Source organism: Cryptomeria japonica, chromosome 3, assembly GCF_030272615.1.
Source record: "Cryptomeria japonica chromosome 3, Sugi_1.0, whole genome shotgun sequence".
In the NCBI taxonomy this organism is placed as follows: Eukaryota; Viridiplantae; Streptophyta; class Pinopsida; order Cupressales; family Cupressaceae; genus Cryptomeria; species Cryptomeria japonica.
In genome coordinates, this window is record NC_081407.1 from 435,875,159 (window position 1) to 436,019,337 (window position 144,179).

Below are 144,179 nucleotides of genomic sequence, written 5' to 3' on the forward strand. Positions count from 1 at the left end.
AGGGTTCTAAAGCATGTTTTAGCAAATGCAATTGGCATAGAAGCCAATCTTCCCTGCAGCGTGAAGTTTGGAGGAGTAAAAAAAATGCTCTGGCAAATGCATTACCAGGTTCAACGCCAAATTAAAGAAATTCTGAACAATGTCATTGGCCATGTTGTATCGTTTAAATTCCACAATCTTTTGGTAATGTCCTCCTGCACAGTGGAAAATGTAACAAGGCATATAAGAACCTTCAAGCCAAATGCTGCTAACAAAGGCGCCATTAAAAGCCCTTCAGAAAATGCATTCCTGGGAAAGACTATTTGTCCCACATTCACTGGGCAAAGGGATATTATGATATTTATATTAAACACTCCACTCATCTAATATGTCAAAGCCATCAAGGCTTTTGACGGACGGTGCCTGTTGAGCGCCCATGCGTGTGGGTGTGGATCCCAATGTGACCAAGGTGGTGATAGACGGCGACAGGTGGACCCCACTCAGGCACACTTCCTGAGGTAAATAGGCAAAATTTTGCAGAGAAGGGTCGGCTTAACCAGTGAGCAAGTGCGGGTTGATCCGACAGTCCGCGTGGCTTCACGAAGGCAAGATGGTCACCCATTAGAGGCCGTGAAATGGCGAAAGGCAAAATGCAAAATGGTGAAAGCCAAAGTGCGATGATGTGGCAGGTATAGTCAGATGTCCAATAGGTAGGTCCCGTCCCAGTGGCGATGATGTGGTGCAGAGGTGGCACCTAGGTGGATGACAAGCAAGCGGACACGTGGCGGAGTGATGAGGTGTCATATGAGGTGGCACCCAATGGACCCCATCGACCAATCAGGTCCCGACATGTGGCAAGGCGTTAGGGCACAATCAGAGCAAAAAAAATCAAAGTTAAATTCAGTTTATTATATAGTTGAGACTATGTAAAGAAAATGAAAAATTTAAATGATGTGCACACATAAATGATTAATTTGTCCAGGGCTGTATTTTTGGCCAAAATATGAAGTATTATATTTTTCCGAAAAGCTCTCGGAGTGAGGAATCCGATTAGTTAGTTAATTTTAACAAATCTGAGATATTTCGAGAGTAGTTTCCATGGGAAAGAAGGTAAAGAATTTTAGTTAGAGAAAATAGACACTTGGCTTACTTTGCTAAGATCTGATCTTTCCCTCCTCTTCTTATTCTCAATTCTTCTCATTTGTAAGGGTTCCAAAAATTTGGAGAAATGCTCCAGATTTTATGGCTTCCATTTTTTGAATATCTTGATCCAAGTTTGTAAATGATTTTGTTTGGTTTTCAGGGTACAGAGGATTTGAGTGCAGCATTCAAGATGTGTTTTCTAGTTGCATGCTTTACTTGTGTCAGGCATGAGTAATTTCCCACCATATTGTCTCTGTGTATGCATTTCAGTATTATGAATTCAATCCTTAAGGAGGATGAAATTTATCAATTTCAAGGAAGTTGTGTGATTTTTTGTGGGTATCCTTCAATGAAGGTTTTAAATTTTGTAATCAATCACGAATAATGGAATGTGTCCTAGATTTGATAATGTTGTGAATGGATCTGAGTAATGCATTAATGTAAGGTGTTAATGCAGGGATATTCTATAAGGAAAATAAATTTGCAGCTATGATTGACATATTTGCAATTCTGTGTTAGACTCTGTTGCCCAATGAACAAGGCACTGGTCTTGCAAGTTTGGGGATGTTTTCAGATACACATTTTAAAAGAAAATCTAATTTCCCTTCATGTTTAGGGTGTGTGTTCCATTCTTTCCAAGCTCTATTCCATCTTATTGTTTGTACAGATCTAGCCAATTTGTAGTGTTTCCTAACCTGTTGAGCTTGTGAAATGATCTATCTACCTAGTGTTGATGCAGTTATGTGTTTGTAATCATTGTATTCAAAGAATCAAAGGGTGTCCCCCCCTAGGTCTAGCAGAACCTAAAGTGCGGGAGGATCAATTAGGGTCCTATGTTATGTTGTCCAAGCCCTAATGTGTTTTGTACACTGAAATTGGCCATTTCATAGAAGGATTGCAGGTGTTCTTGGGTTATCACTTTTGGTGAACAACAAAAATGGCTACTCTGCTAGGAAACAAATGAACTATCAAGAGCCTCTGGATAATAAAGATTTAATTCGTATAAGGTTGAGATTATCCCATCTGAGTCACCACAACAAAAATGGCGACTCTACTGGGGAATTAAATGGATTCAAATGCTTGATTGATATGGTTAGAAGTGGAATGTATTCTTCATCCTGTCAATTTCATATCTAGTTAGTCAGTCCATTGCATATGCATAGAGTTGAAAGTGGTTTTATGGTGAAGAGAATGCTCCTTGTTCTGGATCTACAGAATGATATGTGTTTCATGTCATATTTTATGAAGGAGTAATAGTGAATTTATATTGTTTAGAGTTGTAAGAAGTTCTTGCAGTTGTGTGTGAATTTTTCCCCAATTCCTTATTGGGTGGCGACTCTATGGTTCATACCAGTGTTAAATAGCCTAGAAGAGTGTTTATTGTAGTGAGATTGAAGGAGGAAATAGAGATTTAAACTTGTGTTGAATGGCATTCTACTGTTCAAAATATCCTCTATGCAAGAGGTGGCGACTCTGATGTAAAAGACCGTGCTAAAAGGGAAGTTAATCTTCAGATCTACAAGTTTTGTACAGCTGCAAATCTCCAAGTATTTTCAGAGGTTTTAAATGCAAGACATCTCTTCTAAAAATTTGAATGTGTAATGTTGTTTTCCCATTTAGTGAACAACACTAGTCTAGAGGGAAAGAGGAAGCACAAAATTAATTTGCATATCTATGATGCTAAAGTATCCAGTGTATATGATCTTCCGTAGTATGTAAATTTGGAAAACCTTATGTCAAGCAATGTTAATGAATAGATTTGAATAAGGGTATGTGCTTGAAGTTTTTTATCCAAGATTGTATAATCATTTGTGGGAGTAGGAAAAAATGAGCAGTGAAGTTTTTCAGCCTTGTGTATTTCCACATATGACCATGCCTAGTAAACCAGAACAACCATGTAATAGGAAGAGTTTCAGTATGAAGTATTATGCTACTCTAAACTTTGAAGGTATTTCGGGTTACCCATAGAAATTAGAAAGTATTTGCCCATATTTAGTGGGAAGAAATCAGAATTAGCATGTCAACACGTGAAAAGAGTTTCATATTTGATAGGAGAATTTGAAATTTGTCAGGAAGATATATGCATGAAATTGTTTGTTCATTCATTGAAAGAGGATGCAAGGGATTGGTTTTCCTTTTTGCCAGTAGATTGTATTTCCTCATGGGAAGAATTAGTTTCAGATTTCATTGACCAATTTGATGAAAAAATGAGTGATTATGATATGATGAAAGAGTTCACTTATATACAAATCAAGGAAGATGAATTGGTACCAACATTTAATATCAGATTTTCACAAGCTTTGTCTAAAATTTCCAGAAAGTATAAGTTTGATGATGCAGTATGTCTGGATATTTACATGAGTGCTTTTGGTAAGAAGATGGGTTTCCTATTGAGAAACAAAGAACCTAAGACTTTGTATGAAGCTTTTAACACAACTAGGGACATCGAAAATAATTTGAAATTTGGGATAGCCAAGAGATTTGTGTCTATTGTGGTTTCTTGTCAAAGCACCTTCAATGGTGAAAAACCATGTGAAGTTGAGCAAATCATTCCGTGTCTAGGTGCATCAAGCTCTGCAGTTCCGAATGGTTTTGTTGATGCATGTGCTTCAAATTTGAATGAGAGTCAAGATCCTCTGCTGTTAATGTCGGTTGCCTCTCACAATAATGATGGAATGATTAGTGTGTAATGTTGTGATAATGGTGATACGAAGATTGATATATACAAGGGATATGTAACATTTGATTTGTATGCCGGTTATGTTGATTATGTGGCTGCCAATTATCAAGTTAATCATGCATCTCCTAAGGTTAAAAATAATGAAAATTATGGTAATGATGACCATCGATCTTTAAATGTTGCTGATGTATTTGATGTTCAAATACCAAGTACTGAAGGATCACCAAATGTGGCTGATTATGCAAGTGAAAATGTGCAATACAATATAAATCAGATTTTGTTTAAGTTTGATAAATCTGAAAATGAAATTATGAATGATGTTGATGATGTGTTCAGTGCAAGTATACCCAGTGATGAATGTGTTTCAGAATGGAGTGGTGTTGCTGATTATGAGGACATTGAGTTCTATTCCCAGCACCTTGAAGGTATGCAAATGAACAATGAAGATCAATTTCAGAATGAGAACGATCTTGGCACAAGTGTTTTACTTTCTTATGATCAGCAAATGAATACCAGTCATGCAGCTGAAAGTGGTTATGAGAATTCTTATTATTCATCTTGTGAAGATGATATGGGAGGAAACCAAGTTATGTACCTCAGCTATGAATCTGAAAATGAAGGCATTTGTGAAGATAAAAACATGTGTGAAAGTGCTGATAATGTTTTATTTTCATATTTAAGTAAACCCGTGTTTGAATGCTTTCAAAATTTGAGGTACCATGAAGAGAATGAAAATGATGATAGTAAGCTTGAACCAGATATGGAGTTTTTTGTTTTTGGTATAAATGTCCATCATGTTGATTTCATCGATGAAAATGTTGAGATTTCCCCTTGTGATGAACAAGTTTGTAATGTTGATGTAATTCCGAACGGCAGTAGCATGGGTTGTAAAAATTGACTTCATGATGAAGACAAGAGGCATGGGTTATGTGATGATTATTTCAGACCACAAATGGAAGTGTTTCAGGTAGATGTAAGCTTGAAAGAGGAAGACTTAGCTGAGGATTTGCTTCAACCAAAGTTATGCATTCTTTTCCATGAATGGGATCTTGAGAATGTGGAAGTTTTGAGTTTGATAAACAAGGAGAGTATAGAGTGTGATCAGCATAGTGAAGTATCACATCTGGGTTGTAACATTTATGTTCCTTGTTTGCATCAGTTGGTTAGTAGTGTCCTTCATTCTATTGATTTAAATGATAATAAGGTATGTGCTAATGAGAATTGAAATGTTGAGAATGAATGTTTTATTTTTGATATTCAGCATGATGATGCCTTTGCAAATGGTAGAATTGATTGGGATAGTGAAATGTATGGTATCTTGTGGGAAGGCCTCAATGGTGAATTGTCTCATGTTTTTACTTGTGCTGAAGTAGTGTGTGATTACAAAGTTCAAAATTAGACCAAAGGTAAGCACACCAGCTGTTACAGTGATGAGACAAAAGAGGTGGATTATAAAAGTTATGCTTAGTTGTTATTGGAAGGTGCCTTTGTTTGGATCATGATATCAAGAGATGAAAATCAGATTTTTGACAGAGGTAAATGTTAAGATTGTTTGAGCAGCTTATATTCAGTTTTAAGCATGTTTGTATCTATTGTATAGTTGCTTTGCTTCAGTTGTGTGGTTTTCAATAAAGTGCCCTGTTGTTTGGGTAGAATAAGGAAGCCCTGTTTTTGAGAAGAGGTGAGAAGAAATGAGAAATGATCCATTTTTGGGTGGTCTGCTTAACCATAGATATCTAGATTCTTTGTTGATCTTGCAATCAACCATCCCTAGTCAGAGCCACTATTGGGAATAATTAAATTTGAGTCAAGTTTAGAGGCCCAATTCAAATTTTTGCTCTGCATGTCAGAAAAGTATCTAAATAAATCAGTTTGAATGGCCTAGTTAGAGAGAGGGAAAGTGGAGCCAGTTGATTTTCAGAGGGTAAGGCTCGAGATTCATGTCCCACACCTTTCATTTGGCCTATGAAATGATGTGAAACTTTCAAAATTCAATTTGGATAAGTTTATGAGGTACCCATTTTGAGGGGTGAGCTGAAAGTGCATTTTAGGCACAAATAAAGATTTTATTGAGTAGCCTACTTCGAGCAATTATATCTTTTTCCCTGTTGATTGTCATGAAGAAATTCAAAGTGGATTGGATTCTATGCATAAATGTGAGTCACCCTGCAAAATTCCAAGTCTTCATGAATCCATTTGCTCAGTTTTCAAAGCCAAATCTGTTTGCAGTTTGTGTGGTTTGACTAGTCCCTGTTTCGACAGCTAGTCGGAGACCTATTTCACATAAGTGTAAAAGTTGCCTCAGTAAGCATCATGTTAGAATGTTTGTTCCAGGTTAATGCTAGTATAAATGAAGAGCTATGTTTCTAGTTTAAGGCTCCTACCAATCCGTTTAGTCAATTTGCAAAAGGGTTCATTGAACTATCATTTTCAATCTTCTGCACTTTCAATGTTATATCAGTTAATGTAGCCATTTTCATGAACACACCATTTGCATCCAGTTAGGCTTTTGGTTGAACTGATAATTCAAAGATTTAATATGTAATTCAAGGTACCTATGTTTCAAATTTGAGGGCTTACGAAGGTCATTTGATATTTTTGAGAAAGGCATCATGTGTTGCCAAAACATTGACTTCATCAGGTCCGCAGTGTCGACAAAGCCAGTTGGCCATTTTCATCGATTAATATCTCTTCACTTGCGACTTGTCTTGAGAAACCATTTCATATATTTCATGCTTGCATATCAGAGTACACACGTGTCAGATGGCGAGTTCCAAAAAGGTGTTTTGACCACTTTGAAAATTACGTCTTCACGATTAAATGCGAAAATGCGGTGCAAGTGCTTGAAAGTTGCAAAACTTAGTCTGATGATCCGCAAATGATGCCAATCATTTCTAGAGGTATGGGTAGGTTTCTTGAATCATTTCAAAGGTCATTTGTATGAAAACAAAAAAAAAATTTAGTCAGACCCACTTTGGGGGCCGACCTGGCCTATGCCCTTGCATTGTTTTTATTAGCGATTTGTGTTTACTGGGGAAATTTTAGAATATTCAGATAATGATGCAATCCACAAGTCACGGTCAGGTAAAGTTAATATCAGTAGCAGACTTTGGGGATTCAAGGTTAAAGACACTGTGAATGTCAAGGGTGTCTCCTATGATTTGTCAGCTTGGTTTGTCAGCATTCTTCCAGATTGCAAGAATTTCGTTTTTAAAACAACAAAGGATAAATATTGTGTTTGAGAAGTATCACATGACATGTTTCAATGTTCTCTTTTTATGAGAATGGAGGAATCTATATCAAGCTTGGTCAACACATTGGACAATTGGAATGCCCGATTCCTCGAGAGTATGTAGAAGTGATGAGGACTTCAATGTTGAATAAGCGTCCCACATCTTCATATTCACAAATTTGTGATGTGTTCACAAAATAACTTGGAAAGCTTCCCCATGAAGTGTTTTTTGGAGTTCAATACCATCCCATTGGCAAGTGCTTCGCTTGTTGAAGTACATGTTGCTCGCACCTTTGATGGCAAGAAAGTTGTTGTCAAGGTTCAACGCACACATTTGACCAACACAACAACTATTGATACTGCAACTGTGGAGCTGGTTACCAATGTTTTGCACTGGTTTTTTCCTACATTTGATTATAGATGGTTGATTGATGAATTGCGTGGGAGTCTTCCAAAGGAGCTTGATTTCACATATGAGGTGGATTCCCTTTGTGTGGTTATTGAAATGGCCAAAATCCAACATTGAAAATAACAGTCAAATGCAAATTGCCAGGCACGTGGTGTTTGAAGGAGCCTACAGAAGCCAAAGTGTCACGTGGTTGAAGTTAGGGGCAGCACCAAAAACCATCAAGCAAATACATTAACTCCATAGCCAAGGCAAAATAGAGAGCAACATTTAAAGCTTTCAAGCTAATGCCAATAGCCTCCTCCCTTACGTGCCCCCCCCATCTCCTCCAGGCTTCACGTGGTGTTGGAGAAGATTGCAGGAGACTTCAGCAGTTCTCACATGGAAGGCATTTATTTCTAAATGGGGTCTCTTGAGGTAGCAAATGACAAATTCCTCCCTGTCTATGGCATGATTCGGCTGGAGAGGGTTCTAAAGCATGTTTTAGCAAATGCAATTGGCATAGAAGCCAATCTTCCCTGCAGCGTGAAGTTTGGAGGAGTAAAAAAAATGCTCTGGCAAATGCATTACCAGGTTCAATGCCAAATTAAAGAAATTCTCAACAATGCCATTGGCCATGTTGTATCGTTTAAATTCCATAGTCTTTTGGTAATGTCCTCCTATGCAGTGGAAAATGTAACAAGGCATATAAGAACCTTCGAGCCAAATGCTGCTAACAAAGGCGCCATTAAAAACCCTTTAGAAAATGCATTTCTGGGAAAGACTATTTGTTCCACATTCACTGGGCAAAGGGATATTATGATATTTATATTAAACACTCCACTCATCTAATATGTCAAAGCCATCAAGGCTTTTGACGGACGGTGCTCGTTGAGCGCCCAAGGCAGACCCCATGCGTGTGGGTGTGGATCCCAATGCAACCAAGGTGGTGATAGACGATGACAGGTGGACCCCACATAGGCACACTTCCTAAGGTAAATAGGCAAAATTTTGCAGAGAAGGGTCGGCTTGACCAGTGAGCAAGTCCAGGTTGATCCGACAGTCCGCGTGGCTTCGCGAAGGCAAGATGGTCACCCATTAAAGGCCATGAAATGGCAAAAGGCGAAATGCAAAATGGTGAAAGCCAAGTGGCGATGATGTGGCAGGTATAGTCAGATGTCCAGTAGGTAGGTCCCATCCCAATGGCAATGATGTGGTGCAAAGGTGGCGCCTAGGTGGATGACAAGCAAGCGAACACGTGGCAGAGTGACGAGGTGTCATATGAGGTGGCACCCAATGGACCCCATCGACCAATCAGGTCCCGATACATGGCAAGGCGTCAGGGCACAATCAGAGCAAAAAAAATCAAAGTTAAATTCAGTTTATTATATAGTTGAGACTATGTAAAGAAAATGAAAAATTTAAATGATGTGCACACATAAATGATTAATTCACCTAGGGCTATATTTTTGGCCAAAATATGAAGTATTATATGTTTCTGGAAAGCTCTCGAAGTTAGAAATCTGATCAGGTAGTTAATTTTAACAAATATGGGATATTTAGAGAGAAATTTTCATGGGAAAGAAGAAGGTAAAGAATTTCAGTTAGAGAAAATAGACACTTGGCTTATTTTGCTGAGATCTGATCTTTCCCTCCTCTTATTATTCTCAATTCTTCTCATTTGTAAGGGTTCCAGAAATTTGGAGAAATGCTCCAAATTTGATGGCTTCCATTTTCTAAATATCTTGACCCAAGTTTGTAAATGCTTTTGTTTGGTTTTCAGGGTACAAAGGATTTGAGTGCAGCATTCAAGATGTGTTTTCTAGTTGCATGCTTTACTTGTGTCAGGCATGAGTAATTTCCCACCATATTGTCTCTATGTATGCATTTTAGTATTATGAATTCAATCCTCAAGGAGGATGAAATTTGTCAATTTCAAGGAAGTTGTGTGATTGTTTGTGGGTATCCTTCAATGAAGGTTTTAAATTCTGTAATCAATCATGAATAATGAAATGTGTCCCAAATTTGATAATGTCGTGAATGCATCAGAGTAATGCATTAATATAAGGTGTTAATGCAGGGATATTCTATAAGGAAAATAAATTTGCAGCTGTGATTGACATATTTGCAATTCTATGTGAGACTTTGTTGCTCAATGAACAAGGCACTAGTCTTGCAAGTTTGGGGATGTTTTCAAATACACATTTTAAAAGAAAATCTAATTTCCCTTCATGTTTAGGGGTGTGTGTTCCATTCTTTCCAAGCTCTATTCCATCTTATTATTTGTACAGATCTAGCCAATCTGTAGTGTTTCCTAACCTATTGAGCTTGTGAAATGATCTATCTGCTTAGTGTTGATGCAGTTATGTGTCTGTAATCATTGTATTCAAAGAATCAAAGGGTGTCCCCCCCTAGGTCTAGCAGAACCTGAAGTGCAGGAGGATCAATTAGGGTCCTATGTTATGTTATCCAAGCCCTGATGTGTTTTGTAGACTGAAATTGGCCATTTTATAGAAGGATTGCAGGTGTTCTTGGGTTATCACTTTTGGTGAACAACACTTTCTTATTATAGCCTTTAGAAATTTTCTTCTGGTAAGATCTTAGATGATTGAATGCCACCTGCCGACATTCATCCAGAAATTCAAGTTCTTGCAATCTAAATATTCTGTGATCTTTACTAATGATAAGACCTTGCAAAGAAACTCTCAAATAAGAAATTTCAACCTCAATAGGCAAGACTTCTTTGGCCCCATACACCAAAGAAAAAGTTGTAGCCCCAGTAGGTGTTCTGATGCTTGTTCTATAAGCTCATACCACCGAATTGAGCTACAAATGTGAATCCTTTCCAGATTTGTTGATCATTCTATGCAAGATGGTCAATAGAGTTTTGTTAGACGCTTCAGTCTGTCCATTACCTTGAGGGTAGTATATACAAGACCAATGTTGTTTTATTTTGAACTTGTCACATAGCTCATCTATATCCTTGTTCTTGAACTTCCACCATTGTCAATTACAATTAAGGAGGGGATTCCATACCTGTAGATGATGTAGTTAAGAATGAAAATAGCCACTTGTTTGTCGATTTCTTTAATTAGCGAAACTGCTTCAACCCACTTAGTGAAGTATTCGGTGGCAGTTATGATGAACTTATGTCCATTGGATGATGAAGATTGATTTGGCCAATGAGGTCAAACACCCATTGTTGAAAAGGCCAACGTGTGATAAAAGGTATGAGCTCCCTTGCTGGAGCATGTATGAGATTTCTGTGCAGCTAACATTATTGACAAGTTTTAACAAATTTTACAACATTTTTTTCATATCTGGCCAATAGTAGCCAACCCTTAGCAGTTTTTGAGCTAGAGTTCCATTTGAGTGAGATCAACAAATACCTTCATGGACTTCAGATAATGCATGTTGAGACTCTTCAAGTTCTTGACACCTAAGCAAAGTACCATCTAAACCTTGCCTATATAGATCATTAGCGATGATAACATATTGTGAAGCATTACAGATCAGGTTTCTTTTATTATTGTGAGTAAGGTTATTAGGGATGATTTAGTTACATAAGTAGGAGTAGATATGGTTATAGTGAGATGAGTCATACCCAATGATAGAATAGATCATCTGGGTATCAGGGGAATCATAAGTAGGATAGCGAAGCTCTTCCACCAGGAACTCATAGCGAAACAGTGTTTCTTATAGTTGTGGTATAGATGCCAATGGAGCCATAGCATCTATTGTTTTGTTTGTTGATCTAGGAATCTACTGAAATGAAACAAAGACAAAGTATTTCTTAAAGTCATGAACCATTATTTTATAGGGCATAAGTTTTAAATCCTGATTTTGATACATATCGTTGATCTGGTTGATTATCAGCTGAGAGTCACCATAGATGTATAGCTCAACAACTTTCCATTCAATAGCTAGTTTGATTCCATTCACCAAGGCTTCATATTCTACAATATTGTTGGTACAAGGAAAAAGGATCTTGTATGCCTTTGGAATTTAGTATCTCTGAGGAGTGATAAAAAGAATCCTAGCACCAGAACCTTGTTGAGTAAAAGATCTGTCAAAGAACATTTTCCAAGATCGCTGAGTAAGATGCATTATGGATTTATCTGGAAATTCTATGTTCAGAGGTTGATTATCTTCAAGCGAAGCACCAACAAGTTGATCCGTAATGACTTGTCCTTTTATAGATTTTTGTTCTACATACTCAATGTCAAATTCTATGAGTATCATAACCCATTTAGCCAATCTCCCCATGAGTGTTGCTTTACTTGGAAGATATTTCAAAGGATCAATCTTAGCAACAAGTTTGATAGAATGTGCCATCATTTAATGTCTCAATTAATGTGAAGTGAAGACCACTGCCAAACAAGCTTTCTCAATGATTGTTTAATTCATCTCATAGGACACCAACATCCTGCTTATATAGTATATAGCTCGTTTCTTGTTGTTCTCATCTTGTTGGGCCAAAAGTACCCCTAGTGATGTGTCAATAGCTGATATATAGAGAATCAAAGGTTTTCCTTGAATCGATGGCATCAAAATGGGTGGATTGGAAATATATTCCTTGATCTGTTTTAGGTGTTGTTCACATTCGTCATCCCAGTTTATGTAACTCCTTTCCATAATGCTTTTGTGAACAGTTGAGACTTATCTTCTAGCTAAGAAATGAAGCGCCTTATTGATTGGAGCCTCCCTTGTAGAGTTATCATTTGACTTACATTCTTTGGAGGTGGCATTTCCATTATAGCTTTAACTTTTTCTGGATCAACTTCAATCCCTTTTTCTGAAACAATGTATCCTAGCAGTAAGCCAGATGTAACTTCGAATGCACATTTCTTAGGATTTAGTCTGAGTTTAAACTTTTCCATTATGTCTAAGATTAGACCCAATTCTGAGAGATGTGTCGATCTTTTCATATATTTGACCAGGGTATCATCGACATACTCTTCCATTTTTTTGTGCATCATGTCATAAAAGATTGTAGTAACAGCTCTTTAATAGGTAGCACTTGCATTCTTTAAGCCAAAGGGCATGACATTTCAGCAGAAAGTTCCCCAGGCACATGTGAACACTATTTTCTCTTGATCCTCAGGTGTGATTTTGATTTGGTTGTAGCCAGGAAAATCCATCCATTAGAGAGTACATTTCATAACCAACACTCATGTCTACTATCATGTCAATGTTAGGCTGTGGAAAATCATCTTTTGGACATGCCTTGTTTAACTCTCTGAAGTCTGTGCTGACACGGATTGATTTATCAGGTTTTGAAATAGGCACAATGTTCGATATCCACTCAACATAATCAATTGCTCAGATGAATCCCACTTTGAGTAATTTCTCTACCTCAACTTTAACAAGCAATGCAACACGAGGATGCATTTTTTTAGAGTTTTTGTTTGACAGGTTTGACTGCAGGAGCAATAGAAAGATGATGAATTATAAGGTCAGGATCCAGACCCGACATATCAGGATATGTCCATGCAAAGTTGATCTTTTTCTCAATGAAGAAATCAATAAACTCTTTCAATTATTCTACTGATAGGAATTGAGCCACATGTATTATATGTTGAATTTCCTTTGTTCCAATGTTCACTGGTTGTGTAGGTTCAATTAAAATTGATGATCTCTCTTGAAAGTGATTAGAAAAAATATCAATCATCTCACCTTAAGGTGCCTCAGGGAGGTTTTCACCATCATATACATCTTTTATTTTTACTTTTTTCAGTTTTGATATCGCCACAATGTGGTTTTTGCCATCAGAACACTTATTTTTCTTCTTTTGATAATTAAGACTAACATACTTGACATCTACTTCTATCATGTTCATACTCTATTCATTGATGGAAGAGATAATGGGTTCAACTACATTAAGGTAACATGCTAAGGCATAGTCATTGGAAAAAGTAGGAATATCCATGGGTTGGTATTTTAGAGTACGGTCAATAAGCTTAGGGTATACCACGGATAAAGATTCGACAGGTTCAAGGGAATTCACATTATTGTCATCAAAACCATGGACCATCAAGTTGAGTTATAGAAGACTACCTAACATTAGCGTCTTGAGATCGAGAAGAGTCATAACATGATTATCGAAGCCTACGTTAGCATTTAGAGAATCTAACCCAGCATACCTACCACTAGACCCTTTTCCTACTTCAGACTAGATTACGTATTGTGTTTCAACAACAATAGCTTCTTCAAACAAAGTTTCAACATTAATGACAAAGTAGTCATAGTTTGGTTTTGAATAGGTAATATCATAGATGGAGCTCATTTTAGGTTGATCAAAGTTAAAAGATGAAGCATCTGACTCCTCATCAAGCAACTCAGTAAAAGCATGTATGGTATCAATATGAACATCTTTTATGTTGCAAGTTCCTTCTTCTTTTGGTTCAGTGATAACCTGTAGTTGGCATACCTGTTCGCATAGCCTTGATGACTCTATGAGTTTTTATCTTCTTTCCCATTTAACTTCTTTTGGACTTATGATTGACCCTTCTTGACTAGCCTCCAATTCTTTAGTTGTGTTCCCATACCTGATTTGTTTTGTCTCATCACATGAAGATACAGTAAGTGAGTGATTTTTCTGCGCTTTCTCTTTTCTTAGCTATTTCTCATAAGCTTCTTGTATTTTTATTCTAACTTCCTCTAGTTCTCATTGTAGCTTCATGTGTGCTATTTCTTGTGCTTCATCTATAGTATCATTGGATTCTTTAATAGATGTATCTGATAGAGGTTCTGGACCCTATTCATACTCATTTGAGTCTGTTTCTGAATCTTCTTCTGGTATTATTACCATATATGTGACAAGAATGTTTAATGGTGGAAACATTTCTTTGATTATTTCCACACGTTCTCTCATTTCTTTTGGAATTTCCACTTCTGGTCTTTTTCCTACTGGTACCTTTGGAACTTGGTTATAAGCTTCTTCTTCTCTTTTTATTTCCAGCTCCTCTTATTCTTTCTCATATGCTTTCTGAGTTTGATGTTTGTTTACTTCCTTTGGTGTTTGATGTGGTTGATAAGATTGTTTCTTTTGACATGGTGGTTTATCTAGATGGTACCCAAGTCTGGTTTTATCCTTTGCATACTTGGTTTGGATCTTGATGGGTTCGGTAATTCCTTCTTGACATTTTCCCAGAGAACCTGTGTTGGCATTATTGGCATTAAGTTGTCATTGATGTCAACCGGTTTGGCCAAGTCACCAGTAAGTAAGAAATGGTGATCGGTATAAGAAGAGCAAGACAAAAGGAAGGCTACCGGTATAGAAGGCTTACCGATAATGTTAGGACCCAGAGGCAACTAAGAGGAGGGGGTGAATTAGTTGTCTATTAATTTCAACCCAAATATAACCTAATCAAACTTGATACTTAATACCGACAAGCAGATTAATAGTTAATATCAATACCGGTGAAACTTAATGCATGAAATAGAAAGAGAAACAACATCCACAACACATAAAACAAATATTTGTATGTGGAAACCCTGTAAGGGGAAAAACCATGGTGGGAAACCTTACCCACAATCAGATGATACAACTGCAGATAGTATGTGTGTACAAATGGGGTTTGCACATGCAGAAAGGCTAGCTACCTAGAGCTCACCGCTCAATCACAAAAATGGGAGTCTCACTAACTACAATTGGATGATTAAATCCAATGATAATGTACTGCTCAAAGTAGCATATCCAATGCTGGATTTAGTACCAATTAAGCTCTGATTATCTCTTTCAAACCTTCCTTGAATCTTTAAATGATTTCTATGTGAGTAGCTCTTCTTATATTTGCATATATCAAATATCACAACCTTACCATACCATATTACATACATACATTAATCTCACAAATGAGATCTTACATATATACCAAAACCTAAGACCAAATGTGTAGGTTGGCTCACTAAGAATATTACAATAAAATCAATTACAACAAGTCAAGATGTGATGCATCATGTCAGCTCAACAATAATAGTAATTGATTAAATCATCTCCATAACATGTTGTGCTAATCTGGAATAGATAACGCATGTCGGTCCATAACTTAGACCAATTTGCTAGTAACAACAAATATGTCAAACTGGTTAGACCAATAACCAAATCATAAAAACCAAATGTCCAAACCATGTCTTCGACATAACCAAGTGATCTCCAGATGATAACAAGTCATCCTCAGTGTCGGTGAATGATATAACCTACCAGTGAACTAAATACCAATGACTGTGCACAAGTCACTGAACTTGCCGGTGAACATAACCAAAGATCTCCAGAAGGATAAGTGTTGATAAGTGTTGACATCAATGACAAAACCAATGCAACATATCCATAATACCAACAATCTCCCCCTTTGGCATTGATGGCAACACAAGATGGAAAAACCATCTAAGTGCCAAAACAAAAATGCCAATAAACCAAAAACCAACAATCTCCAGAATAGATCAATACCAAGAATCAAAAATACAAATGCAAAGAGTAACAATCTCTCCCCTTTGAATAATCTCTCTCCAAAGAATAATGTTTTAATGTTTTTCCATATATATCTCTCCCCCTTTGACATCAAATGCCAAAGAAATACAAATACCAGATAAAACGAGTTCATAGAACCAATTACAAATACCAAATACTCCCCCTGAGAAGTAGCTCTCTTCCATCAAAGCCAAAAAAGGGTTTCTCCATAAATTCTGTCGGTTTGATGCCAAGCATCAACTGTCTAAGTCTCTACTGGTGAGGGTATGACCCCAAGCTGCTCTCTAAGATATTTAAAAGTTTCCTTAGGCAAAGGCTTAGTAAAGATGTATGCAATCTGCCCTTAGTATTCACATAAACCAATCTCACTTCTTTTGCTTCAACATTCTCTTTTAGAAAATTGTATTTGATAGAAACATGTTTAGTTTTAGAGTGAAATACCGGATTCTTAGATATATCAATTGTTGCTAAATTGTCACAATAGATTATTATAGGTTCTTTGCATTTTACCTTTATTTCCTTCAACATTTGCTTAATCCATAATACATTAGTACAATTAGTTGTTGCTTCAACATATTTTGATTTTGTTGTTGATAATGATGTACAACTTTGTTTCTTGCTCAACCATGAAATCAATCTACCACCAAGAAAGAATGCCCCACCGGTGGTGCTCTTTCTTTCATCTACATCTCCTGCCCAATTAGCATCGGTGTATGCACATAAATCAAAATTTTCATCTTTAGGATACCATAAACCAAGATTTGTTGTGTCTTGTAAATACTGGAAAATCCTTTTCACTGCTGATTCATGATTTTCTCTAGGATTACTTTGAAACCTTGAAACAATACATACTGCATTCATTATATCAAGTCTTGTTTGTGTCAAATACAACAAACCTCCAATCATAGACTTGTATATTGTCAGATTAACAGGAGCTGAATCATCCTTCAATGATAGTTTATCAGTTGTAGTCATAGGAGTACTTACCGGTTTAGAGTTTTCCATACCAAATTTCTTTAGTAATTCCTTCAAGTACTTTGATTGACATAAGAATATACCTTTATCAGTTTGCGAAATCTGTAATCCTAAAAAGAATTTTATCTCCCCAATCATAGACATTTCAAATTCTTCTTGCATCTTGTTAGAAAAGTCTTTACACAATCCATCTTCTCCTCCAAAAATGATGTCACCAACAAAAACTTCAATAACCAAAATGTCTTCATTATTCACTTTGAAATATAAGTTGCTAGTAGCATTACCTTTAGTGTAACCAAGCTTCAAAAGATATTTGTCCAATCTAGCATACCAAGCTCTAGGAGCTTGCTTCAATCCATATAAAGCTTTCCTTAGTTTGCAAGCTATATCTTTATCATTTGCCAATGAAAATCCATCAGGTTGTTCAATGTAAACTTCCTCTTCAAGATCACCATTCAAAAATGCACATTTAACATCCATTTGATATACTTTATAGTTCTTGTGTGCTGCAAATGCAAGAAATGATTTGACTGCCTCAATTCTAGCTACCAGTGCAAAGGTTTCATTGTAATCAATTCCTTCTTTCTATGAATATCCTTTACACACTAATCTTGCTTTGTTTCTGATTACCTTACCATCTTCATTAAGTTTATTTTTCAATACCCATTTAGTTCCAATTACATTTTAATTTTTAAGTCGGGGAACCAATGTCCATGTATTGTTCTTTTCAGTTTGTTCCAATTCATCTTCCATAGCTTTAATCCAATGTTTATCTTCACATGCCTCAATGATAGATGTTGGTTCAATTTGAGAAATTAGACATAACTCTTCATTTTCTAGTCTCCCTCTTGTCATAACTCCTTGATACTTATTCCTAATTATCTGACTTTTAGAGTGATTCAATCTTACATACCTACGTGTACTCACATGTTGTTGTTCTTCAGTCACTATAGAATTCTTTGATGATGCCGGTGTGATTGGATCAACATTATGTACTGACGCACTCTGTATAGGTTCACTTGTGATTATTTCTACTATCGGTTCAAAATCCATAGACCTTGAATTTCTTCTAAAGTGTTCATCTATCTTCACATTTGTACTCTCAATGATTTTCTGCAATCTTTTATTAAAACATCTATACGCTTTGCTCTTAGATGAATAACCAATAAATATTCCTTCATCACTTCTAGGATCAAATTTACCAATATACTCATCTCTCCTAATGTAACATTTGCTTCCAAATTTTCCTGAAGTACTTAAGAGTAGGAATATTACCAAACCACAATTCATAGGGTGTCTTACTGATTCACCTTTGATGTGAACTCTGTTGAAAGTGTAAACCATTGTATTCAATGCTTCTCTCCAATACACATGAGGTAGATTTGCTTCTGATATCTTGCTTCTAGCTACATCCAGAATAGTTATATTCTTCCTTACCACAACTCCATTTTGCTAAGGTGTCCAAGGTGCTGATAGTTGTCTTCTAATTCCATTCACTTCACAAAATGTATTGAACTCCTTGGATGTAAATTCATCTCCTTGATCTGATCTTAAACATTTGATTTTCTTGCCAATTTCATTCTCTACAAGTGCCTTGAATAGTTTGAATTTCCCAAAAGCTTTTGATTTCTCCCTAAGAAAAGTAACCCAACACATTCTAGAATAATCATCAATGATTAGCATAAAGTATCTATCTCCCTGTAGACTTCTTGTTCTTTTCAGACCACATAAGTCAGTATGAATTAAATCAAGAACATCATTAGTTTTCTTAGAAATACTCTTGAAATTTGTTCTAACTTTCTTTCCCATTTGACATTCCTTACATACCAGATTATCAGGTTTTACAATCTTAGGTAAATCCCTTACTGCACTAGATGAACTAATCTTTACAATGCAATCAAAATTCACATGACAGAGTCTTTTATGCCATAACCAACTTTCATCAATATGTGCAATCAAACATGTCTTTTCATTGTTATTCAAATGAAAGTAATTACCTCTTGTTTGATTACCGGTTGCAATTTCCAAACCAGTTCTATTCATGATTTTGCATTTACCATTCTTTAATTGTAACTGAAATCCTTTTTCAACTAATTGACCAACACTCAAAAGATTATGCTCCAAACCTTCAACATAATAAATATTGTTAGTATTGTGCTTACCATCAAAAGATATAATATCTTTTCCTCTGATCAAACAAGCTTTGTCATCTCCAAATCTCACTAGACCTCCATTATATTCCTGAAAAGATAAGAATTTACTTTTATCACCAGTCATATGATGTGAGCATCTGGAATCTATAATCCATTCATGTTTTTCTTTAATTTTAGCTGTCAGGGCCTGCTCTACCAATGGAACAGTAGGTGCTGGTTGATCTTCTATTATTGCAACAAAAGCCCATCCATTGTCTCTTGGTTCTTCATCAGAATCATCAGTAACTCCTTCATCAACATAGTAACATGATTTGTCTCTATTCTTCTTAAATTTGTATCTCTGATATTCAAGGTTAGGCTTATATGTTCTTTTAGCTTCTTCTCTCAATTTTGCATGTCTGTCAGGACATCTAGATGCCATATGACCAATTTTATTGCAGTTAAAACATTTAAAGGTTTCTTTACCTTCATACTTACTTCCAATAGGACCTTTAGGCATTTTCCTTGCAAATAGTGCTTCAAGTTCTTCCAGTTCTTCATTTTCCCTCCTGATGTCTTCAAGTTCTCTTGGATAGAGTTCTTTCCAATCAGATTTATCAGCTGAGGATGAAGATTTTGCAGATGATGATGCTTTGAAAGCTAAATCTGTCTTAATTGTAGCAACAGGACCAAATTCCTCAAGCTCAAATGTTGAAAGTTTTCCAACCAAGGTATATCTAGATACTGATGTATTAGGCATAGTTCTTAGCTCATTAATAGTAGTTACTTTCATTTTGTATGCCGGTGGCAATGCTCTTAAAACTTTAGAAACAATTTCATCTTCACTTAAGGAACCTCCACAACATTGTATTCCCAAAACAATTTCATTAACCCTTTTCATAAAAGCAAAAAATCTTTCATCTTCTTCCATTTTCAAATTTTCATAATTGACCCAGAAGCATTCCAGTTTTACAATTTTGATAGTGGAATCACCTTCATTCAATGTCTCTAATTTATCCCAAATATCTTTAGCAATAGATCGGTCTGATAATCCCATGATTTGCTGATCTGACAAGGCGCTCAAAAGTGCTTCTCTTCCTTTGCAATCATTCTCTTGATCCTTACTCAATGTAGGTAGATTAGGTTGACCTGGTGTAGGACCAACATAGCCATTCTATGTAACATCCCATATGTCTTTTCCAATGCAAGTCAAATGTGTCTCCATTCTGATCTTCCATATACCATAGTTATTTCCATCAATTTTTGGACTGTCCTTCCTAAAATAGTTAGTTGCCATAGAATCTCCTCAAGTTGTTAAACTTCTGCAAAAAGAGGACTTTGCTTTGATACCAATTGTTAGGACCTGGAGGCAACTGAGAGGGGGGGGGTGAATCAGTTGTCTATTAATTTCAACCTAAATATAACTTAATCAAACTTTATACTTAATACCAGTAAACCAAACTTAATGTCGGTAAGCAGATTAACAGTTAATATCAATATCGGTGAAACTTAATGCATGAAATAGAAAGAGAAACAACATCCACAACACATAACATAGATATTTGTACATGGAAACCTTGTAAGGGGAAAAACCACAGTGGGAAACCTTACCCACAATCAGATGATACTACTTCAGATAGTATGTGTGTACAAATGGGGTCTGCACATGCAGAAAGGCCAGCTGCCTAGAGCTCACTGCTCAATCACAAAAATGGGAGTCTCACTAACTATAATTGGATGATTAAATCCAATGATAATGTACTCCTCAAATTAGCATCTCCAATGCTGGATTCAGTATCGGTTAAGCTATGATTGTCTCCTTCAAACCTTCCTTGAATCTTTAAATGATGTCTGTGTGAGTAGCTCTACTTCTATTTTCATATACCAAATATCACAACCTTAACATACCATATTACATACATACATTAATCTCACAAATGAGATCTTACATATATACCAAAACCTAAAACCAAATATGTAGGTCGGTTCACTAAGAATATTACAATAAAATCAATTACAACAAGTCAAGATGCGATGCATCATGTTGGCTCAACAATAATACTAATTGATTAAATCATCTCCATAATGTGTCATGCTGATCTAGAATAGATAACGCATGTCGGTCCATAACCTAGGCCAATTTGTCGATAACAACAAATATGTCAACCCGGTTAGACCAATAACCAAATCATCAAAACCAAGTGTCCAAACCATGTCTTCGACATAACCAAGTGATCTCCAGATGATAACAAGTCATCCTCAGTGCCGGTGAATGATATAACCCACCAGTGAAATAAATACTGGTGATGGTGCATAAGTCACTGAACTTGTCAGTGAACATAACCAAAGATCTCCAAAATGATAAGTGTTGATAAGTGTTGACATCAATGATAAAACCAATGCAACATATCTATAATACCAACAAGTAAGGCATAAATCGAGATGAAAGTTGTTTGTGTGTTATGGAGGCACAACAACCGGTGAACAAAAAAGAGATGATGTTTGATGGTCATGTTAGGATTCCCAAAGATACTGAGAGTGGGGGGGGAATCACTATCTAACCGGTTAATGGATTTTCTAAACTTATTAAATGAATTGCATGCCAAAATAATGTACTGGTGAACCAGAAATAATGCAGTAAATAAGATCAGTAAACACAACATAGAAAGCGCACCATAACACAATATTTTTAACGAGGAAACCCAGTGTGGGAAAAACCTCGGTGGGATTTGTGACCCATAATATTCGCTCACTGGCCAATAAGTGAATATTACTTACAAATGTGGTGCCTGCACATGCAGGAAGGCTCACTGCTCAAATACAAAAAGGGAAGTCTCACTGACTTACAAAAATGGATTATGTAAATCCAATATCATGTACTACTTTGGTTCAGCATCTGCTATGCCAGGTTCAGTACCGGTTTAAGCTCAGACAACTTCCATAAACCTTATTCCAAAATCTGCCTTAATATTTGCATCTGCCTATTACATTTCATCTATGCTTATACAAATGATTTACAAGATCTCATACTTATATGAGTCCTATTACAATTCGCCTTGTCGGCTTTACAAAAAGATTTTATAATTAAATACAAAATATAGTAAACAAAATCTTGTCGGCTGGGGTGTCGGTAAACATCTTTGTCGATGCCAGTGTCGGTGCTTGTGCCTGTGTCAGTGTCCGTTCTTGTGCCGGTGCCATAGGATTGTAAGGTTTCCATCAATGACAATACCTTCAATCACCTACAATATCTCATTGGAGTGTGCATTTGCCAACAATCTCCCCCTTTGGCATTGATGGCAACACTCATGAGAAAAAGCTAAAATTGTATCCAAAAAGTGTTGTCCAAAAGTCTTACCAAAACTGTGTGCTCCCCCTGAGCAGATGATCTCTTCTATCATATCCTTACTCCTTTTTCTCATCCTCTACTACTCCCCCTTTGGCATCAATGACAAAGGCTATCATTCAATGTCAATTGAGTGTAGTTATGGTCTAGATCCCTATAACCGGTTGGTTACAATCTGATACAGATATGCTAATGCAAAATTTAGGTTGTTATAGAACCTCTCACTATCCTTTAGTGTTGCTTCTATTCTTTGGATTGTACCGGTGAGTATGTGCATTTTCTCTTCTGGTGTCTTAAGTCCTGGAACAAGAGCCTCAAAAATCTCTTTTCTCAAAGAGATGAGGATATCTAGTTTAGGACCTAGTCTGCATTTCAGTTCCTTTGCTTTAAACTTTAATCTCTCCTTATCTTTTTCAAGTTTTTCAATTTTCTCTTCATAGTTGGTAATTTCATGTTCTACTATCGATATGGTGTCTAATGAACCTATTAAATTATCAGCAATATTATTGATTTCCTTCTATTCTTTGCTGATCTTTGTATCTATATCCTCTGTCAAAATGTTCATCTTACATGTAACTCTGTAAAATTTCTTGAAGTCCAAAATTGTCTTTCCTAGTGCCGGTAATAATGTATCAATATGTTCCTTACTCTTCTTTACTGTCTCCTCAAAGAATTTTTCCTTCTCTTTATTTATTTTCTCTCTGAAAGTCTCCTCATTGATGTGATCAATTGTTAGTAGATTGCATGTTATATACTTAGACAATGTGTCTAATTGACTTAAAGAATCTTTGTTTTCTATGTTACACTTGGGTGCAATCATCTTTAAAATTGGTATGGTGTCATCAATTGCCTTATATGCAAGTGCATTGCAATCAGTTATTTTCTTAATTGAATCAAGCAATACCTCTGTTATATTGGTTGGCCAAAATTCTGTTAGTGAAGAAGCAGATGATTGACCAGCTATCTTAACAATCTATAATCCACCGATGTGAGGAACCTCTTTGCTTATGGTGACCTCTGGTAGGTTAGTTTTAGTCTGCATTTCTACTAGCAAGGGTTTAGGTTTCTCAGCTGATGTCGGTGGCACAGTCTCTGTCTGGACCTTTAGCTCATCCTTCTTCTTTTTTGATTTCTCAGTATGTACCTCAGTATGTTTCTCAGAGCTTTCTACTGCTGGTTTTTCTGATTGTGACTCTATGTTTTCTACCGGTTTCTCTGTGTTTACCTTTGAAATGTCTACAACTGGTAACTCAACAGATTGTTCATTGCTATCAATTGTCGGTTGCTAAGTAGATACATTAGTATGTACACTAGTGGTATCTACCTTTCCTATGTCCAGGGGGTTAGTTGACTGTTTAGTTTGTTGCTCAGCCCCAATTTCGATATTGCCAACTGTGTCCTCAACATTTGTCTCAACTGTAATGTCTTCTATCGGTGGCTTAGTTGCCACATCTCTCTTCTCACTTGTATCCTTATCAACCATAATGTTGACTTCTTGTGTGTCAATTTTCATTGTATACAACACCTCAGAATCAAGATTTGTGTCCTCATGTGCTGCCTCCATACTCTCAACATTATCTGTTGTCGGTGGTGTATCAACAGTTTGTGTCTGTGGAGTATCAAAAGAAGGTGGGGGCAAGTTATCTATTATCTTTATGCTCGGAGGTCCACCTACCTTGCCTTTACCTTTATCCTTTTCTTTTTGATAGACTTTAAAAGTCTTTGGTCATTTAAGCTCTTCTTGTTTTTCCTTTTCTACAAATAATATATCCCACTTATCCGTTGTCTCTTATGTGATCTCATTTACTCTAGCAGCCATTAATGCTACATGTCGGTGACCGGTTTAAAATACTGTCTGGTTTGCCTCACTTATTAGTTCATCAATCTCTTCTGTTGAATTTACTGGGTGAACTTCAAGTAATTTTTCTATCTTAATCTTCTTGTCTAGTTCCACAATTGCTAACCTTTTATCATCTAACCTTCTATACAAGTCATTGGGTAAATCATCTACAACCTCAATCAAAAATTTCTTGTAGATATCCAAGTGTAGGATAACATTGTTTTCTATGCTTTCTTTTTCTTCATTTAAAAATGTGTTATACAACTTGCTAATGTTTGATAAGTTACCATCTTCAGTTATTTCATGTAGAAGATTGTCAAGTGGAGGTATAAATTGTTTTACTTTCTTCTTTCTTGGGGTTATTTTCTTTGCCGGAGGCCTAACTGCCTGTTGTTTCTGTCTTGTTCTCTTGGGTGTAGGAGAGGTTACCAATGAGGGTTTTCTTTTTCTTTCTACCCTTTTAAACTTTGTCATTATTTCACTATTAGAGGAGGTAGCAACTGATGAAAGATGTGTTTCCGATTGTAATCCTTCCAAGTCGCTATCCTTAATACCACTTTTATTCAATATGTCTTCCTTGATTGCTTTTGTCTGCCTTGTTCCTTTTCTAACTATTTGTTCAGTTTTCTTTATTCTTTTCTATGACTAAATGTTGCTTTCAATTGTTTCCACATTTCCAAATACTTTCTCTGTTGGTTCTTTAGGGGCTTCTAGAAGGGCTTTTGCATAAGTTTCTATTATGTTCTCATCAGCCTCATATCCCATCTCTATAACCCAAACTGTCCTTGGGACCATTGCTTCCATCTAGATTTCATCTTTCTTTATCACAAAGTATATCTCCTTTTGATATTTGTCAACTATAGATTGAGATAGCCTTATCCTGGTTTTCATCCTAGCCTTCAGTGCCTGAAAATGTTCATTTATGTTCTTTTCCCTATCATCTCCAATGTTGTTGAGAATATCCAGAAGTTGTTTTCCTACTGGTATGTCAAATCCAAAATCCTTTTTACCAATACCGGGAACTTCCTTGGTGATATATAGCAATAAGCATACAAGTAAGTTTCCAAATCTGAATGTCCCTTTCATGTCCCCTTTGATTTTCTTCAGATTGTCTATTAGCTCATCTTTTAACCATTCGCATATGTCAATCTTTGCATTGTTGTTTACCATGTCATAAGCACTTTTGATACATAAGCTAGAGACAGAATTTAATATTTTGGCATGTGTAACTTTGTATCCAAGAATCATGCTAATGAATCTTACATTGATATCCTTTACATAATTTACTCTTAGGGATCTCTTGTCAAAGGTTGCGCCGGTTAGGGTCATTACAATGTCATTTGGAACCTTTTTAGTTTTGTTGGGCCTGCTACCGGTGGAAGGTAAGCCTGTCACTGCCCTAACTACCTCTTTTGTTATCTTGTGAATGAAATCCAACCAAAAGAACTCCCGATGAACTCTTCTTAACACAATTCTTATAACATCCTTTGGAAAATTAGGGATACTAAGAATCTCCACAAAACTTAGGGTTTCAACTATCTTATGTTCCGATTTCACATTTCCATTAACATCACAAATTACTGTTCTATACATGTTCATAATCTCTTCAGCTCCTAGTTCTTTAATATGACAATGTATGTAAATTCTAGGATCCTCAACATAAGTAACTCCTTTGGGTATTTTTGAAAAAGCTCCTAGGGTATCATCTTTCTTCGCAATTTCGGGAATGATTTTAAATACGGGTCTAGGGCACTTAACAACTTCAATTACAGTAGGGTTTGCAATGAATTCAGCTATAGAGGAGGAAGACATTGTATAAATACCTTAATCTTCCTTTAGGTTTGAATGCTTGAATGATTTGCTTCACTTCTCGCTATGGATGCCTTCGCTCAGGATTTTCGTGCTCTAAGGAAATTTGATTGCTCAGTGAATGAAAAAGAGCTAAAACACTTGCTTTATAATGTCATTTCCTTCAACTACCACATTAAATGCTTGCCGATTAAGTGAAACTTAACACATATGTCAATAAAGAAGTATTTCAACTTCTCACCATCAACTGAGGGTAAATTAGCATGTTTTTCAATTTGTTGCCATACCCTCAAAAGGTTTCTTTTCAGTTAGATGAAAAATCTCTTGCCGGTGGAGTGATACTCTGCTCTACCAGTGAAGGAATAGCTTCATTAACATTCATATCTGACTTTCTAATCCATTGTTTTGAAAATTCTTGTTTTACCTCTTCAATTTTCTCTTTACCTTTCAAACTAGGTCCTTTGTTATTTGTCGATGATGCCTTACTTCTATAAAATTTTGCAATATGTCCAATCTTGTTACAAGTATAACAAGTCACATTGTTTTTTCTGAGTAGCTTTTCCATATCCTATGCTGGTATGTGTTCTGCATTGATTAGATAAGTGTCCAAATCTTCCACAAACATAACATCTTACATTCATTCTAAAATATTCTGAATTATGACCAACTTTGTTGCATTTAGAACATTGACCGGTGGGTGCATTCATGTTCTGATAGTTTCTAGATCTACATAATTTTATCTATGACCATACTTGTTATAGTTAAAGCTTTTTCTATTGAATTTGTAGGCATTAGGTTTTCTTACCGGTTTACTATGATCATGATTGTTTGCAGTTTCAGAGCTTTCACCAATTTCAAAGCCAAGGCTATTTGTATCTCCATTAGGTTTCTGATTTTTCAACATGTCATCAAGTTCCTCTGAACTTTTCTTGAATTTTTCTTTGTGTTTATTTGCAGTAGCCAACTCATTTTCTAAGAAATCTTTCTTTCTCATGAGTTCAGCCTTATCATGCTCCAAGTGAATTATATCTGTCTTCAACATATCATTTTCATGACTGAGTCTTAGATTTTCATTTCCAGCATCATTGATTCTCCTAGCCAAGTCATCTTCATTCTTCTTTCGGTCTTCAATGTCTTTACAAAACCTCATAGTCATATCTTGCATCTCATTCCTCAAGGCCGTGTTTTCCTGCTTCATCTTGCTTACAAGATCATTAAGAGTTTCTTTTTCATCATCATCACTTTGTATCCTCTCATGAAGTTCTCTCCTTTTTTTCCTAGCAATAGTGAGATTTTCCTGAAGTCCTTGAATGATTTCCTGTGCAACCTTCAGATCATCTTCAAGTTTCATATTTTTCAACTTTTCTACATCATAATCTGTAAGAGTTGTTTCCAATTGCTTTCTCAAAGTCTCCATCTATACCAATGTCAGAATCTTCCTCAATCTGTCAGGCTTTTGAAAATAGAGGACTAGGCTCTGATACCAATTGTTAGGATTCCCAAAGATACTGAGAGGGGGGGTGAATCAATATCTAACCGGTTAATGGATTTTCTAAACTTATGAAATGAATTGCATGCCAAAACAGTGTACCGGTAAACCAGAAATAATGCAGTAAATAAGATCAGTAAACACAACATAGAAAGCACACCATAACACAATATTTTTAATGAGGAAACCCGGTGTGAGAAAAACCTCGGTGGGATTTGTGACCCACAATATTCACTCACTGGCCAATAATTGAATATTACTTACAAATGTGGTGCCTGCAAATGCAGGAAGGTTCACTGCCTAGAGCTCATTGCTCAAATACAAAAAGGGAAGTCTCACTGACTTACAAAAATGGATTATGTAAATCCAATATCATGTACTGCTTTGGTTTAGCATCTGCTATGCCAGGTTCAGTACCGGTTTAAGCTCATACAACTTCCATAAACCTTATTCCAAAATCTACCTTAATATTTGCATCTACCTATTACATTTCATCTATGATTATACAAATGATTTACAAGATCTCATAATTATATGAGTCCTATTACAATTCACATTGTCGGCTTTACAAAAATATTTTACAATTAAATACAAAATATACTAAACAAAATCTTGTCGGCTGGGGTGCTGATAAACATCTTTGTCGGTGTCGGTGCTTGTGCCTGTGCCAGTGTCTATGCTTGTGCCAATGCCATAGGATTGTAAGGTTGCCATCAATGACAATACCTTCAATCACCTACAATTTCTCATTGGAGTGTGCATTTGCCAATAGGTCATACTAGTAAGATAAACTAAACTGATAGTCAACCTTGGTTGACAAAGTATGTCAAACTGACATAGGAATCCAAGCAAAGGTGGGTGTCGACAAGCATGATAGCTGGATGTCAAGTGGAGGTATTGCACAGGTCGGTGGAGTGTGCATCTATGTAACAAATCTGCAAGCAAGTTGGCTTTTATGAGGAACTCGCAAGTCATGAAGGATGCCAGAGGATTGTGGCTCAAGGAAGGTAATCTGGCAAAGCAACTGAATTGATCCTGCAAGAAGATTTGAACTTCGTACCTATTTGGTGATGGAAACAACAAAGCCATTAATGGCAAATGATAGAGGAAATCAGAAAAGCATGGTGCAAACCTCTAGATTTAGAAAATGCACATTGGAATGAGAATCTTTGCTAGTGATTGATCGATGTCATGAAGATCTTATCTCTGGAAAAATAGATCAAATCAAATCAGATTCGGATCGAGTTGGAGAAGGAAAACCTAACATGACAGTGTTTGAATGCGTTCTTGGTAGGAATCCACGAATATAAATACATGATCTCAAAACAAAAAAGGTTGATGCTTGAGGTGAAGAAGAAGAGTGAAGAGAGCTTGAGTGCAAAGAAGGATCATCTAACTTAGAATTTATTCTAAGAAAGTTGCAGAGTGAGTTAACAAGCAAATCGGTAAGAGGGTTTAACCGGCAATGATAGAGTACCGGTATAACTGTAGTAGGTCTAATAGTTGAGAAAACCGGTGAAGTGTGATTTATCAAGAAGGCATCCACGTGTGACATAGTGGGTTATGAGACTGAGAGAGAGAGAGAGAAGAGAGGCCAAGAATCAAAGAGAGCTATCTGTTAACCGGTAGTGTGAGATCTAGTAAAGAAGAGAAAACTATTAACCGACAGAGACCTATTTGACCAAGAGTTGTAGAATTTAGTTGCAACAAGAAGCTATAACTCTATCTAAATTGTATTTGAATATACATCACCAAGTTTGAGCTTGGTACAGGGGTTGGTGCTCGTTAGGTTGGTGCCCTAAATCAAAAGGGGTTGGTGCTCCTTGGGTTGGTGCCCTAAATATTTGTAATTCAGTGTTTCACTAGTGAGGCTGGATTGGAGTAGTAGTCTCGAACAACATTTATCACCAAGGTTTTTCTCACATTGGGTTTTCCTTGTACATCTAGTGTTGTGGGTTGTATTTGTGTGATTTTCTTTTTTGGTTTCCTCTTTTGCTTTACTGGTTTGATTGTTTAATGCTTAAGATAACAAATTGTATTCTGAAGTTGCTTTAAAAGTCAAAAGAGTTTAGCAACCACTAATTCACCTCCCTCTTAGTGGTACTCTATATTCAACAATTGGTATCAGAGCCTAGGTTCCTAGTTATTTTTAAACTTGGGGTAGATTCTAGACTTAGAACACAATGGCAAGAAATGAGTCCCCATCCTCAAAAGCCCCCATGTTTGATGGATCCAACTATGCCTTTTGGAAAACAAGAATGGAGACTTATATTTTCTGCCTTGGTTTCGATGTGTGGATGTCTATCAAGAATGGGTATGTTGTCCCTAGTGTTCCTCCCACTGATCCAGATGCCAAGAAGGAGTATGAGAACAATGCAAAGGCCAAACATGCTATCTTGAGCAGATTGTCTGATAATGAGTTTGTCAAGGTCATGCACTATACATCTGCCAAGGAGACGTGGGATAAAATGCAGAGGTTATTTGAAGGAGATGCAAAAGCCAAAGAGGCCAAGCTGCAAGCACTAAGGGGCCAACTTGAGGGAATCAAGATGAAGGATGATGAAAAGATTGCAAACTATCTTCACATATTTGATGAAATTGTGAATACCATCAAAGGAATTGGGGAAAAAATTACAGATGAGATCCTTTTCAAGAAGGTGCTTAGGTCCCTTACACCTAAGTATGATACAAAGGTGTCTGCAATAGAAGAAGCCAAGGATCTGAAGATCTTTAAAATGGATGAGCTATTTGGCTCACTAACAGCCTATGAGATGAGAACAACCGGTGATGCTTCCTTAAGGAAAGAGGCAAAGTTCAACACCACCTGGAAGGGCAAAGAAGTAGATGCTCATAAAGGATCTAGTGAAGACTGATGCAGAGGTAGAAAACTTTGTCAGAAAAGTCAAAAGAGGATCCGGCAAGTATAAAGGAAATCTACCACTCAAATGTTTCAACTATGGTAAAGTTGGACACTTTGCTGCAAAATGTCCTTATAATGAAACTAGTGGAAATGAGTCAAGAGGGTTTAGCAGATCTACTGGCAAAGATAAAGAAATAAATGTCTACCGACAAGGAAGAAGAGGCTACCGAAAGTAGAATAACCTCTATACTATTGAGGATGATGCCACAGATGAAGAAAGTGCATTAGAAGATGACTACCATGAGAATGACCAAAAAATTAATCTCTTTATGGCACTTGATGAACCAGTTGGTGAAGATGAGGAAGAAGAGGAAGAAGAGGATATTAAGGCTGAAGTGGATTTAGAAGGAGAGCTTATAAGTGCTCTTGAGGAACTAAGTAAAACAAGAAGAGAACTCAAGAAGGTCAAGCTTGTTGCAGTAGATGAACAAGGTCTCTTGAAGCAATCTCTGGATGAGTCCAATCAAGTTATATCTAACTTGAAACTGTAGTTAGAAGAAGCCAAGAGGATATGTGAAGTTACATCCTCTAATCTAATGAAGGAAAAGGAGCATCAAGATCTAGAAGCAAAAATAGTGAATCTTAGAAAGGAACTTGAAGAAATTAAGGAAGAAATAAAAGTAAGAATCAAATATGAAGGTAGCATTGAAGCCTTAGACAAGATGTTGAGCAAATAGAAGCAATCCAAAGATACCAATGGCTTGGGCTTTGAATAAGGTCAAATTTCTAATAGAAAAGACACATCTAGTAAAGAGATACAATTCACCTCTTCAAATGAAGGTGAAGAGAAGAAGACATTCATTATAAGCAAGGATACCGATAAAAAGACATATGCAGATGCTATTGGAAATTGCCACACAAACCGGTATACACAAGCAATGAACCAGAGGCCACACTCAGTGTATCGACATGCATATCCAAGGAGAAATGCAAGAGTTGACCATGAAGGATTCACCAGAGTCAACAACATGAAGGGAAGACCCCCGATGAGGCAGTCCTTTGCAGAACCAAGGCAACCTAACTGGTATGTTTCAAACTTTCATCACATTTAGCATTGTCAAGAAGTGTGATAGAGCCCTTACCTTTTACTAGACATGGTGCATCATTACCAAATCTTACATAGCCTCCATCATAATCTTCTAATTTAACAGATTTGTGTTTATCACCTGTCATGTGATGTTAGCATCCACTTTCTATGATCCAAGAATCGTTTTTATTTATGTGAGATATTAGGGATTTTTCTTCATACCTTTTTTCATCTGATCCATCTTTAATAGCCACATAAACAACTTCCTCTGTATCAATTTCATCAGATTTATCATCGTTGGATTCCTCATTAGCTACTAGGCATGTCTTTCTGTCACTCCTTCTAAAGTCTCAGTGTCCTCTGTATTGGTTGTCTTTTTGCCTGTTAGCTCGATATTCTCTCTTTTCACTAGATTCTTTGTCAGGGCAGTTAGAAGCTATATGTCCTATTTTATCACAATTGAAACATTTTAAAGGTAGCTTCCCTTTATACTTACCTTTTCCTCTCGATAACCTTCTGGCTAATAATGCTTCAAACTCTTCTTGCTTTTTGATTTCCTCATATAGTTTGTGCACTTCTTCCATGTTCTTACAAAATCTTTCACTTGCTCCACTGTGATTCCCTTTAGAATACTTACTCATTCTATCATTGTAATCATCAGGTTCACCAATATGAAAAGAACTGAATGCAGATTCTACTTTATTTACCGAAGACCCACTGTTATCAAAATTACTTAACTCAAATGCATGTAGCTTACCAATAGTAGCATCCAAATAAACTGGCATATTTGGTACAGACCTTAGCTCATTGATTGCAGAGACTCAGATTGCATAAGCAAGTAGAAGGGTTCTAAGCAACTTACTTGTTACATCCTTTTCTTCAATAGTTCCTCCTGCTCCTTTGATTTGATTAACAGTCTCCTTTAACCTTGTGTTGTATTGGGTTATGTTCTCACCTTCATTCATTCTCATGGATTCAAGTTGTCCTCTTAGACTATCTACTTTTTCTCTTTGGACATGTTCATCACTGTCATACACAGATATGAGCTTGGTCCACATTGCTTTTGCATCATTACAGCCTTCTAGATCATTAAACTCTGAGTCGGTCAATGTTGATGTTATTTCAATCATAGCTTGAATATGTTCTTGCTTTGCCTTTATCTCTTCCAAGGTCATCGGGTTGGTACTTGGTGGTATGTAATCATTCTCCAAATAATATGTTGCATATTCTCCAATTCTTGATAAGTGCAGCTTCATCCTTTTCTGCCATGTGGAGAAACTTGACTTGTTCAGCTTTGGTGCATCCCTTTTATACATCTTCGGATCTTTGATTCAAGTACCTTTAAACTTTTCTTCTGAAGTCCAAAGCTCTGATACCAATTGTAAAGTTTTAATGCCAATAGCTAACAGGATGAGAGGGGGGGTGAATTATACAAACTTAATCTTCCATAAAATCAACAGATGCAACCTCGGTAACTTATACTTCTGAATATATAACCAAAAACTACTATACATGCTAACTCATAAACACATAATCATCATAACACATATAACACCAAATTTAACATGGAAACCCTAAATAGGGAAAAACCACTATGGGATTTCGGACCCACTAAGAAATATACTATTCTAGAGTATGCTCGGTTAAAAGCAAATCATGTTAAAGATTACAAACACATTGCTAGATGTGACCCAGTTAAGGGATTTCCCTCAGTTCTGTTAGGATCTTCACTTTGTTAGAAGTGACCTTGTCAAAGGATTTCAAACACTCATTTAGAATGTTACCTTGCTAGAGGGTTTACAAATAAGACTGTTAGGTCCACTCGATTAAGAGCTTTTCTGTCACTTTACAAAATAACAGTAATAAAATTATATCTGCAACTTCACATCTAAAATGCTAAAGCGGATTCTTATTTGCTCAACACTTGTCTAGTCATAGGACTTATCTTGTCCCTCTATTGGGCTCCCTACTCTGTTATTCAAATAGGTCTTCAAGCTTCTGTGCTTGGTAATCACTATGTAGCATCCCTATGCTTGCACTTGCCCGCATACATTGTTTATCAACAATTCCTTATTTATAAATAATTAGCTATCCACTAAATCTCCTTGATCACATTTCCCATTATCAATTATAGCCATCAGATCTTCAATCTTGACTAGGTTCAATGTATCCTTCGATCTGAAAATGTTTTACCTCGCCTTGGAACTTGCATTCCTTCCTAGGAACTTGTGCTAGGTTATTGCGGTTCAATCTGTGTTGTAGATCTTCCTCTTGATTTTCCATTGTCATAGATCCTTAAAAAACTTCATGCGTGGCATACCAATCATCTATTCATCTCCAGCTCATCAACATCCTTCATTAAATAATGCTTTTATCCATCCAATGTGATCTGTCATAACTCAGTTGTTACTTGGTAAATACTAAACTTCACTCGGTAGACATTTTGCCTTCTTTAACTGATATCGATAACCTTAGGGTTTACTGACTAGGTTCCTTAGGGTTTACCGACTAGGTTCTTTACTCGGTGACATAGTATAGTATTAACCTTACAATCAACAACATATGTAGGATATCAAAATAATCAAAACAACATGATCTCATCATTGTCTAACTCGGTAATAGTTTCCCATTGAATAACTTATTTCTCCCCTTATTCATCACATTTTTTCTATGTCACTTACTGAAATCTTAATTCTCATCAATACATACTTCTCAAGATATGGCAACATCATACTGAATCAGAAAGTCAATTTCTTGACATCAATGACAAAATAATATTATAAAGACAGTAATCATCCTTCTTCAGTTATATCAATAATCTCCAACAACCTTCTCAATATCCTTATTGAAATGCCAACAATCTCCTTTCTATTGTAATGCCAACAATGAGGCCCAATAAAAATTCTCCAAAACTGACTCTAGGAGTTGGTTTAACCCTTTGAAAGTCCACCTAAAGTTTACCTATGAGTCAACTCTGAGTTGAACCTCCTAATGGCTCACTATCCTAGATTTCTTGAAACCTTCAAGGATAATTTGGAAATATATCAATTAAACAAAAATAAATCTCTCAAAAAAGTGACATACCAATGCCAACACAACATACAACATATGTGTCAAGTGACACCACAAAAGAATTCCACATCACTGATAGACATGGCAATTATCTCTTGCAGAATTTACACATAAATAATTACAATTTAACACACATGCAGTCATTTACATTTACAAATAAAATACGATACGTACGAGGTGTTGTCTCTCCAAATAGACAACCCCTAGTTTTACAAACGTACATAGGCCTAGGCTTGATTCTCCATAATGTTTCCATGGTCACATGGATAATTTTACTACACATCTCAATTACACATTAGTACTTTCCAATAGCCTCATATAATATTAACCATATAAATAAGAATACAAATCAATCACTTTGCATACAATGGACATCATATAAATTAATTTACCATAAAACAATGTGATCCATATAAAGAAATTATCATAATCCACTTAAATTCCAACCATTCATAAGGCATGCATCATAATTTCTAACATCATAATAAAGTCCTGCAAATTTAGATATAGCTGGCATACGTCATAACAAGATTATCAAATTAGTGGATCCTATAGGATCTAAATCCATAACACATCAAAATGTGCACCACAAGGTAAAATACTTCATAACCTGGTTTAATTACTTTTCTCACTAATCTATCCATCTAACATAGCTCATCCTATTGGATTTTTGCATTTATTAATACAGTCAACCTTGGTCAACTAAGTTAACCAGAGATTGATCGGGGAGGGGCTCTACAAAGGTAATCAAAAATAAAGAAAGACTAGTGTGTAAGACATATTCTCAAAAAGAAGGGATTGATTACAATGAAACCTTTGCACCGGTAGCTAGAATTGAGGCAGTCAGATTATTATTGGCTTTTGCAGCACACAAGAACTACAAAGTATATCAAATGGATATTAAATGTGCATTTCTAAATGGAGATCTTGAAGAAGAAGTTTACATTGAGAAACATGATGGATTTTCTTTGACAGATAACAAAGATATGGTTTGCAGGTTAAGAAAAGCTTTGTATGGGTTGAAGCAAGCTCCAAGAGCTTGGTATGCTAGATTGGATAAATATATTTTGAAGAGTGGTTTTTCTAAACGTAATGCTGACAACAACTTATACTATAAAGTGACTAATGATGACATCTTTGTTATATAAGTTTTTGTGGATGATATAATCTTTGGAGGAGAAGATGGACTATGTAAAGACTTTTCTATTGAAATGCAGCAAGAATTTGAAATGTCTATGATTGGAAAAATAAAATTCTTTTTAGGATTGCAGATTTCACAGACTGATAAAGGTATATTCTTGAGTCAATCCAAGTACTTGAAGGAGTTACTAAAGAAATTTTGGATGGAGAAATCTAAACCGGTAAGCACACCTATGACTACAAATGACAAATTATCACTAAGGGATGAATCTACACCTATTAATCTGACTAGGTACAAATCTATGATAGGAGGCCTACTATATTTGACACAAACAAGACCTGATATTATGAATGCAGTATGTATTGTTTCAAGATTTCAGAGTAATCCTAGAGAAAATCATGAATCAGCAGTAAAAAGGATTTTCTGGTACTTACAAGGCACTACAAATCTTGGCTTATGGTATCCTAGAGATGAAAACTTTGAATTATGTGTATACACAGATGCAAATTTGGTAGGAGATGTGGATGACAAAAAAAGCACCACCGACGGAGCATTTTTTCTTGGAAGCGGATTAATTTCTTGGTTGAGTAAGAAACAAAGTTGCACATCTTTATCAACAGCTGAATCAAAATATGTTGCAGCAACAACTAACTGTACACAAGTATTATGGCTTAAGAAAATGTTGAAGGACATAAAGGTAAAATGCAAGGAGCCTATAACTATCTATTGTGATAACACTACAGCAATTGATATATCTAAGAATCTGGTTCTACATTCCAAAACTAAACTTGTTTCTATCAAATTGAATTTTTTGAAAGAGAATGTGGAAGCAAAAGAACTAAAATTGGTTTATGTGAATACTAAAGAGCAGATTGTAGATATTTTCACTAAGCCTTTTCCTAAAGAGACTTTTAAATATCTCAGAGATCAGCTTGGGGTCATACCCCCACCGGTAGAGACTTAGACAGTTGATGTTTGTCATCAACTAGCAGAATTAATAGAGAAATCTTTTTTATTCCAGCTTTGATGAGGAGAGATACTTCTCAGGGGGAGTAGTTGGTATACTGAATTGGTTGGTATTTTGTATTTGAACCTGGTTTTTGTATTGGCTTTGGCATTTGATGTCAAAGGGGGAGAGATTGATATGGAAAAACACAAAGATAACACATGTTACCCCTAGGAGGAGATACTTGGGAGTGATTGTTACTTTGGGAGAGATTGATTACTCTCTGTATCTGAATTTTGATTTCTGGTTATGATCTCTTTTTGGGAGATTGTTGGTTTTTGGTATTTGGCATTTTTGTTTTGGCACTTTGATGGTTTTTCCATCTTGTGTTGCCATCATGCCAAAGGGGGAGATTGTTGATATTTTGGATATGTTGATATGGTTTTGTCATTGATGTCAACACCTATTAACACTTATCAACTCTAGCACTTTGGAGAGTTGGCAATGTTCACCGGCAAGCAAGTGACTTATGCACAGTCATCGGTATCTGGTTCATCGATAGGATATATTGTTCACCGGCACTTGGAATGACATGGAAAACACTTGCTTATATCGAAGACATCATTTGGACGCTTTGTCTTGGAGATTTATTCATTGGTATATTCGTGTTTCCATATTTGCTATTACCAGCAAATAGGTCCAGAATAAGCACCGGCAAGCTTGTCTATTCCAGATCAGCATGACATGCTTTGGAGATGATTTTGTTGTTATTGTAAATGCATTAAGCCGACATGTTGAATTGGATATTGCATCGGTTATTGATTTACTTGTAATTGTTTTATTGAAATATATTTTAGAACCGACCTACTAAAATTGGTCTTAGGTTATGGTATATATGTAAGATCTTATTTGTAAGATCAATATGCGATTGGGAAAAGGAATTATAAGAAGATATATGCAAGAATAAGAAGATCTATACACGTAGACATCATTTGAAGGTGAAGCAAGGTTTTTGTGAAGGCATATCAGAACTGAACTGGTACTGAATCCAGCATATGAAGATGCTATTTTGAGTAGTACATCATTATTGGATTTAACCATCCAATTGTAGTCAGTGTGACTCCTATTTGTGTTTGAGCAGTGAGCTCTAGGCACTTGGCCTTTCTACATGTGTAGACCCCATTTGTATACACATACTATCTACAGTAGTATCATCTGATTGTGGGTAAGGTTTCCCACCGTGGTTTTTCTCCTTACAGGGTTTCCACGTACAAATATTGGTGTTATGTGTTGTGGATGTTATTGTCTTTCTATTTCATGCATTAACCTTTATTGGTACTGTAATTAACTGATAAACTGTCTACTGACATAAAGTTTGGTTTACCGGTATTAAGCATTAAGGTTGGTTAAGTTGTTTTTGGTTTAAATTTATTTGACAACTGATTCACCCCCCCCCTCTCAGTTGTCTCTGGGACCTAACACATATGCGGCAGGTTGGATCAGGTACTCTCTTGGATGACACTATTAGAGCATTAGTTCGGGCCGGGAAGGAGACTTCCCACTAGAGATGATGATATGAGGAGGTAGTTGCAGAAATCCAGAGAGCAGGTAGTTATCATACCACCGTGTTAATGGATACTAGCAGTGGTGGGGTCATGGGACCTCCTCAGAGGAGTGGTGATCATTGGAGACAGGTATCTAAAGAATCTTCTTGCTCATAGCCATAGAGAGAAATAGAGTCAGGTGGTAGTGGTACAAGACAGTCGTGACTTGATTTGGAGGCACTTGCATTGTTTATCTGATATCATTGTATACTTGGACTTTTTATTGTTTTATGATGATTCTATATGCAGACATGGACTTTATATGATGATGATCTTTATTATGCATGTTATTCTATTTGACGATGATCTATATGCATTGATTATATGGATGTAGTTATTAGATGGATGATGATATTTATGCATGTTACTCTATTTGATGATGATCTATATGCATTGATTATATGGATGCAGTTATTAGATGGATGATGACATTTATGCATGTTACTCTATTTGATGATGATCTATATGCATTTATTATATGGATTTTGACTAGATCTTTTCTTGCTTTATGATAATGATCGACATGATGCAATGATAAATGTTTTTGATTTTTTATTTTGATGATCTTGGATGCAAATGAAAATGATTACTAACTTAAATGATGCAAATGCAATGATCTATATGGAAATGCAAATGAATGATTGAGTTGCTTTTTGATTTATATGTAATGCTTATAATGATTATGAATCTAAGTGCAAAGATGCAACTAAATGATTGTTAATGAACTTTAATGATAATGCAAATAATAATGATGATACACTACATGATGAATGAAATGCACTTAATTGAATGCAAATTAATGCAATGATTTAAATGCAACTAAATGAAATGGATGGTGATTAAATGTAAATTGTTTTTGTTTGTCCAAGTATACTCAATCTTTATTCATGACCATTGATCTGTTAATTAAATGATATGCTTATAATGCAACTGACATTAAATGCTTATAATGCAGATGAATAATGAGCTAATGAAATGATCTAACTAAAAATGATACTGCCATTCTTCATATGTTATCTTGTAACAGTACTTGATTTCATCATTGAGCTTTAAAATGTTGTAAGAAAATACAAGCAACTTGACATAAAGATTCAAGATGACCTAAGTATTTCTTACATGGATTTTGATATAGCAAGTTAATACAAGCAACTTGATATAATGGATCAAGTTGACCTGAGTATTGCTTGTAGAATAGACAAGGATTATCTCCTTTCATGCATGATTTGGAACATCCTCTTTGATATTTTGTCGATCATATCCTGAGAGAAGTACATACCGTAGTAAGAGATAAACCACAAACAACAATCAAAGAAAATAATCATGCCCCATCATAGCTTCTCTAGTCATGGACATCCTTGAGGTGCATAGAGTACATGATTAGCAATAAAATCAAGATATAAGCATTGAATCTTGTATGTCATTCACATGTTCTTATGGTCATTAACTGATATAATCATCTTGATGAATGATCTTTGATAATCCTTTACTACTTGCTGATTGATTCTTCGGTTTCTAAGTTTCATGATTCAGTTGTTGATGAAATGCCTTGATTTTTTATTGCTTTGTTGCTCATTATTTGTTTCAAAACCCTAGGTGTTTTTGGTTTTTCTAAGTTTTCAAATGTTTTGGATTTTTCAAAGATTCAATAGATCACCTTAGAAAAAGGAATTAGGATTTTGCCCCCAATGGAAACAAAAATTTATTATGGATGTATGAATTGATCAAGATCCAAACCATGGATGGATACAAATGCAGATTGATTGATTATGATAAGATTTAAGACAGTGACTACAACAAGTATGTCAAAAAGTTATAACTATTGGTAAGCTGCATATTTTCTGCTAATGGTTCAGAGCAATGGATGCGAAAGATGGAATGGATAAGCTAGGATATGATGGAAGTGATAGATTGGATATGATGAAGTGGATAGGTGCACAAAGAGATCTCATAGATGGAGGAAATCACTTTTTAGATAGCACCTGTTTACCAGGTTTTCACCATCTAAATTTATTGCATTTTTTCCATATTTTGATTTTTTTAGGGATTTTTTTGCTTTTTGGACGTTTACTGATTATTTTTTTCAGGACTTTATATGTTTTTTATTGATTTTGTCAGGTTATTATATCTCAAGCATAGAATTTATTGAGATGAATAGAATTGATAGGTCCATCAAACCAATCACCTTCAGGAGTAGATAACTTGTATGCTTCTGATCCATATGTTGATGCTATGACAAAAAGGTCCTAGCCAATTTGGTTCAAATTTTCCCTTCTTGTCTCAGTCTTGTTGATTTCTTGGATTCTCCCTTAGAAATATATCGCCAATCTTAAAAATACGTGGCTTGACCTTATGGTTATAACTTCTTTCCATTCTTTGTTGATATACTTTTAAATGATCTATTGCATTTTGGCAACGTTCCTGAATCAATTCAAGTTCTTGGAGTCGAGAGACTCGTTCTTCTTCTTCTTCTGGTATAAGACCTTGCAAGGATACTCATAGAGAAGGTATCTCTACTTCTATAGGCAGTATGGCTTCTGATCCATAGACCAAACACTATGGATTTTCCCCTATTGGAGTGTGGATGCTAGTTCGGTATGCCCAAAGAGCAGGATTTAGCTGAATATGCCAACCTTTTCCAGCTTCATTGACTATTTTCTTCAAGATTTTTAAGATAGTTTTGTTTGATGCCTCAACTTGACCATTTCCCTATGGATAATATGGAGTAGAAAACCTATGTTGGATATGAAATTGTTCACGTAGCTCCTTCACATCTTGATTTTTGAATGGTCTTCCATTATCAATGATAATGGTCATAGGAACTCCATAGCGACAAATTATATAATTCAAAATAAATGATGATATTTGTTTTCCTATCACTGTTGTTAAATTCACTGCTTCAATCCATTTAGTAAAATATTCAGTAGCTATCAAAATAAACTTATGTCCATTAGAAGATGAGGGATTTATCTTTCCTACCAAATCAAGGCCCCATTGAGAAAATAGCCATGATCTTGCCATAGGATATAACTCTTGTGCTGGTGCATGAATGAGATTCCCATGGATCTGACATTGTTTGCATTTTCTAGCATATGTGAATGAATCTCTCTCCATAGTAGGCCAATAGTAACCCATACGAAGAAGTTTCTTAGCCACTGTTAAACCACTTGAGTGTGTGCCACAAATACTTGCATGAATATCGTTAAGAGATTTCTCAGATTCTTCTTGTTCGAGACATCTCAACAAAGTACCATCTAAACCACGCCTATATAGGATATCAGAAATAATGGTATAGCGAGAGGATTGACAGATAAAATTCCTTCTTTGATTGCGAGATAAGTCAAGAGGAAGGATATTTTCTTTTAAATATTGATAAGTTTGACTGGTTCCTGATATATGGCAAATTCGGTAGGCATGTTGGGATTGAATGGTAGGGGTTAAGATATCTTCCATGAGAAATTCATAATGTTGTTGATTCTCCTTATTTTGCAAGAGAGATGCTATTGTAGCCATTGCATCTGCTGCTTTATTCTCATTTCTTGGAATCTGAGTGAATGATATTTCTTTAAAGTGTTCTTAAAACTCCTCTACCATTTGTTTTTATGGAATGAGCTTATCATCCTTAGTTTGATATTCATCATTTATTTGATTGATGATAAGTTGTGAATCACCATAGACATGTATTTCTTTGATGTTCCATTCAATGGCCATTTTAAGTCCAATAGCCAGTGCTTCATATTTTGCAATATTATTGGTGTATGGAAACCGCAATCTATATGATTTCAGAATTGTGTGTCCCTGAGGTGTGATGAAAAATATTCCTATGACTGATCCATATTGTGTATAAGAACCATCAAATTACAATTCCCAAAAGTTTGTACTTACTGTCAAGATATTTGCATTAGGAAATTCTATGTGCAAAGGCATGTCATTTTGTAAAGGTGCATCAACCAATTGATCAGCGATGACTTGTCCCTTGATAGATTTTCAGTCAACATACTCTATATCAAGTTCACTCAATATCATAACCCATCTGGCTAGTCTCCCTGTTAAAGTTGACTTGCTCAACAAATATTTAAGTGGATCTATCTTTGCTACTAGTTTCACAGAATGAATCAACATATAATGTTGCAGCTTCTGAGTTGCAAATACAACTGCTAGACATGTCTTTTCTATTGAGGAATAATTTAATTCATAACCAACAAGCGTTCTTCTGATATAATAAACTTCTCTTTATTTTCCTTCTTCATCATGTTGAGCTAGGAGAGCTCCTAATGATACATTTGTTGCTGAAATATAGAGCAACAATGGTTTCCCTTTGGTTGGTGATCCCAGTACTAGAGGACTCATAAGATATTCTTTTATTTGCAAGAAATCTTCTTTACATTTTAGATCCCATTTGAATGGAATATTTTTATGTAGAAGATGGGTGAATGGAATACATCGATCTGCTAACTAAGAGACAAATCTCCTGATTGATTGCAATCTTCCTTGTAAAGATCGCAATTGACTTATGTTCCTAGGTGACTCCATCTCCATGATGGCTTTGATCTTTTTCAGGATATACTTCAATTCCACGAGCTCATATAATGTACCCAAGGAGCTTTCCAGAGGTTACCCCAAATGCACATTTCTTTGGATTTAATCTTAATTGATATCTTTCTAGCCTGTCAAAAATCTTTCTTAAGATGTTCAAATGTTCTTGTCTTGTATGAGATTTTGCAAGTATGTCATCAACATAATCTTCCATAAATGTATGCATCATATCATGGAAAATTGTTGTCATAACCCTTTGATAAGTTGCTCTTGCATTCTTAACCCCAAATGGCATTACATTTCAGAAATATGTTCCCCATGCACAGGTGAAAGCTATCTTTTCTTGATCTTCAGGTGTGATTCTTATTTGATTATATCCTGAGAAGCCATCCATTAATGGAAACATTTCATGCCCTGCTGACAAGTCCACTATTATATCAATATTTGGTAGCAAGAAATCATCTTTGGACATGCTTTATTCAGATCTCTGAAATCTGTACAAACTATTATACTTTTATCTAGTTTGGACACTGGTACAATACTTGAAACCCATTTTGGATAAGCAACAAGTCTTATAAAACCCACTTCTAAAAGTTTCTTTAGCTCAGTTTTTACAAGAAGAGAAATGTGTGGATGCATCTTTCTTAGCTTCCGCTTAACTGGTTTTGATTTTAAATCCACATTAAGATGATGCATGATAAGATCTGGATTAAGTCCTGGCATATCTGCATAGGACCAAGCAAAATTTATTTGTCTTTGCTTAAAGAATTCCATGTATTCTTTCCTCTCTTCTTTTGATAATGAGGCAACATAATGAAGTATTTTAGGATCCTTTGATGTACCAATGTTTACTACTTATGTTGGTTCTATCAAGATAGCAGATCTCTCTTGAAAATATGCAGGAAGAATGTCAAACTTTCCATCTTCTGGCACCTCAAAGAGGTTCTCACCATCAGATATGTCCTTTATTTTCTCTTTTAATTGATCTAGTGTTGCCATGAAATGGTTTTCAACAATAGGCCTCTTTCCTTGTTTTATTTTGCTTTCGTGACTGGAGAATTTGGCATTCTCCTGACTATGAGAAACATTACTTGATTCTGCAATAGAAGATATCTTAGGTGCGATGGATTCGACAACATTAAGGTACATGGCTAAGTCATGATCATTGGAAAAAAATATTCAGTTCAGGGTTGTCTAAATTATCCCAATCAATTAGTTTAGGATGAAGAAGGGGTAAATTATAATCATTGTCATCATTAGGTGTTTCAACGTTCATGACATAATGATCATAATTTGGCATAGAATAGGTACTATCATAGATTTAATATTTTTGAGAATTGTCTTTCCCAAGCGTCTCCCAATTGGATATAACAAAATCAATATTAGTATTTTGTAGTTCACACTCAAGTGGTTCTTCAACTGACGTTTGTCTCTTAAATGAATGGATTATATCAACACACATGTCTTTAATACTGCAAATCTCTTCTTGATGGACCTCATTTGCATTTTGGAGTTGACATACTTGTGTACATGATAAAGAGGATTCTTTTGCTATATTTTGTCTCCTTTCAAGCTCAACTTCTTCTGGACTAATAGTCAAACCAACTTGACTATCTCTTAACTCTTCTATGGTTCTGCCACATCTGAATACATCTTGTTCCTCTTTTGATGAAAATCTTATATTTCCAGATGCTTGATCTATCCTTGTTTTTATTTCTTGTGGCATTACTTCTTTGTCTTTTTCATTCCCTTTCCCTTTTGCATACGCCTCTTTTCTCTGAATTCTGAGTTTTTCTTGCCTTCTTTCTAACTCCATCTTTTGTTTTGTAATAGACAAGTCTTCTTTCGTGATAATTGCTTGGTCTTCATTTTATTTCTTACTTAATGTAGTAGATAAGACATCTGGACCCCACTCATACTCATTTGAATATGTCTTTGAATCATGATCTAGGATTACTCCACTATACCATACAAGAATGTTGTATGGTGCAAAGAGTTCCTTGATTTCTGCCATCTCTATTTTCACTGCTTCTAGAATATCTTGTTTAGATTTTACATTGTTTTGTATTTTTAGAACTTGTTGACAAAATTCTTCTTTACCTTTGATGGTAATATCCTCTTCTTTCTTTTCATGTTCTTCTTTTGTTTATTGATTACTATTTATGTCGCTTGATTTAGCTTTTCTTGCCATTGTTCTTCTTTAGAGACTGATTTCTTTCTCCACTTTTGTTGTTGATGATTGTGTTGCTTTTGATTGGATTTTAGATATCCAAGCCTGGATTTATCTTCTTTGGATTGCAAGTGTGGACAAAAAGGTTCTAAAATACCTTGATGTCGCTTACCAATTGGTCCTTTCCCTTCATATCCCATTTTTTGCATTATTTCATAACCTTTGCCATATTGTTTCATGGGAATATTGACTTCTGCTGCTATTGCTATAGTTTTATCTTCATCCTTGTACAACCAACCAAGAATGTATTTTTCTTCATTTTCTTCTTCAAGAGTTCCAACACTAAAAAATATTCCTTTGAACATATGTTTTGATCTTTCTGACGTCTTTGATTGAATATCTGTAGGCTTTCCATATGACTTAGGGGAAAGTGGAAAATTATGCAAAAAATATTTTCCCATTCCTTCATCATTTAATTTGAGCTTTTCCTCAAAATTTTCCCATAACTTTGCTTGAATTTATTTGGTAGTATATACTGATTCTCTATTATGTGGAATTCTTGTATCTTGTGTTGGCTTCAAATTATTGCAATATTGACTAGAATCTGCAATTACAGTGATCTCTTGTCCTTCATGAGGAAATTTTACACATTGATGATTTATAGAAGGAACTGCTTGCATCTTGTGAATCCATGGTCTTCCTACAAGAATGTTGTAAGAGAGGTTCAAATCTAAAACCTGACATAATGTATTCCTTTCCACGGGTCTTATTTTGATTGGTATCACAACAGTTCCTTTAGAAGAACATTCTTCTTTGTCATAAGCCTTGATGGTTATTTTCTTTTTTGGGTCTACTGCATTTTCTGAATATCCCAAATCTTTTATCAAACTTAATGCGCAAATGTTTAAGCTGGCTCCTCCATCTATGAGCACATGTTTGCCACGAGTTTTATTGATGGTGACTTCAACATGTAAGGGAGAATTGTGAGGATGTTGCAAGGATGTGTCATCATTTTCAGAAAATGATAAGCAATTAGGAGCTATAAGGTGTCCTACCATGTTTTGGAACTGATCTATATCCAAATCGTTTGAAACTGTTGTTTCCACTAAAGCTTTCTCCAAAATTTCCTTATGCATAGGTGAAACCTTGAGAAGTTCCAGAATTGATATTTGAACGGGTATTCTTTGTAATTGTTCTACTAAATTGTATTGTTGTGAAGTAGATGTTGGGTCTTTTGCTATACCTAGAAAGGTAACTTTTTCTTTGCTTCTCATAATAACATTGATTGGCTCTAAAGAGGGATTATCTTTAACAATGATAACATTTACCACATCATCATAGGTATAAGTGTAATTCACTTTGGATTTTCCTTTGTCATCTTTTAATTGGGATGGTTCACCTTTGTCATAATTTGGAAGTGGAGTTTTGAAAGCTAGGTGTGATTCATTTGTCTTATGGCTATCCATTGTGATGGTTCTATTATCGATTAGATATTGGATAAGGTGTTTCAATCTCTGACAATCATTTGTTTGGTGTCCTTTATTCTGATGGTAATTGCAAAAATGATTGTCATTCCACCAATTTGTCTTGACTGGTGGTTCATAACTTCTTGCTTATGGTAAAACAATCAATTTGTTGGCAAGAAAAGTTTTTAGAGTTGATTCCAAAGGTTCTCCAATGTTTGTAAATTTCCTCTAAGGATTAGAGAAGAAGGACTTGGCTTTATTGTTTTCTGGATTGTTATTGCTTGGGATTTGACTTGATAGATTAAAAATTGGTTGTTGTTGTTTTGTAGCACTATTATCATCATTTCCTTCATTGCTAACATTCCTATTCTTTGACCAGAATTTAGGTTTGTCATTGTTATTGTTGTTGTTGTTTTTGTTGTTGTTGTTGTTGTATGAATTATTGTAAAGTTTTAGCTCTCCTTTCTTTACCATTGCGTTCTCTATTTTTAGACCATTCTCGATCATTTTGGCAAAAGAAGGAGGACATTGAATTCTTAGTTGATAACTCATTTCACTGATAAGATTATCAATGAATATGTCCATTTTTGTTGATCAGGTACATCTTGGGGATACCTATTAAACAAGCATTCCCATCGTTGTAAGAAGATCATAAAATATTCACCATGCTTTTATTTAACATTGCAGAGATCCAACATTGTTATCTCATTCCTTATATTGTAGGAGTATTGTGAAATAAATCTATTCACAAGTTCTTCAAAAGATTTGATTCCAAATGGTAGTCTTGAAAACCACTCCATTGATTGTCCATTTAAACTCCTAGGAAAAAAGATGCATAAGGTAAGTTTCATCATGAGAAAATTTCATGCTCATAGTACAAAACTCCCTAATGTGATCCTGAGGATCGGATTTTCCATCGTATTTGTCATATTTAGGAATCTCGTAATGTTGCAGAAATGGTAGCATATTCAAATTCTTATCAAACAGATATGGGCATATATCTTCTAATGAATACTTCTTGGAGCTTGTTCCATTTTGCATGTCTTGTATATGTTGTTGTAGAGTTTACATTTTTTGAGTAAGGTTTAATAATGGATTATCCACATAGTTTCTCCTTGTTTCTTCATGAGTTCTTTTATCACAACGCTCTTTTCTTGTGTCATCCCTTTCTTTCCTTGTTTCTTCATGACTTTCTTTATTCACATCTTCGTTATTTGGATCATCTGTGTTTTGGGTGTTACTTGCCTCCACATCTTGTTTCAAGCTTTCTATGTTAAAGTCTTGTGGTAGTTTAGCTCCAGATTTTGCCAACATCAAGAGATATTTCTCTTTTTGCTTTGCTAACAATTTTTCCATTAGTCTATCAAATTTGAAATCTTGCTCGAGGTCTCTAATAGTGCTATTGATTGCTTCTTCGTCAACAACGGTAAACCCAAAAGTTTGGAATACAGGATTATCTTCTTCCTCCATGTGTTGTTGTTTTCTAAGTTGTTCATATTGAGCTCTAGTCCAAACTAGCATGTGATTATTCCAAAGTTGTTGAAATTTCCTAAGGACAAAGTCAATAAGTGATTATTGGTTTAGGAAGATATGCTTTGTTGATTTTATCGCTATTGTTTGTTCGTTGTGATAAAGTGTCTCTTTGTTGAAAAGCACATCTTTGCAAATTTTCTCCATCAAACTCTGTACCACAACCACATAAGTAGTGACGAAAATGGTTTAGGAATGTCCTATGTTTTAATAAGATCTTGCAATTGATATACAAGAATCTTATTCTTTTATGAGTAGCTTTATAACTGGGTTTTCTTTTCTTAAGGTGATACTTTAAAGTCATAAGCATCTGACAATTTACAAGTTTTTTTGATTCCAATGTTGGTGCGATTTTGATTTTGATATAACCTAGGTTCAAAATAGGAAAGATATATCCAAGATTATGAACCTAGTATAGATTGATCAAGCTTCGTGATAGAGGATTTGATTATCCTGATGAGAGACTTGACAATGATGTTGATTTTTTTGCACTTAAGATGTTTGAATCAATAGCTTGTTGAATGTTTATGTTTATAGAAACCTCTTGGGAATAACCTGCTGGATTAGTGACCTAGTTGTTGAGCTAGTTTGAAAATATTTGATGGTTTAGAGACAACTCTACTTTCAGAATTATTTTGATACTGATGTTTTGACACTCTAGTTTTTGATCTGGTGTTTCAAATGTTGGAGAGCTTTTGTATTACCCTTTTGATCAAAAATTTTTTTCAGCAATTTGTTGGATTTTTGCTCACTCGTAGATGACAATTTTCTTCAATTTTTGACCATTTGGAACATGTAACAGACATAGAAGACACAATGTTTAATAAACAAAATGTACAAGAAAGTACAAATCTTATGGCAGGCTGAGACAATAGTTGTTGAATCTCACATGGGGTTTCCCCCGAGGCTACGCTATTCAAAGCAGATATTTAGATGCTTGACCCCACTGGCTCCACCCTCGGCACTCACTTCTCTAGGGAAGCCAAGCACCAGTTTCCATGAAAACTCCCCACGAAAAACTTTATACCTCTACTAAGAACTGTATGTGTGTGAGCCGCTTCAGAGGTCCAACCTCCTGCGCCAACAACTAGAAAGATTTTGGCAACTAGTACTAGTGGTTTTTAATAAAGGCTTTCGGTCATGTGGCCATACATGCCGCACTTTCAGCTCTGTAAATACAGAAGGTTCCCAGCCTATAGAGGTTACACTCCATAGGGTTTATGGGGAAACATAGTGTCGATATGAACTTATCAGCACATGTTGTTTGGGACTTTCATCACAAACACAATTTATTCAGAGTGGATTGGAAGGACTTAGTATTATCTTATTTCCACTTTAGGTCATTCCCCTTTCACTGGCCCCCTCAAGGCAACTCGGGAAGGTAGGCCCTCTAAAGGATTTATTTGCTTGAAAGTAAAGAAAGCATAAAAGAGTGGGTTTGGCTTTTTGGTCAACCAATTAAGGGGAGAGCATATACCTACCTCTTTCGAGACACAAAATATAAGTGTTCTTTTTAAAATTCCATAACAATGTGATCTATCCTCTATTTAGAGATGTTGCTCCAACAAGCATGGTGTTTATTTTAGCCTTTTTAAAAGTCTACATGCGACTATTTTAGAGAAGTTATTAAAAAATGCAAGTTGCATGTTGTCAATTTATCCTCTTAGTTAGACTAAATGAGCAAGACATGATATATTACTTCCCAAAATAAGGCTTTTAATTAACTATATGAGAAAATGCATGAAATTTGCCTCAAACACCATCCTGCACATTCATGTTAGTAGTTTAAAAAAATTAATTTCTTGGACATTCGGACCTACAAGAAAATTTGGTTAGTTGCAAGCAAAAGCACTATTCTAACATATGCGCTATCTTTCCCCTCAAAAGAACTAATCTGCAGAGAAAAAGCGCTAACTAGTACTACAAAAGCGCTGCTTTGTGGACATAAAAGTGTGCTTTCTTTAATTAATGAGCTAACCTAGAGGACAAAAGCATTAACCTATAGTGAAAATGCACAGATTTTCAGACAAAAGCGCTAACCTACATGGCATATGTGTTAACCTGAGATGCAAATGCGCTAACCTAAGATGCAAATGTGCTAACCTACAGAACAAAAGCGCTATCAGAATTCACACATGCATGAATCTGCATTACAAATGTGTTAATTTCACTTTTTGCGAGATTTTTAAAGGTATATGTGAGGTCCATGAGCCCCACGGTGGGCGCCAAAATGTGTTGACTTGAATTTCATCCTCAAAATGCTACCTGCAACAAGTTAGTTTCACAAAATACCAATGGAAATGCTATAGGAAATCCAAACTCAACCAATGAAACTACATGAAATACATATTAAATAAAAACATTAATATTACCTTCATGGTTTATGTCTCATTGTGTCCTAACTCCACTGTTCCTGGTTGTAGATGGTGTGCTCTTAGACAATGCACTGATAGCTTCCAAGATGGCATATGAAGAATGGACTGATAACTGGTAGTTAACAAATGCTATGATATGCAAGATTACATTATTATTCTAAAATGATTATGCTAAATGATTATTGTTATTTGCTTCAAGATTAAAACTCACAGATGCATAAGTTTTATAAAATGATTTGCTTGAAAATGCACTTGAAGTCTAACTTGAAGATTAACTCTCTCTCAACTGAAGCTCTTAATTTTATAAACCTTGAGAGGATGAGATGATGTGGCTTAGATCAACGGTCATGATCAGATCTGTAGATTTGGATGGTTGTGAGCAAAGGTGAAGGTTGAGAGAAAGGGGGAAGGAGAAGACAAGTGTCACTCATCTCACCTTGACTGGGTTGCTGACTGAGGGAATCTAGGGATGGTTGGAGAAGATTTAGGCATGAGAGGACAAGTGGAATCAAGTCCTTCCTAAGATGTAGGGAGTGTTGGAGAGAATATAGGAGATGGTTATGAAATATGTGTACATATACAATATTCATTAAGTGTCGTGCCCAAACTTTTGGGCAAAAAACACAACTACAATTTTTTTTTTGAATACTTACTTACATGCAACCCATGCTTAAATGGTTGTGACAACTAAACAAGTTTTTTCAAACGTAATCTTAAGTGATATTAAAATGGGTTTCTAAAGTGAGCAATGAATGATAATTTAACTAGAGGCCTTAGGTTTCGATAAAACTCCTTGATGATAGAATAAAATATTACTTACGTAACAATTATGACAACTCCTATCATCAAGCGAGACAAATTAATTCTGTAAGGACAATAATAAATCCACTCAAATGTCCCTTTCATTTAAGATGCGTCTTATAATACTTAAAATAGCCCAACTCCTACTAAATTGACATTAATACAATTACTTAAATCAATGTAATTTATTTATCTAATATCAAGTTCCCTCCATCATTGATATTATATTCTTCATTTAAAACTTAATAAAACCTCGCTTTTATTAAATTCAACATCAATACAAATTCAATGTATTAATATTATCTAATTGAATAAAATTAAAGTGCCGAGCATTATTATGATAATTAAATTATCTCATAAAAGGCTCCACTTGGGTTAACGAGGTTCGCAGGATTTAGCCCATTAATTTATTTTAGAGAAAATATATTACGCCATTACAATATCCTCTTAAATTAAATATTTAATAAACTATATTACATTATTCTGTTTAATTATAAAAATCAATAGAATTTCTAAAAATATCTATTCAACTTAAATCAAGTCGTAATATGTTAATCCTACAAATATTAATATAAATATTTAATATTCAACATATGCATTACCTCTAGGTTTAAAATTAAATCAATAAACTTTATAACATTTCCATCAATAAATCCTTTTAATAAAATTACTCGAAAAGAGTATATTACTTCTATATAACTAACAATTTCCCAAATTTAATAATTATTAATATTCAATGAAAGACAACTAAAAATACATCTTAAACTAAATTTTAATCACCATACTTATTTAGACTTTTCAATAACAATTTTTTTTTAAATATATTTACCCAAATATGATAATAATAATGCTATAAAATAATTCATTACATCTTCCATTAAATCTCCAAACTAACCTATTAAACTAAATGGATATTTCCATTTCAAATTTTTGAGGAGAATTTTCCCTCCTCTCCTCGCATTATTTTATAATAATACATTTTTAAAACCCTATCTAGGGTTTGCTTTATTCTTTTATTGTTAAAACTATAAACTCTCATCAAAATCTCCTTTCTATCCATTGCCTTTACCCTAACCCGAAATTGGGTTAGGATTTATTTTTTTATGATGAGTGTGTATGCAAGGTATATGGCAGCAGAGGTAGCCATGGTGGGGGGTAGGGTGAAGTTGGCTTGCAACACGGTGGAGGCCGACGTGCACCACTGTGGATACCCACAGTGGCAGGTGTCGCACTGCCCACTGTGGATACCCATAGTGGCGGACTCTAGCGCCGCCCACTGTGGCTATCCACAGTGGCGGCAGCCACCCACTATGGCTATCCACGGTGGGGCCGAGTCTACTATGGTAAATGTAGACACTTAAAAATAATTATTTTAATTATTTTTAATTCCTCGCATAATTAATTAATTAATTATGTTAATTCAAATTCCTCTCAATATTAATTAAATATAATTAGTATTATCACTATAGCATATGATTGATTTATTTAATAAATCAATCCCTTTCTTTATTCTTCTAAAAAAATCAAATCCTCACAAATCTTCCTCTTAGAAAATTAATTTCAATTAATTAGTTAACCTACATGATTCCTACAAATCATCTTCTTAATTCATTCTTCTAGAAACTCCCTCAACTCACTTAACATTATTCTTCTAATTTTTTATTCCCTCCACTCATTCTCTCTCCTAGTCAAATTCTCCTACAAATATTAATCCCACCTAACATTTCCTCTAATCCCCCTCCTAATGAGTCATTAATGGTTAATCATCACGATTACTCACAAAGTCAACTCTTTGTCCTTTTCATCTAGCCACTAGTTTTAAATGCTCTTTTGTTAGGTGAATGTAAGATTTTTGAAATCACACATTCCTCTAGGCATCCCCTCTCCCAAGGAATTTTTAATTCCTTTTTAATCCACCAACCCCATGATATCCTTTTTTGGAGAATTTTTAATTCCTCCAATGTATCTTGTGAGGTGTGGAGATACGAAATGCCTTTAAGGCATATTTCTTGGTCTCCACACCCTCTCTTGGACCTTGTGTGAGCTCACAAGTAAATCTTAGCCTTGTGTAGGGGAAAAAGCGAGACTAGGTTAACATGTCCTAATCCTACCTTTTGACACACATTCTGGAATACGAAAGAGCCTAGAGGTATCACACAATTGGCTACTTCTTTTTGTGAAAGAGAGAGCCACGGGCTACCTATTAGGGTTTCTATTCCTTTGTTGTAATTGAAAGATAAAATGATGCAAGTTCAATCCTTAACCCCAAAGTGCAAGTATGAGCTAATAACAAGATTGCAGAATTGAACTTAAACTATGGAAAGCTGTAAATACAAAGATAAGACAAGAATGCAAATGCATACCCGAAGTCAAAATCTGAGTGGAAATGTTCGGGACGGGGACACGGGCGCCACTATCCTGATTCTGCCCCTGAAACTGCACCTGAAACTGCTGTTTTGTAACCTGGAAAACTGTCCGAACTGCCAAAACTTGATGTCTGACAGGGGGACCAGGGTGCCCAGCGCCCCTGTCCCAGGGACCAGGGCACCTAGCACCCCTGTCCTGGCAGGACCAGGGTGCCCCACGCCCCTGTCCTGGTCTTCTGCTCTGAAACTTGGTGTAGGGTTCGGTTTCCGTCTGCTTCTTCCGGATCTGCAACTTGCGGCGTCGTCTGAATCCTGAAATCTGCACTTATATCTGAAAAGGTGTTTTGGGCGGCTATATAGGGTTTTGCCTTAGTCAAACCCCCGCTTTGGTGATTTCCACCTCCACGAATAGCCAAGTTGTATTGTAAAAGTAATGTGTGTGCAGACCTTGTGTGTGTGCAAGATCTAAAATGCAAGTAAGCAAACTAGAGCAACCTAGAAAGTAAACCCTAATTGCTTGTAAATGACAATGTAAATGCTCCAAATCAAGATGCAAAGTGATCTAAAGCATGAATGCAAGTGATATAATGAGGCTTATGCAAAGACATGAAAACAACATGAAATCATACCCAACCCCAAGGGAGGGGTACAAGCCAATCTTCAGTCGGTGATCCCTTATTGCTCTTCAATGCCTTCAAAGCCCTAAGTGGATGAATGGATTTGATGAATGCTTAGAGGATGAATGTTGAGTGTTGCTGAAGTCTTCAAAGATCTGCTCTTTCGTTGCATATAAGGTTCCTGAAAACAAAATTTGGAGCCTTTCAAATGAAGAAAGAGAGCTCTTATGTATGAAACCCTAGGTCTTAATTCCAACTTTTGGCCGACTTAGAGATTGAATATCCCACCAATTTCTTGGGGTTAAGCTTTATTTTATGATTGGATCGCGCTCCTAAAATTTTGGGAAAAATGTCCAGGACTGTGTGCACTCCGGGCGCCACGGTCCTGACAACTTTTCACCAAATTTTCAAGGCCATCGAATATGATGATTTTAGAGCGAATCCCAAAGTTACAGGTGATTTCGAGATGTTTTGACCCCCGAAATCAAGCCCCCAAGCTCAGAATAGGGCCTAATTAGGGTTTTTGATTAAGTGATGTATTGGAGGAATAAAATGAAAGGGGCATGCTTTAATGAAAGGGCCCGACTTTATGATGTGGAAGATGATGAAATAGAACCTTTAGACCTAATTAATTTGATTAATTAAGTGCTAAAGGGGAAATGCAATGCAAAATGCAACTGTGCCAAGGTGGGTGCTAAACTAGGTGTGAAATTGTACTGCTTTAGCAAGTGCATACAATTTATGACATTACATTTAGCCCCCACTTTAGCGGTCATATGAGTACTACGTGCATATGCAAGCTAAAGTACAAAAAAGTAAACATTATTTGAAAAAGGATATATCCATAAGTCTGTCGAACGAAGCCCCGAGCGGTATCTGCAGTACACAGTTAGGAACCGCACCCTACAAAACACACGTTAGATCACAAAATCACCTAATTCTTACTAAGGAAAGTGATGAAATTTGCGAGTAGCTATATGCCCCCCCTGTTTCGGCTTGCTTATTAGGGAGGTGAAACAGGGTAGCATGTTTGCTTACAACAAATTGTGTGAGCGATTATTGATGAGAGATGTTCACTAAGAAGGCTTCATCAGAGCACATTTTGGAACATCCAGGGAGTAAGGGAATGAAAATATGATTCCTACACAACAAACGGTTCGAAAATTGCATCTCCCAAACTCAAGTTATGATGAAATGAATGATAGAGGAAAATTAGGGTTTTGAAAGTAAAGGTAAAGGAATGAAAGTATATACCTTGAGAGTGACTATTGCTTTTGTCACTTTGTTGATTTCTGATTACTGTTCATTACAGCGGAGCCCACGTAGCCATCATCATGCCTTCATGATGACCGAAGCATCCCACGAGGATTGAGATCATGCAACAGGCTGTGATCGACGACGAGCCACTTGACGAGGTGAGTTGACTGAACTTTGACTTTGACTTTCTGCATTTTCATTGACTCTGATATTCTGTGATCGAATGCAGGCCCTGGAATCTGACCCTGGGCCCCACCAAGGGCACCATGGTCCCCTCAGGGTGCCATGGTCCCTGTGGGGCGCCATAGTCCCCTCAGGGCGCCATGGTCCCAATCAGGACATGGCAGGGGTCAACTTTCGATGCTCGTCAGTTTGTGTATTTGGCATAGATGATTTTGATAATTGATTACTAATTACACTGATGTTTTTATAATGCAGGGTCTCCCGTACATGAGAGAGCACACGATGGGGTAGATTCTTCACAGTTTGCAAGATCAGATTCCCCGACTGACTCAAGCAGAGAGAGACGCATTGTCTATAGTAGGTTTGTGGTCTATGATTCTTATGCTGGCCATTCGATTCCACCCTGCGATGCTGATGGCACTCATGGAGCAATGGGATCTTGACACATGCACATTCCAGCTTCCAGTAGGGGAGATGACAGTGACACTTGAGGATGTGTACCGCATACTTCGCCTACCGATCAGAGGAGCTACCATGACATATGCGACTGATCGGTCAGCAGAGGATCATTAGAGGGAGCAGGTGTACTGCATCGGGAGAGTCATGCTGAGTGAGATGAGAGGTCGCATCATGGTCAGCTGGCTCTTACATCCTACAGGAGAGGTGCCCCTCATGAGACATCTTATGATTGCCATCATTGCACTAGCTGTCTGCCCTAACAGGTGAGGTACGCACATGCATGGGGGTCTCACATGGTGCATCAGGGCTATGGAGAGACATAGGAGAGTATATGCCTGGGGTCAGAGTATGCTTGCACATCTCTATCACGACCTCGAGGAGTATGTTTTTGGACAGGGTTGCAGCTTGATGACATGCACACTTCTGCAGGTGTGGATATTTGAGCACTTTACATGCACCAGGCCTGTCGGCTATCCGATGAGTGTGGCTAGTGAGCGACCTAGGGTATTTGCTTATCCACTTACCAGCGAGTGGAGATTTGGGGATTTACTGTATTGGAGAGTGATGGTTGATAGGTTGATAGCTGAGGTGACTATATGGAGACCATATCTGCAGATGCACAGATGGGATGGGATGGAGAGACAGCTAGCATGCTTACAGAGGAACCGCCTACTGAGAGGATGATATCCACATATCATAGTCCCATTCTACTTTGACCAAGTACAGAGGTAGTTTGGGCTAGAGCAGTGTGTTCCAGCCAATGTACCCATCTACACTCGACACTCATGAGTCCTTCCTAGACCCAGAGCAGTAGCGAGATCGACGATAGACGATATCAAGATCACAGATATAGAGGGGTCCGACCAAGATGTGGTCACTGATTATGCTGCAGATCCCGGAGCACAGTGCAGGTATCTTTCCTGGTTTGTGAGGACATACCCGGGGCCTATCTTTCCACCAGATCACCCGATAGGCCATCCAAGTCCATGGAGGCATGGAGACCGAGATGAGGATCAGGGATCCAGATCGGAGGAGCCAGAGGAGGGAGAGGGTCATGAGGAGGTAGGAGGTCCTGATCCGCCTATAGGAGATCAGCCTAGTGTCAAGGAGGAGGAGGAAGTAGAGGAGGATGACATAGATAAAGATGATGATGAGGAGGACGAGGATGATGAGGCGGAGGAGGATAGAGATGATGAGGAGGAGTCAGATGCCGCTCCTCACCATTCAGGAGATGATACCATAGCCTTAGATCCTCCTGTTATTCCCCAAAAGGGGGAACACGAGGCGATACGGAGACCTATACCTATCACGCATAGATCATTCGAGCGTGGGGAGCCTAGTAGTTCCCAGTCACAGATGCTACCATATCACGATCCTTACTGGCATGAGGGAGATCCAGGTATAGTAGGTGTATATTGATTGATTAATGTTTTGATGATATAAAATGGTACTAACACAAAATCTATTCTACTACTACAGCTAATGTGCAGGAGTGGCATTCCTTGATCTAGCAAGCAGTGACAGATATCTCCACGATGGCACAGATCCCTAGTTCCTCACAAGTTGCTTATAGACCTCAAGGGAACGCGGGTCAGCATGATGATTTGTTTTCCCCATTTCAAGTACAGGTAGAAATATGGAGGGAGAGAGAGCGAGCACTATCAGAGGACCTTCAACGGGCACAGCGTGATCTAGCAACAGCTCAGGCCGAGGCTACCTCGTATCGCGTGATCCTTATGGATAGGGATCATAGGAGTTCCTCTCGGAGTCACTCACGATCTATATCACGCTATACACCTATGGGTCTACCAGCACGGCCGGATCAGGAGGGAGCATCTAGTCGTCACTCTCCAGCCACCAGCCCTAGGGATAGGAGATGATCTTATGATGTAGGGTAGGTCACATTTTGGATGTATAGTGACCTACCTTTGTATATTGATCCACACACATATATATATATACATGCTTCTTTGTCTTCAAACGTGTTATCTTAAATGCCTAAAACAATGTATATTTTGCTTTGATTAATGCTAACACATTTGGTAGATGCACATGTATGTTCTGAATTTAATTTCCATGTGATTGATTTCTCAATGTTCCATGATTAAATTGATACATGTGTGACTTAATTAAAATATTTGATCAAGTACTACATTGATGATAGGGAAGAAATATGTGTTAAGCCTAAGAATCATATAACTAATGTGATTTAATTTGAATTTAAACACAACATGACACGATTCAACTTAACACATAAAGACATTGTATAATATGCCAACATAATGAAAAATGTAAATCTTTTGCAATTTACATAAATGAATTCAAGACAAACCATAAAGTAAAGAAACATGCTTGTCAGGAACGAAGCAATATAGATTAAACAAAACATCATTTAATTCTATTTTCTCTAACAAAGATATGCTAACATATTATCCAATTTTGAAGAAGTGAGAAAGGAAAATAGATGAATGATAAGGAATGAGGAATTAAGCATAGTATCTACGCAATTGCATAGTGTTTATAGGGCCTTTAAGAGATGTACCGTCTACATCCGCTATTTTGTAAGCACCTAATCCATAATCTTCAATAACAATATACGGTCCAAGCCAATTAGGACTAAATTTTCCCTTTTCTTCAGGTAAGGCATTCACATTGCGCTGATTCTCATAGAGGACTAAGTCACCTACTGAGAAGGAACGTTGAATAACCTTGTCATTATAGCTTCGTTGTAGAGTTTTGTGATATGCTTGAATATGCTCAAGAGCATTTATACGCTATTCATCAAGCATCTCAAGTTGTTGAAGTCTTTGTTCTCTATAAGAGTCATCATCTACTATACCCTTGAGAGAAACTCTAAGTGATGGAATCTCTAATTCTAAAGGCATAATAGCATCAGCACCATAAACAAGATTATAAGGGGTAGTGCCTGTAGCAATTCATACACTTGTCTAGTAGGCCCAAAGAGCATAGATTAGCTGAGTAATCCAATCCTTACCATGCTTATTCACGGTTTTGCGAAGAATTTGTTCAATTATTTTATTGGATGATTCGGCTTGACCATTTGATTGAGGATAGTATGGTGTAGAAAATCGATGTTTGATATGATATTTCTCGAGGAATTTCTTCATGTCTTTGTTTTTAAATGATGTCCCATTATCTGAGATTATAGTGGAAGGTATCCCGAATCGAGAAATAATGTTTTCTAGAAGAAATTGACAAATCACTTCAGTAGTCGTAGAGCGAAGAGGAACAGCTTCTACCCATTTTGTAAAGTAATCTATTGTGGTTATAATGAAAGTATGTCCTTGAGATGAAGGAGGAGAGATTTTGCCGATGAGATCCAACCCCCATGTAGAGAAAGGCCAAGAGGCTACCTGAGAACGCAGTTCTTGGGCAGGAGCATGAATCAAATTATTGTGTTGTTGACATTGATGACATTTTTTAACAAATGAAAAAGAATCCCGCTGCATAGTTTGCCAATAATATCCTATACGAAGCAATCTTTGAACCAAGGATTTGCCTCCAAAATGCCCCCCATAGGCACCTAAATGTGCCTCTTCAAGGGCAATAGGGATTTCCGATTTGTTAAGACAGTGAAGGAGAAGACCGTTATAACCCCTTCGATAAAGAACATTAGAAAGAATAATATATCTAGTAGACAACTTGCGAACTCTAGCCCTGGTGTTCCTATTGGAGGAATCAGGAAAGGTACCATCGGTCAAGTATCTTACGATATGCGAATACCATTCATCTGAGTCTATAAAGTCACAACATGTCACCAAGCTAGGATCATCTACAATGGCTGGTGAAATGAGGTTGTGAATAACGAATTTAAGATCAACCATGAGGTCCTCTAAAGATACAAGAGAAGCCACACATGCCATTGCGTCCGCATGTCGATTATCTTTTCGAGGAATAGGTTCCATGGTGTAAGAATCAAATTTTTGTAACAAAGAGATAGCAAGGTCTTTATATTGTGATAATTTGTCTTGTTTTGCTTGATACAGTCCTGTTACTTGTCTTATAATCAGTTGAGAATCTCTAAAAATATGTATGTGTTTTATATTCAGAGCCAAGGCTACCTTTATTCCTGCTATAAGAGCCTCATACTCAGCAATGTTATTGGTACATAGGAAATTGAGACAGTAGGATAAGGGAATGGACTTCTTTGTAGGAGAAATCAGAACAACACCTACCCCCGATCCCGTACGACACTTAGAGCCATCAAAGTATAACTCCCAAATTTCATCTTTCTCTGTACAAAGAATGAAGTCATCAGGAAAAGACTCAGGGTTAGGGAAGGAGAAAGGTGACGGGGCCTCAACTAAGTGATCGGTCAATGCTTGCCCTTTAATTGCTCTTTGTGAAACAAATTTAAGGTCAAATTCAATTAACATCATAACCCACTTAGCTAGGCGCCCTGATAAATCAGTTTTAGAGAAAAGATGCTTCAAAGGATCAAACTTTACCATGACGTGGACTTCTGAATTTAAAAGATAATGTCTCAATTTCTGAGTCACAAACACCAAGGCCAAGCATTGTCTTTCTATCGTAGAATATCGGGTCTCATAATCGAGTAAGGTACGACTTATATAATAAACCGGACACTCCTTACCATCTTTATCATGTTGTGCCAGTAATGCTGCGAGAGCATGAGAGGAAGCAGCTATATAAAGAAGAAAGGGCTTAGAAGATTCGGCGGGTTGAAGGATAGGAGGATTAGCCAAATACACTTTTAAATCTTCAAATGCTTGCTAACAATCTTCATTCCATTGAAAAGTGATATTCTTTTTGAGAAGTTGAGTAAAAGGAAAAGTACGATCCGCAAGTTGAGATACGAACCTACGAATAGCCTGAATCTTTCCTTATAAGCTTTTGAGTTGAGATACATTTCTAGGAGGTGGCATGTTGACAATAGCATCTATTTTCTTAGTGTCCACCTCAATCCCACGATGCAATACTATGAATCCTAATAGTTTTCCACTATCCACACTGAAGACACATTTTCGAGGATTCAAGCGCATGTGATATTTACGAATCCTTTCAAAAATTTCACGAAGAATCTTAATATGATCTATATGGAGAATGGATTTGGCTAAAATATCATCAACATAATCTTCTAAAATCTTATGCATGTAATCATGAAAGATAAGGGTCATCGCTCGTTGATAAGTTGCATCGGCATTTTTAAGTACGAAAGGCATCATTACCCAACAAAACGTACCCCAAGGAGTGGTGAAAGCAGTTTTGAATTGATCTTGAGGATTAATGAAAATTTGATTGCATCCTGAAAAACCATCCATGAAAGATAACAAAGCATGTCCTGCTATAGAATCAACTATCATGTCAATGTTTGGAGGGGAAAATCATCTTTCAAAGAAGCTTTATTTAAATCTTGAAAGTCAGTACACATCCTTATTTTATTATCTGATTTAGCCACAGCGACAATATTTGAAATCCATGGGGAATAATCAATAGGGCGGATAAATCCGGCCTCCAATAATTTTTCAATCTCAGCCTTAACAAGCAAAGCTACCCTAGGATTCATTTTTTGAATCTTTTGTTTCACAGGCTTAGCATCGGGAACTAAGACAATATTATGAGTAACAATCTTAGGATCTATACCACGCATGTCAAAATATGTCCAAGCAAAGATCTCAGGGAATTCCTGCAATAAATCTGCATATTGTTTTTGTTCTTCTTCATCCAAACATTTTCCAATTCTAATAGCTTTTTCTTCATTGCAAGGATCCATCTTAACATCAATGGTATCACTTATAAGAAGATTACTTTGTTGAGGAGTATCCTTTAACTGAGGGAATTCTTTCACAATCTCATCGTTATCAGTCTCTTTTCCAAAATAGGCTTCAGTGTTCAAACAATAAGGGAATCCCCTATTGTGATGATAACGAGGAAGAGTATCATATGCTCCTAAAAACTCAACTAAAGCATCATCAATAGGAAAAACATCCAAAGCACAGGCACATGAAGGATCAATATACTCAGGGTGTCTCATGGGTAGAGATGTAGAAATAACATTAACACTAATGTATGGTCTTTTAGAAGCTTTAGTGCGCTTGCAAGGGTTATAACCAAGTCCAAAGACATAATCATAAAGATTATTCTCTAGAGGAACCTTTATTCCTTGTTCGTGAGCGCCACAGCCATTTCCATTATACCCATGTTTAGCTAGAATACGAAAACCACGACCATAACGATCAGCCATTTCAGAAAGAGAAGGTGGTTTTTCATAAGACAAAGAATCAAACCCTTCAGAATTAGAAGTGTGAGGAGAAGAAGTTTGAGAAGCGGCCACGAAATTATTGCTCATAGGTTCAGGTAAGACTGATTGATTTTTAGCTTCTTCCTTCTTTTCAACTTTAAGCTCTCTAGAAGGAACCTTATATTCACCTACAAAGGTGGGATTAAAATCCAGAAATCCCCAATCGTCTTCTGCGAGAACCTTCTCAGGATCAAAATCCTTCTTATGTGTAGATTTAAATCGAGAAGAATCCTCTTCAAGAGCTCCAGACTCATCCGAAGAATTTTGATCATCAGAGAGTGAGGATTCATCGATAGGTATCTTGTTTAAAGAGTCATCACTAGACGAGGAAGGCTTAGAAGAACCCCCTTTGGAAGTAGATGTTTGTAAACAAGCTTGAAAGTTAGTATCACCTATCAAGGTATATGTCTTATTGTTATAAATAAATTTAACTTGTCTATGCAGTGTAGAGGGAATAGCTTGCATACTATGAATCCAAGGTCTCCCTAATAGCAAATTGTATGTTAGATTTCCTAACATAACATGGATAGGAGTAGGCAAAGTAACAGGCCCCACTGTGAGGGGTAAGGTGATAATACCTAATGAAGCCTTAGCCACATTGTCAAAGCCTCGAATAGGAAGAGAGTCAGGCTCAATTAGGGATGTATCCACATTCATCTTATGCAAGAGATTAATGCTACACACATTAAGACCAGAGCCATTATCTACTAGTGTTCGTCTTATGGCAGTGTCATTTATGATAACCATAATCATCAAGGGATCATATTGATGTTGAATTTCACTAGTAGGCAACTCATCTTGAGTAAACACAATATGAGCTTTAGGATTCATCACAGAGTTAACCAAAGACACTATATTACTAGATGTATTCGATGGAGGAACATTCAAATATTTCAAAGCATCTTGTAACATTCTGTGATGAGCAAAAGAAGTTTGAATCAAATCCCAAAGGGATATCTTAGCAGGGGTAGCTTTAAGTTGTTCTATGAGATCATATTCCTTGCCAAGAACTTGTGAAATACGCGGAGCTTGCGGAAGAGTTGGTTGAGGATTAGGAAGAGAAACCGGAGTCACAGAAGGAGGATTAGGCTGCCTATTATTTCTAGTATGATAAGTATGGGCAACCGCATGATAACTCTCTCTAGTTAATCGCTTGGCATAACTATAAGGACTTATAGGTTTTCTTCCTTGCACAGTGATGATAGGTTTATTTGGAGTAAGAAAGGAATCATACCCCCCTTGGACAGTAAGGAGAGGTGATTTAGGAACTTGAAAGGTGGGAGAAGGACAAGCACCTTGGACTTAAAAGAGAGGCTTATTATGCTCATTCAGGTTTATCATGTTAACTAATTTAGAAGTTTTGTTCTTGTTTAGAGATTTCGATAAAGCCACAAAGTCATCAAGAGCATCATCCAACAAAGCATGATCATATCTATCAAAAGGTTTATCTTTTGACTCAAAAGGAGACATTTCCTCATAGAGGGGATTATTGAAAACAACCATGTTACTATATTCAGTGGAAGAGTTGATAGGAATGTACCCTTGAGAGGAATCATTCGACTTATCTTTCTCATCACAACGAAATGGCATAGTAACAAGGTTTATGAGTTTTTGGTAAAATGAAGGTCTGGCCTCTTTAGGATTCAAAAACTCATCTAAAGCTTTATCTAATTCATCTTGGCTATACTCATAATCAACATAATTTCATACATCATCATAAACATGAACATCTTGCAAATAGAAATCTGACATTTTGAAATAAAAGTTGCATAAAACTTAGACACACAATGCAAAGAAACAAAGAAACACACTCTTTTTTTTTTTTATGAAAATGAAACTTAAATGAAGCACACTAAATCTAGATCTAGATCTAACAAATGCAATGCAAGAAAAAGCAATAATAAGGTTCACGTCGGGTTCACCAAAATGTGTAGGGGAAAAAGCGAGACTAGGTTAACATGTCCTAATCCTACCTTTTGACACACATTGCGGAATATGAAAGAGCCTAGAGGTATCACACAATTGGCTACTTCCTTTTGTGAAAGAGAGAGCCACGGGCTACCTATTAGGGTTTCTATTCCTTCGTTGTAATTGAAAGATAAAATGATGCAAGTTCAATCCTTAACCCCAAAGTGCAAGTATGAACTAATAACAAGATTGCAGAATTGAACTTAAACTATGGAAAGCTGTAAATACAAAGATAAGACAAGAATGCAAATGCATACCCAGAGTCAAAATCTGAGTGGAAATGTTCGGGATGGGGATGCGGGCGCCACTATCCTGATTCTACCCCTGAAACTGCACCTGAAATTGTTGTTTTGCAACCTGGAAAACTGTCCGAACTGCCAAAACTTGCTATCTGACAGGGGGACCAGGGCGACCAGTGCCCCTGTCCGAGGGACCAGGGCACCTAGCGCCTCTGTCCTAGTCTTCTGCTCTAAAACTTGGTGTAGGGTTCGGTCTCCGTCTGCTTCTTCCGGATCTGCAACTTGTGGCATCGTCTGAATCCCAAAATCTGCACTTATATCTGAAAAGGTGTTTTGGGCGGCTATATAGGGTTTTGCCATAGTCAAACCCCCACTTTGGTGATTTCCACCTCCATGAATAGCCAAGTTGTATTGTAAAAGTAATGTGTGTGCAGACCTTGTGTGTGTGCAAGATCTAAAATGCAAGTAAGCAGACTAGAGCAACCTAGAAAGTAAACCCTAATTGCTTGTAAATGACAATGTAAATGCTCCAAATCAAGATGCAAAGTGATCTAAAGCATGAATGCAAGTGATATAATGAGGCTTATGCAAAGACATGAAAACAACATGAAATCATACCCAACCCCAAGGGAGGGGTACAAGCCAATCTTCAGTCGGTGATCCCTTATTGCTCTTCAATGCCTTCAAAGCCCTAAGTGGATGAATGGATTTGATGAATTCTTAGAGGATGAATGTTGAGTGTTGCTGAAGTCTTCAAAGATCTACTCTTTCACTGCATATAAGGTTCCTGAAAACAAAATTCGGAGCCTTTCAAATGAAGAAAGAGAGCTCTTATGTATGAAACCCTAGGTCTTAATTCCAACTTTTGGCCGACTTAGAGATTGAATATCCTGCCAATTTCTTGGGGTTAAGCTTTATTTTATGATTGGATCGCGCTCCTAAAATTTCGGGAAAAATGTCCGGGACCGTGTGCACTCCGGGCGCCATGGTCCTGACAACTTTTCACCAAATTTTCAGCGTCGTCAGATATGATGATTTTAGAGCGAATCCCAAAGTTACAGGTGATTTCGAGATGTTTTGACCCCCGAAATCAAGCCCCCAAGCTCAGAATAGGGCCTAATTAGGGTTTTTGATTAAGTGATGTATTGGAGGAATAAAATGAAAGGGGCACACTTTAATGAAAGGGCCCAACTTTATGATGTGGAAGATGATGAAATAGAACCTTTAGACCTAATTAATTTGATTAATTAAGTGCTAAAGGGGAAATGCAATGCAAAATGCAACTGCGCCAAGGCGGGTGCTAAACTAGGTGTGAAATTGTACTGCTTTAGCAAGTTCGTACAATTTATGACGTTACAAGCCCTTCATCTCGAATTCATCCTAGCCATCCATTTTCCTCTCCTCTTCCTATAAAATAGGGCTTCATCCCTTCATTCAAAACATCTTGAAATCCAGTAAGTTTATGCTGCCCTTTTGAGCCCAGGAAATCATCTTGGCAACTTGATCATCTCATCCTTATCATTTTTCAAATCCATTCCATTTGTGCACAACATTGGAGAGTCATCCACATCCATCAATCAAAGGAGCACATCAAGTGGAGCATTATCAAGGGGCGCCTTCACTTCATCAAGCTCAATCCGAAGGAGAAGGTAAAATAGCAAGGTGAAATGGTCTTTTAATGATATTTTAGCATTCTGCATGTTTATTTCGTTGTTTTGATCATGACCTTCAAATCTATTTTTTCACCATATCTTCTTTATCTCGACTCCATTTTCCTCCAAACTTCACCAGATTCTCCGTATTGCCATTTTCCACATTTCCTTCCTTGGAGGCCTTATCCCAAAAATCCACTTTTTGAAGCCCAAAATCCCATATTTCTCTATTTTTAGGGTTTGTCATAACTCCTTCCCCTTTTATCCAATCACCTCCAAATTTTTCTCATATTATCCATCTCCAACTTTTGCTTCTTTGTCCCTCTTGGACAAATTTTCCCATTCCTTATCTCTCCTCCAAAATCCCCATTTTTCGCTTGCCTATCCCTTGGAAAGTGGCAAAAACCTAGTCAAACCCCATTTACCCATCAAAGCTTTCTTCAAATCCACATTTGTCATTAGTAAAAAAGTTTTTATTCATGTTTTTCTATTCATTCCCAAAAAATCAAAAAAATTAATATTTTTGTTATTTTGTTGTTTTTTGGAGGACACTTGTTGAAGACTATTTTTTCAAACTACTAATCAAGTTGTTTTGTAGGACGTTTTTGGAAGACTCCATTTTTCAAACTACTAATCAAGTGGTTTTGCAGGTTGCCTAGCTGATTCAACCAAATAATCTGCATTTATTTAAATTAGGCACCTAGATATTAATTAAAATGGAATGAACCATTGTCTTATGTGTCTTTAAGAAAAGCGTAAAGGTAAGAAAGTATGCTCTCGTCTTACTAGACAATCAGAAATCCAGACCCTCCAACCTTTTCTTGTTTGATTGTGTGTTTACCTCTAGCGGGCCTACCCTCCCAACTTGCTCTTTGAGAAGGTAAGAGGGGAATGACCCAAGTGAGTACACCCAAACCTGGGGTTCCCAACTCACTATAATAAATAAGCCATTGACTACGAAAGGGTTAATGGTTGGGGCTATATGAGAGTTCACTCTCACATTGGGTGCTTAGTAGGATCCTAGAGATCTCAATCACGCTTGCATGACTACTAAGTTCTTGGTGCTTCGTTAGGCTATAGGCCTCAATTGCGCTTGCGCAACTTCGAAGGGTAGCTCCTAACTAGAAGACTTACTAAACACCTTGTTCATAGTGGCCAAAAACCTTCTAGTCATTGGTGTAGGAGGTCGGACCTCTGAAGCGGCCCATATTCTTATGGCCCTTAGTAGAGACACAGATTTCACCATGAGGAGTTTTCATGGGAATTGATGCTTGGCTGCCCCAAGAAGTGAGTGTCGTGGAGAGGACCCAGTGGGGTCAAGCATCTAAGTGTCTGCTCTGGGTAAGCATAGATGGGAAACCAATTGGGATTCAATGACTATTGTCCTTACCAGCCTTAAGAATGTTGTATATGAGCATGAGTGTCTTTGATATAATATGCATTTGATCACTATGTTTGCTTTGTTTGATACATACTTGCCAAGAGTAGACTAAAAACACATCACTATCTCCAAACACTTTACAAAAACACTTGTCAAGACACAAACAATTGTCCAAGTCATTACCCACACAAAGTCCAAAATTGCATCAAAACTCTGTCTGTCCCATTTTTCATAAGCCCAAGAGAGAAGCTAAGAGTTTATCCTCTACGTCAACATTCAAGTTTGTCCTTTGAAACACCAACTATCATCCAAATTAGGGTGGTCGTATCCCTTCATACAATTTGCCATTCGAATCGATCCTTCATGTTCATACCAAAGACAACCTAGTCATCAAATTTCTTCTAAACCATCACTACTATACCTCCTCCATCAATCATCCTCAAATTTCCTAAGTCCTTTCATCACATTTTTCCTAAGTCTTTTCATCACAAATATCGTGTATGGTCACAACTCGATCCCAAAAGAAAAAGATGGTTGAACAACAATATGGCATGTCAGACATTGGTGTCCTATATGAAGATCCCACGCAAGATCATACACAAAGTGGGCAACCTAGCAATCAAGATCAAAGTCAAAATCTTGACATGGTTAACCAAAATGAACTTTGTCCGGAAGTGCAAACTTTCCTAGCGGATTCTTATAACCAAGAGATGATGGAAAAGTTTATTAAACACAATCCTACTGCACTTCTGAAAACTCTCCTTGAACATGGAGCTCAACTTCCGCCTGAATTTAATAGATCCGCTCTCACCCAACAACCACAAGGAGACCTCGCTCCCACACAAAGTGCTGCACCTACTATTCAAACTCAATCAATTGCAGCCCCATCAATCATCCAGGCTCAATCAATGCCACCCACGGTATCTCCCACCGTGGTCTCCATCCCACCTTCTTCCTCCTTATCATCCATACCACTATCAAATCCAATCTCATCCATTCTCCAACAAACTTCTATACCACCTCCTTCTATTCCACAAACGTCCCTTCCTCCCAACAACGTCGCAAATTTTATCTGGGCCATATTCAATCTCGTCACAATAGTTGGTGGACCACAACCAACTGTCCCTCAAACCCCAGCAACATTGGTCATCACATCCCACGTTCCCACCTCCTCATCATATCAATATATTGGTGGTGGTGCACCTTCTTTGGTTCATCCAATTCTTGGGGCAAATACAATTCATCAATATCAAAGTCCACAACAAGACCTCATCAAGGAAATTCAAGACATGAAGAATATCATCAAGGACATGAAACAAAGGACTAATAAAAGGAAAACTTACTCGTTCAAAGAGTTTTTCCCTTGTCCTTACGACCCGTCTATATCAGTTGCACCATATCCCTCAAGATTTGAGATCCCTAAATTCACCAAGTATGAAGGCAAAGGAGATCCCTACGACCATGTCTGAGAATTCCACATCTTATGCCAAGAAGTCTCCTATAGTGACCTTTATCTTCGCAAACTCTTTCCCAAGAGTCTCATGAGAGACACCTTGGCATGGTTCTCATCTTTACCACGAGGTTCCATTGTCTCTTTTCTGAACTTGGCAGAAAAATTTGTGGCCCACTATGCATACAACATGGGTAATGATGTCTTAATGATGGACTTATGTAATACAAAACAAAGGCCCGGAGAAACCTTCACCAATTTCCTACAAAGATGGCGACATTTTATCAAGAAATTCCAGTGGGACATGCCAGAACAACATCAAATTGAGCTATTCCAAAAGAACTTGGTGCCTAAACTTTCAAGACCTTTAATATCTCAATGTATCAAATCCTTCCAAAAATTGATAGATAAGGGCCTTGCCCTTGAACATGTCTTGTTGGAGGAAGGAACCTTGAAACATTACCAGAAATCAACACAAAGTTCTTCCTCTTATTATAACAACAAGCCAAAATTCTGGTCCAAAAACAAAAATGTGGTCAATGATGGTATAACTGATGCAAAGCGAGTCCAAACCATGGCCGCTCCCCCAAAATCCACCACCAACAATCATCAATTCAACAACCAAAATCAATCACAAAAACCTCACAACAATGTCTCAATCTAGCGATGATCACCCCGATCGAATAACAGGACTCCAAGAGATTTCACTCCTCTGGCTGAGCCTATTGAAGTGGTGTTTCAAAAACTTGTCCAAGCAGGTATAGTGGTTTTTCCAATCAATCGCCCGTTTGACCCCAATCAACCTAAACCAAGATGGTATAATGAAAATGAGTATTGTGAATACCATCGTATCAAGGGAGATGATACACGAAAGTGTATGAAACTAAATATCTACATACAAGATCTCATTGATAGAGGTGAGATTGAAGTAGCAAATGCAAAACCTGGTAATAACAATGACAAACTCAAAATGTACCAGGAACCCTTCCTGAAGCATGATAAAGGAAAAGGCTCATCATCTAACGCAATGGGTTATGACTACGCTAATCACGTAACTGGTTTTGATTTTTTGGTAGGTCGCATTGAACCTGCAGACAATATTGTTAATGTCATAACCATCCAAGGAGTTAATCCTCCTTCTTCCCATAGTAGACCAAATCCTGCTCAGATAGTCATTCAAGGCACCACGCCTTCCACCTCCCATTTCCAGAATGACTGCAATGCAACTACACGTCGAGGAAGAGTCACCATCCAAGGAGTTCCTCCACCACCAAACCCCCCACCCATGTCTTCCACCCGCCGATATGACCTCCTTGATCAACTTGGGAAGACACCCGCGCAGATCTCCATTTTGGAACTTCTCAAGACCTCCCCAGTCCATAAAGAAATTTTGGAACAAGCCCTTCTCCAATCACGCGTTCCAGATAACATCAACGCCACCCAATTCCAAGCCCTCATTGGAAACCTTGTTTCCCAGCAACACATTGTATTTAACTCCAAAGATGCTCCCACAGATGAAGACCATAACAAACCTTTACACATCGAATCTCTTATCCATAAGCACAAGGCCAAACGTATCCTGATAGACGGTGGATCCGGGCTTAATCTGTGTACATACAAATTAATAAAACAATTGGGACTTTCGGAGGATCTGATAGACACATCAAGAAGGATCACAATAAAGGCATATGATGATGTAGAAAGAATTTCAAAGGGCGTGATCACCTTACCTCTTCAAGTGGGCCCCATTACAATTGAAACCCCTTGCCAAGTACTAAATCTTGACCTCCCCTACAACATTCTCCTCGGGAGGCCATGGATTCATTCCTTGCAGGCCGTACCCTCCACCTATCACCAATGCATCAAATTCCCCTATAATGGAAGAGTGATCACTATCAAAGGTGATCCCCAACCTTTTCAATATTGCAAACTATTAGAGGGGAAGCATCCGTATCATTGCCCACTAAATAGACCCTCGCCAACGCCTCCATCTGACACATCATCCCAACCAAATAATCAAATCAAGATCTTGGACAATGGCTATGGAGAATACAAATTTATAGGATGTCTTATTAATAGGCAACCTCCCTCTCTCTCCTAAGTCATTTGGAAAACCAAAAGAGATAAAAAAGGACCCAAAACTAGTCATGCAATACCAAAACACCACCTTCCAGCAATGGGGCCCACTTGATAATGAGAGCCTCAAAGAAGATATCTCTTCATGGTTGTACCAGGAAGAAGATGAAGATCCAACAAGAATATCCAAAGAAATGTACCCAAAAGCATCTGCCATAGTTGAAAAAATGGGTTACAAAGGACACGGCTTGGGACAAGAGGAGAAATGAAGAAAAACACCCATAAATCCTATCTCCTACAGATACAACAGAGGCTTGGGGTACACCCCGGTGCCTAAGATTACTATCGCTGGTGCCCCTTCTAGTCCTTCTTCGGATATCGAAAGTGCTAACGAAGAGGAATTCCATGAAATGCCTTATGAATATGAGAAAGATATCTTCTTGGACGCTTACATCAATACCATCACCCCCGTAACCCCTCCCACTTCACATGAGCTACATCTTGTCCATCCTGAACTCATTGACTGGGGCCAACGAGACAAACCCACTTTAGATATCTGTGTCAATGATAATGCTCTCATTGCTCTCCTAATAGCGCAAAATATGGAAGATTGTAGCAGAATCAAAGGTATTCAACTACACGAAAAGGGATACTTTGGTAGTCAAGTCAATGCCCTTAGCCACAAAAAAGATAATAAAAGAAAAAGATATGATTCCCTAGGTGAAAACCTCCCTGAGGTGCCTTTGGATGAACAAGAAATAGCGTATCTGAAAGTGAAAACCTGGAAAAGGCACTTGATGATGAGGGATTTGACCTCCCTACCATTGGTTACCTTCCATAGGACAAATCAAATTTGTTGATAGAAAAAACAGATAGCATCAACATGGGCACCGAGGTCATTCTGAAAAATGTGCTCATTGCCAAATCCCTCACAGAAATCGAGAAACAAGACTTCATCAACTTCCTTATAGAGGTAAAAATAAATTTTGCATGGTCCTATTCCGATATGCCAGGGTTGGACCCTACCTTGGTGTTTCACAATCTCGTCGTCCACCCAGATGCAAAACCTATAAAACAAAAATTGCGCAAAATGCACCCACATATTGCACTCCTAGTCAATGCAGAACTCCAAAAGTTGTTAGACGCAGAATTTATCAAACCAATAGATTATGCTGAATGGGTCTCCAACATTGTACCTATCGGCAAACCTGCTGGGGGCATCTGCATCTGCACAAATTTTTGAGATCTAAATATAGCTTGTCCTAAAGATGATTTCCCGCTCCCCAATATAGACATGATTGTGGACCTTATAGCAGGACATGAAATGTTATCACTAATGGATGGGTTTACTGGATACAACCAAATTAGGATAGTAGATGAGGATCAGCATAAAACTGCATTCACAACACCATGGGGTACCTTCTGTTACCGGGTCATGCCTTTTGGCCTTAAAAATGCTGGAGCTACATATCAATGGGCAATGACAACAATTTTTCATGACCTCTTGCACAAAATTATGGAGGACTACGTGGATGATCTGCTAGGAAAATCCAAGACAAGACAAGAATACATCCCCATTCTAAAACAGATCTTTGAAAGATTGGAAAAATACAAGCTGCGCCTAAATCCCAAAAAGTGTGTGTTTGGCGTCACATCGGGAAAACTATTGGGATTCATTGTTTCCCGCAGAGGCATCAAGGTTGATCCCGCAAAGGTAAAAGCTATTATGGAAATGCCTCCACCAAAAACTCTTAGACAACTGCATAGTCTCCATGAAAAACTCCAATCTGTCAGGCGTTTCATTTCACAGCTAGCAGACAAGTGCCATCCATTTGCACACCTATTGCGTAAAGACACAAAATTTAAATGGGATTGCCTATGTCAAAAGGCCTTTGAGAAATTAAAAGAATATCTAGCATCACCTCCCATATTGATGCCTCCTGCTCCTGGAAAACCCCTTATTTTGTATATATGTGCTACTACAGTGGCATTGGGGGCATTATTGGCACAAACAGATGATCAAGGGAAGGAACACGTCATTTACTACATCAATCAGATGTTTGTAGGATATGAACTCAATTACACCCCCATTGAAAGAACATGTTTGTCATTAGTGTTCAGCACACAGAAACTACGACACTATATGCTAAATAATAAGACAAAATTAATTGCTAAAATTGATCCACTTAAATATCTCTTGTCCAAAGCTACTCTCACTAGCAGAACCACCAAATGGGTCATGCTCTTAAGCGAGTTTGACATTGAATATGTGGATAGAAAAGCAATCAAGTGACAAGTCATTGCAGATCGGTTGGCTGAAGCTCCACTTCCAGGTGACCATCCTCTTCTCACAGAATTACTAGATGAGTTCATTATGACTGTTACCACATCCTCCACATGGAAATTGTATTTTGATGGCTCCTACACTCAAAATGGATCGGAGGCAGGAATATTATTGGTCACACCTCAAGGAGATGGCATCTCCAAATCATACAAGATAGCCTTTGCGTGTACCAATAACATAGCAGAATACGAGGCCCTCATCATAGGTTTACGCTTGGCTATCCACTGGAAAATAAAGGAATTACAAGTCTATGGCGATTCCCAACTCATCATAAAACAATTCAATGATGAATACCAAACAAAAGATGATAAACTCCTTCCCTACCGTACCATGGTTGAAGATCTTAAGCAACATTTCATGGCAATCAAGTTTGATCAAATGCCACGAAAAAACAACAGGGTTGTAGATGCAATGGCCACCATTGGCTCCCTCCTTCAAATGCCAACACACAGTCAGAAGTGCGAGTTCTTGGTCGAGCAATTGTTTATACCGACATACAAGCTACCAGAGTCTGAAATGGTGTGTGTTCTCATTGGTCCCGAGTCCCCTTGGTACCAAGAAACCTTCGCTTTCCTCAAAGACAACACCATTCCCCCACACCTCACCAAAACCCAGCAACAAACCTTCATCCGCTGATGTGCTCGTTACACAATCCTTGCAGACACCTTGTTCAAAAGGCATTTTGATGGTTCCCTCTTAAGGTTTTTAGATAAACAAGAAGCAGAATGGGCATTACGCGAAGTACATGAGGATATCTATGGGGCACACTCAAGTGGACTCACATTGGCTAAAAATCTTTTGAGAACAGGATACTATTGGCCTAAAATGGAAGAAGATGCATACAATTATGTGAAGAAATGCATCTCTTGCTAGCAGCATGGCGACAAGATTCATGCACCATCACAAGAATTGCAGTGATTCATTACACCATGGCCATTCTCACAGTGGGGGCTTGATCTCATTGGGAAAATCCACCCTTCATCTTCCAACGGACATAAATTCATTATCACTGCCACCGAATACTTCACCAAGTGGGTAGAGGCTATCCCTCTTACTTTCACCACCAGCAAGCAAATATGCAAATTCATCCTGAACTACCTAATCTGTCGATATGGCATCCCAAAAGTTATCATCACAGATATTGGTAAATAATTTAAGAACTAGGATGTCAAAGAACTCTACCAAAAATTCAACATCCAACACCGCTTCTCCACTCCATATTACCCCCAAGGCAATGGCCAAGCTGAAGCGTCTAATAAAACCTTAATAAAAATCCTCAAAAAGATAGTCAATGAAGCAGGCCATGATTGGCACCTCCAAATCCATCCTGCATTGTGGGCCTACCGCACCCCCACAGGTTCCACTCCTTATTCCCTAGTATTTGGTTCTGAAGCCATCCTTCCCCTTGAGATCGAGATCCCCTCTCTAAGGGTATCACTGCAAAACATCCTACCAGAGGAAGAATACAGAATTGCCCGCTTACAAGAGCTAGAATTGTTAGATGAAAGGCGCCTCAAGGCCTTGAATCATCTCCGGGTATATCAAGACCGTATGTGCATGAGTTATCATAAAAAAGTTAGAACCCAAGAATTCCAAGTTGGTGATCTTGTCTTCATGGAAAATCAGAAAAATCTACAAGAAAGAGAAAAGAAAGGCAAGTTTGAGCCTAATTGGCTTGGACCATATGTAATCACAACAAAATATGGATCAAGAGCTTATTAGTTGGCTAATCCTGAAGGTGATCCTTTGGATGATCCAATGAATATCATGCACCTCAAAATATTTTATGCTTAGTCCTCAGAAAGTCTTAAATTGTCAAAAAATAAAAATAAATTAAAAAAAAATGAGAAAAAGATCCTGAAAAAATCATCACTTTGGTGAAAACCTGGAAAACAGGCACCTTATGACACAAAAAAATTAAAAAATCTGAAAAAGAAAGAAAAAAAACAATTCGTCCATTAGTGAAAATCACTTGGTGGTGCTATGGACAAGTACCTTGGTGAAAACCTCTGTGCAGACGCCAAGGTAAATAACTGGATCCACTGTCTATCATGTCGATACTACAAATCATCTGCCATCCAGCCCATCCATGTGCTACATTCCTTCTTTTTCGCCTCCCAATAAAACATGCGTATGATGATGAAGTCTTCGCCTGAGTCATGAACAAGGAATGTCCCATTGAAACTAAGATTTTATGCCTCTGTGTGTAAGCTTCAAGAAGTCTTGAGAAACAATCCCAAGTCCATCCTTGTTCTACTCTTGGCAAGAGGTATCATGTAGTCGCAAGGAAGAGACTTGTTAGATTTTGTTAGATCTTTTCTGTGTGGGGGAAAAAGTGACACTAAGCAAACATGCCCTAATCTCACTTTCAATCACACACTTGTGGAATACGAAAGAGCCTAGAGGTATCACACAATTGGCTACTTCTTTTTGTGGAAGAGAGAGCCGCGGGCTACCTATTAGGATTTCTATTCCTTTGTTGCAAATGATAGGTAGAATGATGCAAGTTCAATCCCTAACCTCAAAGTGCAAGTATGAACTAATAACAAGATTACAGAATTGAACTTAAATGATGGAAAGCTGTAAACACAAGGACAAGACAAGAATGCAAATGTGTACCCAGAGTTAAAATCTGACTAAAATGTTCGGGACGGGGGCGCGGGCGCCACTGTCCTAAATCTGCCCCTGAAACTGCTCCGAAAACTGTTGTTTTGCACTCTGGAAAAGCTGTCAAAAATGCTGAAAATGTTGTCTGTCAGGAGGACCAGGGCGCCCAACGCCCCTGTCCTGGTCTTTTGCTTTGAAATTTGGTGTGAAGTTCGGTCTCCGTCTGCTTCTTCCGGATCTGTAACTTGCGGCGTCGTCCGAGTCCTGAAACCTGCACTTATATCTGAAAAGGTGTTGTGGGCAGCTATATAGGGTTTTGCCTTAGTCAAACCCCCACTTCAGTGATTTCCACCTCCACGAATAGCCAAGTTGTATTGTAAAATGTATTGTGTGTGCAGACCTAGTGTGTGTGCAAGGTCCTTAAATGCAAGAAAGCAAACTAGAGCAACCTAGAAAGTAAACCCTAATTGCTTGTAAATGATAATGTAAATGCTCTAAATCAAGATGCAAAGTGATCTAAAGCATGAATAAAGGATATATTGAAGCTTATGCAAAGACATGAAAACAACATGAAATCATACCCAACCCTCAAGGGAGGAGTACAAGCCAATCTTCAGTCGGTAATCTCCTATTGTTCTTCAATGTCTTCCAAGCCCTAAATGGATGAATGAAATTGATAAATGCTTGATAGAGTGATGTTGAATGTTGTTGAAGTCTTCAAAGATCTGCTCTTTCGCTGCATAGAAGGTCCTTGAAAACAAAAAGCGGATCCTTTCAAATGAAGAAAGAGAGCTCTTAAGTAGGAAACCCTAGGTCGTAATTTCATCTTTTGGCCAACCTAGAGATTGAATCTCCCACCAATTTCTTGGGGTTAAGCTTTATTTTATGATTGGATCGTGCTCCTAAAATTTTGGGAAAAATGTCCGGGACCATGTTGCACTCCGGGCGCCATGGTCCTGACAACTTTTCACCAAATTTTTCAGGGTCGTCGGATATGATGATTTTAGAGAGAATCCCGAAGTTACAGCTGATTTCGAGATGTTTTGACCCCCGAAATCAAGCCCCCAAGTTCAAAATAGGACCTAATTAGGGTTTTTGATTAAATGATGTATAGGAGGAATAAAATGAAAAGGGCACACTTTAATGAAAGGGCCCAACTTTATGATGTAGGAAATGATAAAATAGGACCTTAGACCTAATTAATTTAATTAATTAAGTGCTAAAGGGGAAATGCAATGCAAAATACAAAATGCGCCAAGGTGGGTGCTAAACTAGGTGTGAAATTGTACCACCCTAGCAAGTGCGTACAATTTACGACGCTACATTTAGCCCCCACTTTAGCGGTCATATGAACACTATGTGCATATGCAAGCTAAAGTACAGAAAAGTAAACATTATTTGAAAAAGGATATATCCATAAGTCTGTCGAACGAAGCCCCCAGCGGTATCTGCAGTACACAGTTAGGAACCGCACCCTACAAAACACACGTTAGATCACAAAATCACCTAATGCTTACTAAGGAAGGTGATGAAAATTCGAGGGTAGCTATATGCCCCCCCCTGTTTCGGCTTGCTAATTTTAGTGAGTTGAAACAGGGTATCATGTTTACCACTTCGAATTGTTAAAGAATATTGATGACAAATGCTCACAAGAAGATTTGATATGAGATCAAAATCTAATGGAGAATCATTTGGTAAGAAAGAGGACTAAATCTCAATTCCAACACAACAAAGAGTGTGAGGATTTGAGAGTTCTCTAACACAAGATGAAGGATGTAAATGGAAACAAAATGCAAAGAGAAGAAAAGAAAGGAAAAAAGCATGAATACACACATTGGTGATCCATGAGAAGAACAGTGAGATAGAAAACATGGACTTCTCGCCCCTAGATCTTGTCCAGGTGATCCATGGGAAAAGGACATGGAAAACTAGCCCCTAGAGTCTATCTAGGTGATCCATGTAAGGGAGGAGAGTGAGAAAGTCTAGCCTTATGCCGTTAGTTCCACTCAACCTCGTGCATGTGTGTGTAAGTGAGGTTAGAAGCATCTCATAGGAGTCTATGCCCGAGTATGCTACAACCTGTATATGTATAGTACAAAAGCGTGACATCTCGCTCTAAGAGTCTGTGCTCTGGTTCCGAGAATAATCAGCTTGCATAAAAGAAAAATGGAGACATCTCGCTCTAAGAGTCTGTGCTCTGGTTCCGAGAATGACCCATTGCTCAAAAAGTGTAATGTTTATGTCATAAGTAAAGTAGAACAAGGATACCTACCTTCATCATAGAAGAAGATACCCCAAAAATGCAACAATGTCATAGATCCAAGCAAGAGAGTTTTACACTCTTTAAGCAAGGATAAGATAGTTGAAAAGGGATATCCTGTAGTATGTGTAAAGGAGATCCTGAGAGGAGAAGGGATCTTTGTACAAAAGATACCTAGCCTCGAGAGGAATAAGACAAAGAAGAGAATAAGAATGCAATACTTCCTTCTTTTGCGAGGTGAAAGTGATTCTTAATGAAGGATGACACTCTTTTTAACCCAATCGGGAGAGTGAATTCATTATGGATGTATTTTACCAAGTGCAAAAGAGGTTGTAGTCAAGGACTTACACCTCTTGTAAGAGAGAATCCTTGAACAAACAACAACAAATGCATACAAGGAATAACATCAAGTAATAAAGTCCACACCATCCACGAAATAGGAAAAAGTGGATCCTTAGATGAAAATAAGGAAAGATCATTGCCTCACTGAGAAGGACTTACACAATCTTCTAGGGAGAGATTTGGACATAAGAAAAAGAAGAGATGTATGAAATCACTCTTGTCCCCATAGGGACAAGAAAATTAGGCTATTATGTTGCTTCAAAAAATATGATTGCACTTGAAATTGTACCATCATGAATGACAATGAGCCCCCAGTAAATGAGCTACCAATGTCACATAATGATGAGCAACATAATAGCCATTAATGTTATTTAAAGACATGATAGATTGAATGAGGTATTTGAATATGACATGCTAAATGCTCAACTATAAGTGAGATCAAAAACATGTATAAAATGATGAAAATTGAAGAAGAAAATTCACATGAAATCTTAGAAGAGGGATGAGTGTAATTTATTAGAGCCTTATCCCTAGAGGAAAGGACTTTATGATGAATAGGAGATAAAGATTCATAAGTGGATTTAGAAATTTGAGGGGATTCATAAAGAGATTTGTTCATCGCCAAGATTTCCTTATGAGGGGAATGAGAGTTGATAGAAGTAGAAGATGATTTAGTTGAAGTGAGATCATCATCACTACTAAATATAGCATTCACACTGAGAGATGGTCTTTTAGATGCTTTGGTACGTTTGCAGGGATTATAGCCGAGTCCAAAGGCATAATTGTGAAAATTAGTCTCTAGAGGAACTTTTATCCCTTGTTCATGAGCACCACAACCATTTCCATGATACCCATGCTTAGCAAAAATGCGAAAACCATGACCATAATGATCAGCCATTTCAGGAAGAGAAGGTGGTTTTTCATAAGACAAAGAATCAAACTCTTCATAATTAGAGGTGTGAGGAGAAGAAGTTTGAGAAGTGGCCACAAAATTATTGCTCATAGGTTCAAGTAAGACTGATTGATCTCTAGTTTCTTCCTTCTTTTTACCTTTAAGATCTCTAGGAGGAACCCTATACTCACCTACAAAGGTGGGATTAAAGTCAAGAGATCCCCAATCATCTTCTGTGAGAACCTTCTCAGGATCAAAAGCCTTTTCATGTGTAGACTCAAGTTGAGAAGGATCTTCTTCAGGAGCTTTAGGCTCATCCAAAGAATTTTGATTATTAGAAGGTGATGATTCATCCATAGGTATCTTGTTCAAAGAGTCATCACTAGAAGAGGAAGGCTTAGAAGAACTCCCTTTGGAAGTAGATGTTTGCAAACAAGCTTGAAAATTAGTATCACCTATCAAGGTATATGTCTTATTGTTATAAATGAATTTAACTTGTCTATGCAATGTAGAGGGGACAGCTTGCATACCGTGAATCCAAGGTCTCCCTAATAACAAGTTGTATGTTAGATTTCCCGACATAACATGGATAGGAGTAGGCAAAGTAACAGGTCCCACTGTGATGGGTAAGGTGATAATACCTAATGAAGACTTAGCCACATTATCAAAGCCTCGAATGGGATGAGGGTCAGGCTCAATAAGGGATGTATCCACATTCATCTTATGCAATAGATTAATGCTACATACATTAAGGCCAGAGCCATTATCTACTAATGTTCGTCTTATAGCCGTGTCATTTATGATAACCACAATCATCAAGGGATCATATTGTTGTTGAATTTCACTAGTAGGCAACTCATCTTGGGTAAACACAATTTGAGCTTTAGGATTCATCACAGAGTTAACTAAAGATGCTATATTACTAGATGTATTCGGTGGAGGAACATTCAAATATTTCAAGGCATCTTGTAACATTCCATGATGAGCGAAAGAAGTTTGGATCAAATCCCAAAGGGATATCTTAGCAGGGGTAGCTTTAAGTTGTTCTATGAGATCATATTCCTTACCGAGAACTTGTGAAATACATGGAGCTTGCGGAAGAATTGGTTGAGAAGGAGGAAGTGAAGTTGGGCTAACTAGAGGAGGATTAGGTTGCCTATTGTTTCTTGTGTTATAGGTATGAGCAACCGCATGATAACTCTCTCTAGTCAGTTGCTTAGCATACTCATAAGGGCTCTTAGTAGAATAACCTCCTTGCACAGTAATAATAGGTTTCTTAGGAGTGCAAAAAGAATCATTAGCATAACCACCTTGAACCACTAAGATAGGCTTATTTAAAGGTTGAGAATTTTGAGAAGGACAAGCACCTTGGATAGTGAAGAGAGGTTTGTTAGGTGTTCCATTCACATGTATCAAATTGATTGAGGATGGTTTAGAGGAATGAACCAAAGCTTTGGAAGAATTATTGATAGTCTTCTCTTGCACTAAAATCTTATCACGAATTAAATCAATTTTAGGAGAGAGACAAGGGGTAAGCATTGATGTTCTAGTAGGAAAAGTAATACTAGGAAAGGTCATGTCATCCTCTATCATCAAAGGATCTAGATGGGGAATAAACTCTCTAGGAGAAGAATCAACATTACTCTCTAAAGTCTCACTTTTGAGAGGGAGATCTTTGAAAGAGATGTTAACCATCTTGTTTTGAACTAGGGTATCCTTATGAGTAGAATCAAGTTGAGGAGAGGGAGATGCTTTATTTTTAGAGGAAGAATAATTGAGATTCAAGGAAGGTGAGAAACTATCAAAGGAGTTTCCAATCTTTATTTCATCCCCTTTGGCTAGGGGTAGAGAATAATCTATACCTTCTTCTAATGGTTCATCCCAAATAGTGAGGTTGTTGAAAGGAATGTTTGAAGTATTGTCAATTTCGGGAGAGGAGATAACATTGTTTATTAATTCCTCATCCTTAGAAGGGAGAGCATCAATAGATGTGTTAAACTCATCCTCTTTCCTCAAAATATGTTCAATATGATCTTTAGGGGAGAGAGAATTAAGGAAATTGCTTATTATTTCATCTTCTTTCTCTAAGGGATGCTTATGTGTAAGACAAACTTTAGGAGAAGGATAAACATTTATCATTAATTCATCATCTCTAGTGGGAATCTTGTTGGAAAAGGAAATGCCATCACTAGGAAATGTAGGGATAATGTCATTTTCTTGCACAAAAGAATCCTCATGAAGGGAGTGTTTTTTAGGAGGAACATGAATAGACTTCTCCAAAGATTCATGCTTAGGAAGGAGATCTTTGAAAGAAGTGTTCATAACCTCTTGTTGCACTAACATGCCCCATTGGAAGGACCAACTTTAGGAGAAAATAAGTCAATGTCCATCAATACCTTTTCACTTAAAGAGGCATCATGTAGGGAAGGTAAAGTAACATTAAGAAAGGTGTTTATGATATTATTCTCTTCCTCTAGGATAGCTAAATAGGAAGGGCACATTTTAGGAGAGTTGTCAAGATCACTCTTAAAGTCTTCATCCTTAGAGCATGGGAGAGTCTCAAAGGGATTGATAGCAACTCTTTTAGGCACTAAAATGTTGTTATAGATAGGAGGAGGTTCTTTAGAAGAAGGAAAAATTGAAACAAGGGAAGCTAACCCATTATCACATCTATGGAATGAATGCATCATGACAATAATTTTCCTCTTTAAAATGATAACACATGCAAAATAGAAGAAAATGATCAATTTTAACCAATGCAAGCACTTAGAATGTAGATTTAGAAAATGAATTTTATGATTCAAATGAGTTCCTAAATCAGATTTGAAATTATTGATCCAAATTAAGCTATCCACAAGTTTAACTTTGAATTGAAAAATTAGGGTTTTAGCAAAAATTTCCTCTAAATTTTTGAATCTTCCAAGAAATTGAAACTTGTAAATACAAATTTGAATTTGAACTAGCATAAACACCCAAATTTGAAAACATAAATTAGAGAAGATTGGAGTTCATGTCGGGTTCACCAAAATGTGTGGGGGAAAAAGTGACACTAAGCAAACATGCCCTAATCTCACTTTCAATCACACACTTGTGGAATACAAAAGAGCCTAGAGGTATCACACAATTGGCTACTTCTTTTTGTGGAAGAGAGAGACACGGGCTACCTATTAGGATTTCTATTCCTTTGTTGCAAATGATAGGTAGAATGATGCAAGTTCAATCCCTAACCTCAAAGTGCAAGTATGAACTAATAACAAGATTACAGAATTGAACTTAAATGATGGAAAGCTGTAAACACAAGGACAAGACAAGAATGCAAATGCGTACCCAGAGTTAAAATCTGACTAAAATGTTCGGGACGGGGGCGCGGGCGCCACTATCCTAAATCTGCCCCTGAAACTGCTCTGAAAACTGTTGTTTTGCACTCTGGAAAAGTTGTCAAAAATGCTGAAAATGTTGTCTGTCAGGAGGACCAGGGCGCCCAGCACCCCTGTCCCAGGGACCAGGGCACCCAGTGCCCCTGTCCTGGTCTTTTGCTTTGAAATTTGGTGTGAAGTTCGGTCTCCGTCTGCTTCTTCCGGATCTGTAACTTGCGGCGTCGTCCGAGTCCCGAAACCTGCACTTATATCTGAAAAGGTGTTGTGGGCGGCTATATAGGGTTTTGCCTTAGTCAAACCCCCACTTCAGTGATTTCCACCTCCACGAATAGCCAAGTTGTATTGTAAAATGTATTGTGTGTGCAGACCTAGTGTGTGTGCAAGGTCCTTAAATGCAAGAAAGCAAACTAGAGCAACCTAGAAAGTAAACCCTAATTGATTGTAAATGATAATGTAAATGCTCTAAATCAAGATGCAAAGTGATCTAAAGCATGAATAAAGGATATATTGAAGCTTATGCAAAGACATGAAAACAACATGAAATCATACCCAACCCTCAAGGGAGGAGTACAAGCCAATCTTCAGTCGGTAATCTCCTATTGTTCTTCAATGTCTTCCAAGCCCTAAATGGATGAATGAAATTGATAAATGCTTGATAGAGGGATGTTGAATGTTGTTGAAGTCTTCAAAGATCTGCTCTTTCGCTGCATAGAAGGTCCTTGAAAACAAAAATCGGATCCTTTCAAATGAAGAAAGAGAGCTCTTAAGTAGGAAACCCTAGGTCGTAATTTCGTCTTTTGGCCGACCTAGAGATTGAATCTCCCACCAATTTCTTGGGGTTAAGCTTTATTTTATGATTGGATCGTGCTCCTAAAATTTTGGGAAAAATGTCCGGGACCATGTTGCACTCTGGGCGCCATGGTCCCGACAACTTTTCACCAAATTTTCAGGGCCGTCGGATATGATGATTTTAGAGAGAATCCCGAAGTTACAGCTGATTTCGAGATGTTTTGACCCCCGAAATCAAGCCCCCAAGTTCAAAATAGGACCTAATTAGGGTTTTTGATTACATGATGTATAGGAGGAATAAAATGAAAAGGGCACACTTTAATGAAAGGGCCCAACTTTATGATGTAGGAAATGATAAAATAAGACCTTAGACCTAATTAATTTAATTAATTAAGTGCTAAAGGGGAAATGCAATGCAAAATACAAAATGCGCCAAGGCCGGTGCTAAACTAGGTGTGAAATTGTACCACCCTAGCAAGTGCGTACAATTTACGACGCTACATTTTCATATAGGCTTGCATCTTTTTCCCTACGACTGCCACTATTTATGACTGCTTGGGTTCTTCCATATCCAGGTACATTATGATAGGTGCATACTGGGGCATATTTCATTGTATGGCATGTTTTGGATCCTTCTTGTACAAATCGGTGACCTGGTACTAGTGTTTATCAACACTTACCTTCTCGAAGAGGTATCGGTGTGTTTGAGGGTTTTCTTGCACGAACCCACAACTCTGTATTAGTGTTTCTTAACACTTGCATTGTTGTGTGCAAGAAATTCCCATTTGTCTACAGAGTCAGTCCACGCCCTGCATTTCTCATGGCATCCTGATTTCTATAATCAATGGTGCAAGTCACTCAGGGCAACATCAAACTAGGTTGGCTCTCCACATTTGTTGTGCACAAAATCTCACCATCATTCCATCAAATCCTAAACTCAATAATCCCATGGAGTTCTCAATTGCCCCCATTTTCCTCTGCGGTCTCACATCTCATATTCTTCTTTCCAAATACCTCACGACTGCTTCATATTTGTTCCTCATCTATCCCTTCCACCTTAATTTTTCTTCCTCTATTTTTTTTTTCCTCACATAATCAATTATGATTCTGATTCATGTCTTATACAGGATGAATCCTTCCTGAAACCAGACGTTGTGATCTGTTCATGTCTTATACAGGATGAATCCTTCCTAAAACCAGACATTGTGATCTGATCATGTCTTATATAGGATGAATCCTTCCTAAAACCAGGCGTTGTGATCAGTCATGTCTTATACAGGATGTATCCTTCCTAAAACCAAACACTCTGATCATGTCTTATACAGGATGAATCCTTCCTGAAACCAGACATTATGATCAATCATGTCTTATACAGGATGAATCCTTCCTGAAACCAGACGTTGTGATCTGATCATGTCTTATACAGGATGAATCCTTCCTGAAACCAGACATTGTGATCTGATCATGTCTTATACAGGATGATTCCTTCCTGAAACTAGACATTGTGATCAGCCATGTCTTATACAGGATGTATCCTTCCTGAAACCAAACACTCCGATCATGTCTTATATAGGATGAATTCTTCTTGAAATCAGATATTGTGATCAATGGTGTCTTATATAGGATGAATCCTTCCTGAAACTAGACACTTTGATCATCTTTGTCTTATACAGGATGAATTCTTCTTGAAACCAAACTGAATCTAGATCTTATCAATCGAATCAAATCAAATCTATCAAGATATCAATTTCGCAAAACTCCAAAGATCGAATACCTCAATTGATCTCCCGAGGGGGCATCACCATACCATAATCTATCAATCAAGAGCCGGGGCATCCTATCAAAACAAGATTATTCTTTGAATCAATGTGTCATCACACTTCGCTTCAAAGAGGGGCAAAATGTAGACACTTAAAAATAATTATTTTAATTACTTTTAATTCCTCACATAATTAATTAATTAATTATGTTAATTCAAATTCCTCTCAATATTAATTAAATATAATTAATATCATCACTATAGCATATGATTGATTTATTTAATAAATCAATCCCTTTCTTTATTCTTCTAAAAAAATCAAATCCTCACAAATCTTCCTCTTAGCTAATTAATTTCAATTAATTAGTTAACCTACATGATTCCTACAAATCATCTTCTTAATTCATTCTTCTAGAAACTCCCTAAACTCACTTAACATTATTCTTCTAATTTTTTATTCCCTCCACTCATTCTCTCTCCTAGTCAAATTCTCCTACAAATATTAATCCCACCTAACATTTCCTCTAATCCCCCTCCTAATGAGTCATTAATGGTTAATCATCATGATTAGTCACAAAGTCAACTCTTTGTCCTTTTCATCCAGCCACTAGCTTTAAATGCTCTTTTTCTAGGTGAATGTAAGATTTTCAAAATCACACATTCCTCTAGGCATCCCCTCTCCCAATGAATTTTTAATTCCTTTTTATTCCTCCAATCTCGATGATATCCTTTTTTGGAGAATTTTTAATTCCTCCAATGCATCTTGTGGAGTGTGGAGATACGAAATGCCTTTAAGGCATATTTCTTGGTCTCCACACCCTCTCTTGGACCTTGTGTGAGCTCACAAGTAAATCTTATCCCTTCATCTCAAATTCATCCTAGCCCTATATTTTCCTCTCCTCTTCCCATAAAATAGGGCTCCATCCCTTCATTCAAAACATCTTGAAATCCAGTAAGTTTATGCTGCCCTTTTGAGCCTAGGAAATCATCTTGGCAACTTGATCATCTCATCCTTATCATTTTTCAAATCCATTCCATTTGTGCACAACATTGGAGAGTCATCCACATCCAACAATCAAAGGATCACATCAAGTGGAGCATTATCAAGGGGCACCTTCACTTCATCAAGCTCAATCTGAAGGAGAAGGTAAAATAGCAAGGTGAAATGGTCTTTTAATGATATTTTAGCATTTTGCATGTTTATTTCGTTATGTTTTGGTCATTTGACCTTCAAATCTGTTTTCCCCTCTTTAATAATTTTTTTTTTTATTATTATTATTATAATTTTTTTTTTAATGCAACATCCTAAACATATTATATATATATATGTACATTTTTACATGTGCATTTATATGTATATAAACATTTATATTACATTTATGATAAAAGGACTGTATTCTCTTTTTTTTCTTTTCATTTTAATATGCAGCATTAAAATAATGATAGTAAATAAAATAGCATGTTACATATTCCAAATAGCTTATTTCTTCAATACAAATGAGCATCAATCTATTTAGCAAATATTGGATTTATCTTATTTAGTCTCTTTCTTTTCTTTTCTAATATGCAGAATATAATACTATAACATTGACTATCATAGAAATAAAACAACAACCTGAAGTTGATATATATTTCTTTTCTTGAGTATAAGGCATTAAGACAAATAGGTGTTTACATTAGTCTTTTTTTTTTTTTTAATACAAGCATCTAAACCATCTACATTTTTCTTTGTTAAATCAAAAAAAAATACTTAGATCTCTCCCCTATACTAAATCTAAATTTTCAAATCATATAAAAGCAGATTATTTAAAACTAACAGTTTTAAATAAATGTATTCCTTTCCATATTAAATTCCTAATAGTTAACTTTAGAGATAGACTATTAAATCTAGATTTATTTTCTGCAATAATAAAGAAAAGAAAAATGACAGAATTAAATAAATTACAACAACAACATAATAGCCTAAATTCCATTTAAAACTATATCATCAAGCTAAATGCAACATTTAATGTTCATACTAAAATCTGTTTATCTATATTTGCATTTGGAACTAAATAAATAGGACTAACAGTTTATTTTTATCTCCTAACATTTCTACTTTTCTATTTCCTAACATTTCCATTTTACTTTTTGCATTTTTTTTTGTATAAATTACAGAGATAAATAGATGATAGATTTCAATATATGACAGATTTCAAATAAATGATAGATTTCAGGTAATTAATAGATTTTGAATAAATGGCATATTTCAGATGAAAGACAGCAGCATTAACTTTACAGAATTTATTCAAATGTTTTCTCCTTACAAAAAAAAAATCAACATCTTTAGTAAATACACTACATTACATGGTAAGCCTTCTTGAATAGTACATTTCCTTTTTAAAGTAAATACAACATAAAGATCTCCTCTTTCATTTCTGCAATTGAAGTACAATACTTTAATCCCTGTTCTTTTTCTGCAACTAAAATAGAATCAACAACTCCTAGCTTTCCTTTTTCTTCTTTTCCAAGCAAATCTGCATACAAAATCTTAAGGTTGTGACCATGGAGTGCTTGCCTCCCAGCCTAGGCTTACTAGAAGCCACCCCCAAGCTTGGAGAACCAAGTCCTAGATGGGTTACATTCAAGCAAACACAAACAAGCATGGGAAAAACTCAACAAACGCATTCCCATCCCAAGGCTGAACTTCATCACATAATGTGATGTTTACATGGGTGGAAGTGGACCAAGTACCTTGAGGAGAACTGCAAGATAGTAGATCATAGCCAACTCATGACAACCAAGAACACAACATAAGTCCATCTTAACCCAACATCCTTATGACCCCCAAGGCATACATGCCATACTTTCTCCCCTTATGACCCCCGAATGCATAAACAAAACTATGCAGCAAGGGTCACATAAACAAACCCTTGAGATCACTCTCTTGAAGAGAACCTCTCACCCAAGGCTATCAAACACCTTCCACCCCCAAGACCATTTTGCCCTCCCAAGGGTAAGATGGCCTTGGATACTCCCAAAACACAGAAAATGCATAACAAAATGGGAGAAGACTCATATAAGAATTTTCACAAATAAAATACAAGAGAAAGCACTATTACTACTTATCAAATTGTCATTAGTTTTATTTTCAAAGTCATACTATATACTCTGGTCGGTTAGCACTACCGAATCATGCAGTTGGTATACACACAGAGAAGTCGGTATGCACAGTCTAGTCGGTTACAGAAGAAAGCAGTTACAGAACATAGTATACACCAAGCCGTCTATCGAGTATCTTTTTGAGACTACCGAGCAGTAAAGATGACACACCGAGTTGATATTCACCGAGTGAAACGTGTTACTAGATACATTGAACCTGGACATGCATATGAAAACGTGTTACAAGATCGAGGCACATCTAACCGTTATTACATTGGAAATTGCACCAAAAGATTGTGTATGATTACAAGGACAATCTAACCAATGAAATATTTTGTTTAGTTATTCATTCAAGGAATCTTGTTTGTAAGATCGAAGCAATGAATTGGATCACCATTTTAAGAGATCTATTTATATAGCATGAGTTAAGAGCAAGGTATGTGCATGTATGTATAAAGGAAGATTGTTACAGAGACACAAAGATCACCGAGAAGGTTTTCAGAGAACAGTCGAAGAATAGAGTAAACAGAAGGGTTTACTGAGTTACTATATGGGTTACTGAGGTATGCTATAAGCAAGGTAATCTTATTCTGAGCACATAGAATCTGCTATAACATTTCAGATGTAAAGTTGCAGATATTTGTAATGATTTTATTGTAATATTGTGAAGTTGAAAGAGAAACCTTTAACAAGGTAAGAGACTCTAACCAGGTGCAACATTCAGAATAAATGTAATAAAATCCTTTAGCAAGGTAGATCTAATAGATCTTGATACTCCTAACAGGGTAAGCTATCAGAAATAGCTAAACATGTAGCTCTAACCGAGCATCTTTATTATTGCACTAGTGAAGTTGTGGGTGCCATCCCCACCGCATTTTTTCTCTCTAACCAAGAGTTTCTACGTAACCAAAATATATGTGTTATGGAGTGAATCATGTATGATTGTTATTTATTTGTTTTAACTTTATTTTATGTTACTGCACTATTCAGTTTATGCATAACAGTAAAGTTATTATTCAAGAAAAGTTTTGAAGTACTGATTCACCCCTCCCATCTCAGTACATTAGCTTTCCATATTGGGCCTAACAATTGGTATCAGAGCTACAATCTTGGAAAAGGGTTTAACTACCTAAAGAGAAAGATCTTATCAATGGAAGGCTATAAACAATCTCGAAGGATTGTGTATCTGCAAGAAGAGCTGGATCATGCAAAGGCAAATGCAAAAATCTTTGAAAGTAAGAAAAAGATTATCTGATGACTTGTAGGATTCTCAAGAGTTAGTGGAACAAAATGAGACATCATCTGAGAACATTATATATGAAGAGACTGAAGAAATTATTGGGGTATTGAAAGAAAAGAACAAAGCATTGGTTGATCAACTAAAAGCAATGAAAAGAGAACATGAACATTTCAGTACACAGATGACTGAAAATCTAGATATATTAAGGACGGCTGAAGATAAAGCAATAGATCTACAGAGAGAGAAACAACAACTTGAAGTCTTAGTATCTGATAAGAATGATGAAATCATAAGGTTGACTGGGATTCAACAAAATATGACAGATCAACTAGGTTATGCACATCATGAAGCAATTCTAAACAATGATGAGAATCAAGCATTGAAACTTGAAGTATCAAGATTGATCAATGAACTTGAAACAGAGAAGAAATCCAAAGAAACATTGAAGAAGATTTATGAAGCATCAAAGATGTTGGATGAGCAATTGAATACAAGAAGACCTAACAAATATGCAGGACTTGGTTGCAAAGGAAAAGACTCTACCGAGAAAGGAATTCATACTACCGAGAAAGGAGAATCATCAAAGCAAGCTGGAAATAGGAATAAAATTAAAAAGAAGAAGCCTATTTGCTACTACTATGGAAATCAAGGTCATACTGCCAACATATGCTAGATCAGAAAAGGTAAGCAACCGAATATCACTAAGTCAAATGAGTATTGTTACAATTGCAATAAATATGGTCACACATCTAATCAATGTAGGACAAAGTCTATTAACAACTATCAGAAGGCAAAATTCAAAGGGTTTTGTAAAAATTGCAATAGATATGGACATAGTACCGAGAAGTGTTGGTTTAAGCAAAAGAATCACATGTGGTCTGCACACCAAGCAAACACTAGTGGTTACCAAACTCACACAAATCCTTGCCGACAATATGCAGCAGTACCATGGGATTACAATACAAGGATATGGTGCGAATGTTGTGGAAGATATGGACATATAAGTGCCAACTATTTTATAATATTTGGAATGAACAACCGAAGTTCATGGAGAAATCTAGGTATGGCAGGTTTTCATTGTCACAAAGTTGGACATTTAGCTGGAGATTGCAGAGATCAACCTAGAGGAGACACTAAAGAGATAAAAGAAAAATTCAAGATGATTTGGAAAAAGAAGAAAATCATGTCAGATGAAGAAAGCACCTTACCTACTGAGTTAGGTGCACCTATTCCAAATTAATTAGCAAAGGTATGAAGGGACTGCATTCTCTAAAGGTTAAATCATAATAGTTCCTATTCTATTAGGTACAAAATTCAAAATCTGCATAGTTAAGATGCATTAGTAAGTTTGAAATTCTATCAAAAGTACTTTATAGAAAACTTGTCAAGTCGGTAAACAAGGAAATTTGGTTACTCGGTTAAAATGAAAGAAAAGAGAGTAAATCGGTTAAAGGTAAACCGAGTGCATTTAATGTTTTGACCTAACCCGCACGGAGCCCAATAAGGTATTTTTTGTACTTAAAGGTATTTTCGCGGTCATTTTCATTCACCAAGTTTTCAAGAGAGCAGAGCAGAGTGAATCAAGGCGATCAAATTTCATTCAAAGTGAATCCAAGGTATTTACATCAAATCTCATCACTGTTAAGCTGGTTTTCCGATCTTGTCAAATTGCTACTATCTACCGAGTGTGAAACGTCTGTCGTTTGTACACCGTCAAACCCTAAGGATAGTTTGCTAAGTTTTATTTGGAATTTACAAATGACACCTAAGATCCAAGATCGCGTAGTCTTCAAGAATGTGGAGAAGTCATCTTTGAAATACACTTTGACTCCTAAAGTCACCTCTGAACTGGATGACAAAACTATCTTTTCACTCATTCCGGATCGAGTCTTGTTAGTCGAAGATGTTAGATTCTTCACCAAATGTCGTGTTGAAGAACTTGGTCATGTTGATATTAGTGATACATATGATGAGCTATGTACCGATGGCAAAATGGATAGCAAGTATGAGCATATCAAAATCAAGGGATTAACTGAAGCCCTAGCCTATCCTCGTGTATTCAAACCCTAGTGGGTTAAGTTTGTTTTAAGAAGAGTTCATGATGATTTTATGTGACTAGAAGAGCAACCATTCAAAATCACTAAGGAAATCATTCATGTGATCGCCAGATATCCTATCTATGATCATGCACGAGCACACAAAATGATATCACAGAAGGAGTTAATCAGTTTAACCGGAGTAGAATCTGATTACTGAGGACTAAAACTAAATAATATCACTGATGCAGAACTTAAATTTGCAATTAGAGTAATTGGTTACTGTTTCTTCCAATCAGTAAGGGAAAACAGTGTACCATGTGCCGCAGTTGACTTAGCCTACAAAATAGTGAAAAAGGGAATGAAAGTAGATTTATGTGAAGTGTTATTGAAGAACTTGTTTGAGAACCTGAACACAATAAGGAAGCCGAAAAAGAACAACTCAGCAAATACACTGAAGTTTGGTTCACTTCTTGTATGCATGTTTTTTTACTTTGAGAAGTTCTTTACCTCAGTTGGTAAAGTAGTTTGGGAGCTACACCGACCTATCACCCATCAAATTAATGACTTTATCAAGAAATTGGGAGATAATTTTCATGATATCATCGATGACTACTTCAGCAAATTTCAAGAAAAGATGCACAACAAGTACCGGATTCCACCACAGCTGGTAGAGAAATATAAGGATGATATATGTTTTGAGGTAGACACCGATTACTGCTATGTGAATGTTGTAGAACCAAGGACTCAATCTTTGCCACCAATGGGTTACGAGATTGACTATGATATCACACAGCAGCAAATTGATGCATATCTTACACTACTGAGACATGCTACTGAACTGAGATATGGAACTTATGAAGAAGTTAAGAAAAAGGTGAAAATGAGAATTGTAGTACCTAAAGCTACAAGAAAGGCTACAAAGATGATAAAGGTTTTATCTGGGAAATTCGGAGAAGAATCCTCCTCTACACCTATCAAAGGCACTCTTGCCATTACCAAAGAGGAATCTGAAGCTCAAGAGGTAGCAATAACATTGAGTACCGAGTTGCCTAAGGGTAAAGTTTTGAAAAGAAAGAAACTAGACACTACAAAGGCCCTACCGACTCCACCAACAAAGAGACCCAACACTAGAGCATCAGTTGCATCACCGAGTAAGAAACAAAAGAGTGTTACTATTCCCAAGGTAACCAAAACCTACAAGAAATCTACTCAGAGACTCATTCTAGCAAAAGAGTCTAGTGATACAGAATCTAATGATGCAAACAAATTTCAGATTGTAAAAAGCAAGAAGGTAAATATTCATAGTGTTGAAAACTTTTGTGCCAATCTTAAAGAATATGGTGGATTTGCAGGATTTAGATATGTCAAGTATGAGGACTAGGAATAATGATGAGAAGTGACAAATTGAAGAAGCTGTCTTCTACACACTTCTAAAGTTTCGGCTAGCTCCATTAGAACTAGTAAAGTCACTTCCGAGTGAATTGTACTTACATATTGATAACAGGTGGAAATATGCAATGGACTCAGAGAAACAAATTAGAGAATGAAGTCTAGTCCATCTATTTCCTGATATGTCTGTAGCAGAAATAAAGGAGCATTTGACAACCTACAATTGTAAATTTCTTTTCAAACAAAGAGCCTTAAAATTGATGAATGGGCTATACATTGATGTAGAAAATGAGACAAAAGCCAAATGGCAGGAAATCTTCAAACTAAAAGATGTCAGTGAACAATCTCAAGTTGAAATTGTTGATGTCACCAAGCAAGATCCTGATGTCACCAAGCAAGGTCCTGATGCTACCAAGCAAGACCCGGCTGACACTATTCAAATTGATGAAGATGGATGCAGAAGCATCGGAGCAGGAAATGATAGAAGGCACTACCTATGCAAAACTTGTATCTAGTGAATTTGTGATAGTACAAGTTCAGCCTTATCCACCGGTCAAACCACCTGTCTCTACCGAAGCTCCTAAAGATATAGCACAAGGCACCGAAGGTCACAAGTCTGAAGTAGCAGAAGGTACAACTAGAGATCATACCTCTCAAGCACCATCAAGCACTGAAAATGTTATAGCTGAGACCCCCAGTACCGAGACACCCAAGGACACCACAATGGCTACAGGAACCGACCAAAGTGTTGCCTCTACCGAGCAACCTACTGAGGGTCAGCAAGCCTCACAAGCAATTGTCTTGGTACAACCAACCAAAGGTAAAGAGAAGAAAGTGAAAAAGCATAGTTTTAAAGTTGATCTAACTAAACCGATAGTGTTGCCCAATGTGGATATTTCAAAATTAAAGGGGCAAGCACTTATTGACTTCGATGAACTATGCAAAGCAAAGGCCGAACAAGAAAAATAGATGGCCATTCAAAAGAAGAATAAAGTACTACAGAAGGTGAAAACACTACTAATAGAAATGCTACCATCAGCTACAGTGTCAACTGATGCTGCCATCCACATTCAACTGGATAAACTCCTTAATCAAATAGAAACATCTGGAGTTGATGCATCTAAGTACTTGAGCAAACTAAAATAAAAAGAGCTTACTACAAAAATGATTGAAGAGGTACAAAAAGCTCTCGCTATAGGAAAAGTCAAGCTTGTCAAATTCATTGCTGAGTTGTCCCCTCAACTCAAGCATATTCTTTATTTATTTCAGAAACTTTGTACATTTTCCTTATTTATTAAAGATATCAAGAATTAAACTGATGCAATTGAGAAAGAGATCACCGATCTCTCAACTAAGTTGACCACAGAGCCTAATTCAGTTCAGAACTTTTATACCAAGCTTCAACAGCTCATGGCTCAAAAGTTAGAACTTAGAAATGAAGAGCATAAGATTAGGATGCATATAATGACCCTCCAGACATTATTCCTTCCTCATCTCTCATCAGTTCAAGAACAGATCAACCGAGCTACACGCCTATCAACTACACAAGAGGGAAGCACTCTTGATGGCTTAATATCACTATTGGTTGATATTCAAGCACAAAATTCTTTAATGGAAAGTGTAAAGGATGCACTCTCAGTCGCACTCACCGATGCCCAGAAGAAGTATAAATCTATTTTTGATTAGTTACCTCCCCTGGTTGGAAATTAAGTTTTTGATGTTTGTCAAAAAAGGGGAGTAATACTACATAAGGGGAGTAATATACTAAATTTAAGGAGTGATACAGTTTTGATAATACAGTTTTGAGTATTGTATAAAGGGGAGTATACCAAGCAGAGTATGCAGAGCAAAGAGAGCACACCAGCACATAACTGAGTATGCAAAATCAGAGTTATGTATAGGATAATGATAAGGGGAGTATATTTGAATATACTATTTCATTGACTATTGTATATATTGACAAGTGTAGTCATTTTGCAAGTATATAGATTTTTGAGTTATGACTTTGAAAGTAGTTTTTGTCAAACATCTCAACTAATGTCAAAAGGGGAGATTGTTACTAATTATCAACTTGCCATTAGTTTTATATTCAAAGTCATACTATATACTCTAGTCGGTTAGCACTACTGAATCATGCAGTCGGTATACACACAGAGAAGTCGGTATGCACAGTCTAGTCGGTTATAGAAGAAAGTAGTTACAGAACACAGTATACACCAAGCCGTCTACCGAGTATCTTTTTGAGACTACCGAGCAGTAAAGATGACACACCAAGTTGATATTCATTGAGTGAAATGTGTTACCAGATACATTGAACCTGGACATGCATATGAAAATGTGTTACAAGATCGAAGCACATCTAACCATTATTACATTGGAAATTGCACCAGAAGATTGTGTATGATTACAAGGACAATCTAACCAATGAAATATTTTGTTTAGTTATTCATTCGAGGAATCTTGTTTGTAAGATTGAAGCAATGAATTGGATCACCATTTTAAGAGATCTATTTATACAGCATGAGTTAAGAGCAAGGTATGTGCATGTATGTCTAAAGGAAGACTGTTACAGAGACACAGAGGTCACCGAGAAGGTTTTCAGAGAACAGTCGAAGAACAAAGTAAATAGAAGGGTTTATCGAGTTACTATATGGGTTACCGAGGTGTGCTATAAGAAAGGTAATCTTATTCTGAGCACATAGAATCTGCTATAACATTTCAGATGTAAAGTTGCAAATATTTGTAATGATTTTATTGTAATATTGTGAAGTTGAAAGAGAAACCTTTAACAAGGTAAGAGACTCTAACCAAGTCAATAAATTGTAAATCCTCTAACCAAGTGCAGCATTCAGAATAAATGTTGTAAAATCCTTTAGCAAGGTAGATCCAATAGATCTTGATACTCCTAATAGGGTAAGCTATCAGAAATAGCTAAACATGTAGCTCTAATCGAGCATCTTTATTATTGCAGTAGTGAAGTTGTGGGTGCCATCCCCACCGCAGTTTTTCTCTCTAACCAAGAGTTTCTGCGTAACCAAAATATGTGTTATGGAGTGAATCATGTATGATTGTTATTTATTTGTTTTAACTTTATTTTATGTTACTGCACTATTCAGTTTATGCATAACAGTAAAGTTATTATTCAAGAAAAGTTTTGAAGTACTGATTCACCCCTCCCCTCTTAGTACATTAGCTTTCCATATTGGGCCTAACAAGAACATCTACATTCAAGCAATCTTTTAAAAACAAATTTTCAACATGCGAAGTAAGAAATGACCCAACCTTGAATCTGCCCAAGGGTTCACTAGGGATAGCTTGGAGAAGAGAAGCCCAATTCCTCCATTCTTTTCTGCAACACTTAGCCAAAATTCTATTCTAACTGATTTCAAAACTGCAAGATCTCATCTCCAAAGATGGAGAGTGGGTCATTAACTCACTAAGTCTCAATCTCTTGCCTAAGAAGACTTCTCCCACTCTTTCCAACCTCTTGGATAGAGTGAGAGGCCCCCATTGGTTGGTCTTCCCTAGGTCTTACACACTCCCTAAGAAAGGCACCTCAAGAAGAGGAATGTAATGGGGAAGAGGAATGACACATACCAAGAAGGTTATCTACCCAAGGATGGCACTCCTAAAGATGAAATTCGGCCATCTAGGAAAACCCACTTTTTTGGGAGGTTAAACAAGTCCTAGGGGAAGGACACATGGCCAAATTTGGCCTTCATCCATAGGTACCCCATGAGGCCCAATAAAAATGCTCCAAAACTGACTCTAGGAGTTGGTTTAACCCTTTGAAAGTCCACCTAAAGTTTACCTACGGGTCAACTCTGAGTTGACCCTCCTAATGGTTCACTATCCTAGATTTCTTGGAACCTTCAAGGATAATTTAGAAATATAACAATAAAACAAAAATTAAATCTCTCAAAAAGGTGACATGACAACTTCCAACACAACATACAACATATGTGTCAAGTGACACTACAAAAGAATTCCACATCACTAATACACACATGGCAATTGTCTCTTTTATGATTTAAACCAATTAATAAATACAATTTACACACATGCAACATTTACATTTACGAATAAAATATGATACATACGGGGTGTTGTCTCTCCAAATAGACAACCTCTGGTTTTACGAACGTACATAGGTCTAGGTTTGATTCTCCATAATGTTTCCATGGTCACATGGATAACTTTCCTACGCATCTCAATTACACATTAGTAATTCCCAAATAGCCTCATATAATATTAAACACATAAATAAGAATACAAATCAATCACTTTGCATACAATGGACATCATATAAATCAATTTACCATGAAACAATGCTATCCATATAAAGCAATTTTCATAATCCACTTAAATTCCAACCATTCATAAGGCATGCATCATAATTTATAACATCATAATAAAATCCTACAAATTCAGATATAGCTGGCATATGTCATATCAAGATTATCAAATTAGTGGATCCTATAGGATCTAAATCCATAACACATCAAATGTCCACCGCAAGGTAAAATGCTTCATAACCTGGTTTAATTACTTCTCTCTCTAATCTATCCATCTAACATAGCTCATCCTATTGAATTTTTGCATTTATTAATACGATCAACCTTGGTCAACTAAGTTATCCAGAGCTTGATCGGGAAGGGGCTCTACATCAAGTTTGGAGGTTGAAGATAAATTATGAATTAATATTTAAGAAATATTAATTTCCTTAGCCACATGATGGATGTGTTGGCAAAGGGAAGATGAAGTGGAGATGGAAGGTGAGTTGGATAAGAAAGATTAAATAATTTAAGAAATCATTTAATATTTGAGACTATGGGATAGGAGAATAACCATTAAATATTAGATATTTAATTATTTTAGAGGAATAGAATAGATGAATTAATTAATTAATTAATTATTAATTAATAGAAAGACACGAAATGAATTAAATAAATTATCTTTTTAAATTAACTGTTTAATAGAAGAATAATTATTAAATAAATATAAAATATTTATTTAATTTCTCATAGCCATTTTTATGTGTATACAGTTAGTTGCCATAGAATCTCCTCAACCTGTTATACTTCTGCTAAAAGAGGACTTAGCTCTGATACCAATTGTTAGGACCCAGAGGCAACTGAGAGGGGGGGGTGAATCAGTTGTCTATTAATTTCAACCCAAATATAACTTAACCAAACTTAGTGCATAATACCAATAAACCAAACTTCATGTCAGTAGACATTTTAACAGTTAATAATAGTATCGGTAAAGTTTAATGCATGAAACAAAAAGACAAATAACATCCACAACACATAACACAATTATTTGTACATGGAAACCCTATAAGGGAAAAACCACAGTGGGAAACCTTACCCACAATCAGATGATACTACTACAGATAGTATGTGTGTACAAATGGGGTTTGCACATGCAGAAAGGCCAACTGCCTAGAGCTCACTGCTCAATCACAAAATGGGAGTCACACTGACTACAATCGGATGGTTAAATCCACTGATAATGTACTACTTAGAATAGCATCTTCATATGTTGGATTCAGTATTGGTTAAGCTTCGACTATCTTCTTCATACCTTCCTTGAATCTTCAAATGATGTCTGCATGTATAGCTCTGCTTATATTCGCATATGCCTTATTGCAATCCTTTCCACACCTTACTACATAATCTCACAAATGAGATCTTACATATATACCAAAACCTAAGACCAAATGTGTAGGTCGGCTCACTAAGAATATTTCAATTAGATCAATTACAAATGAATCAATATGTGATGCATCATGTCGGCTCAATGCATTTACAATAATAACAAATCATCTCCATAACATATTGTGTTGATCTGGAATAGATAATGCTTGTCGGTCCATAACCTAGATCTATTTACCGGTAACAACAAATATGCAAATTCGATTAGACCAATAACCAGATTACCAAAACAAAGTGTCCAAACAATGTCTTCGACATAACCAAGTAATCTCCAGATGATAACAGATCGTCCTCAGTGTCAGTGAACAATATAACCTGCCAGTGAACCAGATACCGGTGACTATGCATAAGTCATTGAACATGCCAGTGAACATAACCAAGGATAAGTGTTGACATCAATGACAAAACCAATGCAACACATCCATAATACCAATAGAACCATGACTGCAAGCCTAGTAAGGTTCACTTACCATGAGTCATGAAAAGAAAAATACCAAAATTTAAAAGCAAAAGGCTAAGTTTTCTAAGTAACTTGATTATTGAGATCTACAAAAGAGAAACATTGAGCAGAGTGTATGCCCCCACATTAAAGCAATTGTGCATTCCATATTGGGAGAAATAGCTTTAAGGTAGTATACATGCATTCATCCAAAAGAGAAGCACATTATCACAATGATATGCCCTCAAGAAGAATACAAATCAAAGGATAATGATCACAAAACACATAAGGGTTCTACTTAACTCTGGGGTCAGTATGCTCTTATGATAAATAATGTATATATTTGCATTGAATTGTCCTCATCCCCCAAAGAAAGTTGAACCATTATGGAATAATTGAAGCAGTCACCGACTAGGAGGGACCTCAAAGAGATTAGTCCAGACTAGTCAGCAAGAGTAAACACAAGAAACACAATGACATGATGGAGGAAATTTAGAATAAATTTAATTATATCATGAAAACTGATTACAACCAACCGGTAACAACCGGGTTATAGTAATCGGTTCACAAACCTACTAAAACATGCTCAAAATACAGAACAGGCCACAACCTGGACCTCAAATCTTAAGATCTATCTACTATGCCCTGTCTAACTCCTTTGATGCATTCTAATTATCAATTAAAATTATTTATACAATCCAAGGGGATCTGGTTGGCCCAAAATGGGATCAAAACCCAAAGAACAAGACCTAACGTGTAAAACCAACAAGGTCGACCTCCACCAAAGAAATTCCTTTGGAAAATCCAAAGGATGAAGTGTAGATCATGGGGAAAGGTTGGCCACATGCCAAGGAACATTAGAATCAATGCTTAGGGCTATGAAAGATATGGAAAGGATCTGATAGATCACTAATGCAAATAGGTCTAGGCAACCGATAACTGAAAATTGTCTCAAAAACCGGTAGCGATAACTTACCAGAAAATGATCCAAATGCTCGATAGTTTGAGAATAAGGAATATGATCAAGTCTTCAAGAAAAATTCAACTCCACAGGCTTCAGTGAGCCAAATCTAGGAAACATAGAAAGAAATACTAAAATTGCAAACAAAAAGCAAAAATAGAAAGGAAATATTTTTGGTTGATGCAAGATTGTTATGAACTGGGAATGCTCCTGCATTAGACATCTGGGGTTGATAAAAAAGTGAGTCTCTTACTTTTTGGGGGTCAAAGGAAAACCAAGGCGGTCTACCTCTACCTGAGAAATCCATGATGAATCTTCAACTGGTTTGTCCTTCCACTTCACAAGATACTCCTTATACTGACTACTCCAGGTACTACACCCAATCCTACTATCCAAAATGTCTTCAATCTGGTCCAGTTCCTTCCAAGGCAACTGTTTCTCCAAGTCTGCAATACTCTCCTCACTAAATTTTCGTTCATGATACTGATGAAGATCTACAATATTAAACACAGGTGAAATACTCAGACTATCCAGTAACTCCACTTCATATGCATTTCCAGAACTAAACTTTCTCAAAATCTTGCAAGGTCCAAACTTTCTCATCTGCAACTAGTTATAAGTTCCAACCGAGAATATTTATTTTCTTAGATACACCATAACTTCATCACCAACTTCAAATTCCTTATGTCTTCTCTTCTCATCTTATTTCTCCTTATACTTGTTGTTCATGTCCTCTAAATGTTGCTTAAGTTGAATATGTAAGTGCTTCATGTGATCTACAAATTCTTCTACTTCTAAACTTCTTCAGTCTTCATTGCTAATATCTCTTAATTTTGATATACCTCTAGGGTGTGCTCTAATAAAAATCTCAAAAGGTGTCCTTTCGGTACTCCTTTTTACTAAATTATTGTAGGCAAACTCTGCTTGTGCAAGAATCAAATACCAACTTCTTATTTTGTCTCCAACTAAACATATCAACAAATTTCCCAAGCTTCGGTTAACTACTTATGTCTCTCCATCAGTCTATGGGTGAAAATTTGAACTGAACTTCAAATCTATCTTCATCTTCTTCCACAGTGTTCTCCAGAAATAACCAACAAACTTAGTGTCTCTATCTGAAACTATGCTCTTAGATAGTCCATGCAATCTCACTACTTCCTTGAAAAATGCGTCTGCTATATGTAATGCATCTAATGTCTTCTTACAAGGTATGAAATGAGCCATCTTTGAGAATCTATCCACTACCACAAATATAGAGTCATTCCATCTTTGTGTTTTAGGCAATCTGAGTATGAAATCCATGCTTATATCCTCCCAAGGTTCTACCGGTACTGTCAAAGGTTTATACAATCCCACATTTTGACTACTACCCTTTTCAACTTGACAAAATCTACAACTTTGCATATTTCCTAATATCCTTATGAATCTGGGGCCAAAAGTAATGCTCACTCACTAATGCTATTGTTTTATCAATACCAAATTGTATGGCTAATCCTCCACTATGTTTCTCCTTTATCATATTCTCCCTCATATAACTCTTAGGTATGCATAACCGTATTCCTCTAAATAATATCTCATCCTAAATGAAGTAGTCCAACTACTTTCTTCTATCTACTGTAACCAGTTCTCTACATGCTCTCCAAGGTTCTGCAAAATCTGGGTCATCATCATACAAGGTCTTCAATTCCTCAAATCCCAATACTGTTACTCTCATCTTTGTCAACAAATTCCTTCTCCTACTCAATGCATCAACAAATTTGTTAGATTTACCACTTCTATGCTTCAACACAAAGGTGTAACTCTGTAAAAATTCTACCCATCTCATATGTCTCTGATTTAACTTACTCTGACTATTCAAATACTCCAAAGCTTGATATTTTGTATACAACACAAACTAGTTAGGCAACAAGTAATGTCTCCACTTCTTCAAGGCTTAAACTATGACATAAAATTCTTGATCATACACTAAATATCTCATTCAATTTCTCACTGAAATATACTATTGATCTCCCTTCCTGACTCAATACTACTCCTATTATTGTTCCACTTGCATCACAATCCACTTGAAATACTTTATTGAAATCTGATAAAGCTAACATAGGATTCTCAGTAACTTTCTGCTTCAACAGTTCAAAAAATTTGTTTGCTTTGGTGTTCCACTTGAATTCGTTCTGATCTCCCCTCATTGTCTCAATCATAGGGTTACAAACTAAACTAAAATTTCTAATGAACTTCGGGTAGAAACTAGCCAATCCATGAAATGATCTTACCTCTCCAATGCTTTTCGGTGTAGGTCACTCAACAATTTCTTTTACTTTCTCAGGGTCCATCTTCAAACCATCCTCAAATATCACAAATCCCAAATATACTAATTCTTCCTTCATGAAATTACACTTCTTAAGATTTATCAGCAACTTTTCTTCCCTCAACCTTGTAAAGTTTTGATGCCAATAGCTAACAAGATGAGAGGGGGGGTGAATCATACAAACTTAGTCTTCCAAGAAATCAACAGATTCAACCTCGGTAACTTATACTTCAGCAATATAATCAAAAACTGCTAAACATGCAAACTCAAAAACACATAATCATCATAACACATACAACACTAGATTTAACGTGGAAACCCAAATAGGGAAAAACCACTGTGGGATTTTGGACCCACTAAGAAATATACTCTTCTAAAGTATGCTCGGTTAAAAGCAAATCCAGTTAAAGATTACAAACACATTGCTAGATGTGACCCGGTTAAGGGATTTCCCTCAGATCTGTTAGGATATTCACTTTGTTAGAAGTGACCTTGTCAAAGGATTTCAAAAACTCATTTAGAATGTTACCTTGCTAGAGGGTTTAGAAATAAGACTATTAAGTCCACTCGGTTAACAGATTTTCTATCACTTACAAATAACAGTAATAAAATATATATCTGCAACTTCACATCTAAAATGCTAAAGCAGATTCTTATTTGCTCAAAACAATCTTGTCGTAGGACTTATCTTGTCCCTCTGCTAGGCTCCTTACTCTATTATTCAAATAGGTCTTCAAGCTTCTGTGCTTGGTAATCACTATGTAGCATCCCTATGCTTACACTTGTCGGCATACATTGTTCATCAATAATTTCTTATTTATAAACAATTTGCTAATCATTGAATCTCCTTGATCACATTTCCCATGATCAATCTTAGCCATCAGATCTTCAATCTTGACTAGGTTCAATGCATCCTTCGATCTAAAAATGTTTTACCTTGCCTTGGGACTTGCATTCCTTTCTTGGAACTTGCACAAGGTTATTGCAGTTCAATCTAAGCTGTAGATCTTCCTGTCGATCTCCCATTGCCATAGATCCTTAACAAACTTCATGCACGACATACCACTCATTTAATCAACTCCAGCTCATCATTGTCCTTCATTAAATAATGCTTTTATCCATCCAATGTGATCTGTCATAACTCAGTTGCAACTCAGTAAATACTAAACTTTACTCGGTAGACATTCTACCTTCATTAACCGATATCGATAACCTTAGGGTTTACCGACTAGGTTCTTTGCTTGGTGACATAGTATAGTATTAACCTTACAATCAACAACATTTATAGGATATCAAAACAATCTAAACACCATGATCTCATCATTGTCTAACTCGGTAATAGTTGCCCATTGAATATCTTATTTCTCCCCTTTCTTATCACATTCTTTATGTGTCTTTTACCAACATCTTAATTCTCTTCAAATCAATCTCCTCAAGATATGGTAACATCATACTGAATCAGAAAATCAATTTCTTGACATCAATGATAAAATAATGTTATAAAGATAGTTATCATCTTTTTTCAATTATATCAAATAATCTTCAACAACCTTCTCAATATCCTTAATAAATATCAATAATCTTTCTTTCTATTGAAATGCCAACAATCTCCCCCTTTGGCATTGATGGCAAAACCAACTTTGAAATGGTAATACCAACAAGATATTCAAATTGATTCGGATTCAAATTGTTGTTAGACTTCTCTTGTTATCCTTAAGCTATTAAAATCTCCTGAAGTCTTCTCCCTAAGCTGTTGTCTTGCATTTAGTCTTCTCCCTTTTGTAATCTCCTCCCCCTGTCATTAGTCTTCTATTATCTTCTTCATTTAGGATTTTACCATTTAGTCTTCTCCCCCTTTGACAACAATGCCAAAAAGTAAAAGAACTAAATCATGATTTCTTCCTTTGTGAAGTGATTTGCCTTGCTGTGTATCATCTCAGTCTTAGTAAGAGCAACTTGTCTCTATTCACTATTTCCTGCACACCTTTAGAAAACCTTCTAAAGTGCGTAAATCAGCATCAATCCACACATAATATTCTGTAGATTCATCGAATTGATGCTTTCACCGAACTCTATCAGTGAGTAGAAGATAGGGGTAGGACCCCTAACTTGCTTCTGAGATACTCAAAAGTGTCCCTTGGCAGTGGCTTTGTGAAGATGTCTGCTAATTGCTCCTTTGAACTGATATATTCCAGCACAACTTTCTTCTCTTGAACTTCTTCTCTGAGATAATGATACTTTATAGAGATATGTTTCGTCTTAGAGTGCATTACCAGATTCTTTGAAATGTTAATGGTACTTGTATTATCATAGAATATAGTTACTGGCTCGGTAACTTTCGCATTTATACCTTCCAACAGTTGTTTGATCCATGCTATATTGGTACAATTCAATGCTGCAGCAACATATTCAGCTTCTGCTGTTGACTATGAAATGCATCCTTGTTTCTTACTAGGCCAACTTACTAGTCTTTCTCCCAAAAAGAAAGCTCCACCACTTGTGCTTTTCCTAGCATCTATGTTGCCTATCCAATCAGCATCAGTATAAACTTTTAAATCAAAATCATTCCATTTTTCATATACTAAGCCATAATCTTCAGTGCCTCTCAGGTATCTGAAAATTCTCTTGATTGTTGTCATATGGGTTTCCTTGGGATCTGCAAAAAATCTTGCAACAATACCTACTACATGTGCTATATCCGATCTACTGTGCACAACATATTGCAACTTTCCAATCATAGATCAGTAAAGTGTCTCATCAATAGATACAGATTCATCATTCTTTGATAGTTTATAGTTAGTAGTCATAGGAGTACTTACTGGTTTAGAATCCTCCATTCCAAATTTCTTCAAGATTTCCTTTATGTACTTGGATTGAGTAATGAAAATCTCATCTTTCATTTGTAGTATCTGTAAACCTATAAAATACTTTATCTCACCGATTGATGACATCTCAAATTCTTTGCACATTTCATTTCCAAAGTTCTTGCATAAGGAGTCATTACCACAAAAAATAATATCATCAACAAATATGGTTGAGATCAGTATTCCATTGTCCTTATCATTCTTCATGTACATGTTGTTGTTTTCACTTGTCCTTATAAAACCAATCTTGATCAAATAAGAGTGTAGTCTTTCATACCATGCTCTAGGTGCTTGTTTCAGACCATATAAAGCTTTGTTTAATTTACATACCTGATCTTTACTCTTGTCCTCAACAAATCCTTCAGGTTGTTCAATGTAAACTTCTTCTTCTAGTATACCATTCAAAAATGCAGATTTAACATCCATTTGTATACCTTGAAATTTTTGAAAGCAGCATATGCCAACAATGTTCTTACTCCCTCAAGTCTAGCCACAGGTGCAAAAGTCTCACCATAATCTATTCCTTCTTCTTGAGCATAACCTTTGCAAACTAGTCTTGCTTTGTTATGAATGACCTCACCTTTTTCATTTAGCTTGTTTCTAAAAATCCACTTTGTACCGATTACATTTTTGTCCTTTGGTCTTGGGATCAATGTCCATGTGTCATTCTTCTTGATTTGATCAATCTCTTCTATCATAGCATTTACCCAATCTTCATTGTTAAATGCCTCTTTTACTATTCTAAGTTCAGATTCAAATATCAGACATGTGTTCTATCTCAGTTTGTTTCTTGTCATTACCAGATCATCCTTATCTCCTATAATCTAACTTGATGCATGATGTCTTCTGACATATTTGGCTAATATAGGCTTGGTAGGTTCTGTATGATCTTCTTCATCACTCGGTAACTGGACATTATCTTCATTTTCTTCAGCAGCTTTCTCGGTAGGACTTCTTGGTTGAACATAAACAAATTCTTCATAATTTTATGGTTCTTTGGAATTTCCTTCATCATTTCTTTCTGCAAATTTATCAATTTTCACATTTGCACTTTCCACTATTTTGTTAGATGATTTGATCAGACATTTAAATGCTTTACTTCTAGAAGAATAACCAAGAAATGTTCCTTCTTCACTTTTCTGATCAAATTTTCCATTTCTGTCATCTTTGTGAACATAGCATCTACTTCCAAAGATTTTAAAATAACTTACATTAGGTTTCTTGTCATACCAGATCTCATATGGTGTCTTCATAGTTCCTTTCTTCAGTTTAACTCGGTTCAGGGTGTAAACTGCAGTGTTGATTGCTTCTCTCCAAAATGTTTGAGGTACCCTTTTTTCTATCATTAGGGTTCTGGCACAATCTACAATTGATCTGTTTCTTCTCTCGGCTATCCCATTTTGCTAAGGTGTTCTCGGTGCAGATACTTGCCTTTTTATACCATGATCATTGTAGAATAAGTTAAATTCATCAGAAGTGAATTCTCCTCCTCTATCAAATCTAAGACATTACAGTTGTCTTCCTGTTTCATTTTCAACTCTTGCCTTGTACCATTTAAACATTTGAAAAGCTTCTGATTTTTCTTTTAAAAACATAACTAACATCATCCTTGAGTAATCATCCACAAATAATATGAAATATTTATCACCATAATAACTTTGAACTTTCATGGGACCACAAAGATCAGTGTGTACTAGATCTAAAATTCCTTTAGAAGTCTAGGACTTACTTGTAAAGCTTGATCTTGTCATCTTACCCATCTGGCATCCTTGGCATATAGCATTCTCAGGTTTTTCCAAACTCGGTAGACCTCTTACTCGATGCTTCTTACTTATTTTGATCAAATTATCAAAATTTACATGACAAAACCTTTTATGCCATAACCAGGTATCATCTATCTTTGCATAGAGACATTTTTTTTGAGTTGAGTCAAGATGAAATGTATTACCTTTTGTTTGTGTCCGGGTAGCAGCTAACTTTCCATGCTTGTCATGAACTTTGACAATTCCTTTCTGAAATTCTATTCGGTATCCTATATTGTTTAGCTGTGCTACACTCAATAAATTGTATTTCAAACCTTCAACCCATTATACATCATCACATTTAGCATTGTCAAGTGTTATAGATCCTTTACCTTTCACCAGACATGGTGCATCATTACCAAATCATACATAGCCTCCATCATAGTCTTTTAATTTAACAAACTTGTGTTTATCACCTATCATGTGATGTGAGCATCCACTGTCTATGATCCAAGAATCATTATTATTTATGTGAGATATTAGGGCTTTTTCTTCATACCTTTCTTCATTTGATCCATCTTTAATAGCCACATAAACAACTTCCTTTGTATCTGTTTCATCAGATTTGTCATCGTTGGATTCCTCATCAGCTACTAGGCATGTCTTTTTGTCTCTCCTTCTGAAGTCTTGGTGTCCTCTATATTAGTTGTCTTTCTGCCTGTTATCTCGGTATTCTCTCTTTTCACTAGATTCTTTGTCAGGGCATTTAGAAGCCATATGTCCTATTTTATCACAATTGAAACATTTTAAAGGTAGCTTTCCTTTATACTTACCTTTTCCTCTTGATAACCTTCTGGCTAATAATGCTTCAAACTCTTTTTGCTTCTTGATTTCCTCGTATAGTTTGTGCACTTCTTCCATGTTCTTGTGAAATCTTTCACTTGCTCCACTATGATTCCCTTTAGAGTACTTACTCATTCTATCATTGTAATCATCAGATTCACCAATATGAAAAGAATTGAACGCAGATTCTACTTTATTTACCAAAGACCCACTGTTATCAAAATTACTTAACTCAAATGCATGTAGCTTACCAATAGTAGCATCCAAAGAAATTGGCATGTTAGGTATAGACCTTAGTTCATTGATTGGAGAGACTCAAATGGCATAAGCAGGTAGAAGGGTTCTCAACAACTTACTTGTTACATCCTTTTCTTCAATAGTTCCTCCTGCTCCTTTAATTTGATTGACAGTCTCCTTTAACCATGTACTGTATTGGGTTATGTTCTCACCTTCATTCATTCTCATGGATTCAAGTTGTCCTCTTAGACTATCTACTTTTTCTCTTTGGACATGTTCATCACTGCCATACACAGATATGAGCTTATTCATTGCTTTTGCATCATTGCAGCCTTCTAGATCATTAAACTTTGAGTCGGTCAATGCTGATATTATTTCAATCATAGCTTGAATATGTTCTTGCCTTGCCTTTATCTCTTCCAAGGCCATCAGGTTGGTGCTTGGTGGTATGTAATCATTCTCCAAATAATATGTTGCATATTCTCAAATTCCTGATAAATGCAGCTTCATCATTTTCTGTGATGTGGAGAAACTTGACTTGTTCAGCTTTGGTGCATCCCTTTTATACATCTTCGGATCTTTGCCTCAAGTACCTTTAAACTTTTCTTCTGGAGTCCAAAGCTCTGATACCAATTGTAAAGTTCTGATGCCAATAGTTAACAAGATGAGAGGGGGGGGTGAATCATACAAACTTAATCTTCCAAGAAATCAACAGATTCAACCTCGGTAACTTATACTTCAGCAATATACTCAAAAACTGCTAAACATGCAAACTCAAAAACACATAATCATCATAACACATATAACACCAAATTTAACGTGGAAACCCAAATAGGGAAAAACCACTATGGGATTTTGGACCCACTAAGAAATATACTCTTCTAGAGTATGCTCGGTTAAAATCAAATCCTGTTAAAGATTACAAACACACTGCTAGATGTGACCCGGTTAAGGGATTTCCCTCAGATCTGTTAGGATCTTCACTTTGTTAGAAGTGACCTTGTCAAAGGATTTCAAACACTCATTTAGAATGTTACCTTGCTAGAGGGTTTAGAAATAAGACTGTTAAGTCCACTCGGTTAACAGATTTTCTATCACTTACAAATAACAGTAATAAAATATATATCTGCAACTTCACATCTAAAATGCTAAAGCAGATTCTTATTTGCTCAAAACAATCTTGTCATAGGACTTATCTTGTCCCTCTGCTGGGCTCCTTACTCTATTATTCAAATAGGTCTTCAAGCTTATGTGCTTGGTAATCACTATGTAGCATCCCTGTGCTTACACTTGCCCGCATACATTGTTCATCAATAATTTCTTATTTATAAACAATTTGCTAACCGTTGAATCTCCTTGATCACATTTCCCATGATCAATCTTAGCCATCAGATCTTCAATCTTGACTAGGTTCAATGCATCCTTCGATCTGAAAATGTTTTACCTTGCCTTGGGACTTGCATTCCTTTCTTGGAACTTGCACAAGGTTATTGCGGTTCAATCTGAGCTGTAGATCTTCCTGTCGATCTCCCATTGCCATAGATCCTTAACAAACTTCATGCACAACATACCACTCATTTAATCAACTCCAGCTCATCATTGTCCTTCATTAAATAATGCTTTTATCCATCCAATGCGATCTATCATAACTCGGTTGCAACTTAGTAAATACTAAACTTTACTCGGTAGACATTCTGCCTTCATTAACCGATATCAATAACCTTAGGGTTTACCGACTAGGTTCCTTAGGGTTTACTGACTATGTTCTTTTCTCAGTGACATAGTATAGTATCAACCTTACAATCAACAACATTTATAGGATATCAAAACAATCTAAACATCATGATCTCATCATTGTCTAACTCGGTAATAGTTGCCCATTGAATATCTTATTTCTCCTCTTTCTTATCACATTCTTTCTGTGTCTTTTACCAACATCTTAATTCTCTTCAAATCAATCTCCTCAAGATATGGCAACATCATACTAAATCAAAAAATCAATTTCTTGACATCAATGACAAAATAATGTTATAAAGATAGTTATCATCCTTTTTCAATTATATCAAATAATCTTCAACAACCTTCTCAATATCCTTAATGAATATCAACAATCTTTCTTTCTATTAAAATGCCAACAAACCTCTACAAAACTTGTCTCAAATACAACAAATGTTCCTCTTTTGTCTTACTGAAAATCATAATGTCATACAAATATACAATAACAAAATTACCCAAGAATTTCTTCAATACCACATTCATTAGCCTCATGAAAGTACTCGGTGCATTAGTTAACCCAAAATGGATCACCAACCATTCATATAGTCTTTCATTTGTCTTGAATGTTGTCTTCCACTCATCTCCTTCTCTAATCCTAATGTGATGATATCCACTCTTCAAGTCTATCTTTGTAAATTATTTGGATCCACTCAAATAGTCCATTATGTCATCCATCCTAGGCAAAGGAAACTTTTATTTCACTGCGATCTTATTTATTGCTCTAGAATTGGTACACATCCTCCATCCTCCATTCTTCCTAGGTGCTAATACTGATGGTATTGCATAAGGGATCAGACTTTCTCTGGTCAAACCTATCTTCAACAACTCCTACACTTGTCTATTCAACTCTTCATTCTCTACTCGTGTCATTCAGTGTGCAACTTTGTTAGGCAAACTAGTTCCAAGAACCAGGTCCATGCAATGACTGATACTTCTCACAGGTGGTAATCCATCAGGAACATTATCTAAAATGATGTCTTCATACTCTATCAACAAATATTTTATCTCTTTTAGTTGTTATTCTTCATTCTCTAGGTTCTCAGTCTTCTTAGAAACTAAGACAAAACACACATTCTGATGTCTCAATCCATTCAGGAATTTCCTTCCATCCACCAAACAGATTCTAGCATTCATACAGACTTCACTCTTCAAAGGCTTCTCCAAGGGCAACAAGGTTTGCTTCATCCCATTGGCTACAATAGTGTATGTATTCTTCCTCCCATCATGTATTATTTATCTATCAAACTGCCAAGGTCTACCCAACAAAAGGTGACAAATATCCATAGGCATAATATCACACAAGACTTCATCATGATAACTCCTAATTTTTAATTTCACCAAACATTGCTTGCTTATTAACAACTTATATTCATCCTGAATCCATGCTATCTGATAAGGTTTAGGGTGTTTCAATCTTTCCAAATTCATTTTATTCATCATCTCTTCTAAAACAAGATTATCTGAACTACCACTTTGAATGACAACTTTATAGCACTTACCGCATACCTTACATCTAGTCTTGAACAAATTCTTCCTCTGCAAGGGCTCTTCATCTCTCTCGGTATGACACAAAGCTCTCCTCATCGTCAACATTTCTCCATCTTCCAGTTTATTATCTGATCTAGTGGGGTTTTCTTCCACCACTACTATTCTTCTGACATTCTCTATCTTCTTACACTTGAAAGCATGATTTCCTTCTCCTCCACACTTATAGAAAGTTCCTCTAAACACTATCTTTTCTTGTCTCCTATCATCTCTTCCAAAATTCTCATTCTAGTAGCCATCCGGTTTTCTCCTCCGGTCGAAATTTCTATCATCTTTCTGGTATGAATTACCTTCTTTGCTCACTTCCTTGTCCTTGTTTTTATCCATATAGGTTCCTCTACCTCTAGTATATCCTCTTCCTCCTTGAAATATTCCTCTGAAAAACCTTCCACCTCTGCCTCTCTACCTCTGCTCATATCTTTTGTTTAGCTTCTCTTATGCTTTTAGGGCATATTGGTAAGCTTCTTCAACACTCTACAATTTGATCAAACTAAGTTCATCTTATATTGACACCTGCAATTCATTCAAATATCTTGCAACTTGTTCAACTTCATCATCAACATGTCTGGATCTGATATTCAACTTGTTAAATGCTTCAGTGTACTCCTTCATACTAGATTCCTTCTCTCTCAAATTTTGCAACTTCAGGAACAGATTTACTTGATACTCAGCTGACATAAATTTTGATTTCAACTTAGCAAACATACAATCCCATGTCTTGATCTTCTCTTTACCTCTTCTCTCTCTATAAACCTACAAATGCTCCCACCAAAGAGATGCATGACCTTTCAACCAGCTACAAGAATATTTCACCTTCCTTTATTCTATAGTGTTTTCAAAATCAAAATATTTCTCCATCTTCGGGATCCAATCCATCAATTCATTTGAATCCAACTTTACATCATATTCTGATGGGGTAAAATGAGGTTTAGTATTAACTCTACTCAAAACCCTCAAAAACCTTTCCTCATCCGGATCAACCGTTGGTGGGTTTGCTTGTTTTGCTGGGGCTTCTTCTCCTTCATCTTCACTTACATATTCAATGTGTCGGCCTCTTCTCTATGATGTCTCCATGGATTCCAACCAGGCTACAATTTATTGCAACATTTCCATCACATCAGGGTCTGCATTCCCACACGCTCCACCATTCCTATTTCATCTTCACACCATCTTTACACCAGCTCTCTATAGCTGCAAGTCAGATCCATAGTCTGCCACCCTACAACAAAAATTTCTCAGGATAACACAATATCTAGAATAAAAGCTCGCTCTGATACCACTTGAAGCAATCACCGACTACAAGGGACCTCAAAGAGATCAGTCAAAAGTAGTCAACAAGAGTAAACACAATGAAAACATAAGGACATGATGGAGGTAATGTAGAATAGTTTGAATTATATCATGAAAACTGATTACAACCAACCGGTAACAACCGGGTTATAGTAACCAACTCACGGGCCTGCAACAACATGCTCAAAATGCAGAACAAGTCACATCTTGGACCTCAAATCTTAAGATCTATCTTGTATTCTCTGTCTAACTCCTTTGATACATTCTAATGTTGTATTACAATTATTTATATGATCCAAGGGGATCCGGTCGGCCCAAAAAGGGATCAAAACACAAAGAACAAGACCTAACGTGTAAAACCAACAAGGTCGGCCTCCGCCAAAGAAATTTCTTTGGAAAATCCAAAGGATGAAGTGTAGATCATAGGGAAAGGTTGGCTACATGCCAAGGAATGTCAGAATCAATTCTTAGGACTCTGCAAGCTACGGAAAGGATCCGGTAGATCACCAATGCAAATAGGTCCAAGCAACCGGTAACAGAAAATTGTCTCGAAAATTGGTAGTGATAACTTGCTAGAAAATGATCCAAATGCTCTGTAGTTTGGGAATAAGAAAGATGATCAAGTCTTCAAGAAAAATCCAACTCCATAGGTTTCGATGAGCCAAATCCAGGAAACACATAAAAAAATGTTAAAACTGCAAAGAAAAAGCAAAAATAGAAAAGAAATATTTTTGGTTGATGCAAGATTGCTATGAACCAGGGATGCTCCTACATCAGAAGAAGAAAACATGTGTCATTTGATTAAACATGGGAGAGACCAAAAGAGATGTCAACACTTTGCATCATCTTCAAGTAGACAACACTAGGGACAACAAATAGAAGAATTGTGAAACAAATAGAAGAAGGTTACAAACAAGCAAGAGAGAGATAGAGAGGATCTATGACATGAATGAATCTAATCTAGCAAGTCATCCACCTCCCCATCTTGCTAAACATTTTTTTGGGAAGATGGATAATATGAAAGAGGACCAAAGTCAAGAACAATAGATGGAACTATCATAAGTTCCAAACGAGGACCATTCTCTAATGATGAATCACTTTGTCTATTATTAGGAGATAGGATTAATGCTTCTGAAAATTGTTTAGATAAATCATTATCAACATCAACATATTCATATTCATTACTTGAATCAACATCATGAAAATCATTTTCATCACTCTTCATCAAGATTAATAAAAATTAGATCTTTAATTAGATAGAACATAAACCATCATTTTTCTTAAGCATTTTATGTCTTGGATATTTAGGTTGAACTTTCTCCCTAGGGTTAGGAAAAGGCTAGACAAATGGGATCATTTCAAAATTTGGAGTCTTTAAGGAGGAAATAGGTTGAGAAGCTAGTTCACAAGCTTTAGCACGACATCTTCATCAGTGTTCTCTCACACAATGGTTTCTTTTAGTTATTTTTGAAGGTTGTGAAGCTTTGGGATCAACAAGCATTGGCTTCTTCTCTTCCTTTAATGAAGGATGCAAAGGAGCAGGTATTTTAGGTGTAAATATGGGAGATGTTGGGTGCTTTCCTTTGTAAGATGTAGGAGGTGGAACCACAAGATATAAAGGAGGAATAGGTGTAGCAAGAAGACTAGGTCCATCACGAGGAGGAGGAATAGGTCTATTATGAAGAAGAGGAATGGGATTAGGATCTCTAGGCTTTCTCAAGGATAGGATCATCTCATTCTTCCCACCTTTGATAAGATTGAAAAATAGCATCACTTCGAGGCTTAAGAGTTTCAAATTATCTAGACCAAAAGTAATCAAGATTAACATCTCCTTGCCTAATAATGGGTTGGTACATGCTATGATTAATTACTATGATTTTGTCATCAAGAGAGAATTTCAAGCATATTCTTAAGTATCCTTGTATTAAATTTGACCCTAGTGAGACCATTATAGCACCACATGGCCCTTTATACATTGTTGCAAAGGTTAAGGATATCCCTTGTCATGGTGCCCTTATTGATCCCTCTTGCATGGTTAATGTCATCACTGAGGAGTATCTTTTCACTTTACAATTGCATAAACCAATATATGATGCTTCTAATGTGGTTGTAAATTTATTTGATGGATTCTCTTGTCCTACGATTGGCTCTATCACCCTTCCTATTGAAGTTCATACTAAATCCATGGATGTTGACTTTGTTATCATACCCTCTTCTGAGCAATTCTATGTGAAGTTGGGTTATCCTTCGCTATCTTCCATGAAGGGTATTGCTTCTTTAATCCACAAGTGTCTGAAATTTCCTCACAATGGAAAAATCATAACCATGAACCATAGCTTATTTTGTCCATCTGAAAGAAGCCCCAGTGTTCCTATTGATTTCTTTTGGCCTAAACAATTTCAATCTCTTCCATCAAGGAGCAATGCTATTTTTCAATCTTATCAAAAATGGAAGAAAGATATGATCTTATCCTTAAGTCAACCTAGATCCCCAACACTTTGACATTCCTATTATTCTTCAAGATAAGGTTCTTCCCCTCATGGATATAACTAATCTCCCTCCTAAGGAATATTGTCAACCTATTCCTATAGATGTGACTATACCTTCTCCTAAGCAGAACAACAATATTCCTCCTAAGGTTAGACCTATACCTCCTCCTCATGATGGACCTGGTCTCCTTCCTACACCTAATATTCCTCCTTTGTATAGCGTAGTTGCACCTCCTATTGGCATATGTGCAGAAGTGTGATGACATGATGATATTGTATGTTGTCATTGATGTCAATATGTCGAAGTATGAACCATTATATTGAAATAACCAACCTGGCAAGTGGAGTGATATGATGAAGTGCGAACCAGTCTGATGGAATGAACCGGTATATGCAGAAAGTGAACCAGTATGTGAACCGGTAGATGGAAAGTTTGTATCGGGGTTTCTGGTTGATGCATTCCAAGTTTATGTGATTCAACCGATGACATCCTGTGATGGGTTAGCATTGAAATGAAGATCAAATCATGTTGCCACATCAGCCTTGTGCGCGTGAAGGATTTTCTTGAGGATCTTGCATAAAGAAGATTGATCCTATCTACCTCAGGAATGTGTGAAGTCTCAGTAAATAGTAGAGAGCACATGATGGGTTATCAACTTCCTGAAGTAGCAAAGAACAAATGATGGAGAACATCTTGAGATTTGTTCAAGACTGTTTTATTCAATGCAATATGTTTGAATGGTCAGGATTGGACCGACTATATTGATAACCTAAATGATTAGGGTTTAGGGTTTATGCTACCAACCTATCTGTTTCCTATAAGGTTGATGATGATTTGCATTATGAAGTTGTTGGCAAATGTTGTGTGTGTATCCAAGTGAAGAGATACTTGATTCTTGCCAGACTGGAGAAGTGTGTTGATACCTGTAGAGTGTGATTGCATAAGTAAAGGAAATAAAATGGATCTGTCTTGTCATTGAGTGTTGTTATTAGATCAGTGTATTACTTATTGTCTTCTAACCATTTCAGCAGTTGGAAAATCCCTCAACCGGGTAGCTTTAACATGCTTTCTATAAATCCTTTAACAGGGTGACTCAAATTCATTGAGCTCTTCAAATCCTCTTGCGAGGTAACCTTTAGCGGGGTTCTAACCTTTAACCAGGTGATCCCTAGCAGGATTAGTTCCTAACAGAACCTATTGTCAAGTCCTTAACTGGACTAGGCTCCTAATAGAGTGGACTTTAGAAGAGTTCAAAGAACAACTTGTGGGTATTCATCCCCACTGTGGTTTTTCCCAGTTGGGTTTCCACGTGAAAAATTAGTGTGTCATGTGTGATGATTAGTGTTTTCCGTTAAGTGGTAATGCATGTTGATCCAGTGGTCTTTATATTTCAGATGTATTACTTGTTTATGCATATGGGTGAAGTGGAAAGGAGAGATTAGGTTGTGAGAAGATCTAAGTGTTACCGGTTTATGTGTTTCACAGTCTCACTGTGTTTTACCGGTAGTGCCCTGTTTTAGATCGGTGATCCTGTTTACCAGTTAGTGCAGTCTTTGCAGTCAAAGTGGTTTAAGGAAGTTTTTGTCTATATTGATTCACCTCCTCCTCTCAGTATCTGTTGAGTACTTACTATTCATCATTATTCATCAATTGGTATCAGAGCGTCCTCCAGGTCCTCTATGTTGTAAGCTTAACCGCTTGAGGAAAAGATCCTATTCTAATGATGAAGAGGGAAGGTCCTAAGTTTAACAGAGATAACTTTAAGATATGGAAGGATAGAATGAAGATATACATTAAAAGCATGGGTGCTCAACACTGGAGCTATGTTGAGAACACTTATGTTGTCCCTACTGGTACTCTCATCGATGATCAAAGAGGAGAAATTCGGGAGAATGGACAAGTCATGGAAGCTCTTATGAGTAGCCTATCCGATGTTGAGTTTATTGATGTTCAAGAAAAAGACAATCCCAAAGATGTATGGGATACTCTGAAGTCTATCTATGGTGGTGATGAGCATGTGAAGCGGGCTAAGGAAGAAAGCCTTAGAGGAAAGTTTGAAGATATGTGGATGGTTGAAGGAGAGACCATTCAACAATATGGGATAAGGATTAAAACTGTTATTGGAGATATCAAGAGTGCAGGAGGTACAATGGATGATTCCACCATTGTTAGAAAAGTTTTGAGAACCTTATTACCAGTCTATGCAATAAGGGTTGCTGCTATTCAAGAGTTGAGATCTATTGACAAGACAAAGGTGTCCCTTGATTCTATCATTGCTAAGTTGACTGCTTATGAGCTAAACAGTTATGATGGTAGCGTTTAAAAGGTTGATTCATCTTTTAAAGCATCTACTGCACTATCTAGAAAGGGTAAAGAAGTTAGTAGTAGTTGTGAACCTAGACAAAGCAGAGATATGGATGATGAGGAGATTTTGATGGAATTTGAAGCTCTTCTGGCCAAGAGACTTCCTAAGGCAACTGGTAAATACAGAGGTAAGCTCCCTTTGAATTGATTTTATTGCAATAAGATTGGACACATTGCTATAAACTGTCCTAATGGTGATAATAAGGACAAACTGGAGAGGTTCAAAAAGTTCAAAGGAGGAAATAGGAGAAACTATCTTGTTGCAGTTGATGAAGGTGTCACTAATGATGAATCAGAAGATGAAGAAAGTGAAGACATAGTATTTGTAGTTGTCAAGGAAGATGTGTCAGACAAGAAGGCTCTTGTCTCTCGCTTTGATAATTCTAATGAATGGATTATTGACAATGGTTGTTCTCACCACATGACTAGTGACCAGAGAAAGTTTGTCTTTGGAAGAGTATAATGGAGGTGTAGTCAGATTTGGTAATGATGCACCTTGTACGGTAAAAGGAAAAGGGTCCATCTCTCTAAATGGAAAAAACAGTGCTGATAATATGTATTGGGTAGAAGGTCTCAGGCATAACCTTTTGAGTGTTGCTTAGCTGAATGATAATGGACTCACTCCAAAATTCAAAGATAGAGTGTGCAAAATAAAAGGAAAGAGTGGTGAACTGATGGCCACCGGTATGCAGACTAAAGGTAACTTATTTCAGTTAAATGCAAATATCAGTCAATGTCTAATGGCTAAGTTTGATGATAGTTGGATATGGCATAGGAGACTTTGTCATGTAAATTTTGATAATATTGTGAAGGCCAGTAAGATCAAGGCAGTTAGAGTATTGTCTATACTAAATAAACCAGAGATTCCTTTGTGCAGAGAATGTCAACTGGGGAAAACGTCTTCCTCAACCTTCAAAGGTAAATCTTTCATAGCAGAAAATTTACTTGATCTTGTGCATACTGATTTGTGTTGTCCTATGAAAACTAGGCGTGTTCAAGGAGATAGGTACTTTATGATTCTTACTAATAATTTCTTAAGAATGATGTGGGTCACATTCTTCAAAGACAAGTTTGAAGCTTTTGGAAATTTCAAAGCCTTCAGAGCACTGGTTGAAAAGGAAAGTGGCAAGAGGATCAAATGCCTTAGAACCGGTCAAGGAGGTGAGTTCACCTCTAGAGAATTCAATAAGTACTGTGAAGAAAATTGCATCAAGAGGCAATTGTCTACCCCTCGGACTCCACAATAGAATGGCCTAGCAGAAAGGAACAACCAAACTATAGTTGAAGTAGCCAGAACAATTCTAATTCAAGGAAAGGTTGCTCACACTTTTTGGAGAGAAGCAGTGAGCACTGCAGTCTACACTATGAATCGGGTACTCATCAAGAAAGGTGAGGATAAAACACCTTATGAGAATTGGACCGGTAAGACTCATGTAGTAAGCCACTTTAGAGTGTTTGGTAGCAAGTGTTATATCAAGAGGAGTGAAAACCAGGGCAAGTTTGATGCAAAATGTGATGAGGGAATATTCCTAGGATATTCCACCAAGAGCAAAGATCTCAAGTGTTTTAACAATAGGACTCAGAGCATTGTCAAAAGTATCAATGTTAGAGTTGATGAAACCTCTGAGAAACCTGAGGAAATTGGCAGTGAGCAAGTGGTAGGAACCGGTTGTAACCTTCTGGGAACTGGTTGCAAAATAGCCTAGTACCAGTAACAGTGCTCCTACACTGGTAGATGCTAATGCTGATGAAGATGAGGATGAAGAGGAAAAGCAAGAGGAAGCAAGTAAGATCATTCCTAGGTATGTAAAGTTAAATCATGATCCAAAGCAGATCATGGGAGATAAGGATGCTGGAATTCTTACAAGAAGAAAGGTCAGAGAAAACTCTTGCATGATCTCTGAATTTGAACCTAAAACATTTAAAGAGGCACATAAAGATGGAGACTAGATCAAGGCTATGGAAGAGGAACTTGACCAGATAGAAAAGAATGGTACATGGTCTTTGGTACCCAGACCTGAGCATAAAAATGCTATTGGCACCAAATGGGTTTTCAGAAACAAGCTGAATGAAGATGGCACAGTGGTAAGAAACAAAGCCAGACTGGTGTGTAAGGGATATGCTCAAGAAGAAGGAGAAGACTATGGAGAAACCTTTGCTCCAATAACTAGATTGGAAGGAGTTTGAATGCTTCTTGCATATGCAGCATTCAAGGGATTCAAAGTGTATCAGATGGATGTAAAATCAGCATTTCTGAATGGAATACTTAAAGAGGAGGTGTATATAGAGCAACCAGATGGGTTTGCCCTATCAGAAGACAATGACATGGTGTGTACACTACATAAAGCCTTGTATGGATTGAAGCAGGCACCTAGAGCATGGTATGAACATTTACACTCCCATCTTGTGAAGTTTGGATTTGAAAGAACAAGTGAAGATAGCAATATCTATCTAAAGTCAGAAGGAGATCAGATTCTGATCTGTGAAGTATTTGTTGATGAAATAATTTTTGGTGGAGATGACAAGATGAGTCATGATTTTGTAGATGAGATGAAGAAGGAATTTGAGATGTCACTAATCGGAGAGATTAAGTTATTCATTGGACTATAGATTCAACAAATGAAAGATGGTATCTTTATCACTCAGTCCAAGTATATCAAAGAGGTGTTGAAGACCTTTGGCATGGAAGACACCAAACCGGTTGGTACACCGATGGTGACCGGTTGTAAATTGTCAAAAGAAGATGACTCAGCATTGGTGAATGAGAAGGAATATCAATCAGTGATTGGTAAGTTGCACTATGTAGTACACAGTAGACTGGACATTGCACATGTAGTGGGCATTGCTGCACATTTCTAGAAAAGTTTGAGAGAATCCCACTTGGTAACAGTCAAGCGGATTCTTAGATATCTGAAGGGAACTGTAGACTATGGATTATGGTATCCATACAGTAATGATTTCAACCTCAAAGTGTTTACAGATGCCAATTGGTCTGGTAATGTGGACGATCGGAAAAACACAATCAGTGGTGCATTCTTTCTTGGTGGTAGACTAGTCTCATGGATGAGTAAGAAGCAGAGTTGAATCTCGCAGTCTGCAATATAAGTAGAATATGTAGCAACATTTATGAACTGCACTCAGACAATTTGGATGAAGCATGTATTAAGTGGTTTCAAAGTCCTTGTGTTTGAACTGGTGAGAATCTTTTGTGACAACACAAGTGAAATTAATATTTCCAAGAATCCAGTTTTGCATGCTAGAACCAAGCACTTCAAGCTCAAGTATCATTTCTTGAGGGAGAATGTTCAGAACAAAGAAGTTATATTCGAACACGTTTCCAATAAGGAGCAGTTAGCAGACATATTCACCAAGCCTCTACCGAAGGCTACATTTACCTATTTAAGAGGTGAATTAGGGGTGTTTCCCCTTCAAGAGGTGAACTAAAGGTATGTGCTCCACATCAGTCAGGTATTGTATTGTCAAATATTTTCAGGATTGATGTGTTGAAGGATGCTACTCCTCAAGGGGAGCAGCATAGTGGAACATGGATATATGTGCCTCCACTTTGGAATTGTTGTCAAAGGGGGAGAAGATGTGAAGCAGAGAAGATATATGTAGTATTGGGAAGAAGATGTGAAGCGGAGAGATATATTTGTATATTGCCATCAATGCCAAAGGGGGATATTGTTGGAATATGTGCAAAAGTGTGATGACATGATGATATTGTATGTTGTCATTGATGTCAATATGTCAAAGTATGAACTAGTATATTGAAGTAACCAACCTAGAAAGTGGAGTGGTATGATGAAGTGTGAACCGGTATGATGGAATGAACCGGTATATGCAGAAAGTGAACCGGTATGTGAACATATATAAGGAAAGTTTGTATCAAGGTTTCTGGTTAATGCATTCCAAGTCTGTGTGATTCGACCGACGACATCCTGTGATGGGTTAGCATTGAAATGAAGATCAAATCATGTTTCCACGACAGCCTTGTGCGTGTGAAGGATATTCTTGAGGATCTTGCATGAAGAAGATTGATCCTATCTACCTTGGGAATGTGTGAAGTCTCAGTAAACGGTGGAGAGCACATGGTGGGTTATCTGTTGGTATTTTGGTATGGTTTTGTCATTGATGTCAACACCTACTAAAACTCTAGCACTTTGGAGATCTAGCAAACATTCGCCGGCAAGCAAGTGACTTTTGCACAGTCACCGGTATATGGTACACCGGCAGGATATAATGATCACCGACACTTCGAATGGCATGGAAAAGACTTGGTAATGTTGAAGATATCATTTGGATATCTTGTCTTGAAGAATTAGTTATTGGTATATTCGTATTTGCATATTTGTTGTTACCGACAAATAGGTCCAGGTTATGCACCAGCAGGTTTATCTTTTCCAGATCAGCATGACACGCTATGGAGATGATTAATTATTGTTGTAAATGCATTAAGCTGACATGTTGAATCGGTTATTGCATCGGATATTGTATTGTTTGTAAAATGTTTTATTATAATATCTTGTAGAGTCGACCTAATAAAATTGGTCTTAGGTTATGGTATAAATGTAAGATCTTATTTGTAAGATCGGATATGGAATGTGAAAAGGAATTGTAAGAAGGTATATGCGAGATTAAGCAGAGCTATACATGCAAACATCATTTGAAGGTGAAGCTAGGTTTTTGTGAAAGCATATCAAAACTACACTGGTACTGAATCCAGCATATGAAGATGCTATTTTGAGCAGTACATTCTTATTGGATTTAACTATCCAATTGTAGTCAGTGTGACTCCCATTTGTGATTGAACGGTGAGCTCTAGGCGCTTGGCCTTTCTGCATGTGCAAACCCCATTTATGTACACTTACTATCTGCAATAGTATCATCTTATTGTGGGTAAGGTTTCCCGCTGTGGTTTTTCCCCTTACAGGGTTTCCACATACAAATATTGGTGTAATGTGTTGTGGATGACTTTATCTTTTTGTTTCATGCATTAATCCTTACCGGTATTGCAATTAACTGTTAAAACTATCTACCGACATATAAGACTAGTTTACCGGTATTAAGCAGTAAATTGGTTAAGTTGTTTTTGGTTTAAAATTGTTTGACAACTGATTCACCCCCCCACCCCACTCAGTTATCTCTGAGACCTAACAATTGGTATAAGAGCTTAGTCCTCTTTTGCAGAAGTTTAACAGCTTGAGGAGATCCAATGTCTACTAACTATTTCAAGAAGGACAGTCCTAAACTTAATGGAACCAACTATGGCATATGGAAGATCAGAATGGAGACACATCTAAATTGCATTGGAAAGGATATAAGGGATGTTACACAAAATGGTTATACTGGTCCTACTCCTAGTTAGCCTAATCCACCTACCTTGGGAAAAGATGAAGAAAATGATTGTAAAGCAAGAGAAGCACTTTTGAGCGCATTATCAGATCAGCAAATCATGGGATTATCAGATAGGTCTACTGCTAAAGCTATTTGGGATCATTTGGAAACACTGAATGAAGGAGATTCCACAGTTAAGATTGCAAAACTTGAAAGCTTCCGGGTCAGGTATGAACATCTGAAAATGGAAGAAGATGAACGGATTTCTGCTTTTATGGAAAGAGTAAATGAGATTTTTTTGGGTATTAAATGTTGTGGAGGAATCTTAAGTGAGGATGAAATTATTTCAAAATTTTTGAGGGGATTGCCACCGGCATATCACTGTTATAAATGAGTTAAGAACAATGTCTAATACATCAATAACTAGGGATAAATTGATTGGAAAACTTTTAGCTATTGAAATTGAAGAATTTGGTCCTGTTCCTACTATAAAGATAGATTTGGCTTTTAAAGCATCAACATCATCTGCATCATCATTTGACAAATCTGATTGGAAATTCTTTTATGCAAGAGAACTTGAAGAAAGCAAGAAAGAAAATGAAGAACTTGAAGCACTATTTGCAAGGAAAATGCCTAAAGGTCCAGTTCGAAGTAAGTATGAAGGTAAAGCACCCTTTAAATGTTTTAACTACAATAAGATTGATCATATGGCTTCAAGATGCCCTGATAGACATGCTAGACTAAGAGAAGAATCAAGAAGCCAATACAAGCCTAACCTTGAATATAAAAGATATAGATTTAAGAAGAATAAAGACAAATCTTGTTACATTGCTGATGAAGGAGTGACTAATGATTCTGATGAGGATCCGACAAACAATGGATGGGTTTTTGTTGCTATAATAGAAGATCAATCGACACCTACTGCTCAACCAGTAGAATAGGCCTTCGCAGCTAAAGTTGAAGCTAAGGATGAGTGGATCATTGATTCATGATGCTCACATCATATGACAGGAGATAAAGACAAATTCTTGAACTTTCAAGAATACAATGGAGGCTTAGTAAGATTTGGAGATGATAAAGCTTGTTCGATCAAAGGTAAGGGTACAATATCTCTTGATGGTAAGAATAATACTAACAATGTCTACTATGTTGAAGGTTTAAAGCATAATCTTTTGAGTGTTGGTCAATTAGTTGAGAAAAGATTTCAGTTACAATTCAAAAATGGAAAATGCAATATCATGAATAGAACCAGTTTAGAAATTGCAACCGGTAATCAGACTAGAGGTAACATCTTTCATTTGAATAACAGTGAAAAGACATGCTTGATTTCACATATTGATGAAAGTTGTCTATGGCATAAGAGACTCTGTCATGTAAACTTTGATTGCATGCTAAAAATCAGTACAACTAAAGCGGTTAGAGATTTACCTAAAATTGTCAAACCTCACAATACAGTATGTAAGGAATGTCAATTTGGAAAACAAGTTAGAGCTACTTTCAAAAGTATTCCAAAAAAATCTAATAATGCTCTTGACTTAATTCATGCTAACTTATGTGGTAAAACTAGAACTAAAAGTTTACAAGGTGATAGGTGTTTCATGCTAATCATTGATGACTATTCTAGAATGTGTTGGGTTACTTTTCTCAAAGAAAAATTAGAAGCACTTGGAAAGTTCAAAATGTTCAAAGCAATGGTAGAAAATGAAACTGGTAAGAAAATCAAATGTCTAAGATCAAATCAAGGAGGAGAATTTACATATAAGGAATTTAATACATTCTGTGAAGCAAATGGAATCACAAGACAGCTATCAGCACCTCGGACACCATGGCTGAATGGAGTTGTAGAAAGGAAAAACAGAACTATCTTGGATGCAACCAGAAGTATGTTATCAGAAGAAAACCTACCACATGTATATTAGAGAGAAGCAATCAGTACAGCGGTCTATACATTCAACAAAGTTCACATCAAAGGTGAAACCGGTAAGACCCCCCATGAACTATGGTTTGGTATTACTCCTACTCTTAAATATTTCAGAATATTTGGAAGCAAATACTATATCAGAAGAGATGAGTATATTGGTAAATTTGATCCTAGAAGTGATGAAGGAATTTTTCTTGGTTATTCATCTAAGAGCAAGGCATATAGATGTTTAAACAAAAGATTACAGAAAATTGTTGAAAGTACAAATGTAAAGATTGATGAACAATTCAAAGGAACTTCAAGGTATATAGAGTCTGAACCGGCAACACAAATTTTGACAAATGAACCTACACTAAATCCACCGGTACAGAATGAAGATCCAGTTACCCCGGTATCATCTAAAAATTTCACTGTAACTGAGAAACAGCAACAAACAAAGACACCCTGGTATATAAGACTGAATCATTCTGAAGATCAGATAATAGGAAGCAAGGATAAAGGAGTTATGACAAGAGGAAGATTGGAAAATGAAGAGGCATGTCTTATTTCACAAATTGAACCATCATCTATTAATGAGGCATGTAAAGATGAATACTGGATTAAAGATATGGAGGAAGAATTAGAGCAAATTGAGAAAAATAACACTTGGACATTAGTTCCCTGGCCTAAAGATAAAAATGTGATTGGAACCAAATAGGTATTTAGAAACAAACTTAATGAAGATGGCAAGGTAATTAGAAATAAAGCAAGAATAGCATGTAAGGGATATTCTCAGAAAGAAGGAATTGATTATAATGAAACCTTTGCACCCGTAGCTAGAATTGAGGCTGTTAGATTATTTTTAGCTTTTGCAACACACAAGAACTACAAAGTATATCAATTGGATATTAAATGTGCATTTCTGAATGGAGATCTTGAAGAAGAAGTTTACATTGAACAGCCTGATGGATTTTCTTTGACAAACAACAAAGATATGGTTTGCAGGTTAAGGAAAGCATTGTATGGTTTGAAACAAGCTCCAAGAGCTTGGTATGCAAGATTGGATAAGTATCTTTTGAAGATTGGTTTTTCTAAAGGTAATGTTGACAGCAACTTATACTATAAAGTGACTAATGATGACATCTTGGTTATAGAAGTTTTTGTTGATGATATAATCTTTGGAGGAGAAGATGGATTATGTAAAGAATTCTCTATTAAAATGCAGCAAGAATTTGAAATGTCTATGATTGGAGAAATAAAATTCTTTTTAGGATTACAGATTTCACAGGCTGATAAAGGTATATTCTTGAGTCAATCCAAGTACTCAAAAGAGTTACTAAAGAAATTTGGGATGGAAAACTCTAAATCGGTAAGCGCACCTATGACTACAAATGACAAATTATCTCTAAGGGATGAATCTACACCTGTTAATCTGACTAGGTACAAATCTATGATAGGAGGTTTACTGTATTTAACACAAACTAGACCTGATATTATGAATGCAGTATGTATTGTTTAAAGATTTCAAAGTAATCCTAGAGAAAATCATGAATCAACAGTAAAAAGGATTTTCTGGTACTTACAAGGCACTTCAGATCTTGGATTATGGTATCCTAGAGATGAAAACTTTGAATTATATGCATATACAGATGCAAATTGGGCAAGATATTTGGATGATAGAAAAAGCACCACCAATGGAGCATTTTTTCTTGGAAACAAATTGATTTCTTGGTTGAGTAAGAAACAAAGTTGTACATCTTTATCAACAGCAAAATCAGAATATGTTGCAACAACAACTAATTGTACATAGGTATTATGGCTTAAGCAAATGTTGAAGGACATAAAGGTAAAATGCAAGGAACCTATTACTATCTATTGTGATAACACTGCAACAATTGATATATCTAAGAATCCGGTATTACATTCTAAAACCAAACATGTTTCTATCAAACTGAATTTTCTAAGGGAACATGTTGAAGCAAACGAGATAAATCTGGTTTATGTGAATACTAAAGAGCAGATTGTAGATATTTTCGCTAAACCTTTGCCTAAGGAGACTTTTGAATATCTCAAAGATCATCTTGGAGTCATACCCCCACCGATAGAGACTTAGATAGTTGATGATTATCATCAACCAGCAAAATTAACAGAGAAATCTTTTTATTTTCGGCTTTGATGAGGAAGCCACTTCTCGGGGGGAGTAGTTGGTATATTAAATTGGTTGGTATTTTGTATATGAACTTGGTTTTGTTGTAACTTTGGCATTTGATATCAAAGGGGGAGTGATATCTATAGAAAAACACATTATCTTTTGGGGAGAGATTGGTATGAAAAACATGTTACTCTCAAGGGGAGAGATTGTCACTTTGGGAGAGTTTACTTATACTCTAGTAATTGTTGGTACTTTGGTCTTTGGTATTTGGCATTTCTATTTTGGCACTTTGATGGTTTTTCCATCTTGTGTTGCCATCAATGCCAAAGGGGGAGATTGTTGGTATTTTGGTATGGTTTTGTCATTGATGTCAACACCTACTAAAACTCCAGCACTTTGGAGATCCAGCAAACATTCACCGGCAAGCAAGTGACTTTTGCACAGTCACCAGTATATGGTACACCAGCGGGATATAATGATCACCGGCACTTGGAATGGCATGAAAAACACTTGGTAATGTCGAAGACATCATTTGGACATCTTGTCTTGGAGAATTGGTTATTGGTATATTCATATTTGCGTATTTGTTGTTACCGACAAATAGGTCCAGGTTATGCATCGGCAGGTTTATCTTTTCCAGATCAGCACGACACGCTATGGAGATGATTAATTATTGTTGTAAATGCATTAAGCTAAAATGTTGAATCAGTTATTGCATCGGATATTGTATTGTTTGTAAAATGTTTTTATTGTAATATCTTGTAGAGCTGACCTACTAAAATTGGTCTTAGCTTATGGTATAAAGGTAAGATCTTATTTGTAAGATCGGATATGGAATGTGAAAAGGAATTGTAAGAAGGTATATGCGAGATTAAGAAGAGCTATACACACAAACATCATTTGAAGGTGAAGCTAGGTTTTTGTGAAAGCATATCAGAACTACACCGGTATCGAATCCAACATATGAAGATGCTATTTTGAGTAGTACATTCTTATTGGATTTAACCATCCAATTGTAGTCAGTGTGACTCGCATTTGTGATTGAGCAGTGAGCTCTAGGCGCTTGGCCTTTCTACATGTGCAAACCCCATTTATGTACACTTACTATCTGCAGTAGTATCATCTGATTGTGGGTAAGGTTTCCCACCATGGTTTTTCCTGTACAAATATTGGTGTTATGTGTTGTGGATGACTTTATCTTTTTGTTTCATGCATTAATCCTTACCGGTATTGCAATTAACTGTTAAAACTGTCTACCGGCATATAAGACTAGTTTACCAGTATTAAGCAGTAAATTGGTTAAGTTGTTTTTGGTTTAAAATTGTTTGACAACTGATTCACCCCCCCCCCCTCTCAGTTGTCTCTAGGACCTAACATTATCAACTTCCTGAAGTGGCAAAGAACGAACGATGGAGAAAGTTTTGAGATCTTTTCAAGACTGTTTTATTCAATGCAATGTGTTTGAACGGTCAGGATTAGACTGATTGTATTGATAACCTAAATGATTAGGGTTTAGGGTTTATGCTATCGACCTATCTATTTCCTATAAGGTCGATGATGATTTGCATTGTGAAGTTGTTGGAAAATGTTGTGTGTGTATCCAAGTGAAGAGATACTAAAATGGTTCTGTCTTGGCATTGAGTGTTGTTAGCAGATCAATGTATTACCTATTGACTTCTAACCATTTCAATAGTTGGAAAATCCCTTAACCGGGTAGCTTTAACAGGCTTTGTGTAAATCCTTTAATAGGGTGACTCAAATTCATTGAGTTCTTCAAATCCTCTTGCGAGGTAACCTTTAGCAGGGTTCTCACCTTTAATCAAGTATTTAGCCATCCCTTAACTAGGTGATCCCTAGCAGGATCGATTCCTAGCAGAATGTATTGTAAAGTGCTTAACCAGACTAGGCTCCTAACAGAGCAAACTTTAGAAGAGTTCAAAGAACAACTTGTGGGTATTCATCCCCACCGTGGTTTTTCCCAATTGGGTTTCCACATAAAAAATCAGTGTGTCATGTGTGATGCTTTTTCATGTGATGATTAGTGTTTTCCGTTAAGTGGTAATGCATGTTGATCCAGTGGTCTTTATATTTCTGATGTATTACTTGTTTATGCATATGGGTTAAGTGGAAAGGAGAGATTAGGTTGTGAGAAGATCTAAGTGTTACCATTTTATGTGTTTCATAGTCCCACTGTGTTTTACCGGTAGTGCCCTGTTTTAGATTGGTGACCTTGTTTACTAGTTAGTGCAGTCTTTGCAGTCAAAGTGGTTTAAGGAATTTTTTGTCTATACTGATTCACCCCCCCTCTCAGTATCTGTTGAGTACTTACTATTCATCATTATTCATCACCTTCTTCCTCTTATCGAGAGAAGAGGCCCGCTTCTCCTCGTGTTCAACCTAAACCTTCAACTATCAAGAAGAGAAACATTCCTACTTTTTTAAGTGTTCATCCTCCTCAGCGTTCCACTAAGACTCAAATAAATTGTTGTGCAAGAGAACGTCGACAAAGATTCTGTGTTCGAGCTCGTGAAGCTATCCCTCAAAATATTCAATCTCCTCATACTCCAACAGTTGACATGATTCCATTTTCTCCTAAGCAAGATGTTCAACCTACATCTCCAAATCAAAAGTTGCATAAAACATGTAATGGTTTTACTCCTATTCATGTTCTTGCTCCTCTTTCTCTAAACTTTTATGAAAAAATGGGTGAAAATTTTATTCATGATGGCAATACAACTCTTAATGCTTCTGATAGTGAGTATGAATATGTTGATGTGGACAAGCATTTATCAACTGAATTTTCACAAACCCTAATCCTAGTTCCTATAATCAAACAAAGTGACTTACAACATCAGCATAGTCCTTGTTTGGATCTTGTGATTGCTCCATCTGTTGTGCTCGATGTCACTCCTCTAGCGTGTTTCTCCCCTTCCCAAAATATTGATCAGTAAGATTGAGAGGTGGATGTCATGCTAGATTAGCAATATTAGCACTATAGATCTTCTCTCTCTCCTTTCTTTCTCTTTTGTGACCATTCTTCTATGTGTATCCATGTTCTTCTATTGTTCCCTTAATGTCTACTTGGGGATGATGTAAATCATTGAGATATTTTCTCGGTCTCTTTCATGTTGACTCACAAGACATCCTCTCTTCCCTTTCTTCTAAGGTAGTGTCCTTCTTTGGGGAATGACGATTATTATATGCACATATACATACATGATATACATGAGTTATTTTTACAACATACTCACATTTTACTTCTCGATACTTAGAATTACTTAGTGAACTTTATATTTCTTTGTAATCTTTGGTATCCTTGCTTTCATGACTCATAGTGAGTGGAAATTTTCTACTTGTAGTCATGGTTCTCCCCTTCTCAATCTTCCCTTTTACTTTTTCAATCAAAGTCATAAGATCCTAAGTCCACTGGGGGCTTGGTGCATCTTGGCTCCTTGACATGGTAGAAGTCTTTTTCAATCTTGTTTCATTGTACTTTACCGATAGTATTAGCGTACGCTCATACTCTCGCTAAAGTGGAGGCTAAATGTAGTATCATAAAATTGTGACCCTAGCAATTCTTGACCGCATTAGGGTCCTCACGCATGCAAAATTGAATCCCCTATCCTAATGAGAGACCAGAGACTGCTCAACCCTCAGAATGTGCTTCTCCCTTGGCCTTTGCACCACCCTGTCTGCACTATGCCCTGGAGAAAGGGGCAGGACAGGGGCATGGTTCCCCTGTCTCTCCTAGGATAGGGGTGTGTTTCCCTTTTCCTCCCAGGATAGGGGTGTGGTACCCCTATCCCTGCCCTATTTTGGGGTAGGACCCTTTCTTGAGCTTTCATTGTAGGTTGTGCAATGAGCAAGAAAACTTCCTCGATGTCGACCTATGATGAAAATCAGTTTCATTAACTCTAATTGACATGTATTTAAGTTGCATTTTCCCTCTCATTTGGATAGGTTGGAAAAAATTGGATGAGTGGGAAGTTTACATGAGATCAAGCATTCAAGAGCATTCAAGAATTCAAGCATTCCTTTCCAGCTTTGAGCATTCTCAAGTCTCTCTTCAAGGCTAGGTGTTGCATTCAAGTCAAAGATTCAACCATTGAAGAGGAGATTCATTCCAACATTCAATTCCACACAAGAAAATCTCCCTACATTCTATCTACAACCTCCCTTGAGGTGATTTACATTACAATTTTTTGGTTACATTTACTTGCAAGTACTTTCTTTTATTACTTGGTTAATTCCAAAATTGGGGTTTGACCTGAAGCCAAACCCTCAATCCCAACCCATTATCCTCTCTTTTTTGTGTGTAGGTTGCAGGTGCACAGCTGTACTTTTGGATTTGGACTCCATTTGCAGAGGCGAAAAAACCCTTTTCATTTTGCGGATTTTTTGGAGGACCGTGTACATTCCCGCCGCGGTCCAGACAATTTTTTCTCAAATTCACAGGGTGGCTTCATCTCAACATATTACTGCCAAATCTAGGTGCATAGCTTCATCCCACACTCCAATCTCAACTTATAATCAGTTCTTTGTCACTTTTTCACTTAGTCTCTATACATAATTCAATCAATTCCTTTCTATTTCAAATAAGAAGAGGGGATTAGCTGTTAGGTCCCGAGAAGGACAACTGAGAGGGGGGGTGAATCAGTTGTGAACCGGTTGTCAATAAATTGTAAACCAAATGAAAATTATTCCAACTTAAACTTAATGTTGGTAAACCAAACTTAAGTGTCGGTAAAATAGGTTAACATATATAGCAATACTGGTATAACTTAATGCATGAAACATAAAGAGAAACAACATCCACAACACATAGCACAGATATTTTGACGTAGAAACCCAGTAAGGAAAAAACCATGGTGGGAAACCTTAACCACAATCAAATGATTCTACTGCAGATAGTATGTGTATACAAATGGGGTCTGCACATGCAAAAAGGCTAACTGCCTAGAGCTCACTGCTCAATCACAAAATAGGAGTCACACTGACTACATAATTGGATGGTTAAATCCAATGATAATGTGCTGCTCAAAATAGCATCTCCAATGCTAGATTCAGTACCAGTTAAGCTATGAATATGAGTATCAAAACACCTTCATAACCTTCCTTCAACCTTCAAATAATGTCTGCATGATTCGCACAAGGATCTGCTTATTTTCACTCTTCAATATTCGAATACACTCATACCATAATCATATCCCATATCTCGATCTTCAAAAATATTTTACAATCATTTATACAAAACCTAAGACCAAATGAATAGGTCGGCTCACTAAAGATATTACATTTAAATCAATTACAAATAAGTCTTGATGCGATACAACATGTCGGCTCAATACAATATCCAATCAATAAACAATCTCCATAACATGTTGTGCTGATCTAGAGTACCGATCCATAACCTAGACCTATCTGTCAGTAAAGGAAAATCTATCAACCCGATTAGACCAATAAGAAAAATACCAAATCCAAACTTCCAATTCATGTCTTCGACATAACAAAATGATCCCTAGATGATAACAAGTTATCATCGCTGCCAATGAACCATATAACCTATTGATGAACACATACCAGTGACTGCATAATCCACTAACCATACCGGTGAATATAATGTAAACCTCCAAGAAGACAAGTGTTAACATCAATGACAAAACCAATGCAACACATGACAAAGTCATCCATAATACCAACAATCTCCTCCTTTGGCATCGATAGCAACACTAGATGGAAAAACATCTAAGTGGGAAAAACAGAATGCTAAAACCAGTAAACCAATCGATCTCCCAAAGATAGATCAACACAAAGTTTATTATAGAACCAAAACCAAAAATACATATATCCAAAGATTATATCTCTTCCTCAATGAATAATCTCTCCCCTAATGAATAATTTTTTCCATAGATATATCTCCCCCTTTGACATCAAATGCCAAAGTAGTTAAGAATTCAAAACTTAACATTATGCCAACTACTCTCCTTGAGAAGTAGCTCTCCTCCATCAAAGCCGAAAAAAGATTTTTATGTTTAGTCCCTGTCGGTTTGATGCCAATCTTCAACATCTAAGTCTTTGCTGGTGGGGAAATTGCCCCAAGCTACTCTCTGAGATATTCAAATGTTTCCTTAGGAAAAGACTTTGTAAAGATATCTGCAATTTTCTCTTTAGTATTCACATAAACCAATTTCACTTCATTTGCTTTAACATTCTCTTTCAGAAAATTATACTTAATAGAAACATGTTTTGTCTTAGAGTGAAATACCGGATTCTTTGATATATCAATTGCTGCTGAATTGTCACAATAAATAATTATTGGTTCTTTGCATTTTACCTTTATATACTTCAACATTTGCTTGATCCATAATACCTGAGTATAATTAGTTGTTGTTGCAACATATTCTGATTCTGCTGTTGATAGTGATGTACAACTTTGTTTGTTTCTGATCCATGAAATCAATCTGCTACCAAGAAAGAATGCACCACCAGTGGTACTCTTTCTATCATCTACATCTCTTTCCCAATTTGCATCGATGTATGCACATAAATCAAAATTTTCATCTTTAGGATACCATAAACCAAGATTTGTTGTGCTTTGTAGGTACCAGAAAATCTTTTTTACTGTTGATTCATGATTTTCTTTAGGTTTGCTTTGAAATATAGATACAATACATACTGCATTCATTATATCATATCTTGTTTGTGTCAAATACAGTAAACCTCCAATCATATATTTGACCTTGTTGGATTAATAGAAGTTGAATCATCCTTCAATGTCAATTTATCAGTTCTAGTCATAGGAGTACTTACCGGTTTGGAATTCTCCATACCAAATTTCTTCAAAAGTTCCTTTAAGTACTTTGTTTGACATATGAATATACCTTTATCTGTTTGTGAAATATGCAAACCTAAAAAGAGTTTTATCTCTCCAATCATAGCCATTTTAAATTTTTTGTGCATCTGGTTAGCAAAGTCCTTACATAATCCATCTTCACCTCCAAAAATGATATCATCTACAAAGACTTCAATAACCAAAATATCATCATTGGTAACTTTGTAATTCAAATTGTTGTCAGCATTACCTTTTGTGTAACCAAGCTTCAAAATATATTTATCCAATCTAGCATACCAAGCTCTGGGAGCTTGCTTTAATCCATATAAAGCTTTCCTTAACCTGTAAACCATATCCTTATTATCTGTCAAAGAAAATCCATTAGGTTGTTCAATGTAATTTTCCTCCTCGAGATCTCCATTCAAAAATGCGCATTTTACATCCATTTGATAAACTTTATAGTTCTTATGAGCTGCAAATGCAGGAAATAGTCTAACTGCCTCAATTCTGGCTATCGGTGCAAAGGTTTCATTATAATCAATTCCTTCTTTTTGTGAATAATCTTTACAAACTAATCTTGCTTTGTTCTTGATTACTTCTCCATCTTCGTTAAGTTTATTCCTATATACCCATTTAGTTCCAATTACATTTTCGTCTTTAGGCCGGGGAACTAATGTCCAAGTGTTGTTCTTTTCAATTTGTTCTAATTCATCTTCCATTGCTTTTATCCAATGTTCATCCTTACATGCTTCAATAATAGATGTTGGTTCAGATTGAGAAATTAAACATACCTCTTCATTTGCCAGTCTTCCTCTAGTCATAACACCTTGATTCATGTTTCCAATTATCTGATTCTTTGAATGATTCAATCTTACATACCTCGGTTTATTCTGATTTACATTCACAGGTTGTTGTTCTTTAGTCAATGTTGAGTTTTCTAATGATGTCGGTGTGACTGGGTCTTCATTCTGTACCGGTGCAATCTGTGTCAATTCATCTATAATCATTTCAACTATTGGTTCTATAGATCTTGAATCCCTCTAAAGTGTTCATCTATCTTCACATCAGTACTCTCAATGATTTTTTGTAACCTTTTATTATAACATATATGCCTTGCTTTTAGGTGAATAACCAAGAAATATTCCTTCATCACTTCTAGGATCAAACTTGCCAATATACTCATCTCTTCTAATATAACATTTGCTTCCAAATATTTTGAAGTAATTAAGAGTAGGAATATGACCAAACCATAGTTCATAAGGGTTCTTACCGGTTTCACTTTTGATGTGAACTTTGTTGAAAGTATAAACCATTGTATTCACCGCTTCTCTCTAGTACACATGAGGTAGATTTACTTCCATTAACATTGTTCTTGCTACATCTAGAATAGTTATGTTCTTCCTTTCCACAACTCCATTCTGTTGGGGTGTCTGGGGTGCTGATAGTTGTCTTTTGATTCCATTCACTTCATAGAATGCATTAAGTTACCTTGGTGTAAATTCTCCTCCTTGATCTGATCTCAAACATTTGATTTTCTTGTCGATTTCATTCTCTACCATTTCCTTGAATATATTGAATCTTCCAAAAGCTTTTGATTTCTCTTTGAGAAAAGTAACCCAACATATCCTAGAATAATCATCAATTATTAGCATAAAGTATCTATATCCTTGTAGAATTCTTGTTCTTGCTGGACCACATGAATTAATATGAATTAAATCAAGAATATTATTTGATTTCTCAATAATGCTCTTAAATGTTGTCCTAACTTTCTTTTCCATTTGACATTCCTTACATATCGGATTATGAGGTTTCACAATCTTAGGTAAATCCCTTACTGCCTTAGTTGAACTGATCTTTACAATGCAATCAAAATTCACATGACACGGTCTTTTATGCCATAACCAACTTTCATCAATGTGTGCAATCAAACATGTTTTATTACTAGTATTCAAATGAAAGATATTACCTTTAGTCAAATTACCTATTGTAATCTCCAATCCAGTTCTGTTTATGATTTTGCATTTCCCATTCTTCTATTGTAACTGAAATCCTTTCTCCACTAACTGACCAACACTCAAAAGATTATGCTTTAAACCTTCTACATAATAAATATTGTCAGTATTGTGCTTACCATCCAAAGATATAGTGCCTTTTCCTTTGATTAAACAAGCTTTATCATCTCCAAACCTTACTAGACCTCCATGAATTTCCTGAAAAAATAAGTATTTGCTTTTATCACCAGTCATATGATGCGAGCATCCACTATCTATAATCCATTCATCTTTTTCTTCAATTTTTGTTGCTAGTGCCTGCTCTACCAGTTTGACAATAGGTGTCGGTTGATCTTCCTTTATTGCAACAAAAGCCCATCCGTTATTTGTTGGATCTTCATCTGAATCATCTATAACACCTTCATCTGCATAATAACATGACTTATCTATGTTTTTCTTAAATCTATATCTCTGATATTCAGGGTTAGGCTTATATGATCTTTTTGCTTCCTCTCTTAATCTTGCATGTCTATCAAGACATCTAGATGCCATATGACCAAATTTGTTGCAATTAAAACATTTGAAAGGTGCTTTACCTTCATACTTACTTCATGTTGGACCTATAGGCATCTTCCTTGCAAATAGTGCTTCAAGTTCTTCAAGATCTTTTGCATAAAGTGCTTTCCAATCAGTTTTGTCAGATGATGATGATAATGATGCTTTGAAAGCTAACTAGGTCTTTATAGTAGCAATAGGACCAAATTCCTCAAGTTCAAATGCTGAAAGTTTTCCAACCAAAGTATCTCTAGAAACTGAAGTATTAGGCATTGTTCTCATTTCATTAATAGTAGTTACTTTCATTTTGTAAGCTGGTGGCAATTCTCTTAAAACTTTAGACACAATTTCATCTTCATTTAAGGATCCTCCACAACATTGTATTACTAAAATAATTTCATTAACTCTTTCCATAAATGCGGAAATTCTTTCATCTTCTTCCATTTTCAAGTTTTCATACCTAACACGGTAACATTTTAATTTTGCAATTTTGATAGTGGTATCTCCTTCATTCAGTGTTTCCATTTTATCCCAAATAGCTTTAGTAGTAGATCGTCTTGATAATCCCATGATTTGTTGATCTGATAATGTGCTCAAAAGTGCTTCTCTTTCTTTTCAATCATTGTCCATATCCTTAGCCAATGTTGGTGGAAGAGGTTGATTTGGAATAGGAGCAACATAGCCATTATTAGTAACATCCCATATATCTCTTCCAATGCAGTTCAGATGTGTTTCCATTCTGATCTTCCATATGCCATAGTTGGTTCCATCAAGCTTCAGACTGTCCTTCCTAAAAATATTTATTGCCATAGGATCTCCTCAAGTTGTTAGGCTTTTGCAAAAAGAGGACTTTTATTTGATACTAATTGTTAGGTCCCGGGAAGGACAAATGAGAGGGGGGGTGAATCAATTGTGAACTGGTTGTCAATAAATTGTAAACCAAATGCAAATTATTCTAACTTAAACTTAATGTCGATAAACCAAACTTAAGTGTTGGTAAAATAGATTAATAGATATAGAAATATCGGTATAACTTAATGCATGAAACATAAAGAGAAACAACATCCACAACACATAACATAGAGATTTTGATGTGGAAACACAGTAAGGGAAAAACCACGGTGGGAAACCTTACCCACAATCAGATAATACCACTGCAGATAGTATATGTATACAAATGGGGTCCGCACATGCAGAAAGGCCAACTACCTAGAGCTCATTGCTCAATCATAAAATAGGAGTCACACGGACTACACAATTGGATGGTTAAATCCAATGATAATGTACTTCTCAAAATAGCATCTCCAATGTTGGATTTAGTACCGGTTAAGCTTTGAATATGAGTGTCAAAACACCTTCATAACCTTTCTTCAACCTTCAAATAATGTATGCGTGATTTGCACAAGGATCTGCTTATTTTTTCTCTTCAATATTCAAATACACTCATAGCATAACCATATCCCATATCCCGATCTTCAATAAGATCTTACAATCATTTATACAAAATCTAAGACCAAATGAATAGGTCGGCTCACTAAAGATATTATATTTAAATCAATTACCAATAAGTCTTGATGCAATACAACATGTCGGCTCAATACAATATCCAATCAATAAACAATATCCATAATGTGTCATGTTGATCTGGAGTACTGGTCCATAACCTAGACCTATCTGCTGGTAAAGGAAAATTTGTCAACCTAATTAGACCAATAAGAAAAACACCAAATCCAAACTTTCAATCCATGTCTTTGACATAACTAAATGATCTCCAAATGATAACAAGTTATCATCGTTGTCGGTGAACCATATAACCTATTGGTGAACACATACCAATGACTGTGCATAAGCCACTAACCATACCGGTGAATATAATCTAAACCTCCAAGAAGACAAGTGTTGACATCAATGATAAAACCAATGCAAAACATGACAAATTCATCCATAATACTAACATTAACTTATCATTCCCATTTCATTCAAAATTCTATCTTCTTCTTTGGAGGTTGAATCTGGTGAATTTCCACCCCCCCCCCCCTCTTCCAATGTAATTGCATGAGAAGTGTTTGAAGAGAAATCCATAGTGAAACTCCCATCTCTCCTTGGAGGGAAATGGTAGTTTTCCTTTTGATCTCTAATTCACACATTTTTAACCCACCATTACATTTTGGTGACATTACACTAGCAAACCTCTTATTATTTACATATCAGCTATAGAGGTATCACTAGGAGAATTGTTAGCACAAGAGGATTCAACGGGCAAGGAAAGAGAAATATACTACATCAATAGGACATTGAATGGGTACAAGCTCAACTTCAAATTCATCAAAAAAGCTTGTTTGGCAGTGGTGTTCACTTCTCAAAACTTTTGCCACTACATGCTAGCTCACACAATCAAGCTAGTAGCAAACATTAACCCATTAAAATATCTTCTTAGCAAAGTCATTCTCATAGGTAGGTTAGCTAAATGGGTCATGATTCTAAGTGAGTTTGACATTTACTACATGGACAGAAGAGAAATCAAAGGTCAAGCTATCACTAATTAGCTAGCAGAAGCACAATTACAAGACAGGCATCCCATCCATGTGGAATTTATAGATACAGATATTCTCACAATATCAATAAAACAATGGGTCTTGTACTTTGATGGATTGTACACACAACATGGATCAAGAGTCGATGTTCTATTCATCACTCCAGAAGGACACACTATTCCTAAATCTTACAGATTGATGTTTCCTTGCACAAATAATATTATTGAGTACGAAGGTCTGGTCACAGGAATCAAAATGGTTGTAGAGTGGAAGATCATAGAGTTGAGAGTCTTTGGAGACTCACAATTTATCATTAATTAATTTAATGATGATTATCAGACAAAAGACGACAAACTGATGCCCTACAAATGCATGGTGGATGATTTCAAAAAGTACTTTATGGACATCAAATTCAAAGAGATTCCAAGGTTGGACAACAAAGTTGTAGACATCATGGCAACCATTGCCTCACTCCTGTAAATAACAGACCAACAAAATCGTTATGAGTTCCTGGTGGAAAAATTGTTTTCTCTTGCCTACGATAATTATGAATACCAAGTCATATGCCATATAGTCAATTCCGACTCACCCCTCTATGGAAAGATCTACACTTACCTAAAATACAATATCCTTCCACTAGATCTATCCTGAAACTAGAAATGCAACTTTATTTGTCAAGCAGCCTAGGAGACCCTAACCGCTGATACACTTTACCACAGAGGTCTCAATGGTACTCTTCTTCGGTGCTTGGATTGTAACAAATATGAAATTGCCTTGCATGAACTTCATGAAGGTATTTGTGACACACATTTGAGTTCTCCTACTCTTGCCAAGAAACTTCTAAGGATGGGTTATTATTGGTCGACCATGGAAAAGGAATTGTATAAGTTTGCCAGAAAATGTCCAAAATGCCAAATTCATGACAATCTCATACATGCACCAGCATAAGAGCTGCAACCATTCACCACATCATGGCCATTTTTTTAATAGGGACTCGACCTAGTGGGAAAAATTAATCCTTCCTCATCAAATGGACATAATTTTATCATCACAGCCACTGGGTTATTTACAAAGTGGATAGAGATTGTTCCATTAACTACTGTTACCAGCTGTGTAGGGGAAAAAGTGAGACTAAGTACAAAAACCCTAATCCCACTCTCATACACACTCATGGAATACGAAAGATCCTAGGGAGGTAATGCACGTTGGCTACTTCTTATGAGAAAGAGAGATCCATGGATTAGCTCTTAGGTTTTCTATTCCTTTGTTGTAAATGAGAGAGGAATGATGCAAAATGCAATCTAACCTAGAAAGCAAGTAAGCAAGCTAATCCTAATCTAAGAATGCATATCAAAGAACAACTGATACACTGTTGTAAACTAAAAATTAGAAGGTAAAATTAGAGGTGCACCTGTGTCTGAAATCTGAGCAGAAATGTCAGGAACTAGGGTGCCACGTCGATGTCCTGATTCTACAATTTTGGAGCTGCAACTAACAAGAGGGATTCTCAGATTTCCAAAGCATCATTTTGTCAAGTCCTATTGACAGAGGGCAGGACCATGGGGCCATGCCACATTCTTGGGTAGGACCAGAGCATCATGCCCCTATCCTTGATAGATTTCTACACTTGTGAGACTTCTAAATGGTGTTGATGCATTTTCCAGATCTGAAACTGCCTCCGGATGCCTGTTTCTGCACTTGCAATTCAAAAGGGAAGGTTTGGGGTGGCTATATAGGGTTTTTCCTTATTCAAACCCTCATGTTTGTGATTTACACCTCCACAAATAGCCGATAATGTACTGAAAATGTGTGTGCAATAATCTTGTGTGTCTGCAAGATCCTAAGAATGAAAGTAAACAACCTAGAGCAACCCTAAAGAGTAAACCCTAATTTCCTATAATTGACAAAGTAAATTCTCTAAATCCACAATGCAAAGCGATCTAAAGCATGAATATGAATCAAAATGAATCTTATGCAAAGACATGAAAACAACATGAAACCATACCCAACCCCAAGGGAGAGGTACAAGCCAATTGTCAGTCGATGATCTCCTATTGTTCTTCTACATCTTTAAAAGCCCCCAATTGATAAAATGATACTTGATGAATGTTTGATGGATGAATGTTGAATTTTGTTGAAGACTTCAAAGATGTACTCTTTCATAGCAAAAAATGCTCCAATACTCCAAAAACCTATTCTTAGATTTTTAGAAGAAAACCCCTTCAAACAAAGAAAGAGAGCTCTTAAGTATGAAACCCTATATCTTAATTTCATGTTTAGGATGACCTAGGATTTGAATTTCTTGCAGATATTTTGGGGTTAAGCATTATTATATCATAGGATTGTGCTCTTGAAATTTTGGGAAAAAATTTGCGGACCATGTGCATTCCCACCACGATCCAAACAACTTTTCGCCAAATTTTTGGGGTCGTTAGATATGATGATATTAGAGTGCATCCCAAAGTTACAGTTGATTTCAATATGTTTTGATATGCGAAATCAAGCCTAAATGGTCAAAATAAGACATAATCAAGGTTTATGATTAAATGATTTATTGGAGAAATAAAATGAAAAGGGGCATGCTTAGGGTAAAGGGCCCACCTTTATAATGTGAAGTGATGAGACATGACCTTAGATTTAATTAAATTATTTAATTAAATCCTTAAAAGGGAATTAGAAATGCAAGATACAAGACACACTAAGGCAGGTGCTAACCTAAGTGTGAAATTATACCACCCTAGCAAGGGTGTACAGTTTATGACACAACATTTAGCCCCCATTTTAGCAGTCATATGACACTACGTGCATATGCAAGATAAAGTACAAAAAAGTAAACATCATTTGAAAAAAGGATATATCTATAAGTTGTCGAACGAAGCCCCGAGTAGTATCTACAGTACATAGTTAGGAACCACACCCTACAAAACCACATGTTAGACCACAAAATCACCTAATGCTTACTAAGGAAGGTGATAAAATTCACAGTTAGCTATATGCCCCCCCTATTTTGACTTTCTTATTAGTGAGGTGAAACAAAGTATCATGTTTTCCACAACAAATTGTGATAAAGATTTTGATGAAGGAAGTTCACAAGGCTTGATTGCTCATCCAATGACATTATAGAACTAACACAGAGAGAGAGGGTGAACTCATGATTCCAAAGCCACCAACGGTGCAAGAATCAGATCTTCCTAGCTCAAGATATGATAGATTGAAGAAAAAGTACAGAAATTAGGGTTTTAACTTAAAAACATAAAGTCAAAACGTGCATAACACGTAAATATGAAAGTGACACCTTCATTTGTCACTTTCTAACTTTTTGGTACTATTCATTGGAGAGGAGCCCACATACAAGCCATCATGCCTTGATGCCGACCTGAGCGACCTACGCGGATAGAGATCCTACGTCAATCTGTACTCGTCAGTCGACTGCTCGACGAGGTGAGTTGACCTTTTTGTTGGTATTTTGTTATGGTTTTATCATTGATGTCAACACCTACTAACACTTATCAACTCTGGCACTTTGGAGAAACAGCAACATTCACCGACAAGCAAATGACTTATGCATAGTCACCAGTATCTGGTACACTGGTAGGATATAATGTTCACCGGCACTTAGAATGGCATGGAAAACACCTGGTTATGTCGAAGACATCATTTGGACACTTTTTATTGAAGATTTATTTATTGGCATCCTCGTATTTGCATATTTGTTGTTACCAGCAAATAGGTCTAGGATATACACCGGCAGGTTTATCTTTTCCAGATCAACACGACACGCTATGGAGATGTTTGATTATTGTTGTAAATGCATCAAGCCAACATGTTGAATCATTATTGCTTCGGATATTGTTTTATTTGTAAATTGATTTTATTGTAATATCCTTTAGAGTCGACCTACTTAAATTGGTCTTAGGTTATGATATAAATGTAAGATCTTATTTGTAAGATCAAATATGGGATGCAAAAAAGAATTGTGTGAAGGTATATGCGAGATTAAGCAGAGCTATACATGTAGACATCATTTGAAGGTTGAATGAGGTTTTTGTGAAGACAAATAGAACTACACCGGTACTGAATCTAGTATAGAAAGATGCTAATTTGAGCAGTACATTCATATTGGATTTAACCATCCAATTGTAGTCAGTGTGACTCCCATTTTGTGTTTGAACAGTGAGCTCTAGGTGCTTGGCCTTTCTGCATGTGTAGACCCCATTTGTATACACTTACTATCTATAGTTTTATCATCTGATTGTGGGTAAGGTTTCCCATCGTGGTTTTTCTCCTTACAGGGTTTCCATATACAAATACTAGTGTTATGTGTTGTGGATGACTTTGTCTTTCTATTTCATGCATTAATCCTTATCGGTATTGCAATTAACTGATAAAATTGTCTACCGGCATAAATGACTGGTTTACTGGTATTAAGCATTAAATTGGCTATGTTGTTTTTGGTTTGAATTTATTTGACAACTGATTCACCCCCCCCCCCCTCTCAGTTGTCTCCGAGATCTAACAATTGGTATCAGAGCTTAGTTCTCTTTTTTGTAGAAGTTTAACAGCTTGAGTAGATCCAATGTCTACTAACTATTTCAGGAAGGAAAGTCCTAAACTTGATGGAACCAACTATGGGATATGGAAGATCAGAATTGAGACACATTTGAATTGCATTGAAAAGGACATCTAGGATGTTACAAAGAATGGCTATACAACTCCTACAACCAGTCAGCCTAATCCACCAAACTTGGCTAAAGATGAGGAAAATGATTGCAAAGCAAGAGAAGCACTTTTGAGCGCATTAACAAATCAACAAATCATGAGATTATCAAATAGATCAACTGCTAAATCTATTTGGGATCATTTGGAAACACTGAATGAAGGAGATTGCATAGTCAAAATTGCGAAACTTGAAAGCTTCTAGGTCAGGTATGAAAATATGAAAATGGAAGAAGATCAAAGGATTTCTGCTTTTATGAAAAGAGAATGAATTTTTTGGGGGTATTAAATGTTGTGGAGGAACCTTAAGTGAAGATGAAATTATTTCAAAAGTTTTAAGAGGATTCCCATCGGCATACAAAATGAAAGTTACTGCTATAAATGAGTTAAGAACAATGCCTAATACATCAG